Source organism: Carettochelys insculpta, chromosome 11 (assembly GCF_033958435.1).
Source record: "Carettochelys insculpta isolate YL-2023 chromosome 11, ASM3395843v1, whole genome shotgun sequence".
In the NCBI taxonomy this organism is placed as follows: domain Eukaryota; kingdom Metazoa; phylum Chordata; order Testudines; family Carettochelyidae; genus Carettochelys; species Carettochelys insculpta.
Window position 1 is genome coordinate 3,585,124 of NC_134147.1, and position 119,288 is coordinate 3,704,411.

General features: G+C 46.0%; 3 protein-coding genes across 3 annotated transcripts; 1 reads left to right on the forward strand and 2 right to left on the reverse strand.

The window, feature by feature from the left end:
* The first annotated feature begins 14,194 nt into the window (after window positions 1–14,194).
* DCAF1 (DDB1 and CUL4 associated factor 1) lies at window positions 14,195–99,674 on the forward strand. The gene is made up of 24 exons (XM_075005347.1): window positions 14,195–14,257; window positions 22,554–22,671; window positions 28,791–28,867; window positions 31,411–31,484; window positions 33,172–33,285; window positions 39,265–39,402; window positions 40,450–40,953; window positions 42,343–42,444; window positions 48,548–48,706; window positions 51,691–51,870; window positions 52,958–53,167; window positions 59,121–59,290; window positions 60,216–60,340; window positions 61,438–62,698; window positions 63,695–63,893; window positions 64,249–64,331; window positions 66,275–66,359; window positions 67,824–68,057; window positions 73,062–73,155; window positions 75,299–75,403; window positions 76,193–76,266; window positions 77,660–77,764; window positions 95,784–96,039; window positions 98,731–99,674. The coding sequence occupies exons 2-24, from the start codon at window positions 22,562–22,564 to the stop codon at window positions 98,787–98,789; spliced, it is 4,518 nt and encodes a 1,505-aa protein (XP_074861448.1). The 5' UTR covers window positions 14,195–14,257; window positions 22,554–22,561; the 3' UTR covers window positions 98,790–99,674.
* Window positions 99,675–103,483: 3,809 nt separating this feature from the next.
* RBM15B (RNA binding motif protein 15B) lies at window positions 103,484–106,551 on the reverse strand. The gene has a single exon (XM_075005104.1). It carries the CDS (start codon window positions 106,426–106,428, stop codon window positions 103,741–103,743), a length of 2,688 nt encoding a protein of 895 aa, XP_074861205.1. The 5' UTR covers window positions 106,429–106,551; the 3' UTR covers window positions 103,484–103,740.
* Window positions 106,552–107,227: 676 nt separating this feature from the next.
* Window positions 107,228–118,859, reverse strand: MANF (mesencephalic astrocyte derived neurotrophic factor). Its single transcript, XM_075005407.1, has 4 exons — window positions 118,712–118,859; window positions 114,974–115,101; window positions 113,757–113,898; window positions 107,228–107,480 (listed from the first exon to the last, which is right to left on the reverse strand). The coding sequence occupies exons 1-4, from the start codon at window positions 118,797–118,799 to the stop codon at window positions 107,296–107,298; spliced, it is 543 nt and encodes a 180-aa protein (XP_074861508.1). The 5' UTR covers window positions 118,800–118,859; the 3' UTR covers window positions 107,228–107,295.
* Between the last annotated feature and the right edge of the window lie 429 nt (window positions 118,860–119,288).

Genomic DNA, 119,288 nt, shown 5'->3' on the forward strand with positions numbered 1-119,288 from the left:
AGAAGAGGATGGGTGGCACCTTCCCTCCTCCTCCTCCTGGGTGCACTTGCGAGAGCCCGGGAGGGCAGGGGCTGTGCACTACACACTCCCCCAGTGTGCTCCAGCTGGGGAAGGCTGGGGCCACATGCTGCCCACTTGCCCCCTCCCCCCGTTCCCATGCCAGGGAAGGCTGAGGCCTTGCACCATCTCCTCTTCTCTCCTCCAACCCTATGGTCAGACTAAATTCTCAACCAACCTTTGCTAGGCACAGCTGGCTGCCGAGTTGTGTGGCTGAATGGCTGCAAACCCTAACGCTGCCCCGGGTCCGTTACCCACTTGATGCAGAGTCCTGCAGCTCCTGCATTTGTCTAGAGCAGCTAAATGCTACCACCCCAATGAGTTGGACGAGCTGTTCCCATCGACAGTTCAATCTGGTCTTGGGGCAGAAATCTCTGATCCCAAATGCTGGTCTTGGTTAGGTCTGCGTAAGGTGACCATCCAGCCCATCTTGGCTGGACAGCCCTGTATTTTGGGCACCAGGAAGACAGCCTGAATTATTTTAACAGAGGGGCTAATTGCCCCTTATTCAGGCCCCTGTTGAGCTGACCCTTTCCCCCACCCCAACAGCGCAGGTGCAGCTGCTGTCCAGAAAGGATGTACTCATGCCATTGGGGTGCAGATGCTGCCTGGTTCCTGTCCCAGGGGAGCTGGGAGAAGCACCAGCACCTGGTTTCCCACACCCAGGGGAAGCCAGGAGGAGCACCAGCATGGCTGCCACTCAGTTCCCAACGTGTGAAGCAGCTGGGGAGGTCCCCCCCCCCCCCCCACAGGGGCAGCAGCCCCATTCCTGGTGCTCCATGGATTGGGGCAGCAAGCCTGTTCGCAGCACCCTGAGGCATGGGGCAGCTGGGGAGGTCCCTGCCGAAGGCTGTCCCATATTTGGTCTAGGGAAATATGGCACTGCAGCATTAGGGGGACCAACTCCAGCCCAGGGAAACAGCTGTCTTGGGAAGCTTCAAATTCCTTTAATCCCCTTTGCTCTGTATGCTTTCCATAAATAATTTTGGGTGTTGGCAAGGCCATTTCAGACATCGCCCTGCTCCTGCTTCCCTGTCACTCTCCAGCTGGAGAGCAGAAAGGTATGATCTGCTGCTGAAAGCATCTCTCTGAACTTTGCTCTGACTCTTGTGATGAAGGAATCACCCACCACTCACTCTGTTCACCTGTGCACCCCAAACCAACAGCAACTCTCCCAGGCCACGTGATCTCATTCAACAGTTTCTGCATCAGTTTTCCTTGTGTCCTCACTCTGCTCATAAGCTGATCCATCTCCTCCCTGGCCACAATCTCACTGAACCATCCCATGTGATAGCTCAGAATATTGGACATAATTTACTGGGGGCCTTAAAGTGTTCCCCTTGGCAGGTCTTTTGTCTTTAGCTTGTCTGCCCCACTTCCGCCTCTTGCCCTATTTGTGTGCCTATTCCTGGCTCTGTTAGACTAGCCAAGAATTTATTGGCATGTTTGCTCTTCCAATGTTTGTTTTTTTTCTCCTCTTTCCCTTCCCACCAAAGGGATGATCCTGGTGTGCCTCCTGTGATTGGCCTGCTCACCAGCTCCACCCTCCTCCTTCACAGGGGTCATCTGCTAAGCAGTAACTTTGCCCCATGGGTGAGTTGTAGCAGGGTCTCCTATCGGTTGTACCACTGTGTTTAAGCAATTTCATGGTAATGTAGCATCCGTTGCTGTCTACCAGTGCTGCTCTAACACTGCCCCCAGGCCCAACATTTCCACGTGTAAGACCAATAGACCTAGGTGTGGGTAGAAGGGAGTGATCATACTACCAGAGGGGCTAAAGCCCTATATTCTACCATATGAGAGAAAGGCCAGCTGTTGCTCAGCCACGGCTGTAGAGCAGAGACTCCTCTCCCTAGTATGTGGTCTCAGTGCCTCTGGAGTTACACACGCAAGTCTTTGGCTAAAGCCCTACAAAGCCAGGGAGCAGGACAGCCACAAAAGGACATCCTGGTTGGCTTCACAGGCTTCCACTGGCCAGAATCTGGTACATTAAACAACATCCCTGACACTATCTGAAAACCTAGTACAGATTGAACCTCTCTAGTCCATTGCACTCCAGACCTGACTGGTGCCGGATGAGAGAATTTCCTGGACCAAGAGAGGTCAATATTGCCAAGCAGCATTACCAACACTCTCCTTGCTTCCTAGGCTCTTATAAGACACTTAGGGCTAAGTTACAGCTAAATAAAAGCATGGAACACAGAGCCAGGCCTGGTGGCTGGAAACAAACTTTATGGGGCTACAGGAAGCTTGGCTGCACCCAGGATAAGTGGTTGTCTGGCTAACTAAACTCTTGCTGGATTAAGGATATTGCTGATCAAGAAAGTGCTGGATTAGAGAGGTTCAACATGCACTGTGCAGACATACAGTTGGAGGATCTATACACCATGGAGACCCACCCTGGAATGAAGAGGCTGGCTGAGTAATATCACTGACAAACAGCAACTGTTATAACAATCTCATAGTGCTGAAAGGGACCTTCAGAGGTCACTGAGTCCAGTCCTCTGCCCTTGCAGCAGGGTATACCACCATCCCTGCTCCCTTTATATCTATTTGCCCATGGTGCCTAAATGGCCCCCTCAAGGGCTGAGCTCACAACCCTGGGCAGAACAGGCCAATACTCAAACCACTGAGCTATGCCTCCCCCCAGTTCTAATGGGAGACTGGCTGGAAATACAATACTTCATTGTGACTCAACTGTGACTGCTTCAACCACAGCTGGTGAGCTCTGCCAGGGGGGCTGTGCTTTGCCGTTGCTGTATATGTGCCAGGACGCAACCAAGAATACCTGGCATGCATAAGCCCAGGAAAAGGTTTTCAGGGCTTCTGTGCCAGAGGGCTGCACTATTAGCTGGACTGGGGTAGAGACAGAGCAACCCCTACTGGGCAATCAAAAGAACATCCTCATTTCCCAAGCAGGGTAACGCCTCCTATTTCCTCCCCAAGAGGCCAGTGTGTGTTGCCTTTCTATAGCCCCCAAATCTGCTGAGTTAGCTCCTTCAGGTTGCCAGGATGAGATTAGCACTTAGTCTCACGGGCTCAGCTCTTGCTATTGTGTCCCTCCTTGAAATGCCCTGTTTATTGACATGGGTGCTGCATGCTGCAGTAGAGGTGTGACGCCTTTAACAGTGCCGGTAGGAGATTTAGCTTTGTTAGCTGGGCCCTATCACCAGCTGTGGTGTTACAGAGCAGGAGCTGGTATCCCCAGACTATTGTTACATTGTCCCTTAAAACAAATCACGTGCAAACAAATAACGTCAACTAAAAAGCCATACAGAGGCTAGTGTCTCAGTTAGTAAAGCCCCGTGGAAAGGTTAAATGGAATACTAAAGCACCTTCTCTTAGCTAGCCATAGCATAGCAGGCTTTCCTCCCTAGGGCCTCCTGCTGACTATCACTCCAGATCGCCAGCAGTCCAGGTGTTCCTGTAACTCAAGCCCCTGGTCTAGTCACATTTGTTCCTACCCTTTTGGTGGTACTACACTCCCGCAGAAAACAACACACAGTCCTTTCTGCCCCTCTTCACAGGGTTAAGATGCACAGGTCTTCCCATCAGATCAGAAATCTAGACTATTAACAAATACACTCCCAGCACTTTACTAAGTCAGGAGGCTCCCCACTACAAGAATCCTTTGTCTCTTGCCGTTTTGGTACTCCCTCATTCACAACTCCATTTTTAATCCTCCTCTGTAAACTTTCTTTTACTTGCAGGGTTCAAGGAAGGGCCTATTTCCAGCAGCCTTCCCTGACACCCTCAGCTTCCTAAATTCTCTTTCCGCATCCTTCTTCCTCAAGGTTTCATATTAGGACTCAAAAAGGGGAGAGAACTTTGCATTTCAGAGCACAGCCATGGGTTCTTATAGGTACCACTCCGCCTTTCACCCTCAAACCCTACCTTTCTTCTTTAATCTTCCTTTCATAGCCTTGTGCTCCTTCCTTTATATAAGCCCAGCCATTTCCAAGCTGGGTTTGATCACCAATTGTGCCTAACACTCTCTCCAGGTGATACCAGCTGGTTTAATTAGCCTCAGACTCCTGCTAACCCATGGTTAACCAATGTAGGATTTATACACCACATCACAGTGCACCAATGGCAATGGGTGGAGTTTTAGGCCGTGTCTACACGTGCCCCAAACTTCGAAATGGCCATGCAAATGGCCATTTTGAAGTTTACTAATGAAGCGCTGAAATGCATATTCAGCGCTTCATTAGCATGCGAGCGGCAGCAGCGCTTTGAAATTGACGCTCCTTGCCACCGCGCGGCGCGTCCAGACGGGGCTCCTTTTCGAAAGGGCCCCGCCTATTTCGAAGTCCCCTTATTCCCATGAGCTCATGGGAATAAGGGGACTTCGAAGTAGGTGGCTTCCTTTCGAAAAGGAGCCCCGTCTGGACGCGCCGCGCGGCAGCAAGGCTCGTCAATTTCGAAGCGCTGCTGCCGCCCGCATGCTAATGAAGCGCTGAATATGCATTTCAGCGCTTCATTAGTAAACTTCGAAATGGCCATTTGCATGGCCATTTCGAAGTTTGGGGCACGTGTAGACGTAGCCTTAGAGTAAGAGACCTAAACCTTCTCAAGAGGTATTGTGCAGCTCAATAAAATCTCTCTGTGCCTCAGCTGCTTTCTGAAGACATCATTTCTTGTTCTTAAAACAGTCCCTTTTGCATCGTCTGTTCAGCCACTAAGGCGGATCTGCTGCCAGGAGCCGTGTTTGCTGCTTTTAATGTTTTACGGTGACTGAGACTTGGTGAGGAAGCTGTTTGTCGGAACACGAGCTTGTCAGTTGTTTTCTGGGTGTTCTTAGTGAACAGAGCCAGAGCCAGCATCTTCCTTGATTCTGTTTAGGTGTCTCCTGTTCCTTCAGTCCTTGGCTTGAGAAGCATTTTAGAGGCTGGTATTAAGGTTTTTGTCCTCTTGTCTGTAAGCTTCTTAACCTGCGATCCTAACCAAGTACCGTGAGGTGTGTTTGGGAAAGTATAACAATGCTAAATATGGATCTCTTGGGTCCATCCCAGTAGCTCTTTTAAATCTAACTTTCTGATTCGTGTTGACTTTTTTCTGCTCTCACGTTAGACTGTGCATGGTAAGGGCTTGCTGGACAGGTTGTGTTTTGATTGGAACTGACATATCAACAGAATTAATTCAAATAGCTCTGCCCCAGCCACGTACCAAACATGAGAAGCACTCATGTGCCATTTCCTCACCACTTCTTGCATTCCGCCGCCTGCAGCAACTGAAGATTTCAAACTTGGAATCCGTATCTTTGGTGGCAGCATACATGCTGACCCATAGAAGGCCTGCGATAGGCGCCTATACACACAGGAAGGAAGGAGAGGGTTAATGCAGGCATTGGGAAGCAGAAAGTGCTTCAGCTGGCGTTGATTACCGTGCCTATATCTTTAGCAGGGAGAGGCCTGGCTGGTGGTGAAATAACTTCTTGGCGTGCTTAGAGGAAAGAGTGCTGAAACAACAAGAGTTGTGCAGAACTATTTATTATGAGAGAAGAGTCTCTGTCAGAGACTGGGATAAGCAAGTTGGCTATTTTATCTTAGATTGAAGCAAAACCACAGGACATTTATCATAACTGGCTTTGGCTTTGCTAAGAAGGGACTAATACAGCTTCTTAGTGAAAGAGTATTATTGGATTGAACAGCTATCCTGCTCAAGGATGTCAAGGACGGTAGGAAAAGTGGGGCTGCCTGGTACTGAACTCCCTTGAGGACTTTGCCATACAGGTGAAATTTAAGCCCTGATGTACGTCCTCGCCAGGAAACAAAGTGGCTTTTAAGAAAGACAAGAATACATGCCAACTGCCAAAGTGACAGATATGGATATGAGCTGCCCTTTTGCTGCAGAAATTGCTCGTGCAACTGCCGACAATAGCTAGTCAGTCCTGTGGATGAAACTGCCCAATCCAAATCCATCAAGGCGGGTGACTATGCAAACATGGTTTCCATGGCACCAGGCCTTTTGTTAATTAAGGTGAGACCAGTCAATGACCCAGAAGCTTTCCTAGAGGTTTGAGAATGAGTGGCCAAAGGCCTATGTATATTCTAGAATCAGAGGATCTCTGATTTGCATCAGCCCTGTCTCAACCACAAGCTGGCTTACTGGGCCTTGGATAGGCATGTGGAAGTTGGACTCGCAGCAAGTGAGAGCTATTATTGTCCTTCCCCTCAACCTCTTTTGTACTGGGGGACATGTCTCCCCTTGGCTTTTCCATACCAATATTTGCCTTCTGTATTGCATTATGGGAAAACCAAGGTGAATTGAATCCTTAATGTGCCTATTTATGACACTTACATGTCCACATTCCTTTGTAGGTTGAAATTATGATCTAGAAATCTGAGACTTCAGTACCACTTCCAGAAGGAGAGAGAACCGACTGGGAGAAGGCCCAGAGTCATAGTGATCAGCTGTATGATCTGGGCTAGGAATAGTTAACGCCTGATTCAGTCTGCTGCTCGGTTAAACCAATAGTTTTGGAGCAATTAATGCAACTCTTGCCTCTTGGAGTGGAAGAATGGGCATGTCCACATCAGGTTGTAACCCAACCACGAAATTTCTCTGAAAGTGGAGATGTCCCTGGAGCAGCGGTAGCTCACCTTGGCTGTAATCTGGGACTACTCTAGTCTGAGGTAAAACCGAAGGGGCAAATTACAAGGCGAAAACGCCTCCACTCTGTTTCCAAAGGAAATAAAATGTTGCATTATCTTTCTGCTTAGACCAAACAAGTCCCTTGCGATGCACTGAGGAGGCCTAAGGTAGGAAGCAATCTTATCCCTTGACAACTCTGTGAGAGGATGAAACACTGGAGAAGAAACTGTGTTTCCGCTGCAGGAAAGAGAGGTGCCCATGTTGCTATAGATGATCCCCTCTAGGGGAATGGAATCGTCACCTTGAGAGATGGCTCACAGAGCAGCTCTATATGGGGCTATCTCCCCCAGTTTGGCTCTCGTGCAAGCCAAAGAATCACAGCATGCCTGCAGTTAGACTGTTGTGAAAATGACTTACTTCCATGGGACCTAAACCCCACAAGAAGCTGAATCCCCTCTGTTGGGCACTTAAAGAAAGGTGGAAAAACTATCATTTTCTGAACGTCTGTCAGTCGGTTCAGGTGCCCGCATAGATTGGCATCCATAGCCCTGGATATACCTTAAAGTCACTTTACAAGTTCAGTGGGTCCCATCTTACGGACTACTGAAGAAAGTGGCAGAGGCCCAAGAGGAAATGGAAGACAGCACTCATCAAACCTTCTTGAGATCCCTTCCCAGGAGAGGTCTGGCCCTACAAAACTAGAGAAGTTGGTTAGACGGGAGGTGTCATTGTGTAGAGAAAATGGGGATTTGTTCAATGGCTAAAAAGAACAGTGGGAAGTAAACTGGGGTTGGATTACAGGGAATGAATTACTTACTGATTGCCCTACCCTGCTTATTCCTTTTGAAGTAGCTGGAACCAGCCTTTGTCTGAACACCGGATACTGGACTAGATGGACCATTGTTCTGACCCAGTATGGCTATTCTTATGTCCTTAACAAACCTCAAAGGGAGTAAAATTCCATGTCTCAAATCCCTGAGACTGCAGTGCGGGGGTAAACTTCAGGTAGTCTGGGAAGGTTGGTGCAATTATCCAATAAGAAGCAAGATTAATTCTTACCTCTCTGAGCTGCGCATAGCTGTTATGGAAGCTTTCTTGTTTTGCTTTCTACATTTTGTACTAAGAACAACCTATTATGCAGGATGATGACGGAATGAGTTTAAGCTCTCCTGGGCCTTAATCTACCCTGTAACCATAGAACCCTGAATTAGAGCTCTTCTCCAGGAAGAAAAGACAATCCATGTAGAAAAATACTTCCCTGCTAGAACAAAAGAAACTGGTTCTAGACTTAGTAACAGACAGGTAGCCATGCTAGTCTGTATTCTAACAAAAAAAAACAGCAGTCATGTAGCACTTTAAAGACTAACAAAATTATTTATTGAGTGATGAGCTTTTGTGGGACAGACCCACTTCATCACATCAATCGTATTTCCAGTACAGACTGACATCTATAAGTACAGAGGTCCAAAAACAAAAAATTGCGGTAAAAACTGACAAATCAAGTACATAGGGCTGAAGGTGAGGGGTGGGGGATGTTAAGTTCCTTGCCTGAGATAATTAATTATGAGCATCAAAGGAAGGGAAGCAGTCCTTGTAATGCATGAGGTAATTATCGTCTCTGTTCATACCAAGTGTTAATATGTTGAATTTGAATATGAATTCCAATTCACAAATCTCTCTATGCAATCTGTTTTTGAAGTCTCTTTGTTGTAAGACGTGTAGTCTCAGGTCTTTAACAAATAGCCCACTCAACTGAAGTGCCCCCTGACCTGGTTAGATGTACCAAGATTCCTGATGTTTGCTCTGTGTCCTTTCATTCTCTGGCAAAGAGTTTGCCTGGTTTGTCCAATGTACATAGTGGCGGAGCATTGCTGGCACATAATGCCATGTATAATATTGGTCGAAGTACACAACAATGAGCCCTTGATCTTGTAACTCACGTGGTTAGGTCCAGCGATGGCATTCCCAGAATAAATATGTGGACAAAGTTGGCAGTGGGGTTTGTTGCAAGGAAAAGTTCCAGGATTACTATTACTGTGGTGTAGCCTGTGATTGCTAGTGAGAATCTTTCTTAGGTTAGGAGGTTGCCTGTAGAAGAGGGAAGGCCTGTCCCGTAGGGCCTTCTGGAGTGTAGCATCATGACCTAGAATAGGTTGTAGGTTTTTAATGATGTGTCGGGGTTTGAGCTGGTGCCTATAGGTAATGACAAATGGTGTGCAGTTACTGATTTTCTTGGGCCTGTTTTTGAAGTAGCTGGTTTCAGGGTATTCATCTGGCCCTGTCAATTTTTTTTTCACTTCTCCTGGCGGGTAATTGTTTTATGAATGCTTAGTAGAGGTCTTGAAGTTTTCGGTCTGTCAGTAGGATCAGAGCAGATGCGATTGTATCTAAGGGTTTGACAATAAACGATGGATCGTGTGGTGTGTGCTCGATGGAGGTTGGAGGCATGTAGGTATGCGTAGCAGTCAGTGGGTTTCCAGTAGAGAGTGGTGTCTGTGTGGCCATCAGTGATTTGTCCCGTGGTGTCCATGAAATGCATCTTTTGTGTGGAACAGTCAAGGCTGAGATTGATGGTAGAGTGCAAGTTGTTAAAATGACTGTGGAATTCTTCCAGAGTCTCTTTATCAGAGGTCCAAATGATAAAGATGTCATCAATAAAGAGTAAGTAAAGGAGGGGTAATAGGGGAACGAGAGCTAAGGAATCGTTGTTCTAAGTCGGCCGTAAAAATGTCAGCATACTGTGGGGCCATGCGGGTGCCCATAGCAGTGCCGCTAATCTGGAGGTATAAGTTGTCCCCACATCAGAAAGTATTGTGGGTGTGAACCAAGTTACATAGGTCAGCCACCAGATTTGCTGTGGTAACATCAGGGATGGTATTCCTTATAGTTTGTAGTCCATCTTCCTGTGGAATATTGGCGTAGGGATCCTCTACATCCATGGTGCCAAGGATGGAATTATCAGGAAGGTTTCAGATGTTTTGTAATTTCGTCAGGAAGTCACTGGTATATCGGTGATAGCTAGGAGTGCTGTTGGCGTAGGCTTTGAGGAGGGAGTCTACATAGCTGGACAGTCCAGTAGTAAGGGTGCCTATATCTGAAATGATGGAGTATCCTGGTTTTCCAGACTTGTGGATTTTAGACACTAAATAGAATAATCCAGGTCAGGGCCCAGATGGTGTGTCTGGGTGAATTTGGTCTCAAGTAGAGGGAGGGAGTTCCTTAAGTAGATGGTGTAGTTTCTTTTGGAATTCTAAAGTGGGATCTGAGGAAAGAGGTCTGTAAAATGTGGTGTTGGAGAGTTGTCTGGCTGCATCTAATTCGTAGTCTGACTTATTCATGATAACAACAGCACCCACTTTGTCAGCCGGCTTGTTTATAGTGTCCGAGTTATTTTTGAGACTCGGGACAGCATAGTGTTTAGCACAGTTGAGACTGTATTTCATTTGGTGGTTTTTGCCAATAATTTCAGTCTGTGCGTGGTTGTGGAAGTATTGTATATAGAAATCTAGATTTTCATTATCACCATCGGGGGAGTCCACATAGAATTCTTCTTCTTTTGGTGTAGGTGGGGGGATCGAGTGAGTCAGCCAGATGTTCATTGGCTTTTTGGAAGTCTTCCCTTAGACAGAGAAGATGAAGAAGGCCTCGAGGTCACGACAAAATTGTATGAGGTTCTGGATTTGATAACTGGATTATGTTATGCCTTCTTTGATATGGTTGGCACAGACCAAGCTGATCTGATGTGGATCCAGAATGAGGTGGAGTGATAAGGACAACACACCAGTACCTTCTATGAAAGGTTCAGCAGTGAAAAATAAATAGGCAGATGATGAATGTGGGTTTAATTGAGGAATTGCACAGCAAGTCTCAGGCCCCGGTTGTGCTGGTTCACAAGCAGAATTCCATGGCTGGGCATACCATTTGACCTTAAATCTATGCCCTTCCTTATTGTAATGCTTTCCCCATTACACATCTAGGCCTGATAAAGAGGTTTCAGCAAAGTTTGCTCATGAAGTCATTACTGGAGAGACTTACCTTTATCACCCCTTTTTCCCTCTTTCAGTTCAGAACTGGTGGTCCAGTCTTGGTCTCCATGGCCTTTCAGAGGTTGATTGTCAGCTTGGGGTTTCAGCATTTTGTCCACATCATGACATAACTGACCATAGCTACAGGCTAGACTGGGAGTTGCAGCGGTGGTTCTGGAGTCAATGAGGACATTTGTGTCTGATAACAACCACGTTATAGGGAGGAGTTAAATATTGCCCATGGGGCTTTCAGAGGTGGAAGATGAAACATCTGTGTGAACTTTCCTGATGCCTGAGATCAGATGAAATGCCGCTTGAGTCGAGAGTTGGAATTTGGGGGCTAGTGACTGGGCTTTCTTGTTTGGAACTCCCTCCCCTTCCTGCAGACTGCATGATTCTGCTGACTGGAGTTTTGCTTGGTGTGTTCTGAGGGAGTGTCGTCTTTTACCAGTTGCCGATGAGTAGAGAGGGCTGCTGGCTAATGTTGCTGTGTGGAGCTACTCTCTGGACAATCGAAATATAGGGCGACCATATCTCCCTGGGCCTAAATACGGGACAATTCATCCCTTTTAAAAAATAAGTAGGGATGCCTTTTTGGCCTCCCTAATACAGGACGGTTGGCCACCCTACGTAAACACGTCAGAGGTGGAGGAAGGGGCACGCTATTTATAGCGCTGTCGAAGTACATGAAACCACAAAATGCAGAATAAATCACTAGCTCTGCTCTGCGGAATGCTCAATCTAATAGGGAAGACAAAATGGAGAAGAGAAGGAAATAGTTCAGCTTCAGTGATGGGCCCAGTAAATAATGTATTAGTTGGTGAGGTAACCTGTCCTCCCGAAAGACAAGGAAACAGAATTTGTACAGTACACTCTTCGTCTTGATGGCTAACGAAAACTGGATGGAGTTTGAAGGGATTATGGAGGGGACTGAAACAAGGACTTCTGTAGTTAAACTGAAAAACGCTCTGTGATAATGTCACCCACACACCTGCTGGCTGTGATTCACTGTCCCTTGGAGTGGCACGTAGACCCCTTACAGAGAGAAGGAATGAGTCATCTCTACAGCCTTAGCTGTGAGCCGACTGACCTTTAGCTCAAACTGTAGGCTCCTGTACTAAGCTCCAGAGATCCCAGGTTCTAGTCTGCCTGTGGGTGGTTACAATAACCTCTCGGGTGTTCCAGTGACTCATCTCTCATCTTGTAGGGTGGCTGTGTGGAAGAATAGCTGAGTGGCCAAATGGTAATTTAGCACTGCATGTTCCAAGTGTCTGTATCCCCTTGGAAGTGGGAGTTATTTCCCTTCATACAGATAAGTGAGAGAAGGAACAGAAAAGTGACGAAATATGGCATTGGCAAGTTGGAACAGTCCCAGCATCCTGATTCCAAACCCTGCTCTAAGTATTAGCTCATGTCTCCTCCCAAGTGATCTATGCATGGACAGAGCCAGAACTGGGGCAGATAAGTCTTCCTAAATCTAATAGTTTTTCGTCCACATGTTTTGCTTGGGGTTCAGTTCCTTTTTGTTTCCTGCCTGGTGAAAAGCTGTCCTGTTGCCAGAGCAAACTGCTGTTAATGGGTGAAAGTAGCTGCAGCTGGGAACAGAGCCAAGGCCAAATTGACCATTATTCATCAATGTTCCATTTTACGGTTGTGAAGCAAAACAAGAAGGGAAAGAAATTATGGGGTTGAATAAAAGGGAGCTCAAAAATAAACAAATGCCACGTGCTAAGGCGAGGCCGACGTTGTGAAATGGTGACAGATTATTTTGTCATCAGCATTATATAGCTATCTGTTGCTTGGTAAAGTACCAGAACTGTTGTCCCTACCCCAAAGTACCAAATAGGACTTTGGAACAAACACAGACTGTCTCACAGACTGCATTCCAAGCCTTATGGAGAATACGAGGTATGGTGAGAGTTTATTCAGCTCCATGGATCTCCCTGTATTAAAATGAGTGCACAGTTTAATGATTAACTTTTTTGAGAGATGAAGAACGTAACATGATTTGATGCATGCTACCTATGAAAGGAGTGTCTTCCATTATGGAAGCAATGTACAGACTGCCCTGTTTGCTGCTGTTTGTACCATCTTACAGTACAGTTGTAAGATCCCAGAGCAGATGTATCCTAGCACACAACTTATGTAGCATTTGTATTGTGGTAGCTCTTTAGAGCCCAGCCCAGTCTAGGCACTGTGCAAATGTACTAAATGAAAAGTCCTTCTCCAAACATCGTCTATAATACACTAAGGCCCTTCTCTTTGTAACTCATCTGGCTGACAGTTATTCCAGGGTTAAGTTGGATCCAATGGGATCAGTGATGGAGCAGGTGCAGCTGAAACATAATATGGTAATATTAGTCCCAGGTAATTAAAACTTGTATATTATGGCTTACACCTGGCTTCATCTGCAAGCGTAAAGTCAAGCTGTTATCAAGCCATCCTATAAATGGTAATTGCATAGCTGGGCAGGTAAAGTTTGGAAAAAAAATCAAAGGAAAATCAATTATTTATGTTCCTCTTATTTTCATGCAGGTGGTTTTCAGAACATCAGTTGAGATAATTGCAAGAAAAACTGGCTTGTGCCCCAAAAAGGCTGAGTTGTTCTTTAGCAGGTAAAGCAGCTGGTGGTTTTTCTCCAGGGAATGCCCAACTTATGCCCCTGTGGTACTTTCCAGGAGTTGGAGGCTACACCTGATTTACCGAAAGTGGCTCAGTTCACAGCTGCTATTGTATTGTTTCTAACTGAGGTGTGGCCCCTACAGATCTTGGCATGCAAATCTCCATTTTCAGTTGCATGGCCGCTAGCTGAAAAAACACTGCCACTGCCCTGCACCACCCCAACTGCTGTGCTGGCTGTAGAACTCCTTGGGCAGCACAGAGGTCAAATGTATTTTCTGGGGGGGAAGAGGAAAGGGGAGGGGGGATGAGGGGATGGCAGCTGAGTGGCTGTTCCTTGGCTTTCCTCACAGAGGGATAGAGTGGAGTCGGTTAGCTCCTGCCCTGGCTTGGGACCCTGCCTCACCCCTGCCCATGCTGCAGTTATGTAGCCTCTGGGTGCCGGGGGCTGGGGGGATGCATTTTGGCACGGCAGGCAGGACTGATGATGTGTGTGGGGGGGTGTGATTTGGCTAGGTAGTGGGGGAGAGCTGGGATGCCATTTAGGCCAGATCCAGTGAATAAGGGGCAGTGTGGGCAGGAGCCAGGGATGGACACAGAAGGAAGAGGCCCGTGCCACATTTGTTTGGAACTGGGGTGGAGCAAGAGCTCCTTTTCCCCTTACTCCTTGTGACTACAGCCTGGGGCCAGGAGAACTACAACTCCCATGCTACCCCGCGGTCTCTGATCCCGCCCGTGGAGCAGAGACGCATGCGCGCTGGAGTCGCTTCGCTCCCGAACTCTGTTTCCCTAGCGGCTGAGCGCGCGCCCGCCCCCTCCCCCCGCCGCTTCCCCTTCGCGCGCGCCGTTACGGCGCCGCAGCGCGATGACGCGAAAAGTGTGTGCCCGCCATAGCAATCGCCGCCGCCGCGGTGTGTGCGGGGCCGAGCGCAGCGGCGGGGACCCAGCGGGGCAACGGGCAGGTACCGCGGGCAGCGGGTGCGGCTCCCCAGGCCCGGCGCGCCCCCACACGCCCTCTCCCCGCCTGGCCCCCGGCGCAGGGGGGGGCCACTCACCTCCGGCTCCTCCCTCCGCGCACGGGGCCGCCCCCCTCAGTCTCGTCGCCCGGGAGGGCGGCTTCGCGGGACAGGCCCGGGTGTGGGCGGTGGGCTGCCTGCCCCTCCTTCTCGCCCGTCTGTCAGGCTTCGCCTCAGCGGGGTCTCTGTCCCTCCCCCTCCCCCTCCCCAGCACAGGTGTCCACCCATGGGACAGAGCACGTGTGGTTTCCCCCAGCGGTTCCTGCCAGGGAGCGGGGCGAGAAGCGCCTCGGTCTCTGGTCAGGGCGATTCTCTGCCGCTGGTAGTGGGGTTTCATCTCCCCCACCCCTTCCACTTGCCCCCTGCATTCAGCCCTATCCGTCTGCTGGGCGGGACGTGTTTCATCTCCCCATGTGCCTTCCCTCCCTCGCTTCCTGTTGTGGGGGACGTTGCCTTCCTCCCCGCAATGAGGGGGTGCTTGTCTCGCCCCTTCCTGTGCCTGTTAAGGCCTGGAGCAGTGTCTCGCATCTTTCCGAGCCTCTTAATCTCGTCTCTTACTTCATCTTCTGCCCACCTGCTTTGGGGGCGTGACGGTCAGTCCCCTGCAGATGAAGCTCGCCTCCTCTCCCACCACGGTCTCCCCCCATATCACCTGAGGGATGTGTGGAACTGTTTGGGTTATGCCTTCTCTCTTTGCAGAATGTGTAATAGTGTTTTGTGGTGATGTCTAGAGCATCTGAGCCCTGGTCTGCATGCTTTTTACATTGATTTTTAGCTATTTCAGTTAAGGGTATGATTTTTGTACGAAAAACAGTTAAATCAATATAATTGATAGTATGGACTCAGTTATACGTTGTATAAAAGATGTCGACTGGTTTGGTTTATTTCTCTTTCCATGTGGGCATAAGCTGTATGGGCTGAAGTCTGTGTACTGCTTTAATTGTATAGGCAAAGTTAAAACTATATAACTTCTAGTTGTAGAGGAGTCTTTAATATTACTTTTCTGTTATGTATGTAGGGGTTAATTGGGAATCTATTGCCTAAGAAATGGGGCAGCAGAAATTGGAGCATCATCTTTGCACTGTGCTATTTTTTCCCCTGTATTTTAATGGTTTTGTTGTGACATGTTAATAGGCATTCTGAAGTTTACTTACTAGAAACTTAAATGTAGACAAGTGAATGCCAATATTTTAGGTTGGCCTTACAATTTTTTTGCTCGTGTGGGAGAGTACGTGTTTTTGGCAGCCTCATAAAATATTGATTTTTTTTTTAAATCTAATTATTTAATGTTTGCAGTGAGTGCAGATAAGTAGAGTTTTGTCTGGCTGGAGTTGAACCGGAAATAATTGATGATGCTCTTCTTAGCTCCACCCACTTGCCACCCCACAGTGTAACTTAATTTACAGTAAATGGTTCTGGTTCATAACCATTTCTCTCCTTTCTTACTTTGCCAGCAGTAATATAGTTACCCTGTGTTGATGTTTGCATCATCTTCATCAGGCTTCAGTATTAACCCCTTCCAATATGAATGAGAGAGTTCACAGCTTTTGGAGCTGTTTCAAGCTCAGTGCAAGTTCAAGCAGCTATAACTGCATCTATTTACTTTGGGCTTGCTATTTGAAACATATTATCTGAAGCATCAGTGGTAGAGGCTTTTAAAAAAATTCAAAATTTTAGACGTTAGGGGAGAAAAAATGTAGAGTTATGCTGACTGGTAGGTATTGTCAAGTGCCCAGTATGAACCCTATGCTTAGGCTGATAGATTTTTCATGGCCGTTTTGTAATGTTGCTTCAGGCTTCAGCTGCAGTGGGACTTGTTAAATGCTATCATCTCACCTACGTTAGAATGCAGTTGTTGTACTATGGTATGACCTTATCCATGAGTGATGAACACAGATTTTGTAAGTCCGGGTGTCTATTTCAGAGTTTAAATATTTATGGTTTAGTAAATGTTTATATATATTTTTTTTACTTTAAATCATAATTTCTTTAAAAGTTTATTTTTAGTTCATCATTTTCCATTTTATAATTTTCACTTACCTAAAGAATGTTTTGACCTTGTTTTCTGACGTCAGTACAGTTTCAGATAGTACTTTTTTTTTTTTTTTTTGGCCGTTTCATACTTATATTGCTTGTGTGCTGAAAACAAAGTTGAGCACTTCGTTATTGTCCTTTTCGTGAGAATAATACAAATATCTTCCACTGTTTTAGCAGACAGTGATAACTTACAGTATTTTGAAGTTCTACAAATAAAAAAGTTGAACTACTTTGACCAGACTTTACTCTATTGGGGTTTGCTGTTAGAAATTAGTGGAAGTTGTGAGCCCGGAGTACTTCTGGTGCATTTGAAAATCCAAACTTTAGGTGCCTAAATATTGGCTTAGGAGTCTGACTTTAGGCTTTAATGTTTTGACCTGTATTCACAATAAATTTACTAATAAATTGAAATTCTCATTAGTTTTTTGTTTAACTGGAATGGATTTTTGTTTTCAGGGCAGATTTTTATTTTATTTATTTATTTTGCCACTAACGCTCTGTCTACATTTAAAACTATGGTCAAGGAGGCAGTAGTGATTGGGGGTGTGAAAAATCCACACTTATGTGTTGTACCTGTGCCTAGCCAACCTGTTGCCTTATGACAACGTATGTAGTTGCAACCAGAAAACTACTAGTGCTTGTCTACAAAGCTGTGCCACTGTAGTTTCAGTGTGGGGTAGTGGTCACCAACTTCTCAATGGCGCTCAGTTGGTCAGTTCTGGAGACTTTCCCAGTTGTTCGTGATTTCCGGTGGTGTGGTGGAGCTGCTGCTAGTGCAGGCCCCCTGTCTGCCCTGTGCCCATGGGCTCGCTTCTGGCAGGGCCAGGCGCATCTGTGAGCTGTTTCTGCCTGCAGGCACCACCCCCCACAGTTCCCATTGGCTGCGAATGGGAAACTGTAGCTAATGGGAGCTGGCAGGGTGGTGGTAGCTGCAGAGCATGAAGAGCCATGTGACCTTCCCCCTTTTTTTGCCCCCTGGATGCCGAAGGGGCACATTTTCCCCTTCTGGGCGTGGTGTGGAGCCAGAGAAGGCAGCAAGCCTTCCTTAACCCCGCTGGGCAGCTGACTGGGAGCCACCTATAGTGAGTGCCACATGGCAAGAGCCGGTACCTCAATCCACTTCCTGAACCTCTCTCCCCCCCCTTGCGAGCTCCTCTGCCTCAGCTCAGAGCCTGCACACCCTCTAACAGCCCATTTCCTTGCTCCAGCCAGGTGAAAGTGAGGGTGGAGCAGAGGAGTGTGATGTGGGCCGTGGAGAATGGAATGAACATGGTGGGCCTTTTGGGAAAGGGGCTGAGCCATAAGGAATGAGCAGGGTAGACATGGCTGCTCTAAAATTCAAAAAGCGATCTTGGGTGTGAAAGGTTGGAGACAAATGGTATAAATTCTACTTACAGTGATGGGAGGGATTTTCCTGTTGGCATAGTGTAATCCCCATCCCCAAGTGGCAGTAGCCTAGGTCAAGGGAAGAATTCTTCATTGGACCTAGCAGTGCCTGCATGGGAACTGAGGTCACGGAGGGATATGCATTTTTTTTGTGCATGTGATCAGTGTGCTTATGGTTGAGTCAATTTTCTGGTGGAGACCAGGCTTAAGTCTTTTCTGATGCATAGTAGTTGTTCTGTACAGTGGGACTTAGAATGTACTTGTGGTTACAACAACACTTTAAAAAAGTGGCGTGCACTAGATGCTTTGAACAGAGTTAATTTTAAACATTTATACAGACTGAAAAAAAATTACAGGAATATGTTATGCAATGGGTTTGTCATTGTGACTTCCCCAGCTAATGATCCAACTTTCTAGGAAAAGTTAGGATTTGTAGTTTTTCACTAGATGTCATCAGTTATATATGGCAGTGTTGTTTGCCTAGAAGATAAGGGTGAATATGGTATGTTCTTACGACTTCCAGACTTGAGTTCTGCTGCTCTGTTGCCAGTATTTCCAGAGCTTTTTACTCTTCCAGCTGGAAGGACTATGGCTAACAGGGAAGGATTCCAAAATAAAGCATGAGATTCTCTACAGAGTTATAGCGAATCAGTGACATAGGGATCTGGGAAGATATGGTGGGGGTCATCTGGTGCCTTTGTTCACTGGAGTATAGTATTGGGGTGAGGATAGGTGAAAAAGGGGAAGAGGATTTCTTTATATATGCCTGTGGCTTGTTATATGCTGAATCTTGCTGTTCATTTAAATCTTCAGGGGTATGTACCAGACTTCTTTTTCTGGTACATGTTTGACTTTTGTGCAGTCTTTAAAGAGAGTTTCTCTCAAGCGATCTGCATGTTTGCATTCAAACCTCCCAGCCTAGCCGTGGGGTGCGTACAAGAAGTCCTGTGGCACCTTAGAGACTAACATAAGAACGGCCATACTGGGTCGGACCAGAGGTCCATCCAGCCCAGTATCCTGTCTGCTGACAGTGGCCAGTGCCAGGTGCCGCAGAGGAGGTGAACAGAAGACAATGATCAAGCGATTTGTCTCCTGCCATCTGTCTCCAGCCTTTGACTAAAGACTAGGGGCACCGTACTTTACCCTTGGCTAATAGCCATTTATGGACCTAACCTCCAAAAATTTATCAAGCTCTTTTTTAAACTCTGTTAGAGTGCTGGCCTTCACACCCTCCTCTGGCAAGGAGTTCCACAGGTTGACTGCGCTGTGTGAAGAAAAATTTTCTTTTATTAGTTTTGAACCTACTACCCATTAATTTCATTTGGTGTCCTCTAGTTCTTGTATTATGGGAACAAGTAAATAACTTTCCAATATTCACTTTCTCCACACCATTCATGATTTTATGGACCTCTATCATATCGCCCCTCAATCTCCTCTTTCCTAGACTGAAAAGTTCCAGTCTCTCTAGCCTCTCCACATATGGGACCCTTTCCAAACCCTTAATCATTTTAGTTGCCCTTTTCTGAACTTTTTCTAATGCCAATATATCTTTTTTGAGGTGAGGAGACCACATCTGCACGCAGTACTCAAGATGTGGGCGTACCATAGTTTTATATAGGGGAAGTATGATATTCTTCATCTTATTTTCTATCCCTTTTTTAATAATTCCTAACATCCTATTTGCTTTACTGACTGCCGTTGCACACTGCGTGGATGTTTTGGAGAATAAGCTTTTGTGGGCAAAGACCCGCTTCATCAGATGCATGAGTAGGGGGGTGGTGGTTTCAGAGGGGTATTTAAAGAGTGGGGTCCCAGTAAAAGGAGAGTGAATGCTTCCCATAACAAACAGGGTGAGAGAATTTTAAATGTAGACATGCCCTGAGATTTCTGCTAGTTTCATAGAATACTAGACCTGGAAAGGAACCTAGAGAGGTCATGAAGTCCAGTCGCCTGCGTTCATGGCATGGCAAAGCACCATCTAGACCAGGGGTGGGCAAAATAGGGCTTGCAGTTTTGGCCTGCTAAGCCACCAGATTGAGCCCAGTGGGAGCCTAGGACAAGCGCCCTGCCTGCCCTGCCCCCACACACTTTGCCATGTGCGGAAACTGGCTTTGAGATTATGCTCAGGGTGGGGACAGCATGTGAAACCTATCTCTGATTTCCCCCCTCCACACACCGCAGTGTTGCTTAGGGAAGCACAATGGCTCTGTCGCCGGCAGCTTTGGGCAGTATGCAGGGGCGTGGTCAGCAGGTAGCCTGTCTGAGGGATCTGCTAGTCTACTGGAACGGAGCCATCATGGGAGCTTCCCAGACAGAGCCTGACTCTGGCACCCCACCTCCTTCCTTTTCCCAATTCTTTGGCCCCCTTCCTGCATTCCTGCCCTAGGTCACAACCCTAACACTTTGCGCTCCTGCTCCTGCACCCACACTCCCTCCAAGCCCTCTACCCCAATCCTCTGCCCAAGGTTGCAATCCCCCTGCACCCTTCTCTTCCTCCTACACCCCTTGTCCGGATCAGAATCCTCTCGTGCACCCATGTTCCCTCCTGGACCCTGCACCCCAACCCTCTCCTTCACCCACACACCCTCTTGCACCTCTATCCCAAACTCCCTTCTGTACCCAAACTCCATCCCAGATCCATTAATAACCCTCTGTTAATATCAAGAAAGAGCGTGACCCTTGGCCACTTATCAAATTCTTCAAGTGAAGCCCCATTAAAAATTATCGCCCACTCCTGACCTAGATCATCCCTGACAGGTGTGTATTTGACTTGCTCGTAAAAATCTCCAGTGATGGAGAGCCAATAGCCTCCCTGGGCAGCTTGTTACAGTGCTTAATCACCCTGACAGATAGGATGTTTTTCTTAATGTCCAATTTCAACCTCCAGTGCTGCAATTTTAAGCCTGTTGCTTCTTGTTCTACCCTCGGAGCTCAAGAACATTTTTCTTCCTCCTCCTTGTAACAGCCAAGCACGTTTAGACCAACCGAATTGTTGTCTTGTGTCTAATGAGTTAACCAATCAAAATGCACTTAACTGAAAAGAACCTGTGAGGCAGGAATCTCTGAGCAATAGAATTTTCTTTGTTTACTTTCTCTTCATAAGAAAACTCTGGGCCAGTTGGAGGTGCCCAGTGGTCCATTTGATTTAAAATCCTGACAGTCAATCTTATGAACTTCTAGCTAACATGCTTTACCTGTAATACTGACTAAACTGTGTTTCTCTATGTATTTTTGTCTTTGGATAACTTTCTGTAATGTATATTTATGTGCAATAGATAGTGCTTGGTCCTGCCATGAGGGCAGGGAACTGGTCCTCCTGAGGTCGCTTCCAGTTCTAGTATTCTGTGATTGTTGATGCGTGGAATGGGGACTGTATGTGTGTGTTCTCCTTTTGTGTGTGTTCAGCGTAAATACCTCAGCAAAGTTCTGAGTTCTCTGTTTAATTATGATAAACTTACAGTTGATTTGATAGCAAATGTGTACTGACGTGTTACCTGTTTGTGACCACGTCTCAAATACTGGAAGTCTTAATGCAATATTTGGAGATTGGGGATGTCTTTTTTGTAATCATTTTCCTTCTCTTTACTCTTAAAAGCTCTATACATCATCATGACCTTCCATATAGATTAGGCTTGGGTACAGCTCCCTTGAGATCTTCTCAGTGCCCTGTAACCGTGCCACAAAAGGCTGTATCAGAGGGGTCGCCGTGTTAGTCTGTATCTTCAAAAACAACAAGAAGTCCTGTGGCACCTTTATAGACTGACAGATATTTTGGGGCATAAGCTTTCGTGGTCAAAGATCCACGTTGTCAGATGCACGAGTCTACCGCAATTGCTAGTAATTCAAGCCCTCTTAGGTTGGAAAGTGAGGGTAAAAAAAATCATGGCTGTATATTGAGCCATCCCCAGTTATGAACTGTCCGTGGTTGAGGTGCACTGTTACCTGTCTTGAAAAATTTTAATGTTTGCTAGCTGGAGACAAAAACATTAAATGAGAGGGAGTATCTGTAGTGAGGTCCAGGGATGGCAGCATCTTGATATAAAGTCTAATATTGTACCTGGAGCCTTTGTAGTGGCAAATCTTTTGTATCAGTCTCTGGTTTGTACTAAGCGTTTGATAAAGTTATTGATCTTGTTCCTTCCCATGCAGCTTTGGGAAAGGGGGAAGAGTGTTCATGTCTCTGTCTCTCCTCCTTTCTCACTAGAGCCACCAGACTATTCTTGGAAAGCTTCAAGGGTTGGAGCGGTGGAGATCCTTTCACTGCATCTTTTTTGTCCTTAGTCTCCTGTAAACAGCTTTCAGCAGCTCCCTCTGCTGCTGCTTTAAATTTGAGGGACTATAGTGGCAATGTAAAGCTAACAGGAGTCTTATAATTTTCTCTGCTTCCCAGCGGGTGTTGAACAGAAGCAATGAAACTGATTGGAATTTTGTCAGCTTTGCTTTGCTGTTTCCAGGGCAAACTTAGGAGTAACAGCAAAGAGACAGGAACAATGTGCTTGTAGAGAGGTACGTTAAACCCCTCCAGTTTTGGGAAGGTCTGTGGCTGTCATAGATCTTACAGATCCTGAACTATGATGAGTATGTAGCAGTCTAGATTTGGGTTTACAAAATAGACTTGCATTTGAGTATGTACTTGAGGGATGAAAACTAACCCTCTGCTTCTTTTTTGTGTCAAAATCCGGAGAAGTGGATGGTTTAGCTTTCTTCCTCCCTTGTGGCTAAAGGTGACTTAGTGCTCCTCCTTTTTGAGGAGTCCGCACGACTGAGTGGGACGCCTTGCTAGTTAACCTCACTTTTTCTTCCCATCTGACTTCTGTAGGCTAAGCCATGACGTCAGGAGGTGGGCATGTGGACTCCAAGGCTGAACTCACTGCTTTGTTGGAGCAATGGGAGAAAGAGCATGGGAGTGGGCAAGACATGGTCCCTATCCTTACCAGGTAAGCTCCGTTAAATAAGCTCTGAGAAGCAAACGCCACTGAGGCACGAGAGCACTTCTGGCGTGTGGTGATTTATACATGAAGTTGTTAAAGTGGTTGATCGGTTATTGATAACTTATATTCTTTTTAGCTTAAAAATTCAGCAATGTGCAGTGCTTCAAAGTTTTTGTCAAAACAGCATGGTGTTGTTTTGTGTAGATTTTTATATAAACTGTCTGCGATATATTTGAGCTTCATACGCTGAATGTTTCTCTCCCTCTTCTATAATTTGAGATTTGGACAAGGGAGAAAAGTTATATCTGCTGCTAAAACTTGTGAAACCCCAGTCTGAGATTGAGAATTACAAGTTTATTCCATCTGGTTGGGGTTACAGAGTCTTGCAGTAACAGTGGTCAAATTGTGCAAAGGCAGGTGAGAGAGACGCAGGTGAGGTAAATAGAGAGAGAACATTTGTGAAGTTGGCTTGCTAATTCCAGTGGAGAGCTTAGAAAATGAGCAGTGGCTTCCCTCCTCCCCCACACTTGGGAGTGGAATCCTGTAACGAGCAGGGGACTGTGGTGTTTCTGGTTAGGATGCTGGTGATGCGTCATAGGTATGAGAAGATGCTGTTTCGCCCAACAATTGCTGCCTAGACAAACGTTCTGTTTTGGTGGGGAGATGGAGTAGCACTGACTGCCCTAAGTAAATCAGGTGAGAGAGAGAGAGGTGCGAGGTGTCTTCTCCAACATCTCGCTGAGTCATGAGAAATAGGATTCAAGAGCAGAATAGTTCTTATTGAAGAGACTCTGGACAACAGTATTGCCATTCGTGGGGCTTTAAAATCATGAGTTAGGCCCCTATGTATCAAAAGTTTGTTTTTAAAATTATATGTTAAAATGTCACATTTGGGGCTTTTATTTGTCTTCTGGTTTACTAAGATGTCTGAGTACACTTCAGTTCATGGTTTTAGGGTTTCCCCTGCGCAATAAAGACTAGAAACTTACTCCTTTTTTAAGTATAAGCCAAGATCTTCATGTTCTCACTCGTTTCCCAGAAGTGGGTTTTCATAAAAACACCAAGTACAGTAGTCCCTTGAGTTATGCAAGGGTTGGATTCCCACACACTTCGCATAATTCGAATTTCATGTAAGTTGTGGGCTGGGCAGCAGCTTTTTTCCTTGGTGGAATGCATGTTCTGCAGCTGGGGAAGCAGCAGGAGCACCTGGAGCTCCTTTTGAAAGCGAAGTCTTGGGGTTGGGGCTGTTTGGGGGGGGCGGGGGGAAGAGATGGAGTAAAGCCACAGCCATACACATGAGGTTTGAACTGGGATGGAGGTGTGTGTGTGTGTGTTGAGCCAGAGCCATGTGTGGAGGTGGTGAGCTGGAGCCATGCTTGGGTGGTGAACCGGGCCGTGGGGGTTGAACTGGGGTGGGGAAGGTTGAGCTAGAGCCAGATGTGGGGGTGATGAGCCAGGCCGTGGGGGATATGGGCTGGGGGGATGGGTGTTGAACTGGGGCTGGGACATGGGGGTGCAGGGATTGATCTGGAGAGGCATGGCATGGGGTAAGCCAGGCCATGGGGGTTTGTACTGGGGAGAGGGTTGAATTGGGGCTGTGCGGGGCTGGGGGAGAGGGATTTTGAATTGTGCTTAACTTGCATTAATGCCATTTAAGTACAGCTTGAAATTACGCATTTTGGGGGTTTACTGTGTTACCAGATCTGCAAAATATTAGAGTTGGCAACAGTGGCATTAGTCTGGACTCTTGGGGATTTCTGTCCAAGAGTCCTGAGACATACCCAGTTGTGCTAGTCCACTTAGTCATGCTGTTTTAGAGATGTGCTTGGTCTCTGCATCATCTGTGTTGTCAAGGCTGTTTCCCACTCTGATGCGTGGTGTGCAGAAGGTGGGAACCCACAAGAGACTTTAAAATACCTTGCCAATAAAGGCTTTTGTTTTTAAAACAAAAAACTTGCCAAGACCATACATTCCCTGGCCTTGAATTGGTATTGCTGCCACCACCCAAATGCGCAAAGCTCCTCTGAAAACCCAGGAAGGCACATTTGGGAATTCCTTCTTGTGAGGTACTTTCAAGCTGTTTTCTAACCCTCCCTCTGGAGAGAACTTGGAAACGGTAATTTCTCTTCATAGCTTGATTTTGTGGTTTTAGGCATGAGTACACAGCCACCTGCCTTCTAGGACATAGGAAACAAATCATGGTCTTAAAAAGGTGATTTTTATTAGCAACAAAAGGGACACACTTGGTGAAACATTGGTTTCTAGGTTGATGTTTTGGGGTTGCTAGGTGTTACAGAGCAACTGAAATAAAAATTAAAAAAAAACAGATGATTGCTTCCTTGGGATTCAGTTTGGAAGTTATAGTGCAAGGGACTGTCATGCTGTTCAGCGTTGATAGCTTCAGCAGGGTGGTTTTGGAGAGTGCTGGGCTCTTGCTCCTTGTTTTTGTGGAGGTGATGCTAAAGCTCAGTACGCATCTGGCACATTGACATGTTTGGCTTCAGGCAGATGTAGCAATGATTTTAAGGCAACTGGTGTAGAGGATACATTTGATCTAACAGTAGCTGAATTTACATTGCTTTGTAAAACAAAGACTCTCAGCTGTCAGGAGCTTGGCAACATGGCTTTATTCAATCTGCTTAGAGGACAGGACTTAAATGTGCTCCAGACTGGCTTCTGCATGGATTTAAGGGAGTCTCTTGGAGTGTCTCCTCTAACAACATTAAATACTCCCCACAGAGATTGATTTGTGCTCAGTAATGGTTCAAGTCACATTTGACTTGTTTGTCTGTTGTTGTAAACTCTTAAGCCAGAGGAACTTGTGGTTTATGCTTGTCGGTGCGTGACATCTTCCTGCTTCCTTGTTTCTTCCGTGTTGAAACAGAGGAATCTTCCATGGGCAAGACTGCATAAAATGAGTTGGCAGAACCCACCAAAGTGTGATGTTGAAGGCTGTACTGAAACATCATGGAAAAACGCTCAGGAAAAAGTGATTTGTCAGCTATAGGCTAACTCTCAAGATGTCAAGGCTTCAGCGTAACCTATAGTAACTGTTGCAAATGGGACAGTAAAGTTAAATCACAGTAAATGGAAGTAATCAGTGATTTGCAGACTGGCAGGCTGCATATGAAACCATGTCTCCAAATAGGCTCATATATCCCACAGGGTCAAGGTGCAATCACAATACAAGTGAAGAAGCTCATTAGAAGGCAAAGTACTTCTAGACAACTTCAGTATGAGAAGGTGCAAGAGCATTCATTCCAAGTGTGGTGTAGCTCAGCTGAACCAGTTTTGTACCTGCCGTGGGCTGGATCCTCCAACCCCTGGCACAAAAAGATGCCTAGATGGTGTAAAGCTAGTGATTCTATGCCACTCCTCCGTGGCTGTTTTTCCCCTTATATTCAAAACAGGACACTGCTCTTGTGGTTCTGGGTTAGAGGTAGAGTTCCGGGGGTCTCTTGTTATCAGGGCAAGATAAAGACTTCTGAGGCTACTGTAAGGCTATGTCTACACTACTACCTGTGCTGGCAAAACTGTCACTTGGGTGTAAATATTACACCTCCCGAGCAACATAAGTTATACCAGTGTAAGTCCTACTATGCACAGCATTGTGTTGGTGAGAGAGCTTCTCCCAATGACACAGCCTATGCCACTTGTGAGGGTGTGCTTTTATGCTAATAGGAGTGGGCTCTCTCATTGGCATGGATCAGTGGTGGACAACCTGTGGGCTGCATGTGGGGTTCTATATGTGGCCCATGTGGGAAGAAACAAATTTCTCTTTCCCCTTCAAAGGTCTTTTCCCCTTCAAAAAAAATGAGTGTTTTTTCAGTTTCGACTAGCTAAGTGATTTTACCTTTTCATCTCTGTTACAAACGTAGTCCATGAGATAGATAGATACGCATGCATCACATCCAGACTTCACGTGGTAACGGCTCTTCTGTGGGATTGCTCATAAGCTTCGGCTGACATGATTTGGCTGCCCACTGAAGCCAGGTGTCCTGATGTTAGATGTGCGTTCCTTGCTATTTGTCAGTTCAGTCTGCAAGTTCGTGTTGGAAAGACTGAACTAGACTGTGGCCTGGCCTACATTAGGAAATGAGGCCTGTATAACTACATTGGTCAGGGGTGCATTGTACATGAGTCCTCACTGGCGCACTACCACAATGTTGCTGTGGCAGATTATGTGTAGACAAACCCTTAGCGCTAACTCTTCAGATCACCTCTCCCTCCCCATGGTGTCTCTGCTCAGCAGGTACTTTTATTAAAACTATTAATTCCAATGGAAATATTAGGGTTGACAGTAGGATGTTCTATGTAAAGGTATGCCCGATTGCACAGTGGGCTGTTGCTAGAAATGCACCAGAGCACAAATTCTGCCATCATTTCAGTACAAGATGCAGTTTACTTCTCTTTCGAATCAGGCTGACAAACATCAACTCTTGGAACTCCCCAGGGCAAAGAGTTGTGTGAACCTTAGGAATGATGCCCTGGGAATAAAACGAGTTTGCTGAAGGCTTTGAATTTCAGATCCTGACCAGGTAACCTGCCACTGGAAGGCCTCAGAAAAAATAGATACACTTAGGAGAGCATTCAGTGCCAGAAAATTTGTTGGTCTCCTTTCATTTGTCAGATAATGATCATCATCTGTGACTTATCATTTTCCATTCCCAGGTACCTCTTCTGCTCTTCCTGGAAGAGCAGGAACATTGTATTTCTTAGAAATGCTCAGGCTGGTAGTCATTATGTCTGGGATTTTGTCTGTAGCTTTAATGTCACGGTTCAGTCAAGGGGAATGCATAACTTTAAAGTTGCTCCCACAACTCTTCTGGCTGGTGCAGATGGGCAGTTACCCTGTGGTAGGGCTCCATGGGAGGGTGGTAGCTCAAGTTCATCCTTACTCCAGCCCTCCAGCTGCTGCCTAATTGTCTGAGGAACTGATGAGGGCCTATCTGAGCAGGGCTAGGTCTTGCAGTGTTATTTCACAAGGTTCAAGAGTGGGAAGAAGTCAGAAGATACACCCCCTACAACCAGGGTGAGCGAGGACAGGGCTGCAAAGCCTTATCGTGTAACATGTAGTCTCCTTTACCTCTTATGGTATATGTGTTCATGAGAAATTCACTCTTTTTAACTCATCCTCCAACACCCTGTCCACTCCCCAAGAGCCAAAAATAATAAGTCTCCAGGAACTGGCTCTGTGTTAAGCAAAAAGCAAACTGAATTGCTCTACTGGAGAGGCTGGAGAAGACAGGATTTTCCTGCTGCATGTCTTGGAGGTCATCAGGACCAGCATTCTGAGATTGTGTGATGGCAGGTTAGTTTTTCTCTCTGTCCTCATTTTATACAGAACATCGGAGCAGTTCGGCTGGTTGCAGTGGTCTTTCAGAAGAGGAAAAAGTGGTTTCCTTCCATTGCTTTTCTTTGCTGAGTCCCAACAGTCAAGGGCCGTGTCTACACAAGCCCCAGACTTCGAAATGGCCATTTCGAAGTTTACTAATGAAGCGCTGAAATGCATATTCAGCGCTTCATTAGCATGCAGGCGGCAGCCGCGCTTCGAAATTGACGCTCCTTGCCGCCGCGCGTCTCGTCCCGACGGGGCTCCTTTTCTAAAGGACCCTGCCTACTTCGAAGTCCCCTTATTTCCATGAGCTGATGGGAATAAGGGAACTTCAAAGTAGGCGGGGTCCTTTTGAAAAGGAGCCCCGTTGGGACGAGACGCGCGGCGGCGAGGTGCATCAATTTCGAAGTGCTGCGGCTGCCCGCATGCTAATGAAGCGCTGAATATTCATTTCAGCGCTTCATTAGTAAACTTCGAAATGGCCATTTCGAAGTTTGGGGCTCGTGTAGACGTAGCCAAGCTGTGTCATTGCAGCATGTTTGCATGCCAGCAGAACATTGATACGTGGTAACTGTTTTGGGAGAACCAGGCATCACCATCTCATTTGCTCTTATATGTATCCAGTGGATGTCTGGAATCTTCCACTGGTTCACAGGTACAACGTGAATGGGGATTTTTGGTTTGTTAATAGTATTTTGGGAAGTAGACTGCTTTGGAGCTGTCCCTTGGGAAATAAAATGCATGTGATGTTTTATTTTTTGTTTTTGTTTTTTTTTAACCCCCTCCCTAGAATGTCTGAGTTAATTGAGAAGGAGACTGAAGAATACCGCAAGGGGGATCCGGATCCATTTGATGACAGACACCCTGGTAAGACCTTATTAATACAATGTCTTATATGTGACCCCACTGTATTTCAGGAGAAAATTAGTCATTCATGTGTTTAAAATAACACAAAAATGGCCCGAAGTTTTGGCATTACTAACCATCTTACAAATCTTGGTTTATAGTTTTGTGACCTAACATTTCTGATCATTGGAGGTCTAGGGTACTGGAGTGGGCTGGGGAATCTGTATGTGAGGTAAGGTTCAAGAGTTGGTGGGAGGGGACAAGGGATTGGGGCACCTACCTGGCACAGCTTTTGGGGAAGCACAGATGGCTGTGTGCTGCCCTGTGCTTGTAGGCTTCTGTAGTTGCCACTGGCTGTGGTTCCAGCCTGTGCATGGCTGTCTGTGTTTCGGGGGTCTTCTGCTTCCCCCTGTAGGGAGCTGGCGCTTGTGCTCCAGCCCCACAGGGAGGGTTGGGGGGTACAGGGGGGAAGTGTACCAAAGCTTGGAGACTTGCCACAGGACTGGAGTGCCAGCATTGGCTTGCCCCACTGTGGTGAGAGGGAGCCCCAAGACTCAGGGACTGGATCAGGGCAAACCACTGGTTGTGGGTTCCCAACTCACTCTCAGCATAATTTTGCATTCTTCCTGTCCTAGCTAATAGCCATGGACTGATCTTCCATGAACTTATCCAGTGTGTTTTTTTTTTTTTTTTGTTTGTTTTTTTTGTTGAGCCATGTTATAATCTTGGCCTTCACAACATCCTTTGGCAAAGAGTTCCTCAGATTGACTATGTGTTGGGTGAAGAAATACTTCACTTTGTTTTAAACCTGCTGCCTAGTAAATTCATTGGGTGACCCCTAGTTCTTGTGTTAGGAGACGGAGTAGCTAACACTTCCTTATTTCCTTCTTGACATCAATCATGATTTCATAGTCCTCTAATTTTCCTCCTTAGTTGTCTCTTTTCTGAGCTGAAAAATCCCCGTCTCTCCTCCTTTGGAAGCTGTTCAATATCTATAATAATTTTTGTTGCCTTTTTCTGTACCTTTTCCAATTCCAATACAGGTTGAACCTCTAATATGAACACTCATCTGGCAATATCCATAATCCATCATGATTTTAGTTATCCAGGTTACCACTTACAATGGGTGTGGTCAAAATTTCTGTGGTCTCATAGAATTTGTTTCCAGTCACCAGTCCTGGCTGTCAGTGTTCTGTGGTGTTATTTTGCTGTAACTCTACCCCTAAATGTCTTCTAAGAGCCTGGCAAGCAGTGGAAGTGTTGGTAATGTGCTATAGAATATTGACCACCTGTGGTCTGGCAAGTTCTCTCCCTCAGTCGGGTCCCTGTATATGAGAGAGGTTCAATCTGTATATCTTTATGAGAAGGGACTCACAGTAGTCAAAATGTGGGCATACCATGGTTTTATACAGAGGTAATGGGATAAAACAAACTATCTCCTTCCTAATGATTCCTAGCATTTCATTAGCTTTTTTTGACTGCTGCTGCATGCTGAGTGGATGTTTTCAGAGAAATATCCACAGTGAGTCCATGATCTCTTTCTTGATTGGGCAGAGCTAATTTAGACCCCATCATTTAGTATGTACAGTTGGGATTATTTTCCAGTATGTATTAGCAACATTGAATGTTATCTGCCATTTTCTTGCCCAGTCACCCAGTCCTGAGTCCCCTTTGTAACTCCTCAGTTTTCTTTGGACTTCACTGTTTTGAGTAGTTTTGTGTCATCTGCAGATTTTGTCACTCTGGTGGGGTTTTTTTGTTTTTTTTCTCCCACTAGTCATTTACTTTTGTTTAGCTAAATTTTAAATGTAGACGGTGCCTATGTCTCCAGGTTTCCAATTTGGAAGAGGGAAGAGATTGCCGTCTGAGTCTCATCCACCCTCTAGTGGTTGGACATAGACCAGCACAGTAGCCACAGGGAATAAATAAACAAAGCCTCAGTACTCTAAGGCTACAAAAATGTCTTCTAATGGCAGTGAGTGAAAATCCTTTACAATTTAGCTAGAGGTGGGGAGCCCTTGGACGCTGGGGGTGTGGAAGCAAAAGTTATGTCAACTATTACATGTCTTAATTCACGTGATTTCTCTTGTGTAAGATAGGTATATCTCCATTGAGAGAGAGAAAGCAATCAGTCGATCAAGCTCATAGATCTGGAAAGGACCTTGAAAGTTTGAGTCCAGCCCCCTGCACATGCAGCAGGATCTGTCACCATCCCTGACAGTTTTTTTCTTATCTTTAATGTATTTGCCCCAGATCCCTAAATGGCCCCGTCAAGGATTCACCTCACAACCCTGGGTTTAGCAGGCCTATGCTCAAACCATTGAGCTATGCCTCCCCCCTGTCATTTGGGGTATCCCACAGTTGATTTTGCTGTGACATATGACCATAGTTTTATACTTCAGTGTTGGCCATGAAGCCGAGAGCTCATAATGAAAGCGATGTCAAGTTTACAAAGTGGCTGTCTCCTTTCTTTGCTCTTCCATTCTTGTTTAGTTGTAATAGTTTGTTGCTTTAATTAAGGAAGACTGAGTGACCAGCTCAACCCCTTCTTTGTGCCTTGCCAGGTCGAGCGGATCCAGAGTGTATGCTGGGCCATCTGTTGAGAATACTTTTCAAGAACGATGACTTCATGAATGCAGTAGGCTTATACCCTTTGCATTTATTTGAAAAATATAATTGTCAAGTGCTGACAGTTCATTGTTACTGGCATTGATTTGTCTTTATCTGCCATGGGCTGGTTATCCTCAGTGCTTGTTGTTCTTGCTTTTAGCCCAGTGCACATTGGAGTTTTTCTGCTGTTGGGAATATTTCTTTCAAATGCTGGTTTTAAAAGAGGGTTAAATATGATTTGCCTTCCTCTAATAAAATGGAGGGAGGGAAGTTTTCTAAATGTTAATAGTCAGACGTACACTGATGTAGTGTAAACAACAAAAATGGAGTCAGCCCTGGTCAAGATTTGCCAGGTAAATTAAGTCTCTGAAAAACAAAACATATCCTGCAGTAATTCCTAGTGAATGCTTTTACGTGTTTGATGACTGCAGAAGCTGGGGAAGAAGACGAGGTCTAGAGGACTGAGTCACTGGCTCTTTTCCTGAATTGCTAACACTTAGCACTTACCATAGCTAATATTAAATTGCAGTGACACCCAGAGGCCTGTATTAGTAATGGGCCTATTGTGACAGGTCCTCTAAAGAACATGGACCCTTCCACAAATTGCTTGCACATCACTTATGGTTAGACTACAAAGAGTCAGTGAAAAGGGATACAAACGATGAAGGAGAATCTTGTGCATTTGAGTTTTCTCATTGAAATAAATGCCAGCTACTCTTCTCTGCCTCAGGCTGTTGCTGATGATCTGATTTTGTAGAGGCCAGGACTGGGCAAACTTTTTGACCTGAGGGCCACATTGGGCATGGAAATTGTACAGAGGGCTTGAGTGTGTAAGGCTTGAAGATCTTGTGCCTCCCCAAAGATCCAGGCCCCCCACATCCTCTTCAAGCCCTCTCTGACTGTCCCTCCTGGATCCCTTGCCTTCTGCCCAACTCACCTGCTTCGAGACTGCACCCCCTGGAGCCTCTGGACTCCTTGACTGTGCTGCCTGAAGCACTGGGGCTGGTGGTGAAGTGCCCACACTGTCTGGGGACTGTGGGAGCTGAGGCTGCAGGGTGGGGAGTGGGGGGGTCAGGGCAGAAGGGGAGGAGCTTTGGGGCTAACTGCCCTAGCTCCCTGTCCTGTGTGGGAGTTGGGCTGGGTCCTCCTGACAAGGCTGTCTTCATCCTCCTGACACGGCTGTGTTTGCCCTTCACCTGATGGGCTGGATGTGGCCTGCAGGTCACACTTTGCCCTCCTCTGGTATCTGCATTGTAGCCTTACAGATCAATCCAGGGAGGGAAGTGTAGAAGAGAGAATTTTTTTGACCAAGGGGAAAAAAATAAGTTATGTTGCCCTTCCGCTTCTTTTCTGATGCTGTGCTCTCTCTGAAGTCACGTCTACACTATACCTTATGCTGGCGAAACTGACATTGCTCAGAGGTGTGAAGAATCCACTCCTGAGTGACGCCGACCTGAGCACTGTCCATCCCAGTGTTTATGTTGGCAGGAGAGCTTTTCCTGTCAGATGCGCTGCAGCAGCATAGCTGCAGTGTTTTATGTGCAGAAAAACCCGCAAGTGCAGGTCGAAGGGGTGCACACTGACAGTACCACTTGTGTCTTCCCCTTTGCTCCCATGTTTTGTGAAGCTTGGGGGAGTCACTAGTGATTTGACTGCATGCTTTTAGGTCAGAGTTAAATGTCAGGCCATCCCTATTTTTGATCTTCTTCCCTCAGCTGGTGAATGCTTATGTGATGACAAGCAGGGAACCCCCATTAAATACGGCTGCCTGCCGACTCCTTCTGGACATCATGCCTGGACTGGAAACTGCTGTTGTCTTTCAGGAAAAGGTACTGTGTATAGCAAGACTGGTTAGAAGAGCTTGGTACAGTTAGCGTTCTAGGAGCTCTTAGGCTGGTTTTGGAGAAATCTGTACATATGGAAATCTGAAATGCTGTGTCTGGAACACAACCTCGTCTAAATTTTAATGTTTTAACGTTTAATTTTAAAAGGACGCTTTAATAGTTGTAGTGTTTAAGCTAAACTAATTAAACCCCCAGGCACTTCTAGGCTGCTTATGGGTACTGAAAGCTGACTTGCATACTCATTTAGTAGAGGAACAGGAGTCAAAAAGTTGACTTATACCCACTGTTCTGCATATACGTTCCAGGGACATCAGCAATGTGTGGCAATCAATCTGTTTGACTCTCTGTTTTGTCATCTCATTCCTTGAAAAGCAAACTTTTTAGTGGGACCGTAGGTAAGGTAGTAAAAGGTTTACTGTTGAGTGTTCTAAACTTAAATCCACATGCCTTCTGGAACTGTCTTGAAAATTGCTGTGCCGCCTTGGGGATCTGTGGATCTCCTTGTGACTGAGTGCCCGGGAAAGGCCACAGTGAGGTTACTACACTCAGGCAGACAGCAAGAATGAAGGTAGACAATCCCCCCAAACTGGCCAATTATTTTTTAATTAGCTCCACCACATCCATTATAAAGATCTTTTGTATCACCAAGCACCTAAGTGCCGAATCTGGGGGTGATCGCAGGGTGGAGCACTCATGGAAAAAATTGGTGGGTGCTTAGTGCCTACCAGCAGTGAGCTCCTCCGTCTCTCTCTCTCTTGCTCCCTCTCTCCCCCTGCCTTCTCCTCAACACCATGTGCCTATCAGTGGCCCTTCTGGTAAACGTCTCCCCCTCTTCCCTGCACCTCTCACCTGCTGCAGATCAGGTGTTCCCTATGGAGCAGGAAGTGGTGGTGGAAGGAGGAAGAATGGAGATGGCATGTGCTCAGGAAAGGGGATTGGAACTGGGTGGGAAGAGGCAGTGCAGAGGAGGTGAGAGCGTGACGCAGGACTAGGTGTAGGAAGAATTGGGGGCAGGGACAGCATGGGGGTTGGGGAATGGGACAAAGCGGAAGTGGGAGAAGAAAGGGTGTGAATGCGGGTGAAGGGATAGATTGGGGGCAGGGCCTGGGCCAGAGCAGAAGGTGAGCAGCCCTGAAGCAGGGAGAAATCGGCACCTGTGACCCCACCAGTCAACAAAGAGTCAAACACAGTCCCCTTTAAACGTTCCATCCCCTGACATCAACTGGACAGCCAAGTGAGAGGTTATTGAAAACCCTTTCACCAGGGTTCTTACTTAAAAAGGGTCAGCTACCTACCCCAGATTGATATGTGTCTCAGGTCTTACCCAAATATCATGGTGTCACCTAGTCCCTGGTAAACTAAAGATTAAATGCTAAAAGCAGAGTTATAATTGGTTAATAGATCATATAAACACATGATTGCGAAGTTCTTATAACAGATTTATAGCAGTGGTGGAATAGACTGTTGGCTTGTGAAGTATCTCTGGTGACTTCCAAAAGATTGGAAGGTCCTCAGTCCATAGTTAAGATGCTTTTTAGCTATAAACTCAGTCCAGAGAATTAGAGCAGGAAAGAGGTGTCTCAGGGATTTTATATTTACTTAAATTTACTGTCCAAACAAAGCCTGCCGCTCCTGCATGTGGAAAGTTACTGGCCCAAGCTGGAATGCAGGGTGACAAAAGCATATTACATGCCCTTATATGACTTGATAAATCACCAGGGTTGCTGTTGGCTTTTGAGGCATCCTCTGGAAGAGCTACCTGGACAGGATAAGTTTCTTCAATGACCCATTGAGAAAGTGAAGAGTCCTTGATCGGTCATAGCTAATATTGATGATTTCAGATACAGAAATGATACAAAATAAGCATAATTAGCAATTGTAACTTTTAAATTCATACCTTACATGACATACTTTGTACAACATGTTGTGGTTGTATAACAGTGATGTCAGCAGTGATCCTATTGGTCATCTTTGCTATACACAGCACCAAACCCCTAGTTAGATAAATTAGAGGTGTTTTCAATGGGTTTCCGTCATAGAGCCCTGTTAATAAAACTGGAGTGATGCCAATACTTTGATTTATGAAACACATTTTTGCACACACTTGGGGATTAAACAATGACTGATCCTCATCAGACTGATATTCTCTTTTAGACTTAAACTCAACAAGCATCTGGCATCCACTGCCCTTTTGGGGAAGCAATTAAAAATCTCTGATAAAGAGAAAATTTAGATCTCCAATGAAATTTGGGCCGGTTTGAGCCAGAGAAAGTTCTTCACGTGTGTTGCAGGATTTGGGCTCTGTTGTAAGCTAGAATGTATCAGACAGTTTGATGGAATAAAATCTTGTGTGTATTTAAAAAGATTTGTCGGTGTAGATGTACCAATAGAGCTATACGTGGTGTAGGTATGGCTAAGTTGGCAGAAGCCTTACTTTGTTGGTCTAGCTAACTCCATGGGTTAACTCCGTGACAGGAAAAAACCCTTCGGTTGCTATAGAAAGTGTTTATGCTATGGCATTGTAGCATCAGTCGTGCAGACCTGCTCTGAGAATGTTTTCTGAAAATGATTTGCTCTCTGAATTTGCTTCTGCAAGGTCTCTTCAAAGCTTTGCCCTTACGGCACTGCATAACCTAGAATTAACACACAAAAATGTTACTCAAGTCCCAAAGACAAGTGGGTTTTTTTTTAAGATCTTGTTCACTTATTGTAAGGTGGAAAATGTGCTGCTACGACCACATCATTGTAATGTTGTGTCAGATTAGGATCCAGGATAGTTTTTTTTTTTTTTTGGTAGTCTAAGTTGATCATTAGTTTAAAAGGTTTTTCAGGTGCAAGCCCAACACCTCACTCTTCTCCCTCCAAGTAAGAAGTTGATTTAATGTTCAGGTTGTTTTTAAAATCCACATGCATCATGAAACTCTTGAAAATTGATGTTCCACAGTAGGGGCTGGGATAGAATTTGGGAGAGGTGGAGAAAAGAACCTGTTGATGAATTAGTCAGTTCAGTCCTCAGAGTTATTGTGTCAGGATGTATTTTTCTTCCTGAGGTGCCGTGATTCATTGGAGAACATCCTACTGAGCTGAAAGAGCTACTTCATGCTTGTGCAATTCTTCTGTATTTCAACATTTACTGCAAGGGGGTTCAGAGCCCCATTCCTCTGAAGTAAAAAACTTTGTTAATGTTGGTTACCTTCACCCGTGTCTTCTCCCTTATTTCTAATGGAGCTCAAACTAATAAAGAAGTTCAGCTTATTGGCTGGGCTGAGATGCTGTCCTTTCCAAAAGTCAGCTGACAAGCAGAGAGCTGTGCCACGCACCTGCTTTAGTTTGTCTGCTAACCTTGTATAGTTTACAACTTTTGTTTTTTAATTCAGAAGAAACTCATTAAGACTATTGTTTGTTTGGGTCCTGTGAAATAGCAGCATTACAAGAGTCAGTGTTCAAATAGCTTCCAGTTTAAATAAATACTGATGTACAGAGGGATTTACTGCCATTGTTTGTCAATATATGCAGGAAATTTGCTGGGCGTTTTAAATAATCTGAGGGTTATAGCCTCATCTATGTCGCATTACCATTTCTTAGAAGAATACTTCCATAGGCGTGCAGTCTTGACGAATGAGCAAATAATTGGGGGGTAGTAAATAATGAAATTCTGAATATTCTGGATTGGTTGGTGAACTGGGTGCGAGCAAGCAATATACATTTTAAATGTATAAGTTTCGAAACGAAGAATATGGACCATACTTAAAGGATTAGGGACTCTATCCTGGGAGTCAGTGGCATCTCATTGTGATACTGTTGCCAAAAAAATAATGCAATCTCGGGCTAGTGAACAGAGAGACTTTTTAAGTAGGATTGAAGAGGTTATTTGATTGCTGTATATGTCACTGGTATGACCACTGCTGGAATGCACCCTGTGTATGGTTCTGTGCCCACAATTCAAAGAGGGTATATTCTATGGAATTTCTGAGCTGTGTTGTAAAGGAAGTCAGGCTAGATGAGAGGTGGCCGGGTTTACTGACCCTCTGAACTGCATATGATAATCTTCAGAAGTTCAACAGCTGGGTGCACAGCAAGAGTAGGGCAGAAGTGATGCTGAAGTCCCTAGGGTCCCTTCCATGTTTGGAAGAAGCCCATAGTTCCAGTATCCTGCTGCAGGGTAGAAGCTCCAGGTCTGCTAACTGTAAAAGAGTTGGATGTGGTTTGCAAGGAGTAGTTTAGGCAGCCCTGCACCAAATGATCACAGTGGTCCCCTTCTGGCCTGGGAATCTATTAATCTATGAAAAAGAAATGGCTGGGAGACAGCCGGCCGATTGCACTTCTCTGCCCATTCTGTACAACTGAGGCTGTGTCTATTCTACAGCCTCCCTTCCCATAATTTATTTCACTCAGGGTGTGAATAAATGTGCTTGAATTCTCAGTTCTATGCCTGCAGCAGAGCTTTCCCCAGTGGCAGATCTTCTGTCATTCATGGAAATGGTATTTTATGCCAATAAAAGAAAAACTCTCTCCTATGAGCATGGTGTCTTCATGAGATGTTCTGCATCAGCACAGTTACATTCGTAGGTGTAGACATGCCATAAGATGATACCAACCTCCTGAGGTGGAGAGGGTTAGCTAGTTAATATTTATAAAAGGCTAGATAAGAACAAAGTGTGATATTGTTTACTATTAAAGTCCTCAGACATGAGGCTAGGCCAAATTGCCCTCTAGTATCTGATTGAACATGATTGGAAATTTTTGATCTTTCCTGACAATAGTAAATTTTAGAACTTAGTACTTTTGGTCAATACATGGCTTGTTTTAGTAACTTACAAGTTCTTTAAGTAGGGTTCTATTTTATATCTGTTCCCCCCCCCCCCCAAGGCATAAAATGCTTCAGAAAATTTAATTTTTTAAGTAACATTTTTCAGTCATACAAATACTTCTGTAAACTGCGCTATATTTCATTTTTTGCGTGGTGGTTACTGGCATTTTTTGTTTGTTGCTGGAATAATATGGCCCTCTAGTGGATAAAGTATTTCACACTTTATAGATTTTGAAGATTAATTTAAACACTCTTAAAACATTGAAGAGAATATGAAGGAACTAAAATTGAGACTATGTGCATACAAGTAATTCACTAAAATAAAAACTAGATGTTTTAAAAATCTGGTCTGCTCAGATCTTTAAAGCAATACATGACCTTGCAAAAGCTGAATTATTACAACTCTGTTATTTGCATTGTAGTTGGTAGGGTAGGGATTCCAAGCATGCATCAGAGTTCTGTAGTGGTAGATGCTAAAGAAACTTTGTGGTCTGCTTTGGAGTCAGTGATATTTCAAGAGAAAAGCAGGAGTTTATACTGTTACTTTTCAACTCTTTGTCTAGATTGAACAAAATATCTGATATACAAGAGCCAAACAGACACTACGGTGGCATTCCTACTTGAATAAAGCTTCTTGCTTGGTGAAATTATCAGAATAGTTTCAAGTGTTTCTGTTGCACCAAATCATTCTGGATTTAGGAGCAGGTCGGGAATCCCTTATTTTCATTGGTGAGCAATTGCATTCATGAATAACGATTTGCTTCAGAGGGATTACTTGTGTGAGTAAAGGGGTTCGCAGTCAGTCCATAAAGAATAGTGAAATGTCTTGATGAAGGAAAGAATTCTTAGCCAGATCCTGTTTCATTGTACTATTATAAATCCAAAGGAATTCCTCTGTGATCAGTGGAATTACTTTAGGCTTACACTGTTGTAACAGAGAAGAGAATTGGGCCAGATAGTCGGTGTTAACCTAGTGAATGCTGGTATTTCTGGGCAATAAGCCAAATCGTGATCAAAAACATGTAAATTGTTGGTGTGTGACATGAATAATGGGAAATAAGGAGAACTGTACCTCCCCACCATTGATAGGGTGTGGAGGGGGGAGGAGGAGGAGGAAAATTTAGTGTCTGAATGGCTTCTTTGTTTTACTTTAGGAAGGCATAGTTGAAAATCTGTTTAAGTGGGCCCGAGAGGCGGATCAGCCATTGAGGACGTATGCAACTGGATTGCTAGGAGGTGCTATGGAAAACCAAGATATTGCTGCCAACTACAGGGATGAGAACTCGCAACTGGTAACATCCGCATGAGATGTTTTCCCTTTTCCGGGGCAGGGCATGAAATTATAAAAACCTTTTGGTTTGCCCAGTGCTGCTGACATTTTTCTGTAACATTATTTTATGCACTCGAGTGGCTCTATTAGCAAAACTGCAGAAATAATCATGTTTTGCTTCATTTACCCCCTCCCAAGAGGTATATTTTTCAGTGGTGTGTTTTGTGATCCAATTTCCTGTGAACTGGGGCATTTTCAAAAGTGCCTATGGGAGCTAGGAACATGAGCATCGTTGACTGTCAATAGGCGTTCCCTTAAGTGCTTCTGAATATTCTGCTCAGTCCATAGCGATCACGTCCAAAAGCTGATATGCAGGATTCATGTTGGAAAAATGAAAGGCAGAACAACAGAAAAATGTGAAATAACATTTTTTAATATGAAGCCTCTTGTTGCTTTAGTTTTGTGATGTCTTATCTAAGTTGTCATCACTTAAGTGGCATAAATTTAGATCCATATGGGACAGGTGAAATTAGCTCTCATATGAGCAGAATTAAATTTCATTTTGCACAACTGAGATGAAACTGGGGCTTGTTGGTTTTGTAGCACTTCAGTCAAGTTCCTTATAATTACAGCCACAGTGGTACTGTGCGCTTATCATGGGTTTGTGGGTGGAAGGTAGAAGAAGTGCGCAGGAGACACAAGGGCTCCTTCTAGCTGGTATTTCTGCTGTTGAGTACATCTCCAGGCCCCCTCTCGTTCAGTCATAAGGAGTTTGGGTACTATTGGTCTTATTCGTACAGGAAGTCGTTATGGCTAAAGAACCTTCCATTTGGCTTGCTTAGAATTCCTTACTTTTAAATACTGGAGGCAGATTTTCTGGCCCAAATTCTGACCCCAGCATGCATGGTAACTTATGTGAAAGAGCTGGATGTGTGGTAAGCATACAGAAGGCTTACAAATCTAGTGGCTTTTTTTTCCTCCAATGGCTGACGTTTGGAGTGGGCTAGCTGTACTGTTTAGTTGCTTTGGTGTCAGGGACTGCTCTCTGACTTGCTGCTTTGCATGACAGGTAGCTTTGGTTCTTCGACGACTACGGGAGCTACAGGGTAATGAAATGACCACGAAACAAGAAAACAAGCGTCCAAGTCCTCGGAAACTGCCTTCAGAACCTCTGCTGCCTCTGGACGAAGAGGCTGTGGATATGGACTATGGGGAGATGGCAGTAGATGGGGAACAGGAGGAAGTTGCAGGGGATATGGACATCTCTTTCCATCTTGATTCAAGTCACAAGACCAGCAGTCGAGTGAACTCTGCCATAAAGCTTGAAGATACGGGACTTAAGAAAAGCAAACCAGGGAAAGCGCATGAAAGAGACAGCTTCCGGAAGGCCAAACAAAAGCTGGGCTTCTCTTCTTCAGAGCCAGAGCGGATGTTTGTGGAGTTATCCAACAGCAGCTGGTCAGAAATGTCCCCATGGGTGATTGGCACCAACTATACCCTTTGCCCTTTGACTCCTGCCATTGAGCAGAGACTTATTCTTCAGTATCTGACCCCCTTAGGAGAATACCAAGAGGTGAGCATATAGGGGAGGGGAGGAAATGGATTTTTTTATTCTTTTGATGAGGCTTTTATACATTTTAGGCTTGGCAGGATTTGTTTTTGATCAGTAATGGTTAATGAAAGTTGACTTCTGTTGACACAATGAAAGCGACTGAAACAAATCAATCAGTGACACTCGCTATGGCCATAGAGATCAGCTGTCACAGGTCCTGCGGCAGTGGCAGGAGCCCTTTGCAGCCTTTCTGTCACAGTGGTGAATGAGTAGGTCTGTGACAGCAGAGCGCTTCCTGTGCTGCTTTTCCATGGGTGACCCTTGATTTTGGGAGTCAGGGGGTATGTGGAGAGACTGCAGTCCTGGGAGGACAGGGCAGAGGTCCCTCACTAGGACTGCAAGGAGGAGGAGCCTGAGCCCTTGGCCATGAGGGAGACCATCCCACTGCTGAATGGCTCTTGTAGCAGTGGTGGGTGTCCACAGGGGTTCTGTTGTCACAGACGGGCTCACTCTCCCATGAGGTGCAGGTGGAAGGGGTCTCTGTTTTGCCTTGTTGTGACTGCAGCCTTTCTCACATTTCGTGCCCACAGAGGTGGGGTGTCACTGGCGCCGTGGCCATGCAGGATACCCTTTGCAGCTCCATGGTGACCTCTTAGCTCCCTCATTCCTGTGAGGGAGCACTGAGGTCAGGGTGTCCCCTCCCCCTGCCTGCCTGACCATATAACTAACCCATCTGCAAAGCAGGGCATAGGGATAGCGCTGGAGCAGGAGTCCAGTGTCTAAGGTCTGAACGAGCCTTCTGGGTCATGTAAATGCGTTAGAGACAGCCCCTGGACTCTGGAGACTTCCTCAGCAGCTAGTTTCCATGCTTGTTCTCTCTCTCCCTCCTCTCCCATGCTGCTATACCTCATCTCTGCAGACAGGCAGGGAGGAGAGGGCCACGGAGAGTACCTTAAAGAGACAGTTGATGGCATCTTTCAGAAATGTCCTCAGCAAACAGTACATGCACTGTGTTGTTACCGCTTGTGCACTTCCTGCAATGCACATGTATTATCTGTTGTTTTATTCTTTCAAAGGGTGTTAGTTTTTTGCATTTCATAATTTTTGCTTCTCTTACACTTAAGTTTAATTCTTTGAGTGGTGAGTTCTAAAATAATCTGTCTTGGCTGGAATAATGATACTTAAGTTTATTTTTAAGAGTACGTGTAAGGTATCTTGGTTTTTTATTTCTGCTGGTGTTGCATGTCCTTGCATACCAAAATATTACATCCCTGGATGAAAAAAAATATTAGCACTTTGCTTCTAATGGGAGAAGAAAATTGGTGGTTTGGGAAAAGATTTAAAAAAAAAACCACACTTTTTAAATGCTATGAAACACTGAGCACATCTCTCAATTCTCACTGTTTTCAGCTGCTCCCTATCTTCATGCAACTTGGATCTAGAGACCTGATGATGTTCTACATTGACTTGAAGCGGACCAATGATGTGCTGCTCACCTTTGAAGCTCTGAAGGTAAATAACCGTCACAGTGCAGAGCAGCTGTGCGTTGAATTGTGGTGCATTGAACCAGCTATTTGTTGTGCAGGCTCAAAGGCTTCTGAGGTGAATGCCCATCTCCTTCAGTAGATGACACCCATATATATCCTCCAGGATAGCTTGGGATTGGAAATGGAATCCATTTGAATCAGAGGTTTCCTCTGAGAGCAAGGACGAAGCAAGCAGCAAGTGGAAGAGATCACCTCCTGTTTACCCTATGAAATAAATGAGGAATGTTTTCTAGTGGAAGAGCAGATGAATAAATGTTCAGTGTAGGTTCTAATCCTGGCACTACTGCTGACTGGCTGGGTAACCCTGAAAAAAATGTCTGAAGCACAGTTGGGTTAAGATGGAGATTCTTTCCAGCCTTTATAAAGGTCTTTGAGCCTTAAGGTTCCTTTCTCTCTGAAGAGACGCAGGGGGACTGGTTGGGGGGATGGGAGACCTGCTTAAAGTGCTAGAGCAGTTAATAGGAATACTATAGACCACTCCCCCACCCCCAAGATATGCATACTTGAGTTGTGCGTATCTAGGTTAAGGCGACTCTGAGTGGGGAAAGTGACCAGAGCTGCTATGCTGGTCAGTTTCCCGGCTCCTGTGGGCGGGGGGTGCAGCTGAGATGCTGCTCCTGACAGGAGTGAAGAAACTGCTCTTGTTAGGGGCATCAGCCTGACTCTCGCCGCCCTGACGAGCGGTTTCTCCACTCTTGTCAAGGGTGGTGAGTGTCAGGCTGCCACTACTGACAGGAACGGGGAAACTGACCAGTATCGCTGCGCTGATCAGTTTCCTGGCTCCAGCCAGTGGAGGGGAGCTGGGAACCAGGCAGCCTGGCTCCCACTCCCCTCCTCTTGCAGAGCTGGGAAACTGACCAGGCCATCAGTTTCCTGCCTCTGCAAGCCAAGGGGAGCAGGGAGTTTTCCCTGCTCGTGTACCTGACAGGTCATCTAGGTTGATTGGGCAAGCTGGTGCGTTATCAGTAAGCAAAGAAATATTGAAATCAAGATTTTGCTTGGTACATTATTTCTTCCATGCAAGGATGGCATGGAAAGTCAGCCATTCTGAGAAAGAAGGTCCAGTTATCCATTCCTTCTTACTGGATTGCCAAATGACTGGAAGGTGCTCCTTTGAAAATCCTTTGAGAGTGTGAGACATTTCAGATCGGTACACAGTCAGTGGTTTCATCTTCATGTCTCTTGGCAGCTTTACCACCTACAAGCAAGATTAGGTGTCTTTAGCTACTTGTAAGTCTGGGTCCGATCTTCTCTCCTTGGGAAATGTAAGTCCACTCAGGTATTCTCTTGCAATGGAGTCCTGTTTCATTAATACTGGCAACTTGTTGAGGGGAATAGCCTCTTTCCTCAGTTATTTGCTTGGCGTGTTTGAGGAATTCTTGAGCTGCTGCAGTATTGGCGCTAGGTGCCTCACCAGTCATCTTGATGCTAGGCAGGCTGTAGTACCTCTTGAACGGATAAAACTATCCCCAACTTGTGTCTGTATTTGATTCTTCATATTGTTCTCTCTTCAAATTGGCATACAAACTGTTTGCTTTAGTTTATATCGCTATCAAACTTAGAGGTGCGCTCTTCTGGTTGAGTCCTCTGTCCACACTGAGAGAAGGTGCTCCATGTTTTCTAGCAAACTGCTTCTTGATCAGTTTACTGTACCAGCAGTAGGTGGTGGTACACATCAAGCACTAACCCTGATCTTTTTGGCATTGTTCCACGTTGTTCTCTCCATTGCTAGAGTAAGACTTAGAGTGATGCCAACGTGTACTGCATAATTGCCTGCATCGAACACCTTTAAAGTATATAATTTAGTGCTCAAACTAATGGTTTTCCTGGTTTTATTACTGCTAGTGGTACTGCTGTTGCTTGGCACTCTGTCATTTACTGGACAGTTTTTTGCTCACGATAACAACAAAGGAACATAAGAACAGCCATACTGGGTCAGCCCAAAGGTCTGTAAAGCCCAGTATCCTGTCTTCTGACAGCAGCCAATACCAGGTGCCCCAGAGAGAGTGAACCGAATAGCTAACGATCCCTCTCCTGCCATCCATCCCCAGCCCCTGACAAACAGAGGCCAGGGACACCATTCCTTATCCGGCCTGGCTAATAGCCATTAAAGGACCCGACCTCCATGAATTTATCTAGCTCTTTTTAAAACTGTGTTATTGTCCTGGCCTTCACAGCTTCCTCTGTCCAGGAGTTCCACAGGTCGACTGTGTGCTGTGTGAAGAAGAATTTCCTTTTATTAGTTTTAAACCTGCTGCCCATTAATTTCATTTGGTGTCCCCTAGTTCTTATATTATGGGAACAAGAAGATAATTTTTCCTTGTTCACTTTCTCCACGCCACTCTCACAATTTTGTATCCCTCTATCAGATCCCCCCTTAGTCTCCTCTTTTCTGAGCTGGAAAGTCCTAGTCCCGCTGTGTCCAAAACACTCCCCATTCGCCCCATGTGGCAAATGGGGAAGCATGGCGTGGAGAATCTGGCTTGGGACTGGTGCGGCAGCGAGGGCAGCAATACAGCATGGCTCTCAGGGCTTTGGGGCTGGGTGGCTCCTGCAGCGTGCCTCTGGTGGGCTGGCTCCAGTGAGGTGAGTGGAGGGGCTGCGGTGGTGGGGGCGAGAGGGGGGCGGCCATGTGCCAATTGGTGGACTTCCCTTTGGATACCACTGTTCTAGCCTTTTTTAATCTCTCTTCATAGGGGGTCTGTTCCAAACCCCTAAAAATTTTAGTTGCCCTTTTCTGAACCTTTTCTAATGCCAGTACTGTACATCTTTTTTGAGATGCGGTGACCATCTGGATTCCCCTTGTCCACGTTTGTTGACCCCTTCAAAGAACTCTTAATAGATGAGTAAGACATGATATCCTGTTACAGAAACCATGTTGACTTTTCCCCAATAAATTATATTCTTCTGTGTATCTGATTTTATTCTTTACTGTGGTTTCAACTAGTTTGTCCGGTACCGACGTTAGACTTACTGCTCTGTAACTGCAGGGGTCGCCTCTAGAACCATTTATAAGTATTAGCATTGCATTATTTATCTTCCAGTCATTGGGTACAGAAGATGATTTAAAGGGTAGGTTACAAACCAGTTAATAGTTCCGGAATTTCCCATTTGAGTTCTTTGAGAACTCTTTGGTGAATACCATCTGGTCCTGATGATTTGTAACTGGTAAGTTTGTCAATATGTTCCAAAACCTCCTTTAATGACACCTCAGTCTAAGTCAATTCCTCAGATTTGTCACCTACAAAGGATGGCTCAGGTGTAGCAATCTCCCCAACATCCTCAGCTGTGCAGACTGAAGCAAAGAATTCATTTAGTTCCTTCCCAATGACTTGATTGTATTTGAGTGCTCCTTTTTTATCTAAGTCATCTGGGGGGCACATACACCCTCTCAAACTTGAATTTCGCATGGGGATGGGGGGCAGGGGCTTTCTCCCAGCAGAACACATGTTCTGCAGCTGGGGAAGCAGCAGGAGCACCTGGAGCTCCTTTTGAAAGGTAAGTGCTGGGATTAGGGGGCCAGTTGGGGAGGGTTAAGCTTGGCAGTGGGTTGGGGCTGTGAGAGGGGCAGGGAGTTAAGTGTGGGGTAGGTTAGGGCTGCAGGGAGGGCAGGGGATGGAGCTGAGCTGGAGTCATGCATGTCTGAGGGTGGAGCGGGTGAGGGCTGGAGTCACACAGTCTGTAAGGGGGTGGGGGCGGTTGAACTGGGGCTGTGCAGGGTCAGTGGTATTGAGCCAGGGCCGGGCGGTGTCAGATTTGGAGTATCATTTTGCAGGGTTACAGTACTTAAAAACACTTGGTTGCTTTGAGTTTTTTTCTAGCTGTTTTTCAAACTGCTTTTTTGGCTTTTCTTATAACATTTTTACACTTAATTTGGCAGTGTTTATGCTCCCTTCTATGTTCCTCACTAGCATTTGACTTACACTTTTTAAAAGATGCCTTTTTATCTTTCACTGCTTCCTTTACATGGTTAAGCCACAGTGGCTCTTTTTTGGGTCTCTTACTGTTTTTTTTTTTTTTTTTAATTTGAGGTATACATTTAAGTTGGGCCTCTGTTATGGTGTCTTTGAAGTTTCCATGTGGCTTGCAGGGATTTTAGTTTAGTCACTGTGCCTTTTAATTTCTGTTTTACTACCCTCTGCATTATTGCATAGTTCCCCTTTCTGAAATTAAATGCTCCAGTGTTGGACTGCTGAGATGTTCTTCCCACCATAGGAAAGTTAAATGTTATATTATGGTTGCTATTTCCAGGCGGTCCAGTTACAGTTACCTCTTGCACCAGATCCTGCACTCTACTCGGAACTAAATCAAGAATTGCCTCTTCCCTTGTGGGTTCCTGTACCAGCTGCTCCAAGAAGCAGTCATTTCAGATATTGAGAATTTTTATTTCTGCATCTCATCCAGAGGTGACATGTACCAAGTTAATATGGGGATAAGTGAAATACCCAACCACTGAGATTTTGATTTTGATTGTCTCTTTAGCATTTCATAGTCACTGTCACTGTCCTGGTCAGGTGGTCTCTAATAAATCCCTACTGCTTTAATCTTATTTGAGCATGGAACTGCTATCCACAGATACTCCATGGAGCATTTTGATTTGTTGAAAAATTTTACTTCATTTCATTCTACGTTTTCTTTCACACACAGTGATATCCCCCACCGGCATGACCTGTTCTGTCCTTCTGATATATTTTGTAACCCGGTATGATTGTCTCCCGTTGATTGTCCTCAAACCACCAGGTTTCCCTGATGCTTATTATGTCAATATCCTCCTGTAATACAAGGCACTCCAGTTCACCCATCTTATTATTTAGACTTCTAGTATTTGTGTATAAGCACTTGTCGTTATTTATTCATCTGCCCTTTGCTGATCTGGCCCATCCTTGTCTATCCTCTCTTCCTGACTAAAACCTAGAAAATCTCTATCAATAGACTCTCCTCTAAGAGAAGTCTCTGTCCGAGCCGCGTGCTCCTCTGCACCAGTCGGCTTCCCCCATCTCTTAGTTTAAAAACTGCTCTACGACCTTTTTAATGGTAAGAGCCAGCAGTTTGGTGCCAGCTTTCCCCAGTGCTGGGTGATGTTCCATTGAACAGTGCGTATTTGTGCGACTTTTCATTCTGGAGTGGTTGGGGTCACGCAGCATCAATCAGCTACTGAAAGGGAAAGAGTTTGGGTAACCCGTGTCATTCTCCATGGTCATCTGTTCTCCCACAGGAAGACCTGTGGTTTCAGGGTAGGTCTAGTTACGGAGTCAGTTTCACTTGCAGGCTCTTACTTTCATAAGATCTGTGATGGAGGATCGAAGACCTGTCTTCCACAGTGCTCTGGAAAAACTGGCCCTGCTGTACCTACCATAGCAACCTTGCATTCAGCACGGCAGCCGCTGTAAGTGCTGCTGGGCTGTGCCATTATGTGCTTTCAGGGGCAGAGAGATGCAGCTGGCATCGAAGTGAACAGCTAAGTGCCCATGGATTTAAGACTTCCAGGGAGACAGGGCCAGTTTCTGTGCATCCCTGTGCCTCTTCTCCCTCTTAGTAGAGTGAGGTGGGTGCTGGAAAGCTGCGTTTGACAGGTAGGGTGGCATTGACACACACCATTCACCAAAACATTCAGCAAGGAGATGGAAAGGGAAAGGGAAAGGCCTGTGCATTTCTTTCCACTTTTGTGTTGTGTGTCATGCTGTCACTAACCTACCCAGACACGCTATAGAGTCTTCAGTTTCATCTCTAGTGGATCCAAAATACAGTACGTTCACCATTAGTTTTGCACTGAAGTACAAATTCATGAAGCTGGGGAACTGAGCAGTATTGAGGCAGGATAATGTCTGGGTTTGTGACAGATACACCCATCTGTTTGACAGTGAGAGGAAAACCATATCAGGTAACTGTAAAGGTGTTGACATAAGTTGTCATGCATTCAGCTGCTGCCTCTCATGATGGAGAGAACAGGAAGTAGGGAACCATACTCTGCTACCTTCCTGCATGAGTAGCAGGACATGATCTTTTAGTGTTGCTGAGCCCTGACAGAAGTCTGGAGAATCCCTTACTAACCTGCGTTCTTTTCGTAGCATTTGGCATCGTTGCTGCTGCACAACAAGTTTGCTACGGAGTTTGTTGCTCATGGAGGAGTGCAGAAGCTGCTAGAGATTCCTCGTCCATCCATGGCAGCCACAGGGGTCTCCATGTGCTTATATTATCTATCCTACAACCAGGATGCCATGGAGAGGGTAAGACACATTTCCCTTGCTAGGCGTGTAGTGATGTGCAGGAGTTGAGAAACTGTGTGTCATAGTTGGTTGAAACAGTGGCTGAGCAATTCCGTGGTAGAGCTGAAGAGCCTTCTGCGGCCATGGCTTGTATAGAGAAGTGAAGTAAAGGAACATGTACAGTGCCACTGAAAGGGTGTTTGACTGTGTTTAAGCCTGGTGGTGTGCACCTCCTTCCAGGGAGCGTAATGGGGCAGAATGTAGAATTAATTCTGTCTTTTAAAACTCTGGAGAACACCCCCACTTACAAAAATGTGAACATAAAATCATAAGAAAATTCACCGACAACTCCACTCACCCCAGTGCTGTAATCTCTCTTGTGTGGGCAGTCATATGATCATACCTCTCTCTTCTGGCCTTTAAAATCTACTGGCTACATTTCTACTGATTTACTGGGATTGCTTTTCCAGATTAGATCCAAGCCTGGGTGAATGCTTTGTTGCATGGTTCAGAGGCAACAAGCAGTGAAAATTCATGAAGCCATTCATACTTCATTGTATACTTCACTCGCAGCAGTAATTCAGTGTTAATCTGTGAGGGAGTATCTAATGGGATTCCACAGGGATTAGCCCTGGGTCCAGTACCTGTCAAGAGTATGCTTATAAAATGTGCTGGTGACATCAATCTGGGAGGGGTTGCAAGCACTTTGGAGAGTGGGATTAGAATTGAAAATGGGACAAACTGGAGAATTGGTTTGAAATCAATAAGAAAAAAATCAGTAAAGACAACTGTGAAGTACCATGCTTAGAAAGGAAAATCAAACACATGACTACAAAATGGTTGTGTGCTATGTAGTACTGCTGAAAGGTATGAGTGTTACAGTGGATGACAAATATCAGTTAGCAATGTGACACAGCTGCAAAAAAGGCTAATATCATCCTGGGATGTAAGACAAAGAAGGTAATTGTCCTTCTGTGTTTGGAACCCTAGAGGCCTCAGCTGGATTACTTTGTCTAGTTCCATGCACCAAACTGTAGGAAAGGTGTAGACAAATTAGAGTCCAGAGAAGAGCAACAAAAAATGATAAAAGACTTAGAAAACCAACTCTGTGAGGAAAGGTTTTAAAAAAAAAAAAAAAAGAGGGGGCGCATGCTTAGTCTTGGGAAAAGAAGGCTTGTGGGGCCGGGGACTTGACAAAAATCTTCAAGTGTATTAAAGGCTGTTGCAAAGAGGACATTAAGAACAGGCTGAACAGATAGCTTTCAGGAGTGGTCTAGGTTGTCTTGTCACAAGATGGTGGGCTGAACTTGAGTCCCTTCCAGCCTATAGATTTCTCTGATCCTGTGAAATCATGGATACTGGTGTGGCCATTGTTTACATAGGTCAGACCATGTGATCATCACGTTCTGCCTTGTGAAATTGTGAACAGGGAAGCCAAGAATAGTTATTTTCCTATCTGAAATTTTGTCTTGTATCTGCAGCTAGGAAGTATGTCCTTGTCTTTTTCTGTCAAATTATTAGTCTCATAACTGCCCTCCTATTTTTGTTTTTTTTTTAAAAGTGCATTAAATAATGTTTATAGAACTGCTGCTACAAATGTATTTTGATGCAATGACTGGCATTTTCTGAAGATGAGAAGGGCTGGATATAACTGTCAGAATATAATAACTAGTTCTGACTTGCCCAGAGATGTCACTGCGCAGTAACTGAAGCTGTTTTCGCTGTATCTCCTGGAACAAGGGGCCTTGCTAGCATTTATTTTATAATACTCTGTTCTGCCAGGTACAAAATTGGGATACTGGTATGCCGGTCTCAAAAGAGCGTGTGGTTAAGAGACTTCACCATCGATCAGATCTTTCATTTGACATTCTGATTCTGGAGACCATCTCTGAGCCTCTTCAGCCAGGTTTTAGTGGTATCCTGCATTTAGTCCCACAGGTGTACCACACTTCCAAAGTGACCATAGGTTACATGTGCTTCCGATCTGCATCGCCTTAATTCCTTATGCTCACTCAAGACAATGGCTGCTGAACTAGCAGTTAACACAAGAAACTACACTTTTGCCTACCCAGATTTCTTAGTGTCTGGCTCTTCCTGAATTTCTGCTTATTTCTACTCTGTTTGACATTAACTCCAGTAAGCAAATACCGTACAGATTTGTGGTTATACTGCATGCTGAGCAGTTGACCTGGCTCTAAAGAGGGATTTCTGCTGGTGTAGCACAGCAAACACCACTATCCAAAAGTGGTGGTGGTTATCCAAAGTCTTGGAACAAATGATAGCGAAAGCATCACTCCCCTGACATACTAGCCAGCTCTTCCAATTGTCTGATGGAGAACAAAGGAGAGTGTGGTTCTAGAAACAGCAGAGCAGGGGATGGAAAACTGATTAGCTAATTTGATCTAACTACAGTACTTGTTGTTATTGGCACTTAAGATCCTTTTGTCCCTGTATGTGCCTGCCCCTAATAAAGAGAACCTGTCTGACAGTCTTTTCCAGTGATCTAAGCCCCGCTTTCCAGATGCTCCTGGTTTATATTGAGATGTAAACCCTGGAAGTTAAAGAACATTTTTGTTTGTCTGAGCTGCCCAGCAGTTTTCTGTGCTCGAGAAATAGAAATAAAAATCTGAAGCAAAGTTATATTATCTGACCTGAGCAGGGCTAATTGGCTTTTTAGATTTTTTTAAAAAAAACTATGGTACATGACAAAAGATTAATAAAACAGCACGTTAAAATCCCATTTCCTGTCCAACAAAGTGGGACCAGGGTGCAGTTAGCGCTTGTGAGCTAAATGGAGCAAAGTCTCTTAGCCACACACGTTTTCGAGTCGTGTTAGGCCTGAGATTTAGGGGTTGTGCTCAGACTAAAAGCAGGATAAAAGCAATTGTTAGTAGTTGCTTCACTTGTTACATAGCCCGTGGTGACTGCTGAGTGTAAGCACACATTCAACGTGTCTGTCTCCAGAGGAAGACTGGAGGGTTGTCACTACATCCTTTGTTTTGTAGGTGTGCATGCATCCCCATCATGTTCTGTCGGATGTTGTGAACTACACCTTGTGGCTGATGGAGTGCTCCCATGCATCAGGCTGCTGCCATGCTACCATGTTCTTCTCCATTTGCTTCTCCTTCCGTGCTGTCTTGGAGCTCTTCGACAGGCATGATGGCCTCCGGCGCCTGGTGAACTTGGTAAAAATTAGTCGCCTTTTTTGTTCCACGATGTTGCTCTAGTGTCAGACTTTAGAGCTATAGCTATAAAATGCTCCCTTGCCTTCAGACTTCCCTCCATTGGAATGGGTGGAGGGAGGAGGGGTGTGGGGATTGTGTGATGGATGTGAGTGCCTTTCCCCTTGTTTGGGGCATTTGTACTCTCTTCTCACACTCAAAAATACTATGGTTGTGTTTAAGGTTACGCCCTGAGTGAGGCCTAAACAACGTGTTAGTGCTGCTCTTTGATTGAGCAATGATTGATTATGACTTTGGCTTAGGTCTGAGACCTTTTGCCTCATGGGTGATACTCTTCCACCAGCATGTGTGCAAATCCTCATGGGATGGTTGTAAAAACACCTTCTTCCAATCTTCCCTGATGTGGCTTTTGGATTTGTCTTTGGTTTTATTCATAACAGGGCACCAGGAATTACTCTTCCTGGAGAATACTGCTGTTCACCCAGTTACATCTCCATCTGTGCTAAGAGATTTCTATTAGCTGCAAGAGAAAAAAATCTACAGTTTCAGCAATACAGTAGACCCCCAAGATATGCGCACTCCCATTGTGCGTATCTCAAGTTAAGGTGACCCTGAGTGGCAGGGAAACTGCGCTGGTCAGTTTCCCTGCTCCTGTGAGGGGAGGCAGCTGCTCCTGTTAGTGCTGGCAACAGAGTGTCAGGCTCTCAGCTGCTGCCACTGACAGGAGCAGGGAAACTGACCAGGGCAGCAGCCCTGATCAGTTTCCCAGATCTGCAAGCGGAGGGGAGATCTGCAAGCAGAGGGGAGCCGGGAGCTCGTTGCCCCCTGGTCCCTGGCTCCCCTCCACTCACTGGAGCTTGGAAACTGATCAAGGCTGTTGCCCTTGACAGTTTCCTGGCTTCCCCAAGTACCATACGAAATTTGATTTATGCAGGGGTTTGCATATGTCAGGGGTCTACTGCATCCATCCAGGTGAGATGAGCTCTGTAGGGTCAGTTTTTGTGCAGATGGGGTTGGCAGTTCTAAGTCTCTTACTTCTGAACAACGAGCCTACTAAGAAGGTGCTTCCCTCTTGACTTGGTTTGTGCAGATCAGCACCTTGGAGATCTTAAATCTGGAAGACCAAGGAGCCCTCCTGAGTGATGATGAGATCTTTGCTAGTCGCCAGACTGGGAAGCACACCTGCATGGCTCTGCGCAGGTACTTTGAAGCGCACCTTGCCATCAAACTTGAACAGGTGAAGCAGTCACTCCAGCGCACTGAAGGTGGCATTTTGGTGCATCCGCAGCCACCATACAAGGTGAGCAATATGTTTGGGATTCTTATACTGCTCTGTGTGATGTTTTTCCCCCTGGCTGCAGTCATGGAAATGAAATTGTCTTTGAAGTCAGTGGAATCCCTACAGGACACGCAGACTGTGTGTGTTTTTTTTCCCCATAGTGAAGTGGCATGCAAAAAATAAAGGCCATAGCAAAGTTTCAGGGGGTAATTGGCTTCCATTTAATTGGGAGATACCACTTCTTTCCTATTCAAGAGTTAAGAGTGTCTGAAGGAGAATTTTGTCACATCTTCCTTCTCATGTTTTTCATTTCCAAAAGGGCCTGGTAGGTAAAGTTTTTAAAGGTGCTGAAGAGAATTTGGGTCAGGTTTTGATATTCTGCTCTGTCAACAGGGAACAATCCTGTATGTGCCCAAGGCGGACAGTAGTAGTTAGAAATAAGCTACAGAGTCTTTGTGTTACCTTTTGTTCTTTTTTTCCCCCAGTTAATATTAAATTTTAAATCCAATAATCATTCATTTATGGTTTCTGTACTAGGGTCTTGTTAGCTTTATGGATGGGGACTGAAAAGGAAACTTCAACTTTTGTAGAGTGGCAAAAATCACGCTTAGAGCTTCATTCAGAAAAATAAATGAATTAAAATGCAGGAATCTTGTGTTACAATCACTTTCCTTTCATGTGCAAAAATACACATTTATTGAAATGTATGAAAGATGAACTAATAAGAGGTTGATAAAGTTTTGCCTACAGAAGAGACCTTCTTTTGACAAAACAAGGGAGCGTCCACACTATGAATGTGTTGTGTCTAGAATCTGGCGACAAAACACAACCTTTTTCCCAGCAGAGAAAGTTTGAGGCATAGCACCTCTGACACATTCTGTGGACAGAAAAATAGTGGAGACGCTCCGGGGGGGCGGCTCCGACAGAGAGGGCTTCCAGTTCATCTGGCAGCCCTGTTTGCAGACCTTCTGATGGGCTGTTCTGTCAACAGAAGGCTGGGCAGTCTGGCTGCCCTCTGTCAGCAGAGGGCGTTGACAAGGGGAGCCCCTATTAGGTGTGGATGTGCTCTGTAGACAGAGGTTCTGTTGGCAAAACTCTGTCAACAGTGACTTCTGTAGACAGAACATTATAGTGTAGACCCAGCTTAACTGTTTTACTGCATGCAGCCTTTTGTGAGTATGAATTGTATTAGTGTAGTTTTTTTGCTGAACCCTTTTAAAATTGTGTAGTAGTTTCTTTCTCTTAGCCCCATGACGCTAGAACTTTATTTTGGTACCTTTTTCTTAGCTTTCCTCATTCTGTTGTCATTTCTAGGGCTAGTGGGAAACTTGAAGGATATTGTTTTAGTAATTTCTTCTTCAACTGGTGTCCCCATGGGTGCTTCACTCGGTGTGTCCTTGTGCTGGCACTCAGAGTCTTCTATAGCTGTGGTTTCCCACGCCACTCATGCACTAGCACCGCCTCGGGCTATCTGGTGCGCGCATTGCATGGGCTCCTCAGTTCCTTGAATACCATCCTCGGTTGTAGACGGAGCTTCATCCGATCTGCAAAGCAACAGAGTTAGATAGTTGTTTAGTTAGTTGTTACCTAGATTTTCCCCCTTATTGCAAGTCGTTCTCGCCTGCAGTTTTGTTGTTGTTCTTCACTGTTTCGTTTTTTGTTTTTTTTTAAGGTGGTTTAGTTAGTGCAGTTCATTTTGTTGTTGTGTTACTGCCATGCTTGGCTCCCTGGGCTTTAAGTGGTGCAAGACTTGCAGGGAAGCCATGCTGGTCTCTGAAGGCCATGCTTCCTGCATTAAGAGCTTGGGTGAGGTTCATCAGACTCAGTCCTGCACGCATTCTTCCAGCCTTACAGTGAGGGCTTGGAAGGACGGAGCCAATAAGATTTAAAAAGTATCTCTACGAAGCTTCTCCCACTGGTGTCCCCAGAACAACTGCCCGCTAAAGACTCCGTGCGAAAGACTAGAGCCACAGACTCTTTTAAGTGTTCCTCTGTCTCGGCTGGCAGATCCATCCCCAGTGAGCTCCTGAACTGCGGTGCTGTCTTCATGGGCTGTGCCAGTGACAAAATCTTCTGCTGCTTCACTAGCACTGTCTGCCGGCACCACCAAAAAGAGCACACTCAGAGCCTCGCTGCAAAGCACTCGGCACCCCCAACACCCTTGGCGCTGTCAGCTCCACAGGCTCCGACCGCACTGGCACCAGGGCGTGGACGGTCTTCTGTGGCTACAGTCTCACCCTCTGCACTGGGCTTGGAGTGCAAACGGTGCTACTCTGGGTTGCCACATTGCTCGCATCAGCCACAGCCTTCGGCACAGAGTAAAACCAGGGCCAAGATACCGCCTCACTCCTTTGCGGAGTTGGTTGTGGCACTGGACCCATTGAAACTCTTCACGCCGGGGCGCTCCACTGGGTCCTAGAGGAAAAAGATGTCCTCATTAGCAGAGACTGGTCTGGTGCCGGGGTTGGTGCCACCTAGCCCTCAGCAGTGATCCTTCCAGGTGCCACCTACCTCCCCATGTCTTTCTCAACAGTCTGGGTCATCACACACGTTGGGAACTAGACTCTCACCCTATCGAGAGGCGTTTTTGACTGTCGAAGTGTGTTGTTTCCTCTCAACAGTCGAGCCTGATGCACTCCACGTGGCAAGGTATACTGCCTCCTGTGGCTTATCTGCCCCTTCCTCTGCCCTGGTTTATGCACCACTTTTCCCACCACCACGACCTGGCACTAAAGTGGTCCTCGTGGCAGGCACAGTCTCCCCACTGTTATGCCCAGCCAACAACTTCAGCACCGTATCAACTGTCCCACTATTCAGGCACCAAGAATTCCCTTTCAGAAGGGGGACAGGATTCTCCTTTGCACCCTTCCTCATCATCACCTGATGATGCGGTGCTTTCGGTATCGCCTTCCCCCACAGACAGTACCAGAGCCTTTCAAGACCTTTTCCAATGACTGGCCCAGGAGAAGGATTTATAGGAGGTGCCTGTCAAACAATACTGACTCCTTCACACTTTGCAACCCCCTCCCTCATCCAGAGTGGCTCTGCCAAAGAATGAAGCCATAAAGGACTCTCCCAGTGTCCTCTGGCAAACACCACCTCCATTTCCCCCCGACTCTAAAAAGAGGGCTGATAAGTATTTTCTGGCTTCCAAGGACTCTGAGTTCATACACCCACATCCAAATTTGCTGGTGGTAGATGCGGTCCAGAATAGAACCAAATCTTTTTGCTCTACCCTCCCCACCCAAGACAAATCCAGTAAATAATGGGGTGTAAGGTGTACTTCTCTGACACACTCCAGTTGCAGGTGGCCAACTATATGGCCATACTGGCCAATTCTGACCACCAAAATTACTCCAAACTTCAAGAGCACGTCCCAGCCCTGCCAGAACACCAACGCCAGCCCTTGTCCACATCATCGGAGAGCAGCATACCATCATCAGTATGGCCATACAGTCCATGATGGACCTTCCGGACACGGCAGCCCAGGTTATGGCATCCGCTGTAGTCATGCAACATACATCCTGGCTTTGGTCCTCAAAGAGCTACAACAGAAAGTGGAGGACCTCCATTTTGTCAGCCATAATTCTTCACCGAGAAGACTGACAAGGTTCTTCATTCCATGAAGGACTCCCATACCAGATTGTGCACGCTTGGCATGTACACCTCTCGTCAGGTGGGCTCGCTATTCTCCTTACCAGTGGTCATAGGGGTACATCCAACAACAGCAGCAGCAGCACTTCGAGCCCCGTCAGACACTGACCCCAACAGTGACAATCCGGCAGACACAGTCAACAGAAGTCCTTGGCATCACACCCTCAACCACACAAGCAACAGGTTTGAGAGTGTGGTTGAGAGTCTGAGAAATTGTTTTGGTCCAGCCAACACACCGCTTACAAGGCAACCGTTAGATCATCCCCTCTGCCCCTTGCTCTGCCACCAGAGGGCCATCACCACAGACAAGTGAGTCCTGGAACTGGTGGCCCAGGGATGTTTCATTCCTTTCACCTGCACACACCCACCACCAACCCCACTACCCTGTCCCTCTTTGGGGACCCCTGTCATGAGCATCTACTCAAACAAGAGCTTCACCAACTTCTTTGCTTGGAGGCCATCGAACTGGTCCCTAGTGGTGAAGAAGGGGGCAGAGGTGATGGTGAAAGGGCTGGCTTGTAAGCTGTGTGTTGGCCAGACCAAAATGACAGGGCTCAAAGTGCAGTTGCTGTTGAGTTTCGGGGCAGGGGTTTTTACACCACCTACTTTCTGACTCAGAAGAGAAACTGAGGTTGGAGACCTATCCTAGACTTAAGGAGGCCCAACAAATACATCCTCTATTGACTCTTCAGCATGGTGATCCTCGCTACCAAATGCTGGCTCTCATCTCTCATCCTCCACGATGCTTATCTTCTTATCATCCACCTGGTGCACAGACCTTTCCTTCAATTCACAGTGGGGCCCCACCCTTAGCAGTAGCAGGTCCTTCCATTTAGCCACTCAGCTGTGTCCAGGGTGTTTGTCAAGACTCTGGAAGTGGCAGCCACCCACTTCAAGTGACAAGAGGTCATTATCTTCCCCTACCTGGATGATTGCCTTCTGAAAAGTCTGTCGCTTACCGAAGCTCATGTCACTGGTCTCGGCTTGCTCAGTCTCTGCTTCCACATAAAATACTAAAAGTCCATGCTCCAAGCCACAAAGTCTCTGGAGTTCATAGGACTGCAGGTAAATACCATCACTTCCACAGCTACACTGCCAGTCCAGCAGTTTCAGGCCCTATGCTACCTAATTCAGGTAGCGACCTATCACCCACCATTATGGTGCTCGCCTGCCTTATGTTGCTGTGACACCTGTCCGCTACCACTTACGTGGTCAAGCTGGCCAGAGTTCACATGCGCTGCCTCCAGTCATGGCTGTCCTCTTGCTATATTCCAACCAGGGCCCCACTCTCCAAGACTCTGGCTGTTCTGCTACACGTTCTTGCCTCACTCCAGTGGTGGACATGCCTGGGTGATGTTTTTGCCAGGGTGCCCTTTCAACAAAAGCCACTGTCCATTATCCTTAAAATGGATGCTTTCCTCCTGGGTTGGGCGGCCCATCTGTGTTCCCACACAGTGTGGGACAAGTGGTTGTTGAGTGAACAGGCGCTCCACATGAACTTTTTGGAGCTCTGAGCAGTTCTATATGCATTCAAGCACGCCCAGTGGTTCCTGGCGCACAGGTTGGTCAACATCCTTAATGACAATACCACCTGCATGTATTACATTTGCCAGGTGGCCACATGGTGTTCCAGTAACATGTTTGCTTGGCACTGTGTTCTTTCATCTTCCATCGCTTCCTCCATCCAAGTCGGTCAAGCGGTGTTGTCTACTGTGGGTAGTTACCGAGCTCTAAACCCACCTCCATTCTGTGACTACTGATTTATAGTGACCCAGAGTGGAGCACCCACAGGGACACTACTCAAAGAAGAAGAGGAAGTTACTCAGCTTGTGCAGTAATGATGGTTCTTTGAGATATGCGTCATCATGAGTGCTCCATTTCCCTCCTGCCTTCCGCTGCTTTGGAACGTCCTGCTCTAAATGTCAGATCAGAAATGGAGGAGTCCACCCCATGTGCGCTACTGCCGCATGCCTGGCATGGGAAACCACTGCTACAGAATAATCTTAGTGCTGGCACAAGGATGCACGGACACGCATCTTGAAGAAGATAGTTACTGCACAAGGTGAGTAACTTCCTTTTCTCTAGCATCCATTGTAGTGGCAGCTACAATTCATAATATAGGAGAGAAAGCACTAAAGAAAAGCAAGTATATCACAGGTAGTGTCTTATTTTTAGCTGCATCATGTCCTCATAGCCACTGGGCTTGGATGCTGCTGTGTTGCCAAGGGAAGTGATTACCTGGGAAGGTAGAATATGATCTCTCCTAAGCATGTAACCTTTGTGCTAGCTCTTTAATTCACCCTGCAACCTCTTCCTACAGGCCTGCTCCTATACGCATGAGCAGATTGTGGAGATGATGGAGTTTCTGATAGAGTATGGTCCAGCGCAGCTCTACTGGGAGCCAGCAGAAGTCTTTCTGAAGTTGTCTTGTGTGCAACTTATGCTTCAGCTTATCTCAATAGCATGCAACTGGAAGACCTACTATGCCAGGTGAGACGGTAGCTACAATTCTGCATTGCTGCATTTCCCAAACTGTAGATGCAGCTCAATAGTGGAGCATTAAATACTTGAACTAGGAAAATTTTCCATTTTTACATTCAAGAGAGCACCAGCATCTAATTAAAGATGCACATGCAGTGCCTTGTGGTCTGCAGAGAGCCTGTGATAGTCATGTAGTTGGTGTATATGAAGGAAGGACTTTTTTTGACGGTAGAGCCACACTGGAAACATGATAATGTGAGTTCCATAAGGGCTCTACCAAGTTAGTCACCAAGCTGAGTAGATTCTGACCTGTCTTAAGCCATGCATTTCCCATCTGCTCCAAACTTTGCTTGCTTTTTGTTGCTTACTTCGTAACAGAAAGCAATAACCATAGTATTGTTGGAGACTAGAAAACATAACTTCTCTTGCAGGGCAGGTTGGAGTTTTCCTTCTCTCTGTAGAAGGCAAATCTCCCTTAGCTGAGTCAAGGAGGCATACTTCTCATAGCAAATCCAACACAGAGATGAATTTGGCATGGTAGTTTGAAATATGAGCCCACAAAGAAGTTGAGAGTGTTTGGTCAGTCATAAAGTGGGTGTTGGCAGCTGCTGCTTTACTGTAACTATGCTTAGGCTGGTAATCTCAGAGGAAATTCTATAGAGTGACCAAACTCTAGCGTGGAATAGAACCAGCCTAGGAGATTTGACTCTTAAACGCCTTACTGCTGTTTTTGCCAATAAGCTCTCTATGGTGACGTGCTGCCAGAGCAAAGCTATCATCTAAGTTCCTGAGGTGTCTCATTTCCCTTGGCCTCAACCGGCACTGCAGTACCCAACGTGTAGCCAACGAAGAGAAACTGCAGGGAGTCCTGCTGACGTATGATAAATGTTCTTTCCTGTTATTTCTGATTATATCATTTGCTGGCCTCTCCCAGGAATGACACAGTACGCTATGCCTTGGATGTCCTGGCTATCCTTACTGTGGTTCCTAAAATCCAGCTGCAGCTGGCAGAGCCTGTGGACGTGCTGGATGAAGCAGGATCGACTGTCTCCACTGTGGGTAAGCTGAGCGTGGCCTTTGGAGTTCGAGTGCTTTAATAATGGTATCGTTACAGAAGTGACGTGTCAGTGACTTGTTTCAGGCCCCCCCCCCCCCAGTATGATAGGGGGCTAGAGCTGTCCATTCAGAGTCATTGACTGTGATGTAGATAAATCATTGGCGACCATGATATCGTACCTCAGTTGTAAACTCCTTGAGGACACAGCCTTTTGTCGTCTTCTGCTCCTGACTCAGAGCACATGGGCTGTACTGAACAAATGATACCAGCAAATTCCCATTTCCAATGGGGCAGTGAGGGTCACTCTGCTTCATGGACTCTTAATTCGTCCTCAGTGGACTGGAAGTGGGAAGGATGGGGGTAATGACTGTCAAATAGTTGGATGAAAGACTGTGCCCTTGTTGTTCACTCTCTTTGCTAGTTGTCACGTGTTCACAGCGTGCAAAATGAATAAACAAACTCTGGCTGATTGCTGTGCTCTAAATGTTAGCAGGATGGGGCCCAGCATGTTATAAAAGTGTGTTTGTAGGTGGGGGACTTGTGTAGCTGAGAGAGAGAATACCCTGTGAGCACTTTCTTTGAGCAGCACACTGGTCTATTCTGGAATGAAGGTTGGATTTGAAAAACAATTCACGTAAGAGATGTTTTTTTGACCAAAAGCATTCTGGAGAGTGTGACGTATATTATCTTTTTTCTAGTAAAAAGTTACCGCCCCCTCCTCCTCTGTGGCTTTGTCAGGTACCTAATAGCTGCTTTCTGTGATGTCAACCCCAGAGGCATTCCTCTGTGAATCCCCATGTGTTAGCTGCGATACGGTGAGGTGCCTGAACCAGGCCTGATCCTCTTCCATGAGATCATATTTGACTCACCGTTGAGGTACTGCTGTGGTGTGATCCATGGAGCAGTATCAGTGGGGTGCTGTTAGCGAAGGGGATTACCTAGCCTGGGGGGAGAGAGGAAAAACTATGGTGGTCAGAAAGCATGAAGTGACTGCAGAGGCCTCAGTTGGAGAACTGAGCGGTGCTTATACTCTGATTTGCAGAGCAGTGAGTAATGTGTAAGTAGGCGGACGTGGTAACAGAAGCATTTCTCTCATTAGGGATCAGCATCATTCTGGGAGTTGCTGAAGGTGAATTTTTCATCCATGATGCAGAGATCCAGAAGTCGGCCCTTCAGATCATCATCAACTGCGTGTGCGGCCCGGATAACCGGATCTCCAGTATCGGCAAATTCATCTCGGGGACCCCCCGACGAAAGCTCCCCCAGGCACCCAAAAGCAGTGAGCACACACTGGCCAAGATGTGGAATGTGGTGCAGTCTAACAATGGCATCAAAGTGCTGCTGTCGTTGCTGTCTGTAAAAATGCCCATCACAGACGCAGACCAGATCCGAGCGTTAGCCTGTAAGGCCTTGGTGGGGCTTTCCCGTAGCAGTACTGTCCGGCAGATCATCAGCAAGCTGCCCCTCTTCAGCAGCTGTCAGATCCAGCAGCTAATGAAGGAGCCTGTACTCCAGGACAAGCGCAGTGACCATGTCAAGTTCTGCAAGTATGCTGCTGAGCTGATAGAGCGTGTGTCGGGGAAGCCGTTGCTGATTGGCACAGACGTCTCCCTGGCTCGGCTGCAGAAAGCTGACGTGGTGGCCCAGTCTAGGATCTCATTTCCTGAAAAGGAGCTGTTGCTATTGATTCGGAACCATCTCATCTCTAAGGGGCTAGGAGAAACTGCTACCGTCCTCACTAAAGAGGCAGATCTCCCCATGACTGCCGCCTCTCACTCCTCTGCCTTCACCCCTGTTGCGACTGCTGCCTCCCCTGTGGCTCTGCCTCGCACACCCCGTATAGCTAATGGTATCTCGGCCCGACTGAGTAGCCATGCTGGTGTAGGTTCCACAGCCACCTCTGTCCATGCTCAGCCAAGACCTTCTGTATCCCAGGGTCCACTTGCCCTTCCAGGTCCTTCCTATGCCAGCAGCTCCCCTTTGATTGGCAGGATTAGCTTCATCAGAGAGAGGCCACCGCCCTGCAATGGCAGGAAAATCAGAGTGCTGAGACAAAAATCGGACCACGGCGCCTACAGCCAGAGCCCGGCCATCAAAAAGCAGCTGGACAGACACCTCCCCTCCCCACCCACGCTGGACAGCATAATTACAGAATACCTTAGGGAGCAGCATGCCCGCTGCAAGAACCCGGTTGCCACCTGTCCCCCTTTCTCTCTCTTTACTCCCCACCAGTGTCCTGAGCCAAAACAGAGGCGCCAGGCGCCAACTAACTTTACTTCCCGGCTGACCCGTAGGGCGGCCTTTCCGAAGTATGGAGGGGTGGACGGTGGATGCTTTGATAGACACCTTATATTCAGCAGGTAAGGAAGAAAGGAATGTTTCTCCAAACCTCTTTGGGTGGTGTCTGTGCCAAAAGGCCTTACCTGCTGCAAAGGTGGATTCAGGCCCCAGAATCCTCGTTCCTTGGACAGAATAGAACATTTCCGTTCTATCGTGACAGTGGGGAGACTGTTGCAAATACAGTTTGAGAAGCCATTCTGTTTCTCTCTGATAATTTGTTAGCACTTAATGTAGCACACTTCAACCTTCAGAGTGTTGTAGAGACAGGAATAAAGCCTCCTGACCCCACCCTGACAGGTAAGTATTGTAATCCTTGCTCCAGGGGTGGGGCATTCCAGGCAGAAAGGCTGATCTATTGAAGGCCTGAACTTATCAGTCAGATCCAGGACTACCAGCAAATTAATGAATACTGGATCTCTGTTTTGTTCTTGCAGCCTACCCCCATCTCCTCTTCCTTACAGCCCGTGGCATTGCTTTCCTACCTACATAGATGCCTGTTACTTTAGGTGTGGAATAAACGGGAGGAGCTGTTAAATCTGTAAGATGATCATGTGTTGATGCAAATGTTTTTTGGTGTTGGTAAAACCACAGCACCAGCATCAACCATGTATGAGCCTGAGCCACCTGATGTACCCCCTCTCCATGGTTTGCTTTTGCCATGTTTCCTTCAAGAGATCATAGCTACCTGTGCTGTATGTGACCATGCAACCGATTTTTCCATCAGTCCAACTTGGAAGATGCTGAATCTAGATCGTGTGTCTGGTAGGATGCTGTGACACAAGAGTCCATCTTGCGGGAGAGGAATCCTGCCTGACGTGTTGTACGTCTGAGGGTCAGCTGTTTCCTTTCTCCTCTTTTGGTGTGTGTGTCTCTAATCTTCCCTAAAAGAAAACTGACAGAATAACAGTAGCTACCTCAGCTTTCAAACACAGGTTTTAAGGTTATCTCACCCTCATTGATTGCTGCTTTTCTTTACTCCATTTTGGGTTATTTTTTTACCCTTTTAACTTCCCTAGGTTTCGTCCAATTTCTGTGTTCCGGGAAGCAAATGAGGACGAAAGTGGCTTTACCTGCTGTGCGTTCTCTGCACGGGAACGATTCCTAATGCTGGGCACCTGCACTGGGCAGCTGAAGCTCTACAATGTTTTCAGTGGGCAGGAGGAGGCCAGTTACAACTGCCATAACTCTGCCATCACGCACCTTGAGCCGTCCAGGGTAAGGACTCGGACTCATTTGAACAGTGAGTTCCTGTGGTTTAAGCCTTGTCCTGTTTTTGACCCGTATGGGTTCCGTGGACCCAAAGCACTCGTAAGGCATTGCAGCTTATGCAGAGATTGCTCCCCTGCTTGTCTGTTACCATCGTAACGCGTAGCTTCTTTAGATGTCCATAATTTTGTTGCATAATACCATATAGAGCTGTAATTTACCACCTGGTCACTATTTCTGTAAAGTGCACTGAGAGAGGGTCCTTTTGGGCACTCCTAAACCTGTTATACATGGGAGAAAATACGACTGTCTACAAATAACCACTGTTTTGCTCTGCCGTTTTTCTCACACCATTGAACCACAGGATGGATCTTTACTGCTAACATCTGCTACATGGAGCCAACCATTGTCTGCACTGTGGGGGATGAAATCTGTCTTTGACATGAAGTAGGTACTCTTTGATACTCTGAAATGCAGAAACTTAAAGCAAAACCTTTAAATTTACCCCCAGAAAACCCCAGGAATAGCAAAATGCAAAAGTGTGGTCAAGTACTTGGCAGTTAAGAGCTGCTGTATGGTAGGAAACCTATTCCAACTAGAGATGTCAGACAATTAAAATAATTGTGACTAATCATGGAATTGAAGAAAACTGATCAATTGCTGTTTTAATTCCACTGTCAAACAATAGAATACCCATTGAATATTTTTGGATGTTTTCTTAATTTTCAATTTTCTTAATTTTGATTGCAACGCAGAATATAGATGATGCGTTGCTCATTTTATATTTTTATTACAAATATTTGCGCTGATTTAATATTGTTTACTTCACCTTATACAAGTATTGTTCAGTCTCTGTATTGTGGAGATAAAATTTAGAAGTATGGATTTTTTTTACATAACTGCACTCAAAACCAAAAGATGTACAGTAAACGCTTTCAGATTTTGCATTCTATTATCCGAAACTCTCAAATAACCAGCATTTAACCATAAAAAAAAATTAGTAACGTTTGCCATAAGTACAATACAGTGAAAGTAAATAAAAATAAATACAGCAAATACAGTATAGGTTTACAGTGTACACTACTACTGTTGTTGATAGATAAAGTACTCTGCATACGTTTTTGCTTTTCTTCATATCTAATCTTGTTTTTCTTTAGGGTTATGCGTTGTTAGGTATACCTTTCTATTATCCAGAATACTTCAATATCCTGTAACCTCTTGGTCCCCAGGCTGCTGGATATGAAAGAGTTTACTGTAAAACTCCAGAATGTTCAGTTCTGTTTCTTGTTCAGCTGATTACCAAGACAAACGTGTTTGTTTCGTTACGTTATGCCAAATCTGCACAGAAAGCATCCTTAAACAATGCGTGCTCAGTTGCCATCCGTGGCTTCCATAGGGTGAACTATATGGTAGACAGTGTGGCTAAAAGTACAAAGCAGGAGACATACACTTCCCTCTCCACAGAGTTCAGCTGCGGATTTAAATAACACATTATGTTTTTCAGTAAGTGTCATGAGCACAGAAGCGTGTCCTCTGGTATGGTGGCAAAAGATTGAAAGGGCATTGGAAAGTTTAGTGCATCTGGCATGTAAATGCCTTGCAGAATTGACTGCAAAATTGCTGTATTGAATCCCTGTTCTCATTTTTAGGTGACATTGTGAACAAGAAGTGGGTAGTGTGATCTCCCTTAAACTTACTGATCTTTTTTACAAATACAAATATTTGTAATAAATAATAGAAAGTGAGCATAGTATGCCTTGTATTGTCTTTGTAATTTAAATCAATAGATCTTGGGGTGGGGGGGGAAGCCCTCACTTATAGTCTAATATTCAACAGTGAAATTAAAATTTGTGATGAATTGCAAATCGTTTTAATTGACGTAAATTTGTTTTGAGTTAATTGCTTGAGTTAAGTGTGATTGACAGTCCTAATTTGAACCAAAGTTGCAGGTGTGGAACAGTGGGCAGAATCCCACCATATTCCATTGTACTCTGAGACATCAATAAGCATTTTATAAACAAATTTGGTGCATGATACGAACATGTACACTAATCTGACTCTCTAAAGGGAGGATTTTGTACTCAAAGGCCAGAGTAAGTCACCTTTTTTACCTCTTTGCGTCTCAGTAGAGTCGTTCATGCCTTGCCGTGGGTATGTTTCAGAGCTGAGCTATTTGTGGCTATGGATAGTAAGTACTCTTCTGACAAATTAACTAGTGATACATTTTAACACTATCACTGCTGTGGTCAGTGGAACAGAGGAAGTTTTCAGGTTTTATTTCTTGTGCATTAAAAATAACTTCTGCCAGACATATCTCCACTGTGTGTGTCTGATTCAGAATGGACAGTTTGAATCTGCTGCTCGTTGACCTTACTGATTGTTGTGTGCAGGCATTCCTTCCCAGATGATCACTATGTGGAGTTCAGCAAGCACTCTCAGGATAGGGTCATTGGCACAAAAGGGGACATTGCTCATGTAAGTACAAGTGGAAATTGATTCTTTGAAGCCATGACAAGGTTATGCCCTTATCCATACTATCTATTAACTGATGTGAATACTGTGGAACTGTATGTATCTGGCATGCTAAAAGCTTTATGCTTCTGAAGCTGTTCTTGTAAATTGGATTATTTGCTGCATTTCAAAGTGTAAGAATAACCTAACAATTGAGTTGGGCTGTAATGCTGAAGGGTATGCCACATGTCTCTTAGAGACATGGTACCTCCAATTATACAGGGTATTTCTAGTGTCTGGTCTGATGATCCATTTATTTGAGAGATGTTCTGTGGGGAGTAGTGTTGGGAATACATGCAGCTGTGAAGAAGTTATGGCAGCTTTTTATAAATGAAAGGTTCTTCCATAAGGAGTACTTCACCAGCACGTGAGGGAAATGAGCTTTTGGACATTCTCCAACAGGAATGCACAGAATGAGCCTGTTTTATGGTGACAAATTGGCTTAAATTATCTGTGCAATTTGCATAATAATCTTTCAGAATTCTACACACATCAGACCATGAAAACACCACAATCTTAAAAGGTCCTCTTCTCTGTGAATGTGCCTGTGCTTGACAGAATTCATTACAGGGACTATTTCACCTAAATAAACATTGACCAAAATAATGTCTCAAAGCATACTTATTCAAATTGGTCATCATTTTCCTTGCTGATCTTGCTGATTTTCATGTCCTTTTTGTTTAAACAAATGAGTTATCCATGCTTGCCCAGCTTCTCCAGTGTTTTGGTACTCCTGGGAAATCAAATATGAGTTTGCAATGTGATCATCTGGTTGGCAGCAGACCGGTATCCAAAACCACAGGATTGTGGTTTAACTATAGTGTCAGAAGGAAACTAGGTTTTGAGAAATAATTTTGAGAAAATAGTCACAGGCACAAAAAGTATGAAGTTTTTGTCTTTAGTTGTGAAAAATCCTTCCTAGGGAAATAAGGCGCAGTTTAGTGAGACCACAGAGTACAATTGCCAGTAACTAGAGCTCCTCTCACATATTTCAGGATTTTCTTCACTGTGTGCCAATCATCTCTTTCTCTGCTTGTAAGTTTCCCCTCCTTTAAAGCTAAACTAAATATTTCTGTAGCAGCAGACTAGCCAAATGCTGCCTTTGTTCAGAACTTCACAGCCTCTTTTTCAAAACTGGGTTAGTTTTCTAGTACCCACCTCAAACTTGTTAAAGATGTTAGGGAGCCTCAGATAAATTAAGAATTGCTCAGGCGTATGGGGAAACGCAGACTCTCACCTAAAGAACTCTGTCTGAATGTTTGGTGGCTTGGAAGGAGAGTTTGCCATGGGTAGGCTCTCATAGGGGGATGCATCAGGAAAGCTTGAGTGAGTGAGGCCACCAAAAACATTTTGGAAGGGTACATGGTGTTCTTGAGCACTGACGGAACAAATGTTGACTAATCTTTCTCTTTCTTTTTAATCTAAAAGATCTATGATATTCAGACTGGCAACAAGCTATTGACTCTGTTTAACCCAGATCTTGCCAACAACTATAAGAAGAACTGCGCCACCTTTAACCCCACCGATGACCTTGTCCTAAATGATGGGGTGCTCTGGGATGTCCGCTCTGCACAGGCCATCCACAAGTTTGACAAATTCAACATGACCATCAGTGGTGTTTTTCATCCTAATGGGCTAGAGGTCATAGTCAACACAGAGATTGTATCCTTTTACCTCTGTTATAATGCCAGCATAGTGGAAACATAAAAACCTGCGGGCTGGGAAGCAGGTGATCTCGTTGCAGGAACCTGTATAAGTGTGTCTGCCTGTGTCATCTAATCAACAGTAATAGAATTTCGCAGGCTGTGGTGGTACACATTGACATCTCTTGTCCGGTGCCCGTGGGACCTGACTGGTGCTGGACAAGAGAATTTGCTGGACTGGGAGAGATCAATATTTTCAAGTGGTATTACCACCACTTACACTGCTTACTGAGCTCTTAGAAGACATTTAGGGGTAAATTGCAGCTAAACAACAGCACAGAATGCTGACAGCCAGGACTGGTGGCTGGAAACAAACTTTATGGGACCCCAGGAAACATGATCACACCTCTAAGTGGTCATCTGGCAAATTAAAATCATGCCAGATTACGGATTTTTCCGGGCAAGAGAGTTCTGGATTAGAGAGGTTCAACCTGTAACAGATGCTTTAATACGTAAGTTAAATATAGTGAACCTAAGAATTATAAAGTTAGGATCAACAGTCCATCTAAACCCGGGATCTCAAATTTCTTGGCTTGGGACCTATTTGTAGATGTTTATGGTCTGTTGCAACCCAGTAAGTAGTTTGGAGGTGGAGGCTCTGGGATGGTTTTGGTTGGACGCTGCTCCTCTGTTGTGTTGTGGCACTGGCTGGGCTTGGGTCTGTGCTCTGGGCGTGGCATGGAGTGGAGTTGTGACCTGGCTTGTGGGACTGCAGTGCCACTCACTCATGTTTGGTCTGTTTGGGCTCCTGTTGTCATGTTGGCTGGACCCGACCTGAATGGTGCTTGGACCCCAGGTGCCTGGAGCGGGAAAATGAGCCCAGTCAGCCCTATGGGACAGAAGCTGCCATAACACCCTTTGAAACATTTTCAGTGAAAACCCCTGATCTTAACTAGGGCCTTGTCTCTGATGGAGGCTAGAGTCAGATGCTTCAGAAGAAGATCTGAAAAACCTGCTAGTGGACAAGTAGCAAGCAGTCTAAGTTGCCACGGGACCAACAAATTTATTAGGTCATGAGCTTTTGTAGGCAAAACCCACATCCTCAGATGAAGTTGGTTTTGCCCACAAATGCTCCTGACCTAATAAAATTGTTAATTTCTAAGGTGCCACAGGACTGCTTGTTTGTGAATTTGTAGACTAACACGGCTACCCCTCTAGTGGACAGTTACGGGACAGCTTAGCCATAGGTGAAACTTGTATCTTGGGCAATATCCGTTACCTGTGGGTAACGGGGCATTCACATAAAGGTGAATGATGTTTTAGCTGCTCTTTTACAGGGAAGTTTGTCACTGACCTCATCGGGTCTGTATCCAGCTGCGGTGGTAATATTGGATACTTTCACTTCGTGCTGTCCTTCAGTCCTGAATGCTTGTTTTTAATCTGACAGTTAACCTCATTACCGCATAATTTTGTTTGCCTTTTAGATGGTTTGGGCTTTTTTAACTGAAACGTCTCTGAATAAAAAGTTCTGTACTTTAACATATAAAACACAAGCTTCATGCCGCTTCACGTAATTTAATGGCATAGTGGTGACTAAGTGCTGTTGTCTGTAATATTATTATTTACCTTTTGTTACTAGAGCATGAAGTGGCATTTTTCTCTGTGCTAGATTTTGTCTTCAGTGAAGTGTCTGCTTTGTAAAGTAGCTCTCCAGAGACTCATCTGTGAACTTGTTTAAAGCATCATGCTTGATGATGCTTGTGACTACAGATCTAGATTTGCTCACTTATGGCAATCTGAACTTTGAGAGTAACAGGAGGGAGAAATTCTTGGTTTGGATATTTTTCTGTGTCCACATAATGTGTCCAGGATGTCACAATTTCAGTTTTCTTGAACTCAGTCTTCAGCAGGTTGGAGATCTGCAGGTTGACTAGTTCAAGCTGCAGAGCTCCCTCATTTGTTACAAGGAGGACCTCATGACTGTGAGATAGGAAGCGTTCCTCAGGAGTTACGGCGAAAAGATCATGTTTGAAACATGTGCAGTAAGAAAAGCGTATATGACAGGCAGCCAGCTTGGCTTACCAGGGAAATCTTTGGTGAGCTTAAACTCGGAAAGGATGCACATAAGAAGTAGAAACTAGGACAGATGACTGAGGAGGAGTTTAAATCTGTTGTTGGAGAGCACAGGGGAGTAATCAGGTATGTGAAAGCACAATTGGAACTGCAGCTAGCAAGGGATGTTAACAGTAAGAGGGTGATCAGAGAGGTGTTCGGCCATTACTGGATGAAGGAGGTAACCTGGTGACAGAAGATGTGGGAAAAGCTGAACTTTTTTTTAAATTCTGTCTTTATGGACACGATCAGCTCCCAGACTACTGCACTAGGCAATGCAGTATGGGAAGGAGCTGGGCAGCCCTCAGTGGGTAAACGACAGCTTAAGGCCTGGGCCTGTTTAGAAAAGCTAGACATATACATATCCATGGTTCCAGATTTTAATGCATCCAAGGTCATTGCAGGGTCTTTAGCCATTATATATGAAAACCTGTGGAGATCAGGAGAGGTCCCAGATGACTGGAAAAAGGCAAATATAGTGCCCATCTTGAAAAAATCCAGGGAACTATAGATGGTCCGTCTTACCTCAATCCCTGGAGAAATCATGGAGGGGATCCTCACGGAATCCATTTTGAAGCACTTGGAAGAGGGGGAAGTGATCAGGAGTAGTCAACATCAATTCACCAAAGGCAAGTCATGCCTGACCAACCTGATTAGCTCTGTGGACGTGGGGAAGTCAGTGGATGATATACCTTGACTTTAGCAAAGCTTCTGATAGTTTTCCACAATATTCTTGCCCATAAGTTAAGGAAGTATGGTTTGGATGCATGGACTGTAAGATGGATAGAAAGGTGGCTAGATAGTTGGGCCCAATGAGTAGCAATGAATGGCTCAATGTCTGGTTGGCAGTTCGTTTCAAGCGAAGTGCCCCAAGGATCAGTTCTAGGTCCGGTATTGTCCAACATCCTCATTAATGACGTGGATGAGGAAATAGATTACACCCTCAGCAGATTTGTGGGTGACACTAGGCTAGTGGGACAGGTAGATACGTTGGAAGGTATGGATAGGGTCCAGAGTGACCTAGTTATATTGGAGGATTGAGCCAAAAGAAATCTGAAGAGGTTCAACAAGGACAAGTACAGAGTCCTGCATTTGGGATGGAAGAATCCCAAACATTGTTACAGGCTGGGGACTGACTGGTTAAGTAGCAGTACAGCAGAAAAGGACCTGGGCAGTGCAGTGGATGAGAGGCTGGATATGAGTCAACAGTGTGCCCTTGTAGCCAAAAAGGCTAATGGCATATTGGCGTACATTAGGAGGAGCATTTCCAGTAGACTTAGAGAAGCTGCTATTCCCCTCTGTTCAGCTATTCCTCTCTGTTCAGCGCTGCTGAGACCACATCTGGAGTATTGTGGCCAGTTCTGGACCCCCCAGTATAGAAAGGATGTGGATGCATTGGAGTGGGTCCAGCAGAGAGCAGCAAAAATGATTAGGGGGCTGGTGCACATGACCTATGAGGAGAGGCTGAGGGATCTGGGCTTATTTAGTTTGCAGAAGAGAAAAGTGAGGGGTGATTTGATAAAAGCCTTCAGCTTCCTGAAAGGGAGCTCTAAAGAGGATGGAGAGAGGCTGTTGTCAGTAGTCAGTGGCAGAACAAGGAGCAGTGAACTAAAGTTACAGAAGGAGAGGAGTAGGTTGGCTATTAGGAAAAAGTACTTCACCAAGAGGGTGATGAAGTACTGGAATGTGTTACCTAGAGAGGTGGTGGGTTCTCCATCCCTGGAGGTTTTTAAGTCTCGGCTTGACTAAGTCCTGGCTGGGAGGATTTCATTGGGGTTGATCCTGCTTTAGGCAGGGGGCTGGACTAGGTGACCTCCTGAGGGCTCCCTTCCAGCCCTAGGGTTCTATGAGTCTATGAAATCAATTATATCCTTTGGTATAGAGAAAAAAAGTCTCCAAATTGGGTATGGCAGCTTGATATGAGGGGGAGACTGATTGCATCATTTGCCTCCAGTACCAGTCAGTGATTGTAGAACTGAATAAAGTGCAAAAGCTTCCCAGGACTCAAATCCATGAGAAATATGTCCAGCTTCTCATTTCTCAACAAAGTTAGCAGATTTTTCTTCTCCTGGCGTTGCAGCTGTGCGTTCAGGCTATTCATATGACCAAGTATGTTGCAAAGAAATGCTTTTTTGACCATGAACTGAGGAACAGAAATTCAGATGCCTCCCTGTGGGGAACTCAACATCGTGATCCTAGAGCTTACAGAAGCATGCTTGTGATGTACTCTTACTAAGCCAGCAAGTGTTATTCCGGAGGAGATTGTCATGATTTACAGAAGACTGAGCTACTAGTTCCAAAAATAGCCTGTGTTGCACTCTTGGGAAAACTCCATGAAATTATTTTCTTCAGTCCCCAGATCCTCTCATTTTTCTGCTCAGCCTGGCACACCACACGCTTTCATTTATGGCAGTGCTTCCGGTAGTCGTGCAGCAAGGCCCATCTCATTGCAAGCATTTGAAGGTTCCCATCTGTTACCAGAAAGAGAATTTTATCCCTGTTCCTCAGTTTCTCACTGTGGAGACAATGATGTTGACTTTATTTGGTGAAGTGTTTTGAATGTTATGGCTGAAAAATATTATTTAAGAGGATTGTTTCTTTCTAATGCCTTCGCATTTTTATTTTCAGGAGGACACCTCAGAAACTTGTGAGACTTGCCATTTAACTGTAGCGTCTGATTTTCTTCCCTTCTACCACTTTCATCTCATTCAGGGCATCATTTCTCTCTCCATCGAGAACTGCATAACCATGCAGATGGCTGAGGAGTTGGCGCAACGTGTTTAGTTAGGTTTTTGTTCATGCTAGCTGGGGGGAAGAAAGCAAGCTGTCGGTGCCTATTAATCTGCTGCTCACCAATGAGTTAAAATAAAAATGGAAAGTTTGTGTGTTATTCCTTAGCTTACTTCTTCAGTGGGACCTTCGAACTTTCCATTTGTTGCACACGGTACCAGCGCTGGATCAGTGCCGTGTAGTTTTCAACTACACTGGCACAGTTATGTATGGAGGTAGGCTTCCCCTTCGTATTGCACTGTGGTATCTTTGTTCCCTCTGTCTCGTTGCATTTGTCTGTGGAGGCTTGAGGGTGGGAGTGTTTTTTCCCTTATGTTCATAGTAAAAAAGACAAACTGAAAGTTTTTCCGTCCAGTGGCTGTACTTTGTAACCCACTTAGTAAGTGCCCAAATCTAAGTTTCATGGGGAAAGTGTTCCATGGTTGGCTTCAGTCATTTTTAACAGCGGTTGCATCTTACTAAGGTGAATCATTGCATGGTGGAGAACTTTTAACGTCCACCAGCTCTGTGAGATGCTGCTTAGAACTCAGCTGACCCACACTTTCACCTGTCCCTCCAGTTGTGGTGTCGGACTTGGTAGTGTTGAACTTGACTGTCAGTGCAGATCTTATTAATCTGACACTGCTGGAGAGAGCAGCATGTTGAGGATACATGGCCACTGAAATTCATTTGAGTCCCTCGAGGGTAATCTGAGCTCCTGGTTTTAACAATCTGAGGTTTTTGGAACATCAAGAAATATAATTCCACTCTTGCAGTTTGAACCAGTGTATATGATTTATTATGCAGTTTGCTTCCTTTTGGAGTGCATTAAATATCAGTGCCAAGTTAAAGCCACCCTTTTTACTCCTGCTTTTATTGGTGGTTGAATTTGTGTGTGCGCTCCTTCTTTTGAGAAGTTTTAGTAGGTTTTATGTCCTTGTGGAGTTTTGTATTTTTAAATCTTTTCATATATGTTTATATTTTAAAAACATTTTGTAAGCTGCCATGAATATTTTAAGTAGAGGGGCAGGGTAAAAATATTTTAAATAAATAAAACAATTGAATTTTAATCTTTGAGAAAACAGTGACTTCTTGATCTGTGAGCAAGTTGCCTTGAGGAACACAATGAGCAAACACTCACTCTACTGCTCTACAAAGTTGCAATGTCAACCAGTCCAAAGTTACCAAAGGCCACAATTAAGGTGGTCTGTATAACCTTAAATAGGCCCCGTTCGCACATGCACTGATTGCTTTTAATTAGATTCCCTAATAATAAATTCAGTATCTCCTAACTACTAGGCACAATGAACCCTTGATTTTACAGACCCTGATTTAATGGACTTTGGGAGCAACGGACATCTCCCCATTGTGCCCAAAGTCTGCTGAGGTCGGTATAATCCTAAACCCTCCCCTCTCCGCCAAAAAAAAGCGGGGAGGCTTAGCACTGTCACAGACTGTACTCCATATGCACCCATCCCTTGGCGGTAGGAGCACATGGTGGCTCCTGCAGGCCATGAGGTAGCCCCCTCCTGCAATGCTCGGGTGCAAAAGGATGCGAACCAGAGCGGGGTCTAGGGGCTCCTCCACCGGTGGGTTTGGTGAGTGGCTTTTTGGGGGGGGGGGAAAGGTGGGGGTTAGCTTTCTGTGGGGGACCTGGAGCTGAGAGAGCCGGAGCTGGGGGGGCAGTAAACCCTCACATTCTATGGACTTTTGGGAATAGTAGACACCCCTCCCCCCATTAGTCTGTTAAATGGAGGATTTACGGTATTGTCCAGGGTCCTGAATCCAAATTCTGTGCTCGTGACTTCATAGAGAGGTTTGTTTTGTTTGTTTGTTTTTTAAATTGGTTCTTAAATAATTTTTAAATAAAAAGCACGAAGAACAGCCAGGCAGTCTAGTCCCACCCCAGGTCAATAGAAGTTGGATGTCGGACTCCATTTGTGCCTTTGAAAACGTTCCACATATTTTGTCTCTTTTTTTTTTTTAAATGTTAATGTTTACTTCAAACTTGTTTTTTTCTCTTGCCTTTAGCATGATATCAGGACTAGTGTAGTGTCAGGAAATTTCTGTTTTTCTGCATGCCTACTTGCATTGCAGGCAACTTGGAAATTTAGCATGTTAAGTAGCTTTCTGTCACCCTGGTGATGTGATGACCAGTTTGCAAGGTTATAATTCAGCTCAGTGAAAAGGGGAGGAATTACATGGCAAAAGTGTTGGCTTGTGATTAATGGGGAAAGAATCTGCTTCCATTTGTTTGCTGATCTTTGTAACCATCTGATGTGAAAGACAACTTGGAAACAGTACGTATTGGTAGTAAGTGGTCAAGTGGTGGCATTATCAATGGAATGTGGCCTCTATTAATAGTCTTTCTCTTCTCAGCTATGTTGCAGGCCGATGATGAAGATGACCTGTTGGAGGAGAGGATGAGAAGCCCCTTTGGGTCATCCTTCAGGACATTCAATGCAACAGACTACAAGCCAATAGGTGAGTATAAAGGTGCAGTTGCTATGGGGTGGTTTGTGGATTTGGTGCAGGTTGATTTAGGTTTTTCTTTATTTAATCCCAACTGGATTAAATGTCTTAAGAAAATAAATTCTGCTTAATGTACCCTGTTCCAAGCACCCCCTTTCTTTCACACTAAACTAGCTTGAGCTAGAATTTCTTCTCTGGTGTGATATTCTCCTCACTCACTCACTCTGTGGCTTCTAGTCACCCCCCTGGCTTTCCTCCCACCAAATCAGGCATGAATCTGAGAAATAGTCAGTGGTATGGCCCAGGCTTCACAAAAGATCCTCTCCTCCAATCCCCTCTCCCACCAGGATTTGTTCATGCTTCTAGCTCAAATTCTGTCACTTCAGCCTTCAGACCACAATTCTCCTAGAGCTGAGTATAATGCAGCAGCACCAGGAATGAGTAAACATGGCCTCTGGCTTCCATACACTGAGAAAAGGTGGCCCATGTATTTATGTGTCCATCTCAGTCACTACTTTATTGGAACTGGGGAGGCCAACTTGGTGTGTCATGCGCAGAAAAGGCAATAGCCATGCTTGCACAGAGATGGCAGCGCAGTGGAAATCACAATGAGAACTGACTAGCTCAGTGTAATCAGCTTAGAAATGTTCTCTGTTACTGGTTGAAATTAGAGGCCCTAAATATGTGTGGTGTTTTTTAGTTTCAGCTTCCTGTCCAGGCATGTCTGTACATTTTTATATTTGGCAACCATTGAATAATCTGTTGGTAACCCCATTAAGTTCACTTTGTGTTGTTTTCTAGCCACCATTGATGTAAAACGGAATATCTTTGATTTGTGCACGGACAGCAAGGATTGCTATTTGGCTGTTATTGAGGTAAAGGATCCGAGATAGTCGGGGAAGGAGTAAATACCAGCATTTGTGGTTATGGTCTGAGAGCAATCTACCATGATTAGCAAAGAACGTTGTGGAGTTCCTACTGTCAGTCTCCGGTGTCTTATACAGTGGGTCTTTGAGGACGATAGAGGAGTGGAGACCAGTGCCTTATGTTCCACCCCTCAGGCTTAAGTGCAGAGTTGCCTCTGTATCTCAGGCATATGCAAATTTGGGGGACTTCTCAGAACCCTTCACCTGCATTCTTCAAACATAGACAGAGAGAGGAGTCCTCCACACAAGCAGGGAGAAATAAATGTTTATGCTGATTCTCTAGTCCTTTTGTTGTTGAAACTTGCCCCAAAAGGGGAATTCCCTCTGGTGCACCCAGAGTTTTTATCTGAGCTTCTCTTACCAGCCCTGTTTCTGCTGGTGAGAAGGAAGCTGTGAACTTCCTGAAGTGAGGGGCTTGATACAAAAATTTCTGGGTGAAATTCTATGGCCTGTGTATGCAGGAGGTCAAACAAATTGGTTACAATGGTCCTTTCTGGACTTAAATCAATGAATTTGTAACTTGTAATGATCTGAGTTTCTCCATTAACCTCTGGTGGTGCATTGGCTAACAGGCTTGTATTGGTGGTCAGGGTTTTTTATATCGTGAGTAGTTCATGCAGCATTGTAAAATCATTTCTTTCCCAGCTTGGAAGCAGTTTTAACTTTTGATAAGGCTCTTGTCTCATGCTTCATGCAGAGTAGCACCATACTACTAGCCTGGGGATTACAGTGCTGTTCCTGACACACCAGCAAGGCTGATGTTAGGGGCACAGTTAAAAGTAAGGACATGATCCCGATGCAAACCCTTATTGCATCAGTTGTTGACCTATGAGAGTGGAGAGTTCAAATCCCACTTGAGACAAATTGCTTTGTTTTTAAAGCAGTAGTTATTGGTAAAATGCAGGTGATTCCATCTCTCTGAAACTGGTGCTAGCTCACAGTATTTTTCTCTCTCTTCTTAGGAAATGACCCATGTGCCATAGCTGGGGGAGAAAGGGATAATAAATTGAAAGGGAAGCTGTCATGCAGGTTGGGGGAGGGTGAACAAACACAAAACTGGGTGTGGAGGATCACTGAATGGTCAAAACATAAAGTTCTGTGATAGAAATGTTAGTCAGGTGTGGCACAGATACAGTATCTCAAAGCCAAACCGTTCATGTTGTTCCTTAGGTTTTTATTGCAGCATAACAATAGCTGTTCGTATGATGTGCGTGTAAGTGTATCGATAAAGGATAACATGCCTCTCTTCTGTGATGGAGATCATCTTGGTGTTAAGTTACGTAAGAAGGCATAAACAGGTCCTCTTTGTAGTAAGTGCTGTGTTGGGGGTTTTCTTCTTCAGAACCAAGGCAGCATGGATGCCATGAACATGGACACAGTTTGCAGGCTCTATGAGGTAGGCAGGCAGCGTTTGGCAGAAGACGAGGAGGATGAAGAGGAAGACCAGGTGAGTACTTCAGAGTCATTTTGGCTGTTGCAGTCCAGTTGTAATCAAATACTTTTCATGCTAAGCTGGAATGTTGAGAGTGGCTGCTTGTTTAAAATAAAACATTAAACTAGAGATCTCTAGGGTAGAATTTTCTTCAAGCTCTTTAATTTATTCTACGTATTTTTAAATCTTTAGGTTTAAGATTAGCTTGGTCATTCATGATATGTAACCGTTGTATCAATAGGTTATGGAGCACAGTACTGCATTGTGTAATTACACAGAAACACTATGTAATAAAGATGTGCAAGAAATTTAGTAATATCCATAGGTTTGTATTGGGTTCCATTAATATCTGGTTTAAACTAAGCATTTGACCTGGGGGTTCACTGTCTGACAATCTGTAAAAGAGCTAAGAATTATTACTGTTCAGGATACAATAGACAATAGGATTGTCTGCTATGAGAACAGCACATTCTATAGGCAATTTTCAGGAGACATCAAGGTGCCGGCCTTTTGAGAACAGCCAAGCCCATTTTGCTTCGGTCGGAGGAGAGCTGAAATGTATCCCAAAAGATTTGCAATGGCTTGTCACCTTTCTGGTATTTGTGTTACGATGCATTGATGTCTGCATTGTGTCAACACAGCTGACTTCTTTTTTCCTGCGTGTTGGCATGGCGACAGGAAGTAGAGAGAAGTTTGATTTTTTTTCAGACTGCGCAGAAAGCTAAGGTTTTGGTGTGCATTCTACTTCCTTAATCTCCTGTTGTTAGAATAAAACTGCTTTAATGGCTTTCAGAGGAACATATGACACTAGCATCCAGGGAGGAGACTGGTTTTCAGTAGAAATCAGTGGATTTATGATCAGTAATAATTGTAGGAGTAGTCCACATCATTTTGAAAATTAGATTGGGAGAATTGTTTTCTTATTCCCGATAACACATTGATTCAAATATTATGTTGTGGGGCAGCGAGTGCTTTAATATGGAGGAGGAATTATCTTCAACTATTTGAGGCACAAACTAGATTGGATGGATCTGATTTAGTAACTGTTCAGAACAGCAAAAATGCAAATGTATTTATAGTGTATCTGCCTCTCTATGCGTCTGAATCTGTTTAACAACTCTCAGACCATAAGCGTTAAGACCACCAAATCCGGTATGCGGTTTCCTCTTACCCTAGCTTAAAGCCAGGTCTGGGTTTGGTTTTGCCTGAAAAAATGGGACATGCTGGGAATGGGGCTGTTTTACATGGGGGAAGGGAGGCACAGAGAGGAGGGACATGGTACTGAGCACGGCCATTGGAGGCAGACACGCCACCAAGACAAAGGCCACAAGGGCTGGGATGCTGCTGGCCACCAGACCAGGTGAGTAACCCCCTGCTCCAAACCCCTCCCCCCCCACCATCTGAGACTCCCTGTCTTGAGTCCCTCCTTACCCCCAATCTTCACTCTCCTGCTGCCTGCCTCTTACACTGCCAGCCCCGTGTCCTGAAAGACCAGGCAATGCCAGGTAAGTCTTCTAGTTCTTTATAACAGTAAAAATACTAGTTGTTCTCCTTTCCCAATATTAATCCATGTCATGAACTACCTACCAGTCAGCCAACATCATTCTTGGTGCACAAAAGAATGGGTTCTGGCCAGAGCCAGTGAGTGTGATTCACGTGATCGTGTCTTTTTCCTCCGAAATTCATCTGTGTTCACCGTTCATTTTGTAAACTTGCTTTCAATTTTGACAAATCTACATAATTCCTGTAAAACTTCCCCCCCGTGGGCATTTCCATTTTTCACTGACAGAGTTTACCAGTCATTACCAGGCAAATGTCCATCGTTCTCTTGTCCTAAATATAGGACAACATTGTAATCTGAGGTACTAGTATGTGGTACTGGTTAGTTGGTAGTTGTTGACTTTTCAATGCTATGCGTGTTTGTGTGGTGCCCTAAATGAGCTTCTGTTTGTATAGCTGGGTCTCAGGCAGCGCTGTTTTAAGTGCACTGAAAAGCAGATTCACAAAGACCAACAAAAATGACTAGGGATGTAGAAGGGCTTCCATACGAGGAGAGATTAGTAAGACTGGGCCTGTTCATCTTGGAAAAAAATGACTAAGGATGGGGATGATAGGGATCTACAAAATCATGAGTGGTGTGGAGAGAGTGAATAATAAAAGTTATTTACTTCTTTCCCAGAACACAAGAACCAGGATTCATGAAATGAAGTTAATAGGGAGTGGATTTCAAACGGAAGGAAGTGCTTCTTCATACAACGCACAGTCAACTTGTAGACCCCATTGCCAGAGGGTGTTGGGAAGACCAAGTTAAGGGCAGCTGTGGTGTCCTTAGCCTCTTGTTCTCTGAGAATGGGTGACACTTGATGATTACCTATCCTGTTCTTTCCCTCTGGGGCTTCTGGCATTGGCCACTGTCAGAAGACAGAATACGAAGCTAGATGGATGTTTGGTCTGAGCCAGTATGGACCCCAGGGGACAATAATAGTTTTCCCCCCAATACGGACCCCAGGGGGACACCATGGACCCGTCTCTCCATTCTGAAAACCGACCATTTATTCCTGTTGTTTGTTTGCTAACTTTTAACCAGTTATCAATCCCCGAGAGCACCTTCCCTATTATCCAGTGGCAGGTTACCCATGATAACTTCTTGGCTTCAGATTTTGGCATCCCGGCACACGTCACCTAATGGCTCTGTTTTTCTCAGTAAAATTAAGCTGCCAGCAGCAGTGCTTCTGTTTTGCAAAGTATCTCCATGAACCCCTCCTGTGATTTGATTGCGAGGGTTGGGGGAAGGTAAAATCATACTGACTTGCTGGTGCTTAAGCTACTCTCAAATCTAGTGAGCAAGATGGATTAGCTCTCTTACACATAGGGCCACTGATGTAAGTCCTTGAGTGTCTTTGTTATAAAATATTTGAAGTTAAAATGCTGCTCCATCTGGTGGGTTTCTACCTGTGCTTCTGATGCTAGATTTCAGATTAAGCCTCTTGAAAGCCTTCTTGTCCTAGCTGAAACACATGGTTCAGAATGTCAAGCCCAATTTAGCCCAGTTTTTCCCCAATTTTGAATTTAGATTCAGCTTGGGTGAATCTTTTGGTATGGCACTGTTGAGATATGTTGCCTGGGAGTTATTACATTAGGAGAAGAAAGAAAGGGGGTTTTGATGGCTGTTTAAAGCAATGGTAAGGTTGCAGGCTTTTAATTTTTTTACACCTTTACAATGTATGTTTTGAAGCTAAACATACAGATGAGGTCCATTCCATATCTAACCAGTAGGTGGCTTTAACTTTTTTTTTATGTAATGGCCTCCATTGTAAAGTCTATTTTTCTCAAATTTGGGGGAGCCAGGTACATTTTGCCTGGCACACTTACGCTCCTTTCTTTTCTCTCTCAAGCTGGGAGTTTCAAACGTGCCCAAGGAAACTAGGCACTCTCATCCCTCCGAAATGCTATTAAAGCGTTGTGCCTGGTGCTCTTGTGAAAATTCTAGCCTTAGGGACTGTCTTTGGCCGTTACACTGAAACACTAAATGCTAAGTTCAGCATAATGGCAGCCCATCAGAAACCCTGGCAATCTATTTACATAAGTTTTACATACTCAAGCTATAGGCAAATAGAGCTCTAGGGGCAGGTGGCAGGCCAATTCGTGAAGTATATTGATGATCCAGTTTCTCACTCTTTTTTTTTTGCTGTGGACATTTTCTTACCTTGCCCTGCTGTTGCTACTTCAGGCTTCCCCACTCCCTGAGGTTTTGACTGCACAAGTAATGGTAAAGTGGACCTCTGAACACCTTCTGGCTGCTGGCCTGCTAAGGCTCCTGCCTCCTCCTTTCCTGGCCAGTTACTCAATTCATTCATTACTCTCTCTTGTAATGAGAGGCAAAGCAGGAGCTGTGGGAGATCTGATACGGACGGCAGAGAATGCACTGAGAAGCCAAAGTCCTGTCCATGGCCCCAACCCACCACCAGGCTTATCCCTCCCCAGCTGGCCCCCCTAACCCCAGGACTTACCTTTCACAAGGAACACCACGTGCTCCTGCTGCTTCCCCAGCTGCAGAACATGCATTCCGCTGGAGAAACCCCCCCACTTCTCTCTCCCCGACTTACATGAAATTCAAGTTATGTGAGGGTGCGTGGAGCATAACCCTTGTGTACCTCAAGGGACTACTGTACTTCTGAGTGTTGTTGCATGTGATATTCGGGGTTTCCTACCACACTTCCATAAGTTTTTTGGAATATCGCCATACTGAAACTGTTATGTTCATAGAAGTTGAACTCTTGAAGGGCAGGTCACAAAGCTCAGTAGTCTTACTGTTCCTAGGTTGTTCTTGAAATGCGGATTTTAAATCATTAGGTCTGAAAGGCTGTTTTCTCTTAGACCTGGTCTACACTAGGAGATAAAGTCAAACTTAAGGCTCTATGGTCAATTTTTAAAAACTCTCCATCTACATCCTAGCACTCAGTAAGTCAATCCTAAGCGGCTGTAATGCCGTGTTCAGTACCGCTGACTTCCAAACAAAGTTATTTGAACAATCGAATTTGCAATGTCAAGCTAAAACAGTATCAGAGGGGTAGCCGTGTTAGTCTGGATCTGTAACAGCAACGAAGGGTCTTGTGGCACCTTATAGACTAAGGGAAAAGTTTTGAGCCTGAGCTTTCGTGAGCACAGACTCACTTCATCAGATCACTGATGAAGTGAGTCTGTGCTCACGAAAGCTCAGGCTCAAAACTTTTCCCTTAGTCTATAAGGTGCCACAAGACCCTTCGTTGCTGAAGCTAAAACAGTGTAGATTAACCATTAAAATTGATTTTATTAGCCCTGGAAACTGTCCCACACTACCTCTCGAGGTGTTCTTTCTGGTCATCACCCCACCCCAGCTGCTGCCCCGGTGAGCCGGAAGGGGGTGACAGGAAGCGGTGGTCATCAGTCTGGGAATTTTGATTACATTTCCTTTCCTCTCTGGCCAGCATGGTGACCAGGCACGTGGATCACATCTCTGCAGCTCACCTGGCACACCTTTATAGCCAGGAGTTTCCAGGATCGCAAAAGGACCCCAGCATGGGGAGATCTAGGATCTCGTTACAGAGTGGGGTGAAGAAACCATTGTGAGCCAGCTCAAATCCAGCAAAAGGATGCTGATATTTATGCAAAAATGTCACAAGGCATGGTCAAGAAAGGTCACAACAGGGACACGCACCAGTGCTGCGTGAAGGTTCAGGAGCTGCACCAGAAATACAAGACAGCCCACGGTCGGTCTGGGGCATCTCCCCAGAAATGCCGATACTCTGAGCTGCAGGCTATGCTGGCCATAGATGCAACCTCTTCCCCCAAAAGTGACATCGACACCTGCGGGCTGGGGAAGAATGCTTAAGCACGTGCTGCTGAGGAAGTGGTGGCTGACAGCGGGGCGCAGTCCAGTTTATAATTAGGCCCTGAAAAACAGGAGCTTTTCATCAAGGTGGAGCTAGTAGATCCTGTCTCCTTAACTCAGGAGGCGGCTTCAGAGGCCAACCCAGAACCTGGAGAGGCCACTTCTGGTAAGTAGGCTTTTTTTCTACTGATAATAGTGTTTTTTGCAGCCAAGTTGTGGAGGGACTGTGCCCCTTTCCCTTAGAACAGCCTGTTAATGTGCCTGGGGATGGAGCACTGATCCTGCTTGGGCAAAACACTGAAGCTCATACACAGGCACTCGTGGATTTTCATCACGATTTTTGGGGAGAGCTGACTTCTTCCTGCTTGCACAGTAAGACACCTTAGCGCGCCAAGCCACCGGTAAGTGGTCTGGAATCATGGCACCACGGAGCATTCTTGCAGATTTTCCCACATGGTTGCAGGATAGATTGTGATCTTTTCTTACCCCCTTTTCTTGGTGTACTCAGGCCGATGTCTCGTTTGGCCACCTAGAATGCATGGGAAGTTTTGTGAGTCTCTAATGATTTCTTTGCCTGGCATCCTACCCAGTGCAGAGCAAACTCATGCATTTCCTGGTGCAGCCACTTTAAAATCCAGGGCGTGCGTTTGATCACACACAGCAGCCCTCTCACACGCCCCTCGCTTCAGGGCTAGCAGGTGATCGGACCCTCTGCTGGTTCACATGCACACCCCCAGCGACGTTTAATGATTTTTTTTAACTCGTACAGCGCACACTTCAGAATTTACAATCCAGGTACTGCTTTAAGCAGCATAGGCTCACTTCCCCATGGCCCAGTGTCCCTGGGACATGCTGTGCCACTCCACCCCGCCCTGCCCCGCATTCCTTTAGAAAGTGTTTTTCCCATGAACCGAGGAGAGCTTACCGTCGTGTTGACCATAAACCTCTTTCTTGGAGGAGCTCAGAGCGTTCTGATTGGAATCATGCATTCCTCTCTCTTAAAAGTAACGAGTGACCTTGCACTTGCAACATGTTCTTCCATAGAGTCAGGCAGTCTTCATTTCTGTCACTGTGGTCGTTGTTCTGAATGAAGATACAAAATGTTGCTACTGTTGTTGAATATTTCTCAATTTGTTTTGTCAGAGAAAGAGCCTGGAAAACGACAAAGTGTGCGGTTCGGCGGATAGCTGTCTGCCTACAGTGTAGAGGAAGAAGAAGAGCATTGGAGAACAAGCAGTTGCAAAAGAAAAAACTAAAATTTGTGACTAGAGGAAGCAGATGAGGGAGGCACAAGAACAAATACATGAATCAATCAGTATCCTTTACAGCCAAGCAGACGGAGTTAATGAATTCATTATGGCAGCATCACAGTCAGGCAGATCCATTCTGGGCAGGCAGATGGAATTAACTACCCCACGGGTAAAGTCAGCGATCCATGCACGACTCCTCTCCTCACCCCCTGACTCAAATGCCCCATTACATGCCCCCCATCCATACACATTATCTTCCCCTTTTAGAGGCACAGCATCCCCAGGCCACTCCAGCCACCATCGCTTTAAACCTCCCTCAACCCAGTCAGCCCAGTCCCCTGACCCTGGCTAAGTATCCCACTTCAATCAATCCCCCCATACCTCATCCCTCGATGCGTTCAGCACCCTCCTCTTGTCAGAGACCCAGAACGACGGCAGGAAGCCACGGAGAACTCTGCTTCATAGCCCCAAAACTTCAACACCCACCAGCAGGCTAACCTTTGTCTCATCATGTGCTTATTTTTTCCCCTATTACCCCCCCCACACACACACACTTCCTTAGTGCCCCCTAAATAAAAACGTTACATGTTGGAAAACTTTTTGTTTAGTGGTTAACATGCTTTGGGGTTTGGTGGGTGGTGATTGTCTTGTGGTTTATGGGTGGTTTCATAACGAGCGAGGAAACAGCATGGTTGGGGGTGTAGGAGGCACTAAACAGGTAGCAATAACTATATAGTGCTCCTTGCCCAGGCAACATACACTAAATGTAATGGCTTTCACCTGAGTCAGACAACTAAAGTCGGGTGACTTTCACTATATAGTGTGCACTGCCTGAAAAATGAACTCGGGCATAGAGCATGCAATGGGTGCATAGGAAAAGCCGCTGAAGCTATGAAATTTTCATTCCACCACCAATGGTGGAGGAGCAGGTGTTTCTGAACAGTCGACCACTTAAATTTTAAAACTAAATTTATTTATTTGAAATTATCACGTGTACAGTTACTGTTATCCATTACTTCAACTTGTTTATCAGGACCCACCCCTTCCGAAATGGTGAGACTCTACAGGTTAGCTGCACTATATTGTAGCTTGTGACCGAAGGCACCCGGGACTATATAGTGCATTTCACCTGGGCACAAATCACTACATAGCCAGCCACGCCTGGATAGTTTTCGCTATACCAGTTGTCATGCCTGTTCAGTGAAAATCCTAAAGTTAGGCAGCAGGGACTAAAGCCGTAAAAGACAGGCCAAAGAAAAACCACGAAGAAAAACATAAAATACAAAGAAATGCCAGGATGGAGATGTGCATTCCATCTATGGCAGTTAGTGAATGGATTTGCTGCCATGGGATTCCCTATCTTCTGCACATTCACCAGAGTCACTGTCTTCTGCAAAAGAAGCATGTTGATCACTTTGGCTGCCTGTCTGACAACAGCCTCCACCATAGATTTGCCCTCTCCAAATTGATTTCCCACGGACCAGTAGCTGTCTGGCACTGGAAACTTCCAAAGAGTCATTGACATGCGCTTCTCAACTGTCAAAGCAGGTCTCATTCTGGTGTTACCGCGCTTCAGGGCGGGAGATAACACTTCACAGCGTTCCATGAAAGTGGCCTAACTCATGCCGAAGTTTTGCAGCTGGTTATCCTATGACTGCAAAACGATGTGATGCTTTCTCCCCGCAGTCTGTGCTGGTCTTGCAGCTCCAGAACCTGCTCTGTACCCTGTACAGTGACTCCCAGTGCTGTCAGACTCCACGGTTGTTCTCTCCAGAGATTCATGTTCCTCGACAGCCCCAGCAATAACAAGCGCTTGCTGCATGGGCATTATGTTCAGAAGATGCTGCATCGCAGAGTGCGACCTGAGCACAAAATACCGCAGTAAACTTTGAGGTGTTTTGGGATCCATGTTAGTGTCTGTAATGGTGGTTGGTGGTCAAGACGAAAGTGCGCAAAAATGCCCCCCCCACCCCCACCCCCACCCCCGAACAAAAGAGGAGGTGAGGAAAGTGCATTTTGGGGTGGTGATATCAGAAATCCAGAAACATTTTTTCACCCTACAGACACCAGCACAAAATCTTAAAGTGCAACCTGGGGGGGGGGGCGGGGGGGAGCAGGGGATGGGATGGATGCTGTGGGATAGGTGTCCAGAGTGTACTGTGACTCAGGCACCCTTGTGGGGGCAAGCTACATCATCTTAGTTGGTCGGGACACTTAGCCTCAACTTTATAAAATCTAGTGTTAAAAATTCGACTTCAGCAAATTCAGCTTTATTCCCAAATGTAGACATACCCTAGGTCACCCTTCCACACCAGCATGTGTCTAATAGAATCGTCTCTTGGTGGGAGCAAGGCTGTGTATAATTTGACTTTGGATTTAGTGTGGACAACTTCCTCATGACTTTAGTGAATATTTTTATTCAACTCCTGGAGATCCTGTTTGTGTGGATCTAAGAAAACATACCTGGGGGAAGAATCATTCTTTTTGTGATGTCTAGCTCAGGCAAATGAGGAACGCTGTTTGTCTTCTGTCTTCTTAATTTTTATATTAAGCATAAGACATCTGTGCACCTCTGGTTGGTGTTAAAAAATCCCCTACATGTATATCCTCTCACTGCCATCACCACCTAAACTTGGCCAGCTTCTCTAATATTAACAAGCATGGTCTGCTTTTCTTTTCTCTCTCTATAGAATACAGGAATTTCCCATTGTGTTGTAGATTGCGGGAAAGCTCTCTTGTGTTTGTCAATACTGTTGATATATTTAATGACTATTCCCTAAATTCTGTAGTCTTTCCATATACTCTTGATTGGAAGTTTAGGCCCAGGGACAAGGAACATCAGTCCGTAGCTTGCAGCCCTACTAGCAAATATCTGCCTTTCTCACTGTTTTTCATTAATTGCAATAGAAAAATGTAGACTACTCAATTTAAACTTTCAGGGGAAATCTGTTTGTACACCGTAGTCACAAGAGTTTGTTCTGTGAGAACTTGAAATCCTGTTGGTTTGTTGAAGTAGTTTTTGAAAAAAATTCACATTTTGCAGGGTGATAGAAAAATGTCTGTTGCAAACTTCTGTCAAGACTTGCTTTAGGTTTACAGATTGGGTCCCTCAATGAAATGCCTCTCCTGCACTACCTGGAATTGTAGCTGCTGGATTTTCAGTGCTTGTGTTGGTTTCATAGCATTATTTTTTCCACTATCAATTCGCATTCTGCCCCCTGTGATTTCAGTTATATTGTATGTTTATTTAGCACTCTTTCCCCTCTATCTAAAGCAAGAATCCTATGCTAAACCAAGAGCGAGGCCTGTAGTTTTCATGATGATCCTTGCTGAAAAAAGTCCTTCCAAATTGTCAACAGTTTTAAGAACTTGCCAGTTCTGAGTGCCCTCACTTTTGGAGGGAATTAATGGATCTCATCTTGTTACAATAGGATTTTATAATCGTGCAAGATAAAGTTTAATCTGAACTCCGGCTCCGGATGAATTTGATTACAGACCAATAGTTGCTTGGAGAGAGCTTTGCTGAGTAGAGGCCTTGAACTGACACATTGTGATCTTATATTTTTAGCAGGGCTGTTTTACACCAGACTTCAGCCATGAGGCTAGCAGTTGGAGGGCTTTGATTAAAACCTGTTTGTTTCTGGATGGGCAACCTGTAAAATGGATAGTTTTTTTTGGAAACATGCACACCTTTACGTCGTCTTTTCATGGCAACAAAGAATTCCTGTTAGTGTTTGGTATGGATTGCAAGCATCCAACTCTGAACTATGCTGTAAGGTCAGAAGATAGCAGTCCTCTGGTACAGCCAAAGAACTAGGAATGTAGAAATAGGAGAACATGCTTCTCTTTATGATGGGAAAGTAAAACTGCTGCTGTACTAGAATCTAGGTTCCAGAGGGATGGACATATTTAAGAACAGATGAGTGATAATTGAGAGAAGAGCCCTGTGCCTGACTATTTTTAATCCTGCTCCCACCCCACAGTTCCTTCTCCTCCCAACTGTTTCTGCTGTTCAGGCAGTGGACCCAGTCCTGCTGCAGGGCTCTGCACAAGTCATGGGCAGAGCTCTAATTGGGGATGGTGTGAGGAGAGGAAAGTGTTTTAGCAGAGTCTAGTGAACCCTCGAGTTGCGAGGGTTGCATTCCTGCAACCCCTGTGTAATTCAAATTTTCATGCTAGTCTGGTTCTTGGCTCCACTGGACTTGCAGGAGCCGGGAAGCTGACCAGCCCACCAGGGCTAGTCAGTTTCCTGGCTCTGAGTAGTGGGGAACTTGGGGGCAGCCTGGTTCCTGCCCACCCACCACTTGTGGGGACCCAAGAAACTGACCAGCCCACCAGGGCTGGTCAGTTTCCTAGCTGCTTCTCCCTGTCTTCCCCCAGCAGCATGGCTGTCAGCCTGCTAGCGGTGCCACTGGGGGAAGGCAGGGAGAAGGGGCTCTTAGCTTGCCTAGCTGCCCGCAGGTGCCGACAGCTAGGCAGGCTGACAGGAGCAGGGCAGCTTCAAGCTGTGCTTAACTCGCATTAAACCGAGTTACGCGCAACATGAAGTTGCGTATTTTGAGGGTTTTCTGTACAGCGATTTGAGGGGTGCAGCCACATCTATTGCTGGACCCCGGTAGTTCTGCTGGGCTCCCCAGCAAAACTTGTCTGTGGATAGAATTGGCACATTGTTACCCCTTTACCAGTGGCAGTAACATGCACAGTGACTGCCACGTGGGGGCTCATATGGGTTCTCACTGAGGACAGTGATTTTTTTCAGGACCGGGTGGAAATCTGTTGTTCCAGACACTTTTTCTGCTGTGTGCAAATGCTTCAGAATAGCAAGGCAGTTTGGAAAGGGCATTGAACTTCACCCTATATGTCCACATTTAACCTTAGGATGCACATGTGCCCTAAGGGGGAGGTAATGATATGATAGTCCGGAGAGCGGCAGCACTCCTGGGTAGGGGCGTTCTGATACGCAGCCTGCCCGGTTTCCATCTGCATTTTGCTTTACCGTATAAGGAGAAATTGATTCCCTTAGAGTAGGGGTGGGCAACCTTGTTTCAGTTGGGGAGGGGCCCTGACCCACAGAAAAATGGGGGGGCGGGGCGCGGACCACACACAAATGAGAAGCAAGCAAACAAACAAAGCCACCCGCAAAACCCCTACTGATGTGGCCCCTGAAACCTCACTCCCCTCACATACCAGCATCACAGGCTGGAGGGTAGAGAAGAGGGGAGTTAGGTTCAGAGCTGCTCCCAGTCTGGATTAACTCTTCTGGGGGTGCAGGGTGGGACCAAAACATTTGTGGTACACAAAAAAAGTAGACAAACTATATGACTGTGTGTCATCAAACACATTTCGTGTGTGAAGCGAAGGGTATTAATCTTTAGATGCTGAGCCACAACAGCACAGCAGTCTCTAAAACTGGACTGATATTTCTGAGGTCTTAGCTAGCTGTCTTGTTAAAAAGATTAACTTGGGACCTCCTTTATTTATTTGGCTGTGGTTATTGTTAAATTGGCTAAGGATGCTCTCACAGAATAAGAGAATAACTGTTTTATCTCTTCATTTTTGCATCTGTGACATTTTGTATGCTGTGTTTGCTGTGCTCCCTGTATTACGTCTGTCCATGTCCTCTCCATCTGCCTAGAAGCCTATGGTAAGAATGCTTGCTTGTTACTTGTACTTATACGTGTGGCCAGAGTTCTGTGTATTTACGTGACTCTCGTCGTTTTGTTCACAAAGAAACTCCAACACCAAACTAGCAGTAAAAGTGAAAGCTGGTGTAGCCACTTGTTGCTGAAGTTTCTGAAAATGCCTGGAGAACGGCCTATTGCTAACACGAAGCATTTGCTGCTGTGTAATGTTTAGGGAGGCTAACAAAATGGAGAAGAGATCAGGTAACACACAGCTCCAGAAGCTGAAAGCTGAAAGCCGGATGTCGTCTCCTTGAGCCAGTATCTTACGGGCAATATAGGTGCTTTGGCAGCAGAGAGACAAGATGTCAGAATTTAATGCATATCTTGGCTGTCAAGTGAGGTAACTTAGTAATATGGGTAATTACAAAGTAATTAGTAATAATTTGATAAGCCCTTTGGACGAGCTGGGAAAACAAAGCCCTTTGGTATCGGGGGAAAAGGGGCAGATGCCAGTAAAATACTGACCTTCTGGAACGGTTTGCATTGCTGAAAGTGAGCTTGCTTTTCCACAGGAGCAATTTGGAGGGAGAGAGAACAGTAAGATGGCTGTGTGAGACTGTTTCCCAAGTGGTGGTCTGTGAAACCCTGGGGTTCTATGAGAAAATGACCCGAGGTTGGCAACCTGTGGCTCCGAAGCTGCATGTGGCTCTAAGGAGTTATTTGCGGCTCGGGGCTCTGCAGTTGCTGATTACTGTGCGGCTCCCTGCCCTGCTGCTGCTGAAACAGCAGAACCAAATTTTTTATGAGTTTAACAGCTGGCAGGGTGGCAGGAGGGGTCTGGCCATTAAACCAAGTGAATTTAGTTCCATTATTTCAGCAGCGGCAGGGCCGGGAGCCCCTCATTTGCAAAGTAGCCAGCATGCCCATAGTGGGGGCGGGGCAAGGGGAGCCAACAGCTATCTGAAAGGGGAGTCAGACGGGTCCTGCAGTTCCGTCGTCATCCTTGCCTTTCATTGGCTGTGACTGGCCTCTCACATTGCCATAGGACGGCCAATGAAATCAGGCCCTTGGGACTAGAGTCGGAGGAACAGCGGTCGCTAAGATACGAATGAGCATGTCTTAGCCATGTTGGGTGATGTAACAGGAGGCGCTAACTTGGCTGGAGTTTGTTCAAGTGGGGTTAGGCGGGGGGGGGCAGTTTGGGGCTAAGGCAGATTAATACTAGGGGTGGGGGGGCAGGGTTAGGGCTGAGAGTGGTTAAGCCACATATCAGACTATTAGGGGTTCCACAAAATTCTTCCAAGTTTAAAAGGGTTCTGTGGCCCAATAAAATTGGGAAATGCTGTTCTAGAGACAATAGCCTTGTGCACTACACAACCCTGAGTCATCCACAGAGCAGATGTGAACAACACAAGTATTCCCCATCATACCAGTGGCAGTATCTGGAATACGTTGCGTGAAACGTAAGGCTTTTGTTTAATGAAACACATATGCTGAGGTTGTACATAGCATCCTATGCAATAGTGGGGTAGCCGGCTTTTCTGTCTCCATCTCGCTTGCTTGTTCTAGTGACTAAGGAATACGTTTTGAATCATTGAATGTTGGGAACTTGTAAACTGCGGGAATAAGAGTATTCCCCTTTGGTTCACCTAATTCTGCAACTTGTTTTCACGGGTCAGATAAGTTAACAAAAAGTAGGAGGATTTCAGTTCACTGCTGATGAAATTGTACAGGAAAAAGAAACAATATTCATGTTTAAGTTGTCATTAGGCTTCAGTGTCAGCCCCCAACTGTGGTGAATGAGAATGGTAATCTTGCCTTTAGAGCTCTCCTGTCTGGCTGAGGACTTGGGCAGTCTTTTTACCCTTTGGGTGCATTTTAAAGGTGGTTCTTTACACCCATAAGGGCTACAGACTTGCTTTTTGTAAATAAAAGATAAAAATGATGGAGCTGAAGGTGGTATCCATCGTGAGGAGCTACTCTAGGCTACCCTGATGGGACCTGTTGTATTTTATGTTGCTTGATGTTAAACTAGCAGGGAACAATAAGTGTCCTTTAACTTACTGCTGTGTTGTCTTGTGACCTGGGTCTTATGATTCTGGCTATATTCCTACCAGTCACTATGGTGTTTTTATTTAGATTTATGGAGCAAGAGAGATCTGTGTGAACTTTGACAACTCATTTGAAGTAGGATTTTCAAAGGCATACGTGTGATTGAGCACAAGTCCCATTGAAAGTCAATGGCATTTGTGCAGTGAAGTCACTTAGATGCTTTTAGAAGTGGACGCAGTCTTGATGCTAAACGTTCACGTGCTGTCGACAGACGCTGCTGCTGGGAGTAGTTCAGAGTGCTGCTTTTGGACCTTCAAGGTGTGGATTTTAATAGGCAGTTGGGCATTGGGGCAGTCACTATTGCAATGCCTAAACCTCATTTTCAAAAGGGAGCTAGGCACACACAGGAGCCAAAAGCCCATTGCCTGTCCATGATATTTAGGTTCTTAACAGCCTAAGTTCCTTTTGGAAGTGAAGCATTTAACAACTTAAATCTCATCACTGAGGGCAGCAACCCCTGAATACCTTTACAAATTTTCATCCTAAAGCAGTGTATGGTTTGGGTCTGTTACTTGAGGCCCTCTCCTTTGTTGTATCAGACAGGAAACTTTCACTTGGTCCACCTAGATGAGAGAGTCTCCACCTATCCAGCCTTTTTATGACTTGCCTCCCTTCTCAGAAGTCTAATACCTCCCTATGGATTGGGTCTCAAAACGTTTCCTCCTGTGGATGCTGGCAAGGATAGATCACAGTATGAGACATCTGCTTGCAGGTGGGCAAGCTGCAGAGATTATATATCTTATCAGACCAACAGAACTCTTCTGCACTGTGTAATCTTGAAATTTTATCTCCCTCCTCAACAGAACTGCAATACTGCATCTGCGGTCAGATAGTTTAGTATCTGCTAGCTTCCCTAAAAATCTGGATGCAGGATATTCTCCCGTGCAGGCCTCTTGGCTTTGGGGTTTGTTCCTCCATTCGTCTATCACAACCTGAGTTTGTTGACTTTCATGGTAGAGTGTAAGTTTCCTCAGACTTCAGTCTGAATGGAAGACTGCAGAAGTGAATCTGAATTACTGGGATTAGAGAGATCCCGTCATAGCTGAGACAGTTTTGTTGTGATGTGTTAAAATAAAGTCCACTCTGATTTTAAAATCAGCAAGCAGGAAACCTTGATTTCAACAATTGATTTTAATCATGTTTTGTACACATTCTTTAGTTTCTTAAATGTTCATTCTTCTCGTTAGCTGGTATAAGCATTAAAATCTGTTGGTTTGCAATTAAATGTGGTATTTCCATCAAATTTGATTCTTTATAATTTTACCACTAAGATAAATAATATATCTCTATGCGTGGAAGCAATACTAGAGTTCCGCATACTCTGAATTTTTGACTTTTTTTTCCCCACTGCTAGAAAAGGTTGAGTGATTTTATTTACTGGACTTCTTCCCTATTACATTTTGTGTCAAGCAGTATTTGGATGGAAATTGGAGTTCAATTAAAAATGCCTAAAAACCAGCATTTTAAAACTGTTTAATAAAACAACCTTAAATATATTGAGCATACAAAAGCAAAATATGCTGTAATAAATTTGTTTTTTTTAAAATTGATTTATTGAAATAAGGGATTAGATTAGTGAATAGAATGATGGTTTCTCATCACCATGGGTCAGATTTTCAAAAGTATTTTGGTTGCATAAAAGTGCACGTAGATTTCTAGTGGGAGTTTCAAAAATGCTTAAGCACACTAGATGCCGAACTGCCATTGAAAATAACTGGAATTGAAATCAGTAGAAGTTAGGTGTTTTAGAGAACCATCATGCATCTTTAGGTGCCTAAAAGACCTCTGAAAATCTGACCTGTTTTTTGGAAGTAGTAGAGCTCATCTTAACATGCAAGGCACTACATTTAGCCTTTTGCTACTTTGGTTTTTGTTCATAGATTTGAACAGTAAAACAAGCTTCCCTAATTTTTCAGGTCTCAACTGGCTTCTCAACTTTGACCTAGCCCGAATCAATTTCAAAAGAAAGTGCCCACCTCCCTGTCAGCTATGAAACTGAAAGTTTAATTCTGCACAGCAAACTGAAAGTACTTCGGGAAACATGCCACTACTTGCATTCAGTCAGTTGTAAAGACTGACGATTATACAGCACAAGACTCTGTGACATATTTATAAAACTTGAGTTGACCTCAAAAATTAGATATCCCCTTCCACTACAGTTCTATACATACTTATTAAAGCAGCAGCTCTTACCTCATTGAAACTTGAAGAGATCTTATTGATGTAGCAGACTGTTTTTTCTACTTAACGTAAACTATTGAATAGTTTATAATAAACTGTAGGGCTTTATGACAACTTTAGGGTTGTCATTTCAAACAGGTTTTATTTTGGAAAAGAAAAATGTGGTTTACTTAAAGTCTGAATTTAAAAATTCTAGTTATTTTTATTATAAAGTCTACTTTTATCCATCCCATTTTACATTATATAAATCCTACCAGTGTGAGAGAGACTGATTTTGAGGCCTTGTGTGAATCTAAAAATAATACTGCTCACTGGACAGATAGAATGTCAGGGCTTGTTGCTATTCCTGTATTGCCAGCTGTGGGCAGTGAGCTCAGTGAGCCTTTATGCTGGGAGGCACATGCTTTTGGAGAGCCTTTACCTTGTGCTTTTATTTGTTGCGCAGTTTGTAATGACGTGTCTTATACAATTAAAACAAGTATGCTATGGGGGAGCACAGATCTCTTCCCTTAGCATAACTCTGAAAATGCCACAGTCCAAAATCTGTGAGTGCCGCAGCAAGAGGCAGAGTTGGGTTCCTTAGTCTCTGATGGATTTATCAGCTGTTCTTCAGCTGTCTCCCCCATATGCCCAAGGGCATGTGAGCCTGCCCTTGGGTTTCAGAGGTACTTTTCCTGCCATATGAAAATATTCCATTTGAATAGAGGGGTGGGGCGGGGCGGGTTTGCATCTGCGTAAGAATACAGGTTGAACTTCTGTAGTCTAGCACCCTATGGACCTGACCGTAGCTGAAACAGAGAATTACCTGAACCACAAGAGGTCAAATATTGTCTCTAGCACATTACCAACACTTCTGCTGCTGGCTGGGCTCTTACAAGACACTTAGGGGAAAATTTAGAGCCAAAAAACAGAACAGAACACTGAGAGCCAGGACTGGTGGCTGGAAGCAAACTTTATGGGGTCACAGGAAACTTGGCCAAACCCATAAGTAGTCCTCCAGCTAACTGTAATCGTGCCAGACCACGGATGTTGCTGGACCACAGAGCGCCACTCTAGAGTGGTTCAGCCCTGTACTAAAAGGGGACTGATGTGTGGAGACTTGCTGGTGCAGCTGGCAGTTTTAGTTGTGTGAAACGACCACTGAGCATTGCCATCCTCCATGTCCCACTCACAAAACCATGGTTCTACCAGAAATGGCATTTGAGCTAGAAAGGGCTTAATTTATGGAATAATAGAGATTTTTTGATGGTCCTCAAATCTCGTGGTCAACAGTGACCAATACCAATTACTGACAGGTCTTTTTGTCATGAATTAATGATCTCGGTCCAGTTGCCAAGAAACATCTATTTGTACAAGGTGGCTTGATTGAAAGGTGAAGAAGGAAGCGTTTACAAATAATGTTGAGTGACCTTTAGTTGGGGAAGGTGTGCATTTCCCCCAGTAGAGTCCTTGGGTACTTTGGCATGTCTTAATGAGCTCTTCTGCTGTCACTGCAGGAGGAGGAAGAACAAGAGGAAGAGGATGATGATGAGGATGATGATGATACAGATGATCTTGATGAACTCGACACTGACCAGTTACTGGAGGCCGATCTAGAGGAGGATGAGAACAATGAGAATGCAGGTGAGGATGGAGACAATGATTTCTCTCCCTCGGATGACGAGGAGCTTGCCAACCTGCTGGAAGAAGGGGAGGAAGGTGAAGATGAGGACTCTGATGCAGATGAGGAAGTTGAGCTGATTCTTGGCGATAGTAAGTATATTTCTAACCTGGTGGTCACGGGTGGGAGGAGTTTAAAATTTTCCCTCTGTAGAATTTCCCTTCCCGTCCAGTGGGAAAGGGACGGGGCCTCCACCCTAATCAGCTTTGTCTCCTGGTATGCTTCACTGGCAGATACCAGCCAGGGCCTGAGGGAACCACTCTTTTGTTAGGTGTAATTGGCGAATCCTCTTCATCTTTATATCCATATGCACTTGAGAGAAATTAAAAGCTGGGTTTGCAGTTTGCGTGAAGGATTTTTACATGTATACCCACAAATCCTGTTCTCCACAGGGACTCAGACCACTACCTAACGTCTCTTCCTTCCTCAGCTTTGTTTATACCCTCATGGAAATGGGAAGCCATTTGTTTCCTTGCTGCTTTAAACCTCTTCCATTTGGCTGATGTACTTTCACTTTCTGCAGTTACACAGAGAATAACCCAGCATGGTCTTTGAGTGTGCTGCTTTGTTGCCCCAGCTGGTTCTAGAGCTAACCTAGCTCTAGGCAGAAGGCTGAATTTATTCTCCCTTCTGGTTTGGAAAAACAGACTTCATTTAAAAGGAAAAATAAATAAATAAATAAAGGCTTCCAAGTTTGTGTAGGACTTAAATTTTGAAAATACTTAATAATGAAGAGAGATTTCCTTTTTAAACCAAAGAAAAAATTGAGAGCAGTGAGCTTGTGATACTGGATAGTTCAGAATTAAAACATTTCTTTGGCTAACTTTTGCCAACACATTTTCCTACCCATATTGAAAATGAGTACAAAGGGGGTTAGAAATAGGCTTGTGCCCTTAGCTGCCTTTTTAAAAAAAAAAAAAAAAAAAAAAACCTAAAAAGTTTGTCTCCTTTTTCGTGAGCATTTGCTTGCTCTGGAGAGCCTGTCAAATGTAAGGGAAGCCATAAGAAAATGGAACTGAGGGGAGAAGCGAGTTCTGGTAACTCTTTAAAACTGCCTTTAATGCCTAGTTAACTAGAACATTCAACAAACACTTAAGAGAATGATGATCTCTGTTAAAGATTCAGGAATGTCCTCACCTCGGCTAGGGTCTGAGAACTGCTGGTACGCATCTGACACCTCATACTCCCCTGCAGCACAACTGCGGGAGACTGTTTGAAAGCAAGTGGTGGTTCTGGGGGACAATTCGGCAAATGCTTTATCTTCATTCTGTGTCACAAAGCTAAAAGGGCAAACGCTGAATTGTTTAGAAAACCTCTGCAGATCACCTCTCATGAGTGTGCAGCTAATTCACTGTGAAGTGTGTTGTGGGAGGTGCTACAAATGACACTGTAAGTATGATGAGTTATTGACTTTCCTCACTAATGAGGTCCCAGCAGTGCACTGCCTGAAAAGGCAACCGATCAATAAATAAGAATGTAGATTCTGGTAGCCAGTTTGCCATGTAATGAATGAGTCACTTAGGAAGAGGCTGCATGTCAGTGTAGGCTCTGCCATAGGGATCAGCAACTCCCAGCCCGGGTGCCAAGAGTGGCCCAGGAGCTGATTTTCATCGGCATGCAAGGCAGGTACTCAGCCCTGACCCTCCTCCCCCATGGAGCTGGGAGCTTGCTCAAAGCCAGGCCGCCTGTGGATTAACAAAAGAACAGCTAATGCTACCAACCACCAGCTAAATGCTAAACTCTGCATCTTCATTTATTAATCCAGTTGTGGTAAGCAGGACTGTTAGTGACTTTAAAAGTATCACCAACACTTGGACCGTAACATACAGGTCAGATTTGTGCACTCCACCTTGAAAAGGCTGCTCACTTCTGCTCTAGCATGTGACTGTTGTGCTTGTCTTGACACAATGGCTGTGTCTACACGTGCCCCAAACTTCGAAATGGCCATGCAAATGGCCATTTCGAAGTTTACTAATGAAGCGCTGAAATGCATATTCAGCGCTTCATTAGCATGCGGGCGGCAGCCGCGCTTCGAAATTGACGCTCCTTGCCGCTGTGCGGCGCGTCCAGACGGGTCTCCTTTTCGAAAGGATGCCGCCTACTTCGAAGTCCCCTTATTCCCATGAGCTCATGGGAATAAGGGGACTTCGAAGTAGGCGGCGTCCTTTCGAAAAGGAGACCCGTCTGGACGTGCGGCGCGGTGGCAAGGAGCGTCAATTTCGAAGCGCGGCTGCTGCCCGCATGCTAATGAAGCGCTGAATATGCATTTCAGCGCTTCATTAGTAAACTTCGAAATGGCCATTTGCATGGCCATTTCGAAGTTTGGGGCATGTGTAGACACAGCCAATGTGTGGAATGACTGTGGCGCAGTATGTCCTCTGCCCTGTCCCGGAAATGCGACGCTCTTGTGTGTGTTCCCAGCAAGCTGTGCAACCAGCTTGCGTCTGAGAACTCTTCTAGCGGAAGGTTCCAGCCCCTCTCGTGAAGCAGAGCTCTGCCAATTCACATGACTTGTACTAGACAAAATTGCATCCGTCCCTTTGACCACTAAAAACCTCGTGTGCCCTCAGTTATGCCAGTTAACGTCCTGGCCTGAAAGACAATTACAGGCTGTCTCTGTAGCTGCTAATGCTAAGGAGTTCATTGGTCTGGAGTCAGTTTGCTGGAGCAGATGGTGGTGGTGTCTTGTAAGTGACTACAGAAAAGGTTCCATTACTTACTTGGACTGACAGCTGCATTTGTTCATATACGTAAAACAAATAACTCCCATGTCCCCTTTCCAGCTGACAGCTCAGATAACTCCGACTTGGAAGACGACATAATCTTGTCTCTGAATGAGTGAGGAGTGACCACCATGCAGGGCTTTGGCGGCAGGAGAAGCTCCCTTCTCAGAAGAGACAAGACCAACTCGGAAGCAGTTTGAGTACCCTTTGAGTACCTCTGAGGAAATCCAGCCCATCAGTTGCATTGGTTTGGGTCAGATTGTGGCGCTTGAATAAACAGACCAGGGGTTAGGCCTCTTTTTCTCTCTGCCTTTGTTTTAATTTTCAATTTTAGGCTGAGATGAGACTCTCCTCTCCAAGGAAACTTCTGAAGATATTTCAGAATATATTTTCTTTGTATAAAGTTCTTTCCTAAAGAACAAAAATAGTTTTGTATAAAACAAAAAAGGCAAAAAAAAAAAAAAAAAAAAAGCAAGTGTTATAGTAAAAGAAAAAAAAGGGGTCTGAACTTTGTATTGATCTAGTACTTTGTTGCCATGGGTTAGGTTTTGGGGAGGAAAATTGTTTAAAATGAACACAAAGAGCATTTTTACTGAGAGTATTAAATGAAATTAGAAAATCATGGGTTCTAAATCTGCGGAGAAGGGAGAGTTTTTTTTTTTTTTTTAAAACAGGTGTTGCCCTCTGCAACTAATGTGCGCATCCCTTGACTGTAGGGGAAAGCCCAAGGGGTAACCTGAGCCTCCAGCCTGTTTAAGCAGAGGTCCCTGCTGTGCTAACAGCCAGAGTTGGAGGCTGAAATCTTGGGACAGTGCTATTCCCTGACCCAGGTGTTCCTGCGGACAAGGGGCTCCTGGGGTTGCATTTGAGCCCTTCCTGCCCCTTCCCTGTGGTTGGTTGTTTTTTTTTTTAATATTTTTTTCTCCCATTCACCTCCTCTGTGGAAATTACAAATTGAAGGCCTTTCTTTAATGTAAAGTGTATTTATTAAAAAATAAAATACAAGTCCTGTCTCTATGTATGGCTGTGAGCTGTGGCCATGTTTTACTCTCCCCAGCAGTATGTGGTGGATGCTGGGAGATCTGTGGGAGAAGGGGGGAAGGTAAATCCTAAAACCTCTCCAGTTCTGACAGAATTTACCTACCAGAGTGATGCCTTGAACTTCCTGGACAACTTTGAGTCCTTCTGCGAGGTTAGATCAAAACAACTATTCACTGCTTGACAGCGGCCTTGCTCTGTCTGCCTCTGAAGAGAACACTCTGCTTCCCTGCAGTGCCAGGCTGTGATTTAAGATACACCTGAAGGTTTATTACAGTTTGGAGAACTACGCAACCCCCTGCCCCACAGGCGCTGCTGTGGAAAACTACTGATTTGAGTTCGGTCTCTCTGGGAGTAAGATCACACTGATGAATAGCTGGATGATAGACAAGTCAATACATAACTAGATGGGCTCACCTTATTGCCTTTTGGTTTTCATGACAGAGCAGAACCAAGTTGTTCATCTTCGCACCAACAGCCAGCCCCTCAGAAAGCCAGGCCTCCCTGCCACAGCCCAGTGCTTTGAAGCAGCTTCTGTCTTCTGGTCACTTTCATCGCTTACTCTGCTGGGACAGTGATGCTCAAGCTGGGTGCCTTTTTTACTTATTCCAAGAGGTCAGACTGGCATGTTTGCACAAGAAGAGTGATGTGGTAGAGAGAGCAGGGGGAAGCCTAGTGAATTCCTCTGCTTCAGAGGGTCAGGCCAGCATGACCTCTACTAGTGTTTTTAATCTCCATGTGAGATGGCTTTTACTCTCTCCACCCTCCTACACTATTACTTTGCCTACAGGAAAACAATTAATCAGTTGGACTGCTAAGAGCGCTTACAAAAGCCCTACACATGCATGGAGAACCCCCTTGCACTGTGCTTAATATATAATGCTCTACTGGAGAGTCAGCATGGCATGACAGACCTCAGATAGAGCACAACCTGCTTATTCCTAGGCCTGACTCCACCAAGTGAGCTGTAGCTGCACTTCTAAAGCTCTCCTGCAATGCCCCTCCAGTAACAGGCTGGCATGCCCTGGGGGAGAGTTCCTAAAGGGTTTATTGCATTGTAGACAACAGGAGTATCAGAGAGAGAGCGGTAATGGGAAAAGCTGAGCCACTCTCTGAGGAACAGCTACTGAGGTCTGAAGTCTCCCGCAGGGCATGCCAGCCTATTAGCCGAAGGGCAGTGCAGGAGAGCTTTAAAAGTGCAACTAGGGATCACCACTGTAATGGGAGGAGTCAAGCCTAAGCCCAAATGGGTTGCACTCTACCTGTGGTCTGTTGCACTACGCTGACTCTTCAGTAGAGCACAACAGCCCAGCACCCAGTCCAAATGGCTCTTTCCAGGGTACCAGTCCCCCACGGCGGCCACTGAACTGTCGAAACCCATGGAACTCCCACATGTAGCTAAAGCAGAACCACTTTCCCACCCTGCTTGGTATTCTGTTCTGCAGAATGTTTATTAAAACAGGAAAACCAATGTTCACTGCTCTGTGTTCCCCTTTCAGGTCCCAGGCCTGGTTTTAGAGCTGGTGGGAATTGCTCTGGTGCTGTTCCTCAGCAGTGAGGGGCTCACATTTATCATTTGCGCCCTTCCCTGCAAAATCTCAGCTACTCAGAGTGGTCAGCCAGAAGTGGGCCAATGTGTAATAAAAGACAGCAGGGGCTGATCTCCTACAGTCAAAGGGGTAAGGTCAGAGGGCAGTACTGGCTGTCACACCAGCCTAGTGCAGGCTTACTGGGTGCTGCCAGCCTCGCACTGCAATGCCACCAAAGCTCTGGCCTGAAGGAAGCTGCCTGCATAGCTGGAAAAAAAAAAGTCACAGACTGTGCATTGCACACTACGTGCTATGATTTACCTATCAGAGCAGCTCCCAGGCCTTGGAGGGGGGGGGGACGGGGGACAGAACAGTAGAAGTTTTCTCTACCACCAGGCAGGTGATGCCACACAGCCCAAGCACCTGTTTTCATAGTCACTTCCAGTGCTAGCTGCACTCCTAACATCAGGGGCATCACCACAGCCTGGAAAGGACAAGCCAAACCCACAGCAACACTGAACAGAAACCTATTCAGGGAGCACCATCACATGGCTGAAGCACAAGGGTGCTAATGCGCTGAGGGACTAATGAGGATTGATTTATAGACCCGAAATTACATTTTTCTGGCTTTGTCCTCATGGAATCATTTGCCTCAGCTGCTCGTGGAGCCTCACACCTCATGGACCAAGCAGTTGTGGCCTGGCACTAAACGCAGCAGCTGACCTAGAAATCACAGCAAGCACTGAGCAGTAAAAGCCTCGGTGCGGTACTGTGTGGGCTTCTGCAGCACCAGTGAACGGCTTCCCTGCACAGGCTCATTATGCCAAACGCTGCAATTACAATAACACTGCCCAGGCAGCAGACGTAATAGTGGCTTTCCCAAAACAAGCTCACCACATGTTGCTAACTGACATAGGACACTGTCAACTACACTAGCATGAGTAGCTGTGGCCATTACACCCTGAAAGGCCTAGTCAAGCCAGCACCGCTGTACCTTTTAGCCCTGTAACAATGTTGTTGTACTTTGCCCCGCCCCCCCCCCCCCCCCACCAAACAGAAGCTGTTTACGCTAAGTGCAGTATTAAGGATAAGCAGCAACTTGTTTATATGCATGCACCAGGCCTGCTGGCCCTATGTTGCACCTCCTCCCTTGCATACCCGCTGCTACAAGGCATACCACCATTATTATCTGACAGCACCAATTTAGAAGGGCCTTTGGCAATGGTGAGCCACATGGTGTCTGCCACAGGCACAGATGCTGGGTCCTCCTGTATTGGTTTACAACCAGGGAGGTGGGGCTGACAAACTGCTAAGTTCGGGTTTGGTGTGTCATTTCCCCCCCCCCACCCCAAAAAACCAGGCCAACTGCAACTACTCAAACCACAGCTACCAGTAACAACTGACTGAACTGTTGAAGCATGGTTGGCCTGCCAAACCCCAGCGACTGAGCAAGTAGAGACAGACATGGTCTCAGACGAGCACCTCACAGACTCTGCCAATGAGCTGAAGGCACCACCCCTTTTTCACAATGCTATTTTTTCCATGCTTTGTTGATTAGAGAGAAAGCCATTCACACAAGGTGATAGAATGTCCAAGGATGTTAGCAAAATGTAATACATAGTTGGGTTTTAACCCATCCAAGGCATTTTTTTTTCCTTGAACAATAACTTTAGCAAAACCTTGGTCATTACCAAAGGACCACAGCTAGTCAAGGGACGGCCTATCCGAAAGGGCACCTCTGCAAAGCAAAACACAGGCTGCAAAGCTTGTAACAGGGAACCAAAATGGTTCTACTTCCGAAGAGGAAAAGTGCAGGATTTTTTTTTTAGTCTTGTTTGCTCCCCCCACAACAGCAATTATCAGAAATGTCAAGCCATGTCTACCCGTTTGTTGGTGTGCTCAATGACTGGGGAAGGCAATGAACATTTTTCAGTCAGCTTTTGGCTCTCTAAATAAAAGATTGAAAGCTATACATCATCAGAATTCATTTCCTTGGAACTTCTCTACATGGGAAGCCTCTAGCACTTCCTGGAGAATTAAAAGTGTCAAGACTCGAATAATATAAACAGGACCCAAAAATGCTTGGACATATCAGTTCTTCATACATCTTCCAGAGCACCTGAAAAGAGGGAAGGGAAGTATAGGGCTGAGGAAGGGGAGGAAGAGGAGGCATCATCTTTTAGCTCTTGGCAGGTGAGGCAACCAGCCCCACACTAGGCCATAAAAACCAAGACACTGCACAAGTTTAAAAATCCATCAGTGAACAAAGGCTTTACTGACAACTTGCCACACAGTTAAAAAATAAAAATACAGAACACAGTGACAGTGTCACACATTAAAAATTAACAACATGGGATCTAGTCAAATGGTATTAAAATTAATTAGAAACTAAAAAATCTCACAATTTTGTTTTTACGGGGCCTTCACCAAAATGATTGGCCTTAAAAACAACTGGGCTGTGACAAACACAAAGGAAACATGGAATCTGAAGCGACAATGTGGGCTAGGCAGTGTCTTTGACTATAACTATCACCATATGTTCTTCTTCTAACTTTCCCAATGTCCTTAGTGCTGACTGGAGGTACTGCTGGGAGAATTCACAAGGAGGGAAAGCGTAAAGCATGCCTGTGCCGTCTCTGCTCTTCGCCCCTCCCACCGGCAGGCTGATCACCCCAGCAGCCTGCTTCTGTTTCAAGTAGGAGACCAGATTCCTGAGAAGCCTTCGCTGCAAGCCAGGCTCAACAGGAAAGCTCCCTTCAGCCCCCACCCCTCCTTGCGTTGCTTGGGTAGCCAGTAGCACAGCATAACCATTAGGACTGCCTTGTTTAATACGGCGAGTTACTTCATCCAGCTTCGGCTGGTCAAGCCGAAGTCTCTGAGCAATCTTGAGCTGTGTCAGCTTCCCACCAGATGAAGGGTCTTTCAGGAGTCCATTGATTACTCCTAGGTCTCCCTCCAGGATGTGCATAGATGTGGGGAAGCAGCTATTTTTTAGCACAAGAAGCCCGTTCCAAGCAAGCTGCAGTGTCTGAGCATATTCTGACAAGGTCTTTACTTTTTTGGTCTCCGATTTTGGCTCCTCATGAGTTTTTGCTTCTGAGTCACCAGTTCGATGATTGCGTTCGCTGTCCCTTTTTTTAGGTTGAGGAAGATCAGAAGTTTCACGATGCGCCTTCTCCTCAGACGCATGCTGGTTGTTCTGAAGGGAGTTATCCTGGTCTCTCTCTGTGCCAGACTCTGTAGTGTTGTTCTCTTTGCGAACCCTGTCGGGGCTGCGATCTAAAGCTGGCCCACTGGCCTTTGTCCTGCCTCTATCCTCGTAAGGTGAATGAGCTGTCCTTCCACGGTCGCTGGAAAGGCTCCGGCGTTTCCGCCTTTCTTCCCAAGGCTTGGGCACACTGCGGTCACTGTCACTACCCCAACGCTCTCCACTGCGGCTACGCACGGATCGGCTGTAGCTCTCCAAGTTATTTCTGCGTTCAGCATTTTTGGCAGGGCTAGCCCACTCGGCCTCTCCAAAGCTCCTGTCTCTGTCTGAGTACAGGAGATGCGGAGGAGTCCTATCTCTCACCCTTAAGTCTTGCTCTAGGCTTCTGTGCCTGCTATAGCCATCAGGTAACAGCTCATAGTGCACTGGGAGCGGGGCAGGCTGGTACTGCTGGGGGTATCTTGTCTCTTCAGCTTTGGCAAAATCTACTCTAAGTCTCCTCTCCGGTCCTCCCAAGGGAAAGCCCCTCATCTGTGCACAGGCAGCCTGAGCAGCATCTAGGCTCTCATACTGGATATAGGCAAAGCTATCCCCTTTCACGTAGTCGATAGTCCTGATGCTACCAAAGCGGTCAAACTCTCTCGCAAGGGCAGCCAGGGATGTGCTTGGTCCAAGGCCCCCCACCCACAGTCGTGTAGTAGGGTTGGCTTTACCATAGCCAATTTTGATGGGGTTCCTGCCAACGACCCGACCAGACATGGCGACCTTAGCCCGATGGGCCATGTCCAAGTTCTGGAACTTGAGGAACGCATAGGCCCCGCCTTGGCCTCGAGCAGGACGCTTGATCACCACCTCCTCAATGATGCCATATTTCTCAAAAGCCCGTCTCAGCTCCACCTCTGAGACATTATGATCCAAGTTCCCAATGAACAGGTTTCGAGTGGCTCTCTGGTCATCCTCCGGCATCAGATCTTCCTCAGCCACGATGGGGTAGCCATAGGGTCGGCCACGTTCATCATACAACCCATAGTAATCCAGCGCCCTCTCCCGCTCCCGGGAGAGCCCGAGGGCAGCAGCCTCCAAGGCGAAAGCTGCAGCTGCAGCATGCGCGTGCCGGGGCCGAGGCTCCCTCAACAAAGGGCTGGCAACAGGTGACAGCGACCTCTGCTTATACTGGTAGGTGCTGTGGATGGGTGGCAGGTACCCCAGAGGCTCTGGGGAGGGCACAGGTGGGGGGGTGCGGCTCCGGCGACCCCCACGTAAGTACACAGGCTCCACTTTGAGGGGCCGATCGTACAGAAGGAGCTGCCGGGCCCGGGCGTGTCTGCGGGCATCGCGGGCGTCCCCAGGGTGCCGGAAGTTGACGTAGGCGACCCGGCCCAGCTCGGGCGTGTGGGAGAGCTTGACGCTGATGTCCCCGGCGCCCCCACTCGCGAAGCGCTGGAACTGGCGGAAAAGCCCGTCCTCCAGTAGCTGGTCGGGCAGCGCCGCGCTCAGCCCGCTCACCAGCAGCGTCTTGTACTCGCAGGAGCCGGGCGGCTCCACCACCAGCCCCGGCGAGCCCCCCAGCGGGGCCAGCAGCAGCGAGGGGGCGGCCCCCGCCGGGGGCCCGGCCAGCAGCAGCGATGGAGCCACCACGGCCCCCGGCAGGGCCTTGGCCTTGGCGGCCCCCAGCGCCCGCGACGAGGCGGAGGCGGGCGCGGCCTGGCTGCTGCGGGCGCTGGAGGCCGAGGCGCCCCCCGCCGCGCGGTGGTTGGCGTCGCTGCCCCCGGCCCGCTCGTCCCCGCGGTGGCTGCGGGAGCCGGAGGCGCCGCCGGGCGGGGGCTTGTCCCGGCTGCTGCGGGAGGCGCCCGAGCTGCGGTGCGGGCCTCGCCGGCTGCTGCTGTCCCGCTCGCGCTCCCGGGGCCGCTTGGCGGCGGCGGCGGCGGCTCGGCCACCCCCCGCCCCGCCAGGGCTGGCGTCCCGCTCGCTGCCCCGCTTCATGGCTCCGGGGCCCGCGGCTCAGGAGGCGCCTCCGGCGGCCACCGCCATCTTGGACAAAAGGGAACGAAGGCGGCTCCGGAGTGCGGCCGCCGCGCCGCGCGGGCTGGACGTCATCACTCAGCGCCCCCGCCGCAAAGTTGCGTCAGGGGTAATGGCGACTCGGCGCCGAGTGCCCCTCGTCACATGACAGCGCACGCTTCCCCGCAGGCCGCGCGGCCGGCATCAGCTGACATAAACGGACCAATGGAGAAGGCGGCAATTATGCCCTCGCGCCCTGGCAGCAGCACCTAGGAGGGTGGTGCCCGCGCTGCGCAGCGCCCCCTTCCGGCCCAGGCTCGTTCCGCCAAGCGCAGGGCGGTGGCTCAAGGGGTGGAGACGTTCACCACGTGTCCGCGGCTCCCCTGCCTCACTGGGGCCAGAAGCCTGGGGGCGCACGTGGGCGGTCCTGGCTCCCGCTCTGCCTGGGCCTCGCTCCGGGGCAGGAGTCTCGGCCCAGCTGGGAGCATGCGGGCCCCAGGGGAGAGAACCGGGCAGCTGCGCCGCGGAGGCCTTCTGCACCGGCTCCAGTACCTGCCTGTCCTGCCCTGCCCTCAGCCCTTCCCCGCAGGGCACAACAGAGAGCAAGTTCCTTTTTCAACTTTAATAAAAAAATCCCATACAGCCTTGTGCCCTAAGGTAAATCAGACAGGAGAAATACAAACTAGAGTCGTGACATAAAGGGAGGGGATGAGCATTTCACATCTCCAACCGAGACAGCCTTAAGAACCCACTTAAATAAGTTACAAAAAAGAAGAAAGGCTTAAGAAACAAAATAAACCATAATGTAATTTGTATGAGGTGCTAGTATAAAGGAGGCCACAACACTGGTCAGAGATCCGTCCGTGAACTGGCCGCCTTTGGTGCATATTTAGGCATCAGTTCATTGATTTTGCGAATATAGTCTGATTTTTCAGCACACCCCTTGCACGTTTCACCCCAGTCATCAAGAATCTTCTTCAGTTCTTTCACTCTCAGTTTCTTCAGGTCCACAGTGCTGAGGTCAATCTGCTTGTCTAAGGAAGAAGAGAACATCAGCTATTCAAAATGATGATTAAATTGCAGACTTGTCAAAATTAACATCTTTATGGGCCTGCTCCCTTTGTTGAACTGTGTGTCTTCTGGAAGGGGAGGCCCTATTTTTGCAGGAATTAAAGGCAGTCACTGCTCCTATCTACATTAAAACAAAATGGAACAGAAAAAGAGAGGGGAAAAGGGAAGTGAGGTTTAAACAAAAGTGGAAAGGGTATTATTTTGTGACGAAGCAGGGCAAGAAGGAGAAACAAGGGAAGATCTGATGGGAAACTGTTTAACGTTGCAAGGCTGACAGCTAAGTCTAAGGTGTGAGAAGTCCTCATCAGAGACATGCTGTTCGCAGACGATGCTGCTGTAGTGTCTCACACAGAAGACCAGCTTCAAAAACTGCTGTATCAGTTCTCCAAAGCGTGCAAGGACTTTGGGCTTACCATCAGCCTAAAGACGACAAACATACTCGGTCAGGATGTTGCTGAATCCCCATCAATCAGCATTGACAACTATACGTTAGAGGTCGTCCACGAGTTCGTTTACCTTGGATCCACCATCACTGACACCCTGTCGTTGGACACTGAGCTAAATAGGAAGATCGGAAAAGCGGCCACAACTCTGTCCAGACTCAGCAAGAGAGTGGAATAACAACAAGCTGTACACTCATACCAAAATGCAAGTCTACAGAGCCTGCATCCTCAGCACCCTCTTTTATGGCAGCGAGACTTGGACCCTGTATGCCCGCCAGGAAAAGAGGCTGAACGTCTTCCACTTGCGCTGCCTCAGGCGCATCCTTGGAATATCATGGAAGGACAGAGTGACCAACACCGCCGTCCCCGAGCAAGCTGGAATCCCAACCATGCACGCCCTCCTCAGGCAGTGTCGGCTCCGCTGGCTTGGCCATGTCCACAGGATGAATGATGGAAGGATTCCAAAAAGACATCCTGTATGGTGAGCTAGCCTCTGGCAAAAGACCTCCCGGACGCCCCCAGCTGCGCTAGAAAGATGTCTGCAAGAGAGACCTCAGAGAGGTAGACATCGAGCTGGACAACTGGGAAGAACTAGCAGACGACCGCAGCAGATGGAGGCAGGGGTTACACAAGGGCCTTCAGAAGGGCGAGTTGAAGATCAGACAGCTAGCAGAGGAGAAGCGAGCGCACGGAAAGCACACTAAGGACTTGCCAGACACCCGCTACATCTGCAAGAGATGCAGCAAGGACTGTCACTCTCGTGTGGGTCTTCATAGTCACAATAGACACTGTAAATGAAGCCCTCAATTGAAACTATAAAGGGCGCGATCCATAGTCTATGCAGACTGAAAGATGCCTACTACTACTGTGTCTTCTGGAAGGGGAGGCCCTATTTTTGCAGGGATTAGAGGCAGTCACTGCCCCTATCTACATTAAAACAAAATGGAACAGAAAAAAAGAGAGGGGAAAAGGGAAGTGAGGTTTAAACAAAAGTGGAAAGGGTATTATTTTGTGATGAAGCAGGGCAAGAAGGAGAAACAAGGGAAGACAATTTTATGTACAAGGACACATGGAACGAACAAAAGACTAGCAGCCTCCACCTGAAGCTATCAAAGCCCCAGCAAAGGAAAGAATTTTAAGTGCATCAGAATCCATACAGTCAATGTACAAGGCTTGAAAGACCCCAACAGACTAAGTGACTTCCAGATAGCGCTCCAAAGGAAGCCGCCAACAGCATGCTGTTGATATAAAAAACACTGGTGTCAATTAAAACAATGCAGCCATTGGTGCTCATGGAGAAACCATTGGCTATCAGACCAGGAAGCACCAGGACTGGTTTGATGAGAACGATGTGGAAATTGAACACCTGATTGAGGCAAAAAGGAAAGCCTGTAGGGCCTGCAAAGCAACATCAGCTGCACAACAAAGAGAGAAGCGCATGCCAAGGCCAAGGCAGAAGTCCAATGTAAAACAAAGACTCTGAAAAAACAGTGGTGGATCGTGAAGGCACAAGAACTCCGGCATCTCACAGACATCAACAATACAAAAAGTTTCTTCAATGCTACCAAAGCTGTTTATGGACTGAGAAACCATAGAATCAATCCCCTGAGATCAAAGGATGGTACCCAACTCTTGAAAGACAATGAAGCCATTGCTTCTCCATGGAGGGAGCACTATAACAAACTCCTGAAGCGCCCCTCCACCGTGGTTCTAAAACCCCTTGACCAAATCCCTCAACCACAGAGAGATGATCTTGCAACCACTTTCTACCCTGAGTGAAATCTAAGCTGCCATCAAAGCAACAAGGGAACCAGACAAGATGGAATCCCTACTGAAGTCTTCTAACAGGGTGGGCCAGAGCTGCAAAAACAGCTCCAGCTCCTGATTCTCAAGATCTGGGATAGGGTGCAGACACCACAATATTTCAGAAAGACACTGAGTCTTTTCAAGATGGGCAACAAGTTGGACTGTGGAAACTATCGTGGCATCTCTCTCCAAAATCTTAGCTCAAATCCTTCAGACCAATGCCTGCCACTCTCAGAAGAAGTTCTCCCAGAATTCCAGTGTGGCTTCCGACCATTCTGAGGAACAGCAGGCATGAGCTACACTACCCAGCAACTGCAAGAAAAATGTTGTGAACACAACGAAGCCTTATATATGAGTTTCATTGACCTGAACACAGCATTCAACTCAGTCAACCATAGCACCCTGTGGACATGCTCTCAAAGATCTGCTGCCCCAAAAAAATCATCATCATATTAAGGTTGCTTCACAACAACAACTGCAACAGCACTGAGCAACAACAGATCCCAAAATGACCCTTTTGAGGTCAAAAAGGGAGTCATGCAAGGCTTCGTCATTACCCTGCATATTCATTACCATGACCCTTCACCTCACTGAGTGCAAGCTTCCAGATGGTGGGAAGATTGAAAAGTTTCCCCATTCATTATATAGACAATCTCAGGAGACAGAAGGCTAAAAGCAAGACCTCCACGGTCTCGACTATGGAGCTCCAGGACACAGATGACAATATGGTTGTTGCTCTTTCGCCCTTGGCCCTTCAGATGATCTTAAAGTGCCTTCACTGAAGCATACAAGAATCTCAACCTCATGCTGAACATCAAAAAGACCAACGTGCTCTACCAACCTTCACAATGGGACAATCTCAAGCATCTTCTATTGAAGGCAATGGAAAAGCTACTGGAAAACGTGGAGTACTTCCCATAACTTGGAAGTCATCTTTCCACTAAAGTCAAAATTAATGTGGAAATCCAACATCGTCCCAGCCATGCAAGCTCTGCTTTCTCCTGCCTGAGAGAAAGGGTCTTCAAGAACTGGGACGTCTATCCCAAGACAAAGCTCCTTGTATACCATGCAGTGGTTGTTCTAACCACAATGTATGCATGTGAAACCTGGACAACATATAAGCATAATCTGAAGCACCTGAACAATATCAACGCTGCCTCAGAATTCTAAGTATCTCTTGGGAGGATAGGCACATGAACAATAGCATCCTGGAAGAGCTGAACATGACCAGCATTGAAGCCATTATCATTCATCAACAACTTCACTGGACTAGTCATGTGGTTTGGATGTCTGATCAGCGCCTCCCAAAACAGATCCTGTTTTCTGAATTGGAGGAAGGACAGAGGAACACTGGGGGTCAGCGGAAACTATACAAGGATGTGCTGAAGGCACACATGAAAAAATGCAGAATCAATGTCAACACGTGGGAGAACCTTGCCCAAGACCACCCCCAGTGGAGAATGGTAATCTGTCAGGAGGTGGCATAATCTGAGAGATCCTGCCAAAGTGCAGATGAGGACAGACGGAGAAAAAGAAAAGAACATAAAAAATTGCTCCATACCCCTCCAACACCTGCCTCTTCTGTGATAAGATCTGGGGCTCCAGAATCAGGCTGATCAGCCACCAATGGACCCACAAATAGGAGGGTAGCATGAAGATGTCCTACATGTTATCAAGTGACTACCAAGAACTCGGCTAGATACACCACTGGTCCGACCAGCACGGCCACTCTTACGCTCAGCTGCTGAAGAAGACTGGACCCAGTTATGAAGTGTCTAACACCAGAAAGGTGATGATGGTAACAAGAATTGAAACAGAAACAAGGTGTGGATTAGCGTTTTGGCAGTGAGGACAGAAAGGAAGGATTTCTATCAATTAGAGAGAAGCATAAGGTTTTGTGAAAGAATTCGAGGGTCCTCAGAACTGCAAACTCTAATGACAGAGAAAGGACAGTGGAATTTTCCATCTTTAGAGGGGAAAGGACAGGTTGTAGGCAGAATGATAGGGGAGAAACACAACAAATGGGTCTTTGTAGTGAACTAACAAGTATCCAAATAAGATGGATTTGAGAATCATCAAAATAGAGGTGACGAGATGGATATGAATATTCAGAGAACAAGTACAGAAAAATGGAGAGCAGGCAGACCCATGGACAGCGAGGGGCAAAGGGGACAGTTGCCCCTGGGCCTTGTATTTCAAAGAGGCGCAGAGCTCCAGCCACTGCCGAAGTTGTGGCAGGGTCACAGCTGCAGGCCCCTTTGAAGTGCTGTGGTTTGCTGCTCCACGCGGCTGTGTGTGGGGAGCGACTAAGAGTTGACTGCCTTTGCACTGCCCCTTTCATCCTTAGTTCTGCCCCTTCCAGAGCCCAGAGCTGGAGTCCTTTCCCACTTTGCCCCAGGGCCCACAGTGGCTGTTGGCCCTGCTGAGTCCCAGTACAGACACCTAGAAACAAGAGAGATATTTATGAAGGAGTGGCCAGCGAGACAGGTGATCACTTAGGAGAAGGCAGTTCTAGAGGCATCTGAGACTGACCATTAATTAAGCTTGGTGAGGAAGGCCTCATCAATGGATTGTTGTGAGCAGTTTCACTGGAGCAGAACCGGACTTCTAGGGACTCAAGGAGGGATCATTTAAAAATGAAACAGTTTCTAGTAAATGTCATTAGATAGGATTTGGTAACTAGAAGCTTGGGGCCAATAGCCTTAAGTCTAATTAATATTCTGTAATGACACTTAGGCGGGCCGCACAAAATCTTTACTAGGTACTAGTCTATAAACCAAATAAGAAACTCCAAACTAAATACCAAGGGCTAAAGGCCCAAGAGGGACTTGCAACGCTTAGCATTATTGCACCTAACTCACCAACATGGCACTGCCCAATGGAATTCATCGCCCCCTAGTTATATGCCTGACTCCCCAGACATAGGGCAAAGAGAGTTAGGCACACAAGGAAGGGATTCTTAGAATCCAGCAAGCTAAGTAGGAAGATGCCTAAGATGGCCAAGATCAAAATGGAAAATGTGCTCTGAGGGATTTTCAGACAAGACATGGGAGATGCCGTCATCTTGTTTGACAATCCTAGCGGAGTTCAAACATGACCTCAGGCTCCATGCAACTTGTTAGCAGGACTTAAGCAGGGCTAGGCAGCAGCTGTGCAGTGCTTTTGTGAACATCAGTGGCATCTAAATGTCAGATCTAGGCACCCAGAGGGGCAACTAAGCATCCTCCATGAGTCTTGGGTTTGACCTAATTCCAGGTATAAGCAATACTGTACATTAGACAAACCCATAACTGGGCAGGAACTCTGAGTTGGATTAGTGCCAGCCTTCACCTAATCCCCATTAGGAGCCTCCAGGAACACTGAGCACAGATATCTGCAGTAACACCTGACCAAACATCTGTAACACAGGTCAGCTCAGGTGACCTGTCGTCAGACACTCGGACCTCTTTAATCCAACCACCCTGGGAAACAGGGTGCACCAAACAAAGAAAGTTTGCAGACCCTGGGGGGCAGGCGGGTGTGAGGGAGATGGTGGTGGGGCACTTACCTGGCGCCCTAGTCCTGGGAGCATATGTGGCTTCCCGTCCCCTGCTGCAACCAGGCATTGCCCCCTGCTGCTATTGGAAAGGGATAGGGAAAAGCCTCTGGAGCAGCATGTTGCTGTGCTACTGTTGCCACAGCTGGGGAGGAATGGCAGCCCACAGAACCACTTCCTCCTCCCCTTGCCAGGGTCCATACCACAGATGTTCCCAGATCAGGAACACCTGGGGTACAGAGGTTCAAGCATACTTACTCTGTGATCCTGCTGAAGAATTTAGGAGCAACTGACTTCAGCTCATTTGCTTTCAAAAGAAGCCCACTCCAGGCTGTTTTAGACTACAAGCAAATTCATACAACCAGGGGGCAAGTATGATACCTATGAGAACAAAGCTCCAAGCTGTGGGAAAGCCCAGTCTTTTAACCCCACAGCTAAGGTCTGCCTAGACTCACCGTATTTTAGCTCACAGAGCTGGCTGTCTTTCTTCTTCAACTTCTCACAGACCTTTTCCACGGGGATGTGGTGACTCAGGGGTTTTGATACCTCATTAACCATTTTAGTGGCTGCATCGCTGGTGGCCCCAATGTAATAGCACTACAGTGGAAGAAAGGAAAAGAATGAGTGATCTAGAGATAAGGGAAAAGAATCCTTTCAGAAGGATTCAGCTGGTTGTCTTGGTTGCTTCCTCCCTCTTCTGGGCCAGAGACCCTGAGTTTTCTGCCTTACAAATCTCCCACAATTTTCTCTCTATTTGCTTTATTCAGAGAAGAGGACAATGCATCTAGCAGTCTCTGGAGACAGCTGCTTTAGTTTGAATTCCAAGTACAAGCCAAAGGAAGGGGGAAACGGGGATGGCAGTCCCAGGTTCACGCTCCAGCCTGAAAACTCAACTCCAAGGGAGGATTTATTTTCACTCATCAACAACAGAGCACACACCACCAAGGAATGGTTTGTGTGGGCTTTCCACATGCACATTTTTGATAGGCTAGGTTGCTTGGTGTTGCAGCTTGGCATTTGCTGGTACACAGTATTTCTGTACGAGTCCTGTTATCACTATGACAATAACGGATTTCTCATTGTTGAGGTTAGTTGTTCTATTTCCCCTGAGTGATGTTTCATCTGAACTGAGCTTAAGGCAGAGTTTTCTCAGTTCAAGGACAATTTATCCCAAGTATGTCCCCAAGTATGCCTGACAAAAATCACTCATAGTTCTCTTCACAGGTCAGTGCAAGGCCTTTTTACTTGGGTCACTTCATTTTGAAAGTGTTCTGGCCTGCTTTCAATGAGCCTTTCCCTCTGGGGTAAACGTCCTTTGCCCATTTTTCAGTTCATAAGCATTCATATTTAAAAATATGTGGCACAGCAATCTAGAGGCATCATCTAATGCTCGAGGGGTGCTGCAGAAAATAAAAGTTGCATAAAAAGCTCTCTCTCTCTCTCTCTCTTCACTTCAAATTACAGACAGAAATGAGGTCACTCAATAGAAAAACTGGTACTTTTAAAAAAAAAAAATGGAGAAGGACTGCATTCCTCCTCAAATCTTCTCTATCTAGGCCTACATTCTACACACAACCATTCAGTAAGCAACTCTCCCAGTTTCTAATCCCCACCACCAGTTATCTTATAAATTATTTTGCAGAGGAGATGGTGGCGAATCATTGTTACTTACCAGTCGGTTCTCTTTGCCTTTTGCTTCTTCGCAAGATTTCAAGAGTTCTCTTTCAACATTAGCTGGTGTGAATTCAACATCCTTGTCCTTTAGACTCTGGTAGAATCTTCCCAGGAACATAACACACACTGAAGGGGAAAAAAGATGGAGAGATTCAGAACATGTACACTAATCTGGAAGCAGAACTTGGGGAAAACTGTACAAGATGACAGAATGAAGTGTTTTGTGAATGAAGTTTGGAAAAACTGCAATACCGATCACAAACCTTTCCCCTGGGGGCTCCACATGACAATTACACCACAGTGATGCTTTCAGAGAATGAACAAGGGGACAGGTGATTCATATACAACTCACATACTTGCATATCTCACCTACCTTGTCTTGATAATACTTAAAACAGAATAAAAAACAGATCCACCGAGATCCCTGAGGCGAGATCTCATCAATGGGATTCATGTACTGTGCTGGAAGAGCAGCAGGGATTCAGCTGCCGAATACAATGCAGAGTTACTAGCAGCAAACAGTAGAGAGAGCGCTGCCAGTAGTCAGTGGGAAGTGCCAATTTAAAGCCCAGGCCTACTTGGCCTTCCTTCCCAAAACAGTAACTCAGTGTCTATCCAAGGACTTTTTAACTATACAACACTTTTCTAAAAATGACAGACTAGCAATGCTGACTCCATGGTTGTTTCCTCTCGGTGACTATGGATCAAATCAATTCAGTTCACACACAGTTTGTTTTGGTTTTTTTTCCTAATCATCAGTTTTGGAAGCTCAGCCCTGACTTCCACATCACTAGTATGAAAAATGCTGTGGGCCAAGTGAAACCTCCTGCAGCGCCCATGCAATCCTGTTACTTCAGTGATGAGAGACAAGGTGCACAATGCTGACCTGATCTTCAGAGGAAGAAGCAGCACAAGTTAGGGCTTCCATGCACTTTACTAATACTAGGAGAAGGAATCAATTGATTTCTATGGCCTCCAGCTACTTTTACACGCAATACCAAAGTCAAGGGAAGGCCCAAGAAGTTGGAAAATACAAGGCCACCTATCTGTGCCACACGTGACCAAGAAGTCTGCACTCCAGACATGTAACACGAGCAGAAAGCATACTCCGAACTAAACAGGTAGCTGAACTTTTTCTACAGACACAGCATGGTTTTGGCCACTTCACATGCCTCCTCCCACATAGTGCTTCCAGCTGTTCTTGTGCTGTGATCTGGGGCTTTGGATAGGACAGCTTCAAGAGACTCCAGGCTGCTCCAGGGAACGATATTCGTAGCTGTTACTCTTGAACTTGCGTTCCAGCAACAAGGGACTGGGCTGCTTGAGGTGCCAACTTTCAGATGAGGTGAAAAAATTAAATTCCAGATTAAAGAGACCACGTTGGTGGGTTTTTTTGTTTGTTTGTTTTTGTTGGCAGTGGTAGTAGTGCAAAATTCCAGAAGTGCAGGGAAATTCCATTTTTAAAGTTCCATCTGCAGAATCTGTTCACTTCTTAATAACTGCTGCCTAACTCTTCTGTGCTGTTACATAGTTGAAACCTAACTGGCTGATGCATTTCAACAGTGCTTCAAGATCCCAGTGCACAGTTTGTATTAGTAATGAACACTGGCATCCTTTACCATAAAATGTACAACATATATTACTTGACTGAGAGCATAATGGTGACCAGTCCTGTATCATTTCTATGGCATTAGTCAGCACATTTATGCCATGTAAGAAGACAATTTTTTTTGTTTTCATCTTTCTTTCTTTCTATTAAAATTTCACTTATCAGATCAGGTTTGCAACTTACAAATACACTTGTAAATAATCAAGATTCGCTTTTTCCTTTATTGAGCTGATGACATTAGGTTCAAAATTTACTTCCTTGCCCATGGAAAATTTTTCCATATCTCAAAACCTTGAATCAGAACATTTTCCTCACCCTCCCTACTTTGCTTGTTTGGAGATTATCAGCTGTTACATAGAAGACACCCTAAACCATAACAAATAAATGAAGAAATGAGTACAGGTTGAACCTTTCTTGTCGGGCACACTCTCATCCAGCAATATCTGTACCCTGGCATGATTTCGTTTAGTGGGACAACCGCTTATCATGCATGTGGCCAAATTTCCCATGGTCCCATAATTTGGTTTATAGCTATTAGTCCTGGCTCCCAGTGTTCTGTGCTGTTACTCGACTCTATTTTGCTCCTAAATGTGTTGTAAGAGCCCATTAAAGGAGTGCAAATGTTAGTAATGCTTCTAGACAATACTGACTTCCTGCGGTCTGACAAATTCTCTGGTTTACCATCAGTCAGGTCGGGAGGGTGCTGGACTACAGAGGTGCAATCTGTATTAAACTGATTTTTAATGATGGTGAACTGTGAAATACAAGCAATTTAAAAAAAAACAATAGGGTAGAATACTAAATATCAGTCTTAGCAGTAAAAGTAAAATACAGGCATCAAAATACCTTCAAAAATCTACATCCTAGTCTCAAAATTATTCTTGTCCACTGGGTGTAAAGTAGTCCTGGCTGACATCAATAGCAGGCCCCCACAGATCTTTTAGAAAAACAGGACTCTCTTGTCCTGATATAAACCAACAAAAGTTTTGTTTGGGTGCTTTAAAACAAGTGGAGAGAGACAAGAGAAAGCAGCTCTGGAGGAGAAAGATTAATTTTTGCTTTATAGGTCAGTTACAGATGGGTCTGGTTAGTAATGGAAACAGAGAGCAGCTTCCCACTTAGACCTGCTGTCTCTGACCATATAGCCCCTGCACTGTGGACAGGCTTGTGCCAGGGTACAGCTGCCAGTTTTCTTTGGCTTACTCCCTGCATAAGCAGCAGCGAAGGGTCCTGTGGCACCTTGAAGTGAGTCTGTGCTCACGAAAGCTCATGCTCAAAACTTTTCTGTTAGTCTACAAGGTGCCCCAGGACCCTTAGTTGCTGTTACAGATCCAGACTAACACGGCTACCCCTCCAATCCCTGCATAAGGTGCCCCTCATGCTCCAGTTCCCTGGCCCCACCTGGCACAAGGTGAGCGCCCAAACAAGCCCCAGTCAGGGGAACTGAGCTGGGCAGGAGCCAAGAGACCACTTCCCTTTGCCTCCACGGGCTCCTCTTCATCACAGCCTGGCCCTGCTGAGCGCCAAGACCCTTGGGGAGCCCCATGCACCCTCTCAATGCCCCCCAGGACATCTCCTCCTGCCAGATGCCCCCTGGCATCCCCACTCTGCCAGCCTCTCCCGCCCCTTAGAGCCCCGGGGCACCCCCATTCTTCTGGCACCCCATTTCCACCAACCCTCCCTCCCCCCTGGCATCCCCATTCCACCAGTCCCCCCTCAGCCCCTAGGTGCCCCCATTCCACCAGTGCCCCCACTGGCACCCCATTTCTACCAGCCCCTTAGAGCCCCCGGGCGCCCCCCTTCCACCAGCGCCCCCCCCACCGGCACCCCATTTCCACCAGCCCTCCCTCCCCCTTGGCGTCCCCATTCCACCAGCCCCCCCTCAGCCCCTAGGGATTCCACCGGCGCCCCGGGCGCCCCCATTTCCGCCAGCCCTCCCGCCCCCACTGGCACCCCATTTCCGCCAGCCCTCCCGCTCCCTTGGCGCCCCCGTTCCACCAGCCCCTCAGAGTCCCCGGGCGCCCCCATTTCCGCCAGCCCTCCCGCCCCCTTGGCGTCCCCATTCCACCAGCCTCCCCCAGCCCCTCAGAGCCCCCGGGCGCCCCCATTCCGCCAGCCCCCACTCACCCTCGCAGTCTCCCTCGCGCAGAGCCCGGCTGCCGCTCGGGACCAGGATCAGGGCCAGCGCCGCCCAGAGTCCGGTGGCCACCCGCATCCTGCCGCTCAGCGCCCGGCTTCCACCTCGCGCGCGCAGCTCTGCGACCCCTTCGCACCCGCTGCCTTGGCAACTCGCACCGCCTCTCCACTCGCCCATTGGCTACTCCCGGCAATTCCCTCACGCCTCGCGCTCCCATTGGCTCACCCATCCTACGGCGTCCACGCTCCCTTTCCCGATTGGTCATCCTGCGGCCGAGACAGGAGAGTTGGCGGCCGCTGATTGGAGTAGGGACACAGAAAGGCTTCAGGTGGCGGTCTCCTGGAAACGGAACCACCCCGGGAAGCGCCATTTTTGTGCGGGGCATGGGGAGTCCGTGCGCCGCCATCTTTGTATGGGGCAAGTCCCCGGGGCCGGGAGGCCGCTGCTCGCTGGGGCTACCTGGCGCTGGGCTCTGGCTCGCAGGGACGAGGCAGGCGCCGCCCTGCAGCCGGGCGCGGCTCAGCCTAGCAGCAGGTGGATGGGGTTGGAATGGAACCACCCGACCCA

Excerpts from the sequence above, each read along its gene's own strand:
- DCAF1 (XM_075005347.1), top strand. The coding sequence starts at position 22,562 with ATGACGTCAGGAGGTGGGCATGTGGACTCCAAGGCTGAACTCACTGCT. Across the intron at positions 64,332-66,274 it reads AAATCTGTCTTTGACATGAA|GCATTCCTTCCCAGATGATC; the intron begins GTAGGTACTCTT and ends TGTTGTGTGCAG. Across the intron at positions 75,404-76,192 it reads AACAGACTACAAGCCAATAG|CCACCATTGATGTAAAACGG; the intron begins GTGAGTATAAAG and ends GTTGTTTTCTAG.
- RBM15B (XM_075005104.1), bottom strand. The coding sequence starts at position 106,428 with ATGAAGCGGGGCAGCGAGCGGGACGCCAGCCCTGGCGGGGCGGGGGGT.
- MANF (XM_075005407.1), bottom strand. The coding sequence starts at position 118,799 with ATGCGGGTGGCCACCGGACTCTGGGCGGCGCTGGCCCTGATCCTGGTC. Across the intron at positions 115,102-118,711 it reads GCGCGAGGGAGACTGCGAGG|TGTGTGTTATGTTCCTGGGA; the intron begins GTGAGTGGGGGC and ends TTTCCCCTTCAG. Across the intron at positions 113,899-114,973 it reads AAGGCAAAGAGAACCGACTG|TGCTATTACATTGGGGCCAC; the intron begins GTAAGTAACAAT and ends CTTCCACTGTAG.